The sequence below is a fragment of the Rhyacophila brunnea genome, unplaced genomic scaffold (genome assembly GCF_057557595.1).
Source record: "Rhyacophila brunnea isolate RB1 unplaced genomic scaffold, BYU_Rbru_1.0 scaffold_1, whole genome shotgun sequence".
NCBI lineage: Eukaryota > Metazoa > Arthropoda > Insecta > Trichoptera > Rhyacophilidae > Rhyacophila > Rhyacophila brunnea.
In genome coordinates, this window is record NW_028232751.1 from 65,053,796 (window position 1) to 65,192,242 (window position 138,447).

Here is a 138,447-nt window from a genome sequence, read left to right on the forward strand (position 1 = left end):
CTGACTGAGTTTAAAGAAGTTACTTTGAAATGCAAACTGCCGGTGAGAGAAGGGCACAAGGAAATTATAAAATTAAAATTGATTCTAGTATATATATAACAAAAATAATGAAACTAATCATACGGACAGCAAAAAATATGTCAAGAGTCTGTCACGCCTGTGGTAAGACGCTGCAAATTTAAAAAAATGCAAGATAATTGGCCTTAGTAGCAACCAAGTCGGACGGCCCGATGGGCCCAATAGCTGGTTGGACCGACCTGAGCATTCCTCCCGTTCGGAGCGCATTCTGACAACTGATAGATGATTTTGACGTTAGCTGGTAAATACGTAGACAAGAACAACCTCCATGTTAAGATATATTCATAGACCTATATATTATTATATTGCCGGCCGAAAAAACCCCATTAAATTATTTTTATTTATGGCTCAAATAGACTGACGATCGGTCATATAAGTGCCGAAAACCCCGTTCCTTATGTTGGCGTCCTGTGTCACAGGTTGTCACAAAGTGTAAATACAATGTCATAGCTGTCATACAATATGTATGTATAATATGTCGGAATGGCATAGATATGATCATAGACACTAAATCGCTCCTAGCATATATGTGTCCGATCGTCATATAGTTTATTTGAACCTTTACCTTTGAAAGGTTAAAATGAATAATAAGTACCTACTAATAATTTTGTTTATCGCTTGTTTTGATAATGAACGTAGTAAAATTGGGATTTTTAAAGTTTACTAGCATTGAATATCTGCTTGCTCGTTATAAATTAATGTACACACGAAACATTTATCCACGCAGGATATCTAACGATACAGTGAAGGCCATCAAAATTTATTCAAATATATAGATAATATTATAAATGTTATACTTTGTGACATTGGAGTGGTGAGAATTGTTTTTTGAGATAGCTTTACTGTTGTGAAGAGCTTCGCAAAGGATTTTTGACGACACATCTATAAAAAATACATACAGGTGCTTGTTAATTTGAAGCACGAATATGTTAGATTGGTACACATATGGAAAACAGGTAAGTATGAAGCATTAGAGCCGGATTGAGGTCCATTTACCTGGATCACCCAATGTTAAAACTCCAACTTTTTTTGAGTGCGTTTGTTTGTGCACGTTTGTGCACGATTTTTTTCGTTTATGCACCTATAATCGAAAAATTCCAATTTCAAATTGGGTGTTCCAGCTCAACGTTGGGTCATCACTCATACTGATAACTTTTGGGAAATCTTTGGAAATAAGGGATGCATCTCAAGTCATAAATTTAATTTCACACTACAAGTTCTAATATATCTTGGCCCAAAATATGTTTGTTCATCGATTCCAATTAATAATTATGAATTGGATCAATATCATCATCAGCCGGGGCCAATCCACTGCTGGAAAAAAGACTCCCCAAGCTTCTTCCAATTCTCTCGGTCCTGTGTCGTTCGCTGCCACGTATTTCCCCTGAACTTATAAAGCCGATCAATATAAAGTAGCAAAAAATAAAACATCAGGTAGATCGTATTTACTAGTGAATATGAAAAGGTATTTTACTGCTACAATTATTTAAACTTTTAATAGTATGGCGGTGGGTTGATCAATGAATTTAAAGGCAACAATCTGTCAATCGAATATAATACATAAACAGTCTTTCTAATTACGTTTTATAATAGGTACTAAGTTTATAAAAAGCATTCTCAATAATAAGAAAAACACGTCACATTTCCTTTCCGTCATCCACTTGGGCTTCTAATAAGAATAATATATGTTTTTCTCACTAAACTTAGGTCGTCGAAATCGGATCCATAAAATTAAGCGCGTATCTTTAGGACGTACGCGCCTAAATATGGTTCTGCATCGCGTTTATAGATTATTTGGATGGGCACAGCATCTTCGGTCCTTTCTGCGAGATTTTTTTACAATTAAAACTTTGCATGCAGTTATATTTGCATTATCAGATTTTTTTATGGAATATTACGTCTTTATTTATCTTGCTGTACTTTTTGACTCGCTTGTGGAATCAGCAGTGAGGTTGAGGGTTATGCGACATTCTAATTATTACAGCTTTTGTTTAGGAATCTGTATCTCAATATATTGGTAGCTAGGTATCATGTTGTATGCTAGATCGGAAACAAGTCTTACGATGTGGTTTTTCACCAGTATGTATCATTTTATGTCTTTTGAGATTACCAGTTCCCAGGAAATTCTTCAAACATCGCATTGATGTGGTTTTTCATCAGTATGTGTCATTTTATGTCTTTTGAGATTACCAATTATCAGGAAATTCTTTAAGCAGACATCGCATTGATGTGGTTTTTCACCAGTATGTGTCATTTTATGTATTTTGAGATTACTAATTAGCTGGAAATTCTTAAAACAAACATCGCATTGATGTGGTTTTTCACCAGTATGTGTCATTTTATGTATTTTGAGATCACGAATTCGCTGGAAATTCTTCAAACATACATCGCATTGATGTGGTTTTTTACCAGTATGTATCATTTTATGTATTTTGAGTTCATTATTTGTAATGAACTTTTTAAAACACACATCGCATTAATTTGGTTTTTTACCAGTATGTGTCATTTTATGTTTTTTAAGTTCATTATTTGTAATGAACTTTTTAAAACACACATCGCACTGATGTGGTTTTTCACCAGTGTGTATCATTTTATGTCTTTTTAGATTACTAATTAGCTGGAAATTCTTAAAACAAACATCGCATTGATGTGGTTTTTCACCAGTATGTGTCATTTTATGTATTTTGAGATCACGAATTCGCTGGAAATTCTTCAAACATACATCGCATTGATGTGGTTTTTTACCAGTATGTATCATTTTATGTATTTTGAGTTCATTATTTGTAATGAACTTTTTAAAACACACATCGCACTGATGTGGTTTTTCACCAGTGTGTATCATTTTATGTCTTTTTAGATTACCAGTTGCCAGGAATTTCATCAAACAAACATCGCATTGATGTGGTTTTTCACCAATATGTGTCATTTTATGTCTTTTGAGATTACCAGTTCCCAGAAAATTCTTCAAACAAACATCGCATTGATGTGGTTTTTCACCAGTATGTGTCATTTTATGTCTTTTGAGATCACGAATTCGCTGGAAATTCTTTAAACATACATCGCATTGATGTGGTTTTTTACCAGTATGTATCATTTTATGTATTTTGAGTTCATTATTTGTAATGAACTTTTTAAAACACACATCGCATTGATTTGGTTTTTTACCAGTATGTGTCATTTTATGTTTTTTAAGTTCATTATTTGTAATGAACTTTTTAAAACACACATCGCACTGATGTGGTTTTTCACCAGTGTGTATCATTTTATGTCTTTTTAGATTACCAGTTGCCAGGAATTTCATCAAACAAACATCGCATTGATGTGGTTTTTCACCAGTATGTGTCATTTTATGTATTTTGAGATTACTAATTAGCTGGAAATTCTTAAAACAAACATCGCATTGATGTGGTTTTTCACCAGTATGTGTCATTTTATGTATTTTGAGATCACGAATTCGCTGGAAATTCTTTAAACATACATCGCATTGATGTGGTTTTTTACCAGTATGTATCATTTTATGTATTTTGAGTTCATTATTTGTAATGAACTTTTTAAAACACACATCGCATTGATTTGGTTTTTTACCAGTATGTGTCATTTTATGTTTTTTAAGTTCATTATTTGTAATGAACTTTTTAAAACACACATCGCACTGATGTGGTTTTTCACCAGTGTGTATCATTTTATGTCTTTTTAGATTACCAGTTGCCAGGAATTTCATCAAACAAACATCGCATTGATGTGGTTTTTCACCAATATGTGTCATTTTATGTCTTTTGAGATTACCAGTTCCCAGAAAATTCTTCAAACAAACATCGCATTGATGTGGTTTTTCACCAGTATGTGTCATTTTATGTCTTTTGAGATTACCAATTACGAGGAAATTCTTTAAGCAGACATCGCATTGATGTGGTTTTTCACCAGTATGTGTCATTTTATGTATTTTGAGAATACTAATTAGCTGGAAATTCTTTAAACAAACATCGCATTGATGTGGTTTTTCACCAGTATGTGTCATTTTGTGATTTTTGAGAGTACTAAGTTTAATGAATTTTTCAAAACACACATCGCATTGATGTGGTTTTTCACCAGTATGTATCATTTTATGTATTTTGAGATCACTAATTCGCTGGAAATTCTTTAAACATACATCGCATTGATGTGGTTTTTCACCAGTATGTGTCATTTTATGTATTTTGAGTTCACTATTTGTAATGAACTTTTTAAAACACACATCGCACTGATGTGGTTTTTCACCAGTATGTGTCATTTTATGTATTTTGAATTCATTATTTGCAATGAACTTTTTAAAACACACATCGCACTGATGTGGTTTTTCACCAGTATGTGTCATTTTATGTATTTTGAGATAACCAATTCGCTGGAAATACTTTAAACAAACATCGCATTGATGTGGTTTTTCACCAGTATGTGTCATTTTATGTCTTTTAAGAGTACTAATGTAAATGAATTTTTCAAAACACACATCGCATTGATGTGGTTTTTCACCAATAATACGAGTTTTGTATAACTCAAGATGGTGAGATTTCGTACATAAAATATTGTGACTATTTAGATGATATAGAGATTCAAACACTCCACAACATTCATTGCAAATAAAGTTACGTAGAAAATGTGTAACCCTTTTCAACACAATTCGAACCACTTTTGGCAAGTATAATTTATAAACCTCCTTTTTGATATTTTGTTCATCTATAGTTATCTCTGAATGCTGTATCATATTTTCGATGGTATCGGTTGCTTCTGCTGTGGTGATGTTTTCGAGGTTCTTGTTAACTGCATCTTTTCTCACGGTGTTAAGTTGTTCATATGTGACACATTGATGGGATGAACCCTACAAAAAGAATAGGCTTGGTATATATTCAATTCAATATTAAAATAAATAAAATTTCATAATGTACCTTAATGTTGCATAAAAATATGTGTTGCCAGTTATTTGTTATAAATAATATATGAATTTCTTTCCTTAGATAGAACGTACGGAAGGGTTAACTGCCAAACTGATATGTGATACTATGCTCACTTTTCACAACAGATTACCAAATTGTCCAAATTAATTTGAAAATAAGTCATTTACAGCCAGCATTGCTCGAATAATTGTGGCCTAAATTGAACTGCTATGGCTACTATTGACCTATGTGTCAACGTTGACGACACCAAAGCCGTTTCATTGAATGTCTTCGAGAAAATGGTGCTGAGTAGGATATGCAGCCCTAAATTAGGCCCTTCTAAAAGATTTTATTACCAATTCGCCTATCTTGGTACCTATATAAATATATAACGTATTTTACTGCGTACAGGAAATGAGGCGTGTAGTTTCAAAAACAACTTATTCCACTACTTGACGAAAATGAGTTTTGAATGCCAAAATCTAAAGGAGAAATTATTGAACAAGTATTTTTTGTATATAACAACCTAATAGCATGCAATCTAGTAGAAAAATCAATTTCAAAATCGCTATTGGTTACAAAAGACACTTATTCCAGGAGTGTCGCAAACCATTTTCACTTATTCCAAAATTGACCAATAGGAAGACTGCATTTGCAATGGCGTCTTTCAGTTAAACAGTAATTACCATACGAAATTGCTCGCCCAATTTTAGATGAAAAAACAGTGTTACAAGCCCATTATTATAATTATTAGTTGTTTAATATCATCATGGATGTTCAAGCTTCACCTGTAATACCCGAAAATGCTAGAAAACGAATACGTCACACGGAAAAATGGAAAAGAAATATCGCCAAAATTTGACAGTAAGTTCCTTATGTTACTGTCAATGTACTCTAAATGAATAAGTGAGAGAAAACACATAATTTCCAGAAAGTGAACGAATTATTATTGAATTGTATGGAATATTTTGGGGTTTGATGAAATTTTTTTATAAAACACAGGTAGGTACAGAATAAAATTATCCACTTTGGAGAATGTTAATGCTGATTTGGACAAGTTTTCGTGTTTTTGTGGAAGTACATAGATATTATTATAATTATTTAAGTATTATTTTCAAGCGAAAAAAACTATCATTGGTACCGCGTCACTAAATAATTATTAATGCTTTCAGTTTACTAAGTTTATAGGATAAGTATTTTTTAGTCGATCTATAAGTATTTAAATTTAATTAACCACTTACACTTTGTTTTATTGTGATAATTCCTTATTCTGTAATAATTATTGGCATTTTTACTATAATGTATACCTACGCAGAACGAAGGAAGTCACAATATTTTTATTTAAAGAATCCGTTCCAGAAATAAATAATATTATCAATGGTACTAACTACTCAGACTTACGTAATGCTATTTTTAACAATGGTATGTTTGAAAATATTTCGGGTGTCTTCCACGAAATCCTATGCATCCACATTAATTGCACGTCGTGTTAATTTAGTGATATTTTAATTATTTTTCATCCGAGGGCCGTAAAACTTATTTGCAAATGAGGATAAGTAAAATTGTTTAATATATATTTAAAAATAAAATAGGTACTGATATTTTTACAAACATGGTCAGCAGAAGCTTGCGTTGGTGACAAGTGTCTTAGCATTTTTATGTTACTTCGTAATTTGAGTATCACAGGGTTAGGTTTATATGACTACTCATATATTTTTTTATATTATATTATTATCAATTATTATTTACTTACCTAATTTTCATTGTAAAATTATACTATCCTTATAATATTAGTATACGTAATAAAATGATCAGGTATTTTATTGTTTGATTACTATTTTCTAACTCACGTTTGTTGTTTTTTGTTATAATAATAAAAAAATCGGTGCGTATACTTATATACGGGCGTGCGCGTTAGAAGTTATACTTATTTGGTGTAACGAAACACAACGTGCGATTACCTAGATTCTTCGACTAGCTCTGATGTAGTGACTTAGAAACAGGTTCATAAAATAAATAAAAGTTTTTCTTTGGTTCATCGAACTATCCAAATAGTTTGTTTGTCTTATTGGTAGTAAGTCTAAATGAAACACTTCAAAAGTTTGGAGTAGTTTGTATTCTTCAATAATTATTACACATGGTACCTACACTTGATAAATTAAACCTTTATTTTAATCCCATAATTTAATTATCTTGTTAAATAAAACACTAGAGAAAACGGGCCACTTATTGGAGTGCCGCTGGTTTAAAATGATCTTGTTGCTTCATTCCGTATTTATTAATACTAGCTGAGTCAGCTGGCTCTCGCCAGTCTGTCTCGCTAGGTCTTGCAGACAGCTTTTCGTCATAGTGACTTGGTGTTGGATTTTAATATAAAAATTGTAAAGCGTGTATAGACGGCGCCATAGTTTTCCCTTCGGGATGGATTTTCATTCACGTCAGACAATTGAAAATTTAGCTGATTTGTCAGTTTTACGATCTGCATGTCGTCACTGCCAATACAAATTTGGAGTCATGTGCGTAGTCTATTCTGGAGTCTGGCCTTCTAAATATCGTCTGACACCTAGCAGAACAGCTGGCAATCGCCGATTGCTACCGATGTCATTTTAATTTTAATACAATATATGTATAGGTATGTGCATTTAAATATGATAAATAATTTTTTTTTTTTTGTGATTTTACCGAGGCTTTGACTGCGACTCGCTGTCATATCGCCTCTTCTCTTCTAGAAGGGGATCCGTCGATCAGGTCCTCACTCCTATTCTGTTAAATAACTTTACAATTTTGCCTAGCTCTTCCGTCTTACCCACCGCCAGGACACCCTTCAATTCGTCGACATTCTCATAGATATCTGCAATTCGCAGCTGTACTCTGTGAACTTCATATTTGGGGCATTGCAGTGCTATATGTACAATGTCCTCTAAAACATGACATTCATCGCAGAGCTGCGATTCGCTTCTTCCCATGAGGACATCAAATCTTTTGCCCATGGTGTGCCCTGTTCTTAGCCTCAGTATTAACTTAAGCTCATTCCTCGTCAAAGAAGACTCTACAAACCAGGGCACCTCTCGTGGTGTTGGTAGAATCGACTTACTCCATTTCCCCTTTTCTAATGATGCCCTATGGTGAAAATCTATCCACATACTATGGCACATTTTCTTTATAGCCTCATTAGTCCAGGTTTTCTGGTATCCACTGATATGGTACCCCTGAATGGCCGGCTACCTTTGCCAGCTCATCTGCCCTTTCATTTCCCTCAATGCCCATGTGCGATGGGATCCATTGAAGGCATAGATCTCCTCCTCTATTTTTCTTGGCGTCGATCTGGTCAAGGATGTGGTATGCTATGGTTTTACTGTTATGTGAGCGAGTTGCTGCGGCAAGATGTTGTAAAGCGCTTTTGGAGTCTGTTAAAATGACAGCGGATTGCGCCGAGAAATCATCGCTTAAAGTGTATTTAATTGCTTCGTTTATCGCGATGAGTTCCGCCGTCATTATTGGTATTGCTGGGTTTAGCTTCCAGCTCTTGTTTATACCTACTTCTGGTATCACAAGAGCTGCTCCTGCTCTATTCTGATCTTTGGATCCATCTGTATAAAGGTGGCTCCATCCTGCGTACCTCTCTGTCAGCATTTTTTCGACACGCTCTCTTCCTTTATCGGATACTATGCTCCGTTTTGGTTTGTCTATTCCTTTGACCTCTAGTTGGATAACAGAGCTGAGGTCGTAGGTACCAACTGGCCTCCTCAGCGAATACATACCTAGGCATTTTGTATTTAATACCTCCCAACTTTCTGTGGCTTTTAGGATTCCTACCAGTAGAGGGAGCTTTCTTTTCTCATAGTATGTATTGCTTTCAACAAGCTCGTATAGGAGTTTCACCTTTGCCAATATGGGGTTATCTATTATAGATTTCCACTTCATCCATGTCTTGGTAGCCAGTGCCCATCTCCTGACATTCAGTGGAGGTACGCTGAGTTCCGCTTGGAGCACGTGAATGGGTGTTGTCCTGATAAATCCTCCACATATTCTTAATGCTTTGGACTGGATGCGGTCTAGCCTCACCGAATTAGTTTCGGCAGCGGAGTGGTAAAACATGCTCCCGTAATCTAATCGGCTTTTAATGAGTGCCGTGTATAACCTTCTCATATGAATAGGGTGTACGCCGCCCCACCCACCTCCCGCCAGTACTTTGAGTATGTTCAGAGGTTGTGTCAGGCTATTCGCGCAATGACTAATATGATGCTTCCACGTTAGTCTATAGTCCAGGTTCATACCTAAAAATTTATAAGTGTCTACTCTTTCTATTATAGTGCCGTCGATTTTTAAGTTAAGCTGGTTTTGTCTCTTGCCTCTGGCAAAAAGAACCACCTTAGTTTTGCTGGGAGCTACTTTGAGGCCTCGCGTTTCCAATAATAATTTCATTTCGTCAAAACTCTTCTGCTTTAACCTTTGACATTCATCTACTCTTTTTCCCGAACAAAAAAGTGCGAAATCATCTGCATATTGTACAATGTTGACCCTCGTCATTAACTTTAATATGTCAGTTGTAAGAATGTTGAATAGTAATGGGGATAGGGGGTCTCCTTGCGGAAGGCCTCTTGAGCATACCGTACTCTTCTTTTCATTATTAATGCACATGGTGATTTTTCTTTCATTTAAATACTGCTTAAGATATTTAGTGATCTTCCCACCGATTCCCGATTCATTCAACACCCTTGACACTTCTTTCACATGCACATTATTATACGCATCCTGGATGTCCAGGAATGTTGTCAGGGTTACGTCGTTTTTGACCTGTGCTGCATTGATGTCTAGTACTAGGTTGCCTATGTTCTCCAGAGTCGACTTTTGCCTTCTGAATCCCGTAGTATTGTGATGAAATAGTTGTTTTTTCTCTGCAAACCATTCGATTCTTCTTGCAATCATCTGGTTGAACGTTTTGCACATGCATGATATGAGTGCAATTGGTCTGACTGACGACACTAGGGTAGGGTCTCGCCCTGGTTTTAAGATTGGGATAATCATCGTTTCCTTCCATTGCCTAGGGACTTTGCCGGTTTCCATGATTAAGTTGAATATCTCCACTAGTTTATTTTTTCCGATCTCTGGCAGCTGAGCGATCATGGAATATGAAACTTCGTCCATGCCGGGGGCAGTGTCTTTATTTTTGGTTACTGATCTTAGTTCCGCCACTGTAAGAATTTCATTCATTGTATCATTAGGATTATATGTTTCCTGTTCTGCGATTTCTTCCTTCGTTTCGTCACTTTTACTTGCTAGTTGTTGAAGGAGGAGTGACGCCATGCTTTCATCCAGTTGATTTTTGAATTTGTTTCCCGATTTGCCCTTCATCCAACTCATTTTTCTCTACATTTCTGAGTAGGAAGTCTCCGAGTTGACGGAGTCACAAAATGCTTTCCAACTTTCTCTTTTGGCTTTTAGGATTACTTTTCGAGTCGTGGCTTGCTTTTTCTTTAGTTCTAGGTAGTTTTCTGTGGAACTGATTTTTTTGAAGCGAGTATAGGCAAGCCTTCTCTCAGCGATTGCCTTTGATACTTCGGAGTTCCACCATGGTTTTGGTCTAAAGTTTGGGTGACTGCATACTTTGAGTCTCGGAATGCTTGAATTTGCCCCATTATTCAATATTGCCTCCAATTTATCATACTCTACTTGTGCATCTCTGGTAGGTTCTGAAAGTCTGTCTATGTCATTTGAGATTATTTCTCGATATTGTTCCCAGTTTGCTTTAGGGTAATTTCTTCCTGGGATGATTTCTGTTTGGCATTGATTTTCCACAAACTCGATGATAATGGGTAAGTGGTCACTGCCCATCGTATCGGAGTCTATTTTCCAATCGGTTTCCAGTACCAGCTCGTTGGAGATAAATGTTATATCCGGTGCCGCTCCTCTCTGATTTGGAGGGGCGACCCTGGTACTTTGTCCATTGTTAATCGCTACTAAGTCAGAGTCAAGGCATACGTCAGCGACATCCTCTCCTCTTGCGTCTCGAAGTATATGATCCCACATTGGGTGGTGTGCATTGAAATCCCCACCCATAATTGATCCCTCTCCCATTTGATCGAAGAGCCTGCTCCATGCGTTTTTCCGAATGGTAACATTGGGTTTACAATATATTGCTGTCACTGTTTTTAGTTTTTGTGTCCCTCTGATTTTGACTTGACATGCCTCCAGTTCAGTTGGAAGGCCTTGTAGGGTCTTTTCTTTAGACGCCAGTGTTTTATGCACCAGAATCGCTATTCCTCCGTAACCATCCCCTCTGTCTTTTCTATACATCGTGTAATCATTGAATTTCAGATAGTCTAATTCAGACCTCAGCCAAGTCTCTGAGATTAATGCTATTGAAATGTTTTGTCTTATTAAGTAGAGTTCTATATCATCCTTTTTTTGCTTCATACTTCTGGCATTCCATTGTAAAATCCTAATTTGTTTTTTACTATCCATTTTGCTCCAGAACCTCTCCTAGAATTTCCTTTAAGTGTCCTTCTTTGAATTGTTTGCATACCCAGTCCACTGCTTTAATTATTAGTTGTTTAATGATCTGCTGCCAGTCTCCCCCTTTCAGCAAGACTTTCATAATTTCTCCCATCGCGTTAACCTCTGTCTTCCCCTTTGAATTTTTCTTATTTTTTGTAGGCTTTACGCTACTACCTGTAGCTATTATTGTTGAGCCTGAAGCTTCTACCACCGCTTCTTCTTTCTTTTTGATTTCCTTAGTTTTTTGAATTGTTTCGCTTTCATCTCTTCCTACGATTTTTTTTTGTTTTAATATGTCAGCATAGCTATTATTTAACATATTTTTTTTTGCTTCCTTGAAAGGTATGTTCATTTTTTTCATTGCTTCTTTGCAATTCTTTTCCTCTTGCCACTTTGGGCATTTTTGGCTGTTTGCCGCGTGGTTACCTTTGCAATTGATGCACGTAATTTCCTCATTTTTTTCGCAGGTTTTGTGGTTTTCACCACACTTAGGGCACGTTTCTACTGTACGTCCGCAATTGTTCGCGATATGCCCATATCGCCAGCATTTGTAGCATTGCATAACCCTGAATACATACGGTTCTACAGCAAAAGAGACTCCATATATGTAAATTGTTCTCGGCAATATTTTCTCCCCAAATTTAATACTGACTGACGAGGTCTTTGTCAGCTCTCCTGTATCACCTTTTCTTGTCAACCTCTTAAGGTTGATTACTTTTGCATCACTTTTGATTTTCATTTGTAGTTCTTGGAGGTCCATATCAATATCGACTTTTCTTATTACTCCATAAGAGCAGGAGTCATTCTCTTTGGTCACAAAACCGAGATCTTTGAGTTCTCCAGCTTGTTTCACTTTATCTGCTTCTTTTTCGTCTTCTACTTGGATGTACGTCTTTAAATTTTTATTGTAAATTTTCTGTACTTTTACTCCTGCCTTATGCAGCATCTGCGCTATTTTTAACTTTAATGGAATTTTACTTCCCGTCGCTATCATGACGATGTTTTGGTTTCCCTTTGGAGTGACCCCAGAGTCTCTTCTGGGTTTTTTTCTAGAGGTCACCGTCTGCCATTCTTCTTCTTTTTTTCCAACCACTTCTTCTTCATCATCGTTTCTTTTCTTCTTCGATTTTTTGGTTTCATTCACTTCCATTGTGGTGTTTTCCATTTTATTGTTTTTGCCGTTCACGCGGTCTTGGAATTCGCGCAACAGTGTGGACAACCCCTCGCTTCACAGCGTTTGACGCACTCCCCGCACAAAGTGCACTATCCGTGCAACAATAAATATTTTTCACTTTTTCTCAAGCACTGGCACTGATTGTCAAAATCACATGGGACCACACATGTTGAGTTTATTGTCAAATTCATTTACAAACAATATTATTTTTGTTGTATCCCGTATTTATAACCGTTCGCGAGTAACCAGGCGAATAGCGACACGAATACGCAAGCGAAGTTGTACAACCTCACTCCACCGCTGTTGGCTTCCGACTGATAAATAATTATACATCTCAATCGTGATTATCATAAATAGCGATCCAATATAACGCGAATATTAATCTCTTTCGGGTCTCATTTACATAATAGAAAAAGGTTAGCAGCATAAAAAATAAATTTAAACATTATTTTGTTTCATTGTCTATAAAAAATAAATGCTCGGAGCCATAGAATAATATTTTAATAATCATATTTTGATTTAAAAATTCACCTTAAACAATATGGTTTCCCGGTGCGGGACATTCATATCGAGACAAATGTTGATAAATAATGAAGCAATACATATTATATCTGATAAAAATAGGAATTTATAAGACCTAAAGATGTGGAATCAGCTTAAAGAGGCCTTCATACAGCAGTGGATTGATACAGGTTGATGACGATAATGACGATATAAATGGGTAGGTATATAAAATCACAATTTTAAAAAATATTGCAGTTTATATGACCAAGAAGAGTAGAATTAGGTTGGGATAACCTTCATCCAGCAGTGGATTAATCTTGGTTGATGATGATAATGACGATATTGTGAATGGGTAAATATAATATCAGCAATTTTGATAAATATAGCAATTCATATGACCGACAGAAATTCAAACAACTTAGAGAGGCCTTCATCCACCGGTGGATTGATTCAGGCTCATAATGATAATGGAAATATAAATAGATATAATATATTATCACCGATTTTGATAAATACAGCAATTCAAATGACAGAAAGGAGTAGAATCAGGCTTGGGAGGCCATTATCCAGCAGTAGATGGGGTCAGGTCAATGATGATAAGGACGATAGAAATAGGTATAATATAGTAGTAGAATCAGGTTGCGGAACCCTTCATCCAGCAGTGGATTGATCCTGGTTGATGATGATGACAATATGAATATGTAGATAAATGTAATATCACCGATTTTGATAAATACAGAAATTCATATCACAGAAAGGAGTAGAATCAGGCTAAGGAGGTCTTTATTAAGCAGTGAAAGAAGCAGTGAGAGAAGCGCTTCTTCCTGAAACAAAATTAGCAATTACCCTTAGATTCCTTGCAACGGGTGAGAGTCAGGCATCTTTAGCATTTGCCTTTCGGGTGAGCCAACCCTCCATTTCAAAATTAATACTGATTGTGTGCGAGGCAATATTTGATGCGCTGAAAAATGAATATATGACCGTGCCTGACAATGAAGCTAAGTGGGTGGAAATAGCTGAAGAATATGAACGTAAGTGGAATTATCCAAATCTGTTGGGAGCCTTGGATGGTAAACATGTGGTGATTGAACCACCTCTCAAGTCTAGTTCCACATTTTATAATTACAAAAACTCATTTAGTATAGTATTAATGGCACTCGTTGACGCCAACTACCGTTTCATCTATACAGATGTTGGCACCAATGGCAGGGTTAGCGATGGTGGTGTGTAGGGGAAATGTAGTCTTAAGAAAGCTCTGGACCGTAATGAATTAAACATTCCCAGGGCACGTTCGGTTTCCAATATTGAATTGCCATATATAATAGTTGCAGATGACGCTTTTCCTCTAGCCACAAATCTCATTAAACCATACCCGAGAGCCGAATTAGTTAGGCGAAATGACAGAAGAATCTGCAACTATCGTATATCTTGTGCTAGAAACACGGTAGAAAATGCCTTTGGTATTTTGGCGAATAGGTTTTTAATTTATAGGTCACCGATGCGTGCCGATCCTGTGAGAGCTACAAAAATTGTTTATGCCACTCTAGCGTTACATAACTGGCTACGTACATTATGTTTACAGGAAGAGTTTGACAGAGTAGTAGATGGTATATCAACACCGGGTAGATGGCGTGGGGATCCAGATCCTCTAGCATCAGAACCGCTCTCCGCTCACTGGCTTGCTAGTAACCATTCATCACGAGCAGCCCGTGAAGTAAGAGACCTCACTTGCTACTATTTTAATAATCAAGGAGCTGTGGATTGGCAATACAGTTGCATTTAACAAAATCTATATACATAATCAGAATTAAAGTATCTAGCCATGGCCTCAGAGTAGGTATATTGATGACAATTAAACTTGTATTAACTGCTAGTCTGTATTCTATAAACTGGCGTACACGTCACACAGAAAGCATTGTGCCATCGCGTTCAACTGTTGCAAGTTTTCAATGGGAGGGAACGAGATGGATGCTGAAGCAGGGGGGAACCGGCACGCCAGCTTATAGAAGACAGACTCTAACTCAGTCTAACGTTTTTGCTTTCATTGAAGTATGAACAAAGTTTCTTCTTATTTTGCCATCCCCTAGCAGAGGTCGGCCACCATCAAGGCGATCTTATCTTTGTCGTCTGCTACCAGGAACCCTAATGCCCGTTACGGAAATTTTATTAAAAAAATTAACGAGAATTTCTAATTGACTTCTAATAATATTTTCATTTCGTTGTAAATATTATCAGGGCCGACAGCTTTACCATTTTTAGAATTTCGTATTGCGTTTATTATTTCTGCCCTATTTATGCATGGGGCTTGTTCACGTTCATTAAAAGTATAGCCAATAGGTCCCCCTATCATCATTAAACAGATTTTCAATATATGTCTTCCAACGAATCAGTTTCTTTTCTATATCTAATATAATACGGCCATCTCCGTCTTTCAAGATAGTTGATGAGGTTCCTCTCGTAATTCCCAATGTTTCCTTCATCTTCTTGTGCATATTAAGGCTATACCTCAGTTGAGGCATGGTCTAAAAAGATCGTGGCTAGGCGATGCGCGGGTGCAAATGACGCATGCCGACCGAAATATAATTTGTCATATAAATCCAACATGCGTCCATTAAATGTTCTGTTTATTGTTCTATTAGTAACAATAATAATATATTCATTGACATGTTTTCTTTTTAAAGTAAATGGGTAACGTTTTTAGTCATCTTTACACGATTTAAGAATTAATACCCCCGTCACTATTTCACTATATCACTCCGGATTTTATAAATCATAAAAAATATTAAAAATTTACCTATGTATTTTAGCTGTACAAATTTTTCTTTTTATGGTATTATGAATTCTCCTATATTATTGAGTTTCATTATTTTTCCATTTTCTTCTTTCGTCCATTAATTCGTCATTCATTTTTGCTTCTTAGCCGTTCTTTTCTTTCGCATTTTTCTAAATGATGTTCCTAGAATTGCCTATTTTATAAATAATAAAAAATATAAAAAATTTACTTATGTATTTTAGCTGTACGAATTTTTCTTTTTATGGTATTATGAATTCTCTTATATTGAGTTTCATTTTTATTTTTCCATTTTCTTCGTTCGTCCATTAAAGACAGAATCTCATCTGTCATCCATTTTCGCTTCTTAGGCGTTCTTCTATTTCGCATTTTTCTAAATGATCTTCCTAGCATTGCTGGATTTTATAAATAATAATAAAAAATATTTAAAATTTACCTATGTGTTTTACTATTGATTTATTCCCATGGTTTCTCGTCCATTAACAAATACCTAGCTGTTGTCTTGAGATGTGTTCAAAATATAAATTTCACCTGGGCTCCTTCGGGTTCGAACCGGTGAGGGTACAATTTATTTGTGATAGTCCCAAAGCCTGGTAGTTTTGTGATTGTTTATTTGCTATTATTAACTACACATTTTTTTAACTACCTTATTTCCAATTGTCAGTTGGTGACTTTGAACCTTTTAAACATAATATATAACGTTAGTTAATCTAAAAGCAGTGAAGTATATATAACCATAAGAACTACATCAATGGACACATACAAAAAAATTCAGAAAATACAAATTAATGACACTGTAGAAAAACCAAGCGGAATAACCCCGTTTGACGGTACTCAACTGTCACCAATTTTTCATTGAACCGTGAGTGAAAAATGTTGAAAGGTTAAGGAAAGTGGTTTTTTCTATTTTATCCATGACCACTGTCCGATTCTAAGTGACATTTTATAATCAGAGACTAGCTGGAAGTGTAATTTGAATTTTAGGGTCAGGGTAGGTATTAAAAAATAATACAAGTTATCAGGCAATTTAAAAATTTTAAATAAATAAACAAAAGATACAAATCGGTTAAAATCTCATCCTTAGAAATAACAAAATAAATTTTGTTGGTAAAAAGTTTTCATTTACATACAAATTAAAATAATAATGAAAATAAAACACACACTGATGACGTTGGTAAAATAAACCATGGTTTCACTAATGTTGCGTAGTTTATCGATTCACAGAAACAATACAGTACTCTCAATAATCCGCCACTCCAAAAACCAGACAAGTGTCCAATTAGTGAAAGCGGTGGATTATAGTACATACATACAAAATATGATAAAAATTAAAACAGGTATTACGTAAAAATAGTTTTTTTGAGAAATTTGTATGAGCAAATTAGTTTTATTTAAAATCAAAATCAACTATTCACAAAATTATACACATTTATGAACTATGTTTAATAATTGTGATGTGGTCCTAGGGCACTTTCCTCCCTGGTAGGTACATTACTTTCTTCGCGATGAATGTACGTTTTACAAAGAAGTTTTCAAAATAAACCTGTCTCATCTGCGTTGTATACTTGTACCAGTGGCGAAGGGTGGAGGTAGGCTGTTAAGATCCGCCATAAATAGTGTACATTAAACTTTTTCAGACATACATATTTGTTTTCATTGAAATAAGACTACAATTTACAGATAGTGTTGGTTAGATTTTAAAATTCAATTAAACCCTGAGAAACCAAGCCATAATAGATAATAGTCAAAAAATACATGTCTATCTATAAAATATCTAAAATTATGCAATTGGTGGTCAACGGCTGGTCGGCCCCAAGTGGACACATTGACGCCAGTAGATGTGTTCATAGCAAAAGTTGGGAAATGCCAAACTGCCAGCAAGTCCCATCTGCTGGCCTCCCCGTGGCGACCTCCGGGCAATGCAGCGTACGCTGTAGCTAACAGCAGGGGGCGAAGGGCGAGTGACCGGCGCCATAAAACTGGCCTTCTGGCTAAGGGAAGGAAATCCCCAACAGAAAAACCTGGTCGAGCCGACCTTCAGGGCCCTCGTGGCTCAGGCCTCGGGAGCGCTGGGCTAATCACCTTGCCTCCTTAAACGAAACAGATTAACAAAACACCTACACAGCAGCCTCGGACGACAACCGGCTCTGTAAAACGACGACCTTGCATGGAAATGGACAATGAAACAGGTAGAGTAATCCTCTCTAACAACTCGAGTATGCGCATTGGGACATATAATGTTCGCACCCTGCGTACCCCCGGAAAGGACCTGCACGCCACACGCATCATGCACACCTATGGTGTGGACATCCTAGGGCTGAGCGAAGTGCGCTGGAAAGGAGCCGGGAGAAAGTTGATTGAGGGTTACTCTATTGTCTACTCAGGTCAGGAGCAATACCATCGCCAGGGAGTGGCAGTGTTGATGTCAAAGAGAGCGGCCCGTTGCCTCGTGAAATGGGAACCAATCTCGGAGAGACTGATACGTGCCTCCTTCAAGACGCCTGGTAGCTCCTTGACCGTCTTTCAGTGCTACGCCCCCACTGAGGATGCCGACGCACAGACAAAGGATGCTTTTTACGATTCTCTCCACGCGGCAGTCTCCGCCATCCCCCGAAGAGACCGCGTGATTGTAATGGGGGATTATAATGCGAGAGTAGGAGCAGACCCGGTGCTTGGCCCCACGGTGATGGGACGACACGGCCTCGGTGACCCCAACGATAATGGTGAGCGGCTCGTAGAATTCGCCACTCTGAACGAGCTTGCAATCGGAGGCACTGTTTTTCCCCACAAAGACATTCACAAATATACGTGGACGTCTCCTGATGGACGCACGAGGACGCAGATTGACCACTTCTTATACAGCTTGAAGCACCGAAAGGAACTTCTCGACGTGCGTACTTACAGAGGCGCCGATATCCATAGCGATCATGAGTTACTTATTGGAAACATCCGAGTAAAACTCAGTCGCCAGGCGAGGCCTCCAAAGTGCGAACGAATTGACGTTGAGAAGCTCCGACGCCGAAGAATTCGGACCGACTTCGAAACTGCTGTACGAGATAGTGTAGATCGTATCTACGAGCGGCACAAATCTGAATCCGACCTCATTGAGGCGGACTGGAGCCTCATAAAGAGTGCGATTGTGTCGTCGGCTCGTACCGTCCTTGGTACCAGAAGGAGTGAGCAGCCAAAGTGGATGTCTGACGAAACGTGGGTTGAAATTGGTGAACGAGCCAGGCTGAAAGCCCTGAGAGACGAGGAGAGAGACCCCGACCGAACCGAGGACCGCCGGACTGACTACCAGACCCAAGACAGGGTAGTCAAACGATCCGTGCGGTTGGACAAGCGCAATTTTATGAACCGGCAAATTGAAGCGGCAGAGGAGGCAGCAAGCAGAAATGACACCAGGAAACTCTTCCGAATCACCCGTGAAGTCTGCGGCAGGCGACCACCGACTCCCGGAGCCATTCGTGGTCCCAGTGGAGCAATAGAGTCTGACGCAGAATGCGTCAAGAAGATTTGGAAGAATCATTTCTGCGGAGTGCTGAACCGCCCACCCCCCTTGGATCCCTTTGACATATCTGCGGAAGCTTTACTTTTGGACATTCCCCGAGCGACCGACATTTCCGATTGCCCGCCCACGCACACCGAGATAAAATCGGCTGTGAAAAGGCTCAAGAACGGAAAGGCACCGGGGGGAGACGGGATTCATCCTGAATTCCTCAAGTACAGCTTGAGCGCAATCCTGCACCCTATGTTTCATCTGATGACAAAGGTGTGGGAAGAAGAGCGCTGCCCAAGGGACTGGGTGAACGGTGAAATCATCACACTTCTTAAAAAAGGTGACCCTCTAAGCTGCGACAATTACCGAGGCATTACGCTACTCAGTGTTCCGGGAAAGATTTTGGCAAACATCATTTTGATGAGAATAAGGGACCCAATAATGCACGTCCTCAGGAAAAACCAAGCCGGGTTTCTACCTGGTCGAGCGTGTGCAGACCAAATCCACAACCTTCGATGTCTTCTCCAGCAGAGCCATGAGTTGAACAGTCCGATGGCCTGCTGTTTTGTGGATTATGAGAAGGCTTTCGACAGTCCGCACCGCCCCTCCCTCTGGATGATACTGGGAGCATACGGGATCCCTCCCAAGATCATTGCCATAATCAAAAGCCTGCACGAGAATAGCGAATGCTGTCTCAGAATTGGAGACACTGTCACGGAATGGTTCGGGGTCACGACCGGAGTCAGACAGGGTTGTGTCCTTGCACCGTTTCTCTTTATCATTCTCTTTGACTTCATACTACGGAAGTCAATACCACCCGACCGAGGCATACCTGTTACCCCCACGGTGAAGCTATGCGACCTGGAATACGCCGATGATGCTGTCCTATTCGACAACTCAATCGAGGGCATTCAAGAGACAATCGACAGGTTGCATAACAACTCCTCTCGCGTTGGTTTGAAAATCAACGCGAAGAAAACCAACGTCTTGTGCAATAGCACCTGTCCTGATCCAGATTTCCCTCTGATTAGCGATGGACAGAGCATCGAGAGCGTCGACAGCTTCAAGTACCTGGGGGTACACATCACGGGAGATGGCATTTTGCAGAAAGAGCTCGCTATCCGAATGGGAATGGCTGGAGCAACATTCAACTCGATGCGAAATGTCTGGGACTCACGATTGTACTCGGTCAAAACCAAATGCCGCCTATTCGACGCTTGCATTCTGACGGTGCTGCTTTACGGTAGCGAATCATGGCACCTTACGAAGGCTCAGAGCAACCGTATACTGAGCTTCGAAAACAGATGTTTGCGACGAATACTGGGTGTGCGGTGGTATGACTTTAGGAGCAACGAGGAGATAAGAGAACGTACCAAGCAGCCTCTCATCACGCTGAAAGTGAAGAGGCGACGTTGGACCTGGCTCGGCCACGTGCTGCGGATGCCAGAAGAGAACTTTAACCTGGCTTGCCTGTTCTTCAAGCCGACCGGATTCCGGCGTCCTGGAAGGCCGCTAAATACAATCTACAGAGTGTATACGGCGGAGCTACGGGATGCTGGTTTGACCTGGAACGAAGCAAGAAGACTGGCGAGCGACAGGGATTCTTGGAGGCGCCGCGTGGTGTCCATATGCTCCAGTTAAGGGGCGGATATGGGCAAAGAAGAAGAAGAAGAAGAAGAAGAAATCATACATAACTTTGAGTATTTTATAGATAGAATAATATTTTTTATTTATTCTAGTTTGGTTTACGCAGGGCTTAATGAATTAAAAAAATGAACCAACAATATGTCTAATATGTAGTTTTAATCCAACGAAAACAAATAACTATGAATGAAAAAGTGTGCACAATTTTGTCGTATCGCCCAAATTAGACCAAATCTATTATGGTTTCGTTTAGGCAGGGTTTAATTGATTTTTAAAAACTAACTAACACCATCTGTAAATTGTAGTCTCACTGTCGTATTTTATAGATAGAATAATATTTTTTATTTATTCTAGTTTGGTTTACGCAGGGCTTAATGAATTAAAAAAATGAACCAACAATATGTCTAATATGTAGTTTTAATCCAACGAAAACAAATAACTATGAATGAAAAAGTGTGCACAATTTTGTTGTATCGCCCAAATTAGACCAAATCTATTATGGTTTCGTTTAGGCAGGGTTTAATTGATTTTTAAAAACTAACTAACACCATCTGTAAATTGTAGTCTCACTGTCGTATTTTATAGATAGAATAATATTTTTTATTTATTCTAGTTTGGTTTACGCAGGGCTTAATGAATTAAAAAAATGAACCAACAATATGTCTAATATGTAGTTTTAATCCAACGAAAACAAATAACTATGAATGAAAAAGTGTGCACAATTTTGTCGTATCGCCCAAATTAGACCAAATCTATTATGGTTTCGTTTAGGCAGGGTTTAATTGATTTTTAAAAACTAACTAACACCATCTGTAAATTGTAGTCTCACTGTCGTATTTTATAGATAGAATAATATTTTTTATTTATTCTAGTTTGGTTTACGCAGGGCTTAATGAATTAAAAAAATGAACCAACAATATGTCTAATATGTAGTTTTAATCCAACGAAAACAAATAACTATGAATGAAAAAGTGTGCACAATTTTGTCGTATCGCCCAAATTAGACCAAATCTATTATGGTTTCGTTTAGGCAGGGTTTAATTGATTTTTAAAAACTAACTAACACCATCTGTAAATTGTAGTCTCACTGTCGTATTTTATAGATAGAATAATATTTTTTATTTATTCTAGTTTGGTTTACGCAGGGCTTAATGAATTAAAAAAATGAACCAACAATATGTCTAATATGTAGTTTTAATCCAACGAAAACAAATAACTATGAATGAAAAAGTGTGCACAATTTTGTCGTATCGCCCAAATTAGACCAAATCTATTATGGTTTCGTTTAGGCAGGGTTTAATTGATTTTTAAAAACTAACTAACACCATTGTAAATTGTAGTCTCACTGTCGTATTTTATAGATAGAATAATATTTTTTATTTATTCTAGTTTGGTTTACGCATGGCTTAATGAATTAAAAAAATGAACCAACAATATGTCTAATATGTAGTTTTAATCCAACGAAAACAAATAACTATGAATGAAAAAGTGTGCACAATTTTGTCGTATCGCCCAAATTAGACCAAATCTATTATGGTTTCGTTTAGGCAGGGTTTAATTGATTTTTAAAAACTAACTAACACCATTGTAAATTGTAGTCTCACTGTCGTATTTTATAGATAGAATAATATTTTTTATTTATTCTAGTTTGGTTTACGCATGGCTTAATGAATTAAAAAAATGAACCAACAATATGTCTAATATGTAGTTTTAATCCAACGAAAACAAATAACTATGAATGAAAAAGTGTGCACAATTTTGTCGTATCGCCCAAATTAGACCAAATCTATTATGGTTTCGTTTAGGCAGGGTTTAATTGATTTTTAAAAACTAACTAACACCATTGTAAATTGTAGTCTCACTGTCGTATTTTATAGATAGAATAATATTTTTTATTTATTCTAGTTTGGTTTACGCATGGCTTAATGAATTAAAAAAATGAACCAACAATATGTCTAATATGTAGTTTTAATCCAACGAAAACAAATAACTATGAATGAAAAAGTGTGCACAATTTTGTCGTATCGCCCAAATTAGACCAAATCTATTATGGTTTCGTTTAGGCAGGGTTTAATTGATTTTTAAAAACTAACTAACACCATTGTAAATTGTAGTCTCACTGTCGTATTTTATAGATAGAATAATATTTTTTATTTATTCTAGTTTGGTTTACGCATGGCTTAATGAATTAAAAAAATGAACCAACAATATGTCTAATATGTAGTTTTAATCCAACGAAAACAAATAACTATGAATGAAAAAGTGTGCACAATTTTGTCGTATCGCCCAAATTAGACCAAATCTATTATGGTTTCGTTTAGGCAGGGTTTAATTGATTTTTAAAAACTAACTAACACCATCTGTAAATTGTAGTCTCACTGTCGTATGCATGAGATTCCCAAAAACCTTATAGGCTATATACTGCACGTTTGTATGCATGAGTAAAAACGTAATTAGCTGTTAAGTGACGTCACGAATGTGACATATCATGTGTCATGGTGTGGTATTATAAAATTTCATTCCCCGATAAATAATTCAAAATTTTGAAATTGTAAATGTGTCTGAAAGTGTGCGAACGGTACCATATAAATTTGATAATTATACATGAATAATTATTATGAAATTTAAATAATTTATCAGCTATTTTATCACATGTATTTTATAATTATTCTACTGTACGAAAGGTTGTATTGCCAGTAAACTTTTCCATTTGGTGGCAACACTGAATACATTTGGTGGCAATACTGAATATTATTATGACTAACTTCACTTCAATTATTGAGATCTCAAAAGAGAATAAGAATAAATGACAGAAAATGCAAATGATTTAAGACAATAATATGTAATGATCTCTGTATAATATTATCATTTATACCAATCACCGCATGATACTATTGATGTTTCCAGTGTATTTGAGAGTTGTGCCTTGTTTATTACAGTTATCTTACAATAATTAACTAGGTAGGTAGGTGGTACCGTAATATTTTGAAGAACGCAGAATGCTTACAATTGTATATTTTAATGCCAGATACAGCAGTAGATACATATTTTTGCAGTGGTTTAGCGGAGATATTTTATCGTAATCTTACGTAAGTCCATCTTATGTCTCCATGAGAAATATTGCAAGCGAAATAGGCGAAATAAGCGAGGCATTTTATCAGTTACCTACTATCTAGATTATAGACTAGGGATCAAAATTATACGTATTTTGTAAACAGCACGACTAGGAACTGTTTTTAAAGTTCGCAAATGTTTTACAGAATCTACAAAACGAATAAGGGCCTCAACCAAATGTTTTTTGCAATGAATGCAAAATTAAAATGACATTTGAAAGTGACAGCTAGCTGAGGCAGCCATTTTTAATGGCGCGTGACGTCAGATCGCTTACGTCACAAAGAGTGTTATTAGCTATTCGATGGAAAATCGGTTAAATAGCTTATAAAGAATTTGGGAATCTCATACATACGGCCCTTAGTTCAATAAAAACAAATACATATGCCTAACATAGTTTAGTGTGCACTATTTATAGCGAATCTTAACAGCCTACCTCCACCCTTCGCCACTGACTTGTACACGCCGCACTACTGAAATTGACAATCGAATACTGGAAAATTATAGAACATGATTTTGTGCTTTCAACTAGTAAAAATAACGGCGGATTATAGTAGTTGTCGGATAATCGAGCGGGGGATTACTGAGAGTGTACTGTATTATATTCGTGTGAATATAATATGATCTAGGATACAATGGGCATACGAGTAAGCATTTATCTATTTGGTCATATTTTTATAATAGGGTAATATTTATACCTACATTGATTTCTTATACAATTTTTAAACATGCCAGAAAATTATATTTACATCAATCGTTATTATAATTACCATGTTTTATTAAATACATAAATAAATTATATTTAGATTTACTGACATTGTCCTTCACGATTAGGGTATATTAATTTATGTTGTGAACGCCTTAAATTATTTATTCAGTAATATTCACTACATCAAATCAATAAAATGTGAATAGGTACTCGAGTTATTACTTATTTGCTCTTAAGTATATATTTTCACAATGGCTTAATATTTATAATGCTAAATATTAGAATAAAAATAGAGCATTATAAATATTAGGCTATTGTGAAAATATAGATTTAGAGCAAATAAGTAATAACACTTGAGTGCAAATTTTATTTATTTGATGTAGTGATATTAGAAATTATTAATTTAAGACGTTCACAACATAAATTAATATACTGAATCGTGAAGGACAATGTCGGTCAATCTAAATGAAATTTACATATATATTCGCTGTCACTTCAAATTCAGTTTTTATTCTCCGGATTATCTATGTCGTATAAAAATAATAATTCGCTAACTGCACGGCGACACTTTTGTGCATTGAAGGGTGTCATTCTCTCAGTTAATTGTTTTGCCACCATTATGCAGAAATCTTTGTGGTCGGGATATGCTTCGATGGGGTGACACGGAACATTACAAATATCTTCTTTCACGGTTTGGAGGGTTGCCATTGCTGAGGCACACATTTCACCCACGTCGGGTGTAGAACGGATCCTTCTTCTTTTAGTTGAAGGCGGCGGCGTACTACAGACGACCTCTGTAGATGCCTCTGCAGATGCTTCTGTTGATTCCTCTGTCTGCTGTGAGGCAGTAATAGGTAGCTGTAAAAATTAATAAAACAATCGTAAGAATTTGAGTTTTCATCTCCTAGAAGTCAGTCATAGCCACTCATCACACTGAAGTGAAGATGCGATGTTGGATATGGCTCAGCCACGTGCTGCGTATGCCAAAAGAGCATTTCAACCCGGCTTGCCTATTCTTCAAGTCAACTGAATTCCGGTGTCCTGGAAGGCTGCTGAATATTATCTAGAGTGGCGCAGAGGGAAGATAGGCTGTTAACACATTTTGAGTGGGAAGGATATTTCTACCTGCCCGCCGTACCGGTGTTCGTCGGCGGGACGGGTAGAAATACCTTTTACGCCGGCTCCACTTGAAGTGCGGGAAAGGTATTTCTACCCGATTACTGCATACGAATATTTTATGTCAACGGTTTGAAAATGTTTCAAACTACACACACACCTACAAAAAAAAAAAATTTACCGTCGATTCATTTACTTACACACACACTCTTGCGCAGCCCATATGAGAGCTTGTGCGTAATCAGAAAATTTGTTTAGAGTCACTAAATCAGCGAACTATATTTCTGTAGACAATAAGAATGCTAAAACTATATGCGTCTTCTTTTTACACTTGTTTATTTTTTGATGGGTGAGCAGGAAGACAACATTTTGTGAAATATCAATGTATTCTTTAAACATGGTTTGTTCGCTGTACTGTGAATGCGATTTATATGTATATTTTTATGTGTGATAAATACATAGGCCTCCTTTTCATACTATAATATTATCCTTTGTGAGCGAGTGAAAAGACGACAATTTGTGATAGACGGAATGCATTCTTCGCACTTGTTGTAAGTGATATTGTGCGGTGCAATAACGCTGGTATGCGAGCGGAGCAATAAATTATAACATGAGTGGAAACCAATATTATTTAGATGTCTGTAATCTACTACGATCTATATTGAATTTTCAGTCTTGAAATACGGCGCTATAGAACGGGTGTGTATATTTATGAAATATATTTAAGTAATCGATATTTTATTTAATCTTTAAAAAATGGCTTCAGACAATTATGAAAGCGATGATGAAATATTTGCCGATAATTTGTCTGCCTATTCTGGTGAAGATTTGCCAGAATTACGCAGCGACAGTGATAGCGACAGCGATAGTGAAGAGTTCCCTCCCACAAGAAGGGTACCAGTGATACCGTTACAAATCAGTGATTTTGAAGACAGTGAAGTGGAGGAAGAGAAAGTCATGGAATGGTCTGAAATAGACAACCCACCGCAAATTGAACCATTTTTAGGCAACGTTGGTGTTTGCGTAGCACCAAACAATTCTGAAAATGTGATGGATATAGTTAGTTTATTTATTGGAGATGATTTACTTAGCATGATGGTAGAAGAAAGCAATCGATACCGCACACAAAATGAATCCCGAATCAAGAAAATGAAGAAATCTATCAAATGGAAGCCTGTAAATCTTGGTGAGATGAAAAAATTCCTCGGACTAATTTTGCTTATGGGACAAGTTCGAAAAGACACAAGAGATGATTATTGGTCTACTGATCCGAGTATAGAAACACCAATATATTCTAAAACAATGAGTCGTGATCATTTTAGACAAATTTGGCAATCGTGGCACTTTTCAAATAACGATATCACTATGGATTCCAGCGATCGCCTTGAAAAGATTAGGCCAATTATGATATACCTAAGTAATACCGAAGTTTTCTTCGGTTTATAAGCCTCAAAGGGAACTTTCTTTAGATGATGGTATTATACCGTGGCGGGGAAGACTTGTATTTAAAGTCTATAATGCATCTAAGATAATAAAATACGGTATCCTAGTGCGCATGGTCAGTGAAGCCACTACGGGATACATCTGTAATCTGATCATTTACAGTGGGCAAGGAAGACCACTATTAGACACCATCCAATTGCTTCTTGGTCCGTATTTAAATTTGTGGCATCATGTCTATATGGACAATTATTATAATAGTGTAAAAACCAGTGAAGCACTTTTAGAAAATAAAATTAGGACGTGTGGAACAATGCGAATAAACCGAGGCTTCCCAGAATGTTTTAAACACGTCAATCTTAGTGCAGGACAGAGTATTTTCCGTCGGCGAAAGGATGTTATAGGTTCGTTTCTTTCAACCTGAACGAAACAAATCAAATTAAACCATAGACAATATACATACATACTTGCTTTTCCCTCCACCACCTGCCACGTCTCCACACCCGTTATGCAGGCGTATACCGTGGCGTAACGAACGATAGGCGCTGTTCAAATTTGTGCCGAGAGTGTCCCAGGAGCAACTTCCCAAGACCTTGGTTGGCGTGCACTAGAGTGTGCGTGATCCCTAATTCCATATAATGTATTACGGTCAATTCTCGATGAGAAAAGACCTTCTCGCTTGCCGTATAATGCCGCAAACTTTTTAAAAGCTGAGAAATTTTCCCTCGTAGATACCAAGTCGCAATGGCTGACCGGTCCAACTGAGGGTCGGACCGACTTGAGAAGCTCTTCCCTTTCAACCGACATATAGGGACACTCCCAGAGGATGTGATCGGCATCCTGCAATTCGCCACATAAGCAAGTCGGAGATTCTATTAGGCCAAGCTGACAGAGCTTGGAGGCAAAACCACCGTGTCCGGTTTAGAACTGAGAAGTCCAATGGTCTGGAGTCAATCTGGTTATCTCCATGCGCCACTTAATATTAGGAAAGAACGAATGCGTTTGTCTGCCCTTGGAAGAAGTGGTCCATCGCCCCTGCCACACACGCATCGCCGTGTCATATGCCAGGTCGCGTACAATAACTTTTCGAGCGCACCGGCTCATGGATCCAAGACCTAAAGGCGGCGATATAAAGATACCGCCAACCTCCGCCCCCAGACCCCCAAGCAAGGCGGTCGTGGCACCACGGACCTGAATGTGCAGGTCTAACGGAAGCACTCCAGCAAGGACAGGCAACGCGTCGGTAGAAGTCGTCTTATAAGCCTTAGTGAGGGCAAGTAATGCTGAGCGTTGACCGCTGAGAAGAGTTTTCCGGATGGACAATAACTTGCATCTATGATACCACGTGCTGGCGGCATATCCAGCGATACTCATAAAGATTGCATCATAAGCTATTTTAAGAGATCTGAACTTAAGACCCTAATTACTTCCAGTAAGCCAGGAGACCCGATGGTAAGCTGCTTTGGCTTTAGCCACCGAAGTTTTGGCGTGGTGCATAAATGATAATTTGTCATCCAATAAAATGCCTAGATATGTGACCTTATCTTTGACTTTAACTAAAGTACTACCCATACGGATGGTGGGCGACCTTGAAGTAAGGTTGGCTGCTCCCTTGAGGAGGATGGATTCTGTTTTATGCGGAGCAAAAGTGAGTTTGTTAGTAAAACCCCAGGTCATAATGGTTTCCAAAGCCTCGTTAGCAGCTAGCTCAAGACCATTGCGGCTGTTCGCACTCACAAGGAGAAGCGCATCATCCGCATAGGCAATAATACTACAGTCGTTTGGAAGCGTGATCGACAGGAGGTCATCAAAAAGGATATTCCATAGAAGGGGTCCAAGAACTGATCCCTGGGGACACGCCATTGTGGATTTCCTAGATATTATTGTATTGCCAGTATCATATAATATAGATCTGTCACTGAAATAATTTTGGATTAGTGCATATATGTCTCCCGGTACACGTTTTAATCGAAGTTTACACAATATTAATGGCCAGGAAGCACTGTCGAAGGCACCCGCTATGTCTAAAAGAATGCCTAGTACGTATTTACTTGTTGCTGTTTCAGTGTAGTTGATAACTTTTCGAATCGCATCCTCAGTGGATTTACCCGGCCTGAAACCATATTGGTTCGGGGAGAGTGGTGCAGTCTCTGCGAGGTGAATCTCAAGTCGTGTGCACATAAGACGCTCCAGTACCTTGCTGAATGTAGGCAAGAGTGTCAGAGGGCGGTAGGCCTTAGGGTCAGAGGGAGGGCGGCTACCGGCTTTAGGGATTATCCTAAGTATTCCTTTTTTCCAGCAATCCGGAAAAATACCACTGGAAAAGCATTCGGAAAAAAGAGACGTTATTTCTGGCGCTGCAACAGCCCAAACATGCTTGGCCATCAAATTGTCAATACAATCATGGCCAGGTGCTTTCCCAGCAAGAAGGCTTTGAAAAATGCCACCAATTTCATGCTCGGATGGCAATGGCGAAGAGGTGACTTGGTATGGGAGCGCTGTTACAAAACGGGCTTGCTGAAGAATCGTATCATCCGTGGAAGGATCATCCTGTGGTATGAGGGCATCAAGTAATAGCGTGGCTGTTTCAAGCTGCGTAGTGGTGAATCCACGACCTAGAGGTCGCTCAATGCCACTAACGATCTTGGTTGGGCGAAGTCCAATCTTAATCGCGCAATATACATACAAATCGTATGAGTAGAAAGTTGACCGGAAATGGTTTGAGATTTGACGATTGGTTCAGTGTATCATTGAAAATCAAACCGTTCTCGGACCATCAGAAATGTTTTGACATGAAACGTCAAACCGATTCGGACGATCCATAGACTAATGGCAATCTGTCAAAGTGTTGATAAGCATTATTGGGCATTTACATATCGTGAGGTGTTCATATTAATATGTTAGACATTTACACCATAGAAGTTTACTTGAATTATGGATATTATAGATTAATAATCAATACCTATTATTCATAAGTAACCATACGCGAACAAGAAGCCGCTTTTGGTCTTAAAATCTCAAAATCCAACCATATTTTCTATGCAAAGAGTTCGATTTAATATCATTACTATAATTATTATGTCAGACCAAGAATTTATTTACATTTTATTTACATTTTGTAACGGAGATTCTAATCTACAGACTATGTTAAATCAACCTGGAATGATATTTATATTACCTACCTAACGAATTTTATCAATTTAATATGTTCGATTGTCGTCTAAGTCACAAAATCATACTGTCGACATGAACAAGTGGTAAATTATAAAAAGCTCTTATCAAAAGTAATTTTTAAAAACTTGTCATACCTATAAATCTTATAAATTAAATAAATGGCTACCTATTCACGAAGCATTCTTTATATTTTGTACATTTAAAATGAATGAATACGAATTTGTATTATTGTAGACAACGATAGGAGGTTAGAATTTCATAACAAGTTGACGTTTCAATAAATATGTTTCTGTTTTAGAGACTAATGGTACGTTTACATTTGACACTAATATCGTCATATTTATGTATGACACCATATTCACTTAAGTGTAAACAGTAAGTATATTTGTATCTGCCACTTATTTTGCGTGTGTCGACTCTCACCTACCACTTATTCAATCTACTTATATACGCAAATGTAAACACCGGGTATTCGACAAGTTCGAACTTGGAGCGATATATCACCGAAGTTGGACCACCGTCTACTTTTATGTCAAGTACCTGACACAATATTCGTAGTTTGACAGGTACCTAGTGAATTGCATATGTATATTTCTAAAACAACGGACAATCAATAATCATAGGTACACCGTGAATGTATGCCCAACGTTTACGTTAATAAATGTACTGTAGCGATCTGTCAAAAATCATAGACAATGAGAAATAAATCGGATGTGCCGTGTTCTATGGATTTTGTTCGAAAATAAAATATCGCTTGTTCTCGGCACATACGATTAATTCTGATGCACTCTGTGAAGAAAAAATGCGCTTCAAATGGTATTACCTAATTCATTTTGGCCCACACCTGCACTCGTATTAGGTACGATAATATTATATTGAATATGCAATGACGATCAAGTGCTAGATATCGCAATGTTACTGTTAATCGTTCTTCTACGCATTTCTGAATTGTGTGTCTTGTTTTTTGGCAAAAGGTCCAATCTTGCAAACTAAAGTTCACAAATTGAGTTGGATCTTCGATTTTAAACTCTGACATTAAACGGAAGGCACCTAGTTCTTCTCGTCGCTGAATCCATTCCCGCACCCATCTAGACCATTTTTTCCTCCTTTTTGTTGCCAAAAGACTTAAAATAATAACACTCGCTGCTTTCTTTTTTAACATTCCCATATTGACAACTGACATAACGTTTTTGAGAAGTATACAAAATAAGTGTCCGAATAAATTACAATATCATATGTAAACACCGCATATATTTATTCCAATGTTGCCATTGAATAAAGTGTCGAGACTTTATTTCAACGAGAAGTATACCAGAATTTTATGTCAGATCCATGCAGGTGTAAACAGTAAATGAAATTTTATGTCCGACACATAAAATAAGTATAACGGTATAAGTGTCAGATGTAAACGTACCATTATATGTTATGAATTAATTTCAAGTACTGGCAACACTAATTAGTCGTCAAAAAAGCGTTTCCGTGGACATTTACCAAACAGTCCCAAACCAAATGGTTCCATTTCGTTTGTTTGATTCAGGTTGAATGATACAGACTTATTGTTACAACTCTGGGAATCAAAGAGAGATGTTCGAATGATTTCAACAACACATCCATCTACCATTTTAGAGAGTCACAACATCGATTGGAATACGAGACTACACATTTGGAAACCGCTATGTGTTATAGAATACAATAAATATAGGAAAGGGGTTGACCGTGCGGATCAGTATCAGTACTCGATCATACGAAGAACAAAAAAATGGACAAAGAGAGTTGTCATGTATTTGTTAAATTGTGCTTTTTTTAATTCTTTTAAAGTTTATAAAGTATTAAATCCGACCAAAAGGCTAACTTACAAACAGTTTTTGCGTAGTATAAGCAAATTTTGGATAGCCGACCATATCGTTGAAACCGACGCAATTTTGGAAGAAGCGGGGCCATCTACATCACGATTACCAAGAAGAGTGGGTAAAAGTGATCATCCTGGTAGGTTATCACTCGATATGAAGAAGCATCGAGTGATAAAAATTGTTACAGATGGTAAAAAAAAATACCCACAAAGACAGTGTCGAGTGTGCTCGGTGCACAAAAAGAAAAGTTTGACTAGTTATATGTGTACATTTTGTGACGTCCCCCTACACAGGGGTGAGTGTTTTCATAAATATCATACTTTATCCAAATATTAGAATAATAATTTTTGTGCGGGAATTTATTTATATTGAATGGAATATTTTTTACGAAACCCTCCTGTAAATATGTGATTAGCACTGTGCACTTATGTTATTTAAACAATTTGTTCTAAAAAGAAGCACAGCACTGAGGAGCAATATATGGTGAGTGTGAATTCCAAATTTCATTACAAAATAATACTGATAGTTTGGAAGATAGAGCGAATTTGTAAAATTCGATTTTATTTCAATTTCCGCTGGTTTTCGCTCGCTGCGTGTACCTGTGCGTTTGTACTGAGGCCCGCGCAAAATGTGTTAAAATCCGACATAAATAGTGTATTTTTTAATTAACTATTTCTTTTATTCAAACGAATAATTCACAAGATTTAAGAATATATCATTCTGATTATTGAACATTATATTATAATTTTAGAAAAACATAACTGAGAGAGTATATCACAACCAATAGAAAAAACTTTTTTTTGTTATTCTTAAATTCTTAAATCTTGTGAATTATTCGTTTGAATAAAAGAAATAGTTAATTAAAAATTATTAGCAAGTACAAGAAGTTGCTTAAAAAATATTGGAGAAATTCCTAGACGTCGGTTAGTAATCATTTGTAATAGTAAAATAGCTACCTACTTTGATTTAATAAACAAAAATCGATTGCCGAAGTAACATGATTTCGAAGAGCGCTGAGTGGTAGGTATTTAATAGCCAATAGCTTAAATATTGTCGTCATTAGTATGTCTTCCGTAGCATAATGGTTGAATGCGACGAGTTTGGGGCGTTTACCCGTTAGAGATGCCGGGTTCGATTCCCGACCGGTTGGCTTACTTTTTTCAAAAAAAAGTTCTTTCTATTGGTTGTGATATACTCTCTCAGTTAGCGTTTTTCTAAAATTATATAATAAATAGTGTACACTGAGCTTTGTCAGTCAAACGTTTTCATTGAACCCAGACTACAATGTGTAGTCAGTGTTTATTGTTTTAAAAACTCAAAGAAACATCCAAGCCATAGTATATAATAGTTAAGAAATATTTGTTTATCTATAAAATATCTAAAATGATGACATTAAACCTTAAATAATTTTAGATAGGATATTTTTTTATATATTATGGTTTGGTCTAGATAGCACTTAATGAATTAAAAAATAACTAACCAACACCATCTATAATATTATGTATTAAAGCATATGGACGCCGTTCGTTATCCATATGCTCCAGCTAATGGGTGGAAATGGCCGAAGAAAAATAAGAAATTACTCACCTCAACAAACTCTACATCCATTTCGCTCTCGATCATCACGGGCAAATTGCATTGGCTTGCCCTAACAGCGCATGCTGATATTAAAAACTGACATTCATCCCACAAATGCCACGTAGGCGTGTATAGTTCTTCGGGGCAAGATCTGCTCCTTTGAGAGGCTTTCACCTTTCTCAGGTGTGAGGCGAAATTAGTTCTAATATTCGCCCAGCGGTGTCGAACATCCAGTACTGAAACAAAACAGTTAGGTACCTAGCGAAAATAACTTAAATTTATGCGTGTATACATATTATAAATATGTCATTAGCAACAATATGCAACACAAATGTGACAAAAGTTGACACGTGGATGTGGATTAATAGTGAGGTTAAGCTGTCAGTCAAAAGTACCTATCTACAATATTTCGTGATGTGAGAAATGATACATAATATAGATTTATATGTTTATCAATAAAAATGCACATGCCTTATACTAAAATGCTGTTACTTTACAAAATTGAAACTACCTAGTCACAAAATAATATTCTAGGACTTACTTGATTTGTTGCCAATTATATCGGCTATCTCTTCGAATATTCGGTCCTTTAAATGGTTTTTTGAATATAGCGGGTTTTTTATATTCCACACGATATCCTTGCCGTGTACTAATTCGACGAGGAGTGAGTCATCATTGGTACTCCAGATATTTTTTTGAGTTTTCGCCATCTTGACCTTGCAGTTGTTGAGTTGTTGAAATCGAGAATTAAAATGAACGACCGTTGTGTGACTCGCGAGCGGGCGAGTATTCGGCTATTTTCGTAAGCTTTCGGCAATCTTCGCTTGTTAATGAATGGATCGCACGACTGAATAATAGAAAAATTCCCACTTTCGACCGATCGCTCACGATCCTTGAAAACCATAGAGAATAGAGTTTGACAGTCGTGGCAGACGATCGGGCCAGACGCAATCTGCCAATGGAATATGGAGTTATTGCGCGTACATAAGTACACACCGATTTTTTGTTTTTATTCATGCATGCAATCTTGCAACTCGCATGCTAAGACATGTTTACACGTGCATTTTCTTGCTATGGTGCGATAAAACGTACTGTCGGCAGTAAATCCAAGCAAGTGTAAACGGGGTATAATGATATCACTAGGAATATTCACAATTTTGATTTAATCGTTTACAGTGACCATCGTCAATGTTTAAAATCATAGTCGTAACAGCTCGGTGTTAAATCATTTTACCATTCCATCTAAATAATATAAAAGACTTGTAGAATTTAATTTTAATACAATTTTAGAATAGTACTGCTGAGTTATCATACATACCTACTTATATGTAGTTAAATATTTTATAGCCAACTATGTATGTAGGTACATCAGCGTAAAATTAAGAAAAGTGCATTATACCACAAACAAAATCAGTCAGTTACCCTTAAATTGTTAATTACTTCAAGATAATAAAAAAAAGTGTAATTTAGTAATTTGTGAAACCAAATGGGCTCTATGTTACGACCGTACTCCCTGGATAAACGTCAGATTTTTATAGTCTACGCTTATAATAGCGCCTAAGCCATATAATAGCAATTTTTCCGATGATCGTCTATGCTCAAAAAGTGGCGCTTAGATGCTTTCAAGTATTGAATTTAGAAATCTGACGTTTATCCAGGGAGTACGGTCGTAACATAGAGCCCTTTCTGTTGGTTTTCTTCATTCTAATTTAGATTCGCTTTAGAAATACGACATAATATGTCATATAAATATATTATAGTATTATTATTATTCTGTTATGTTCCATATTATCATGAATAAACGAAACTAACGCAATGAGACAGCTTAACTTTTTAAAAACTAACCTCAAATGAATAGCTGACTTCGTCGATATTCTCTTGCTTGATAGAAATGCCGACATCAGGGTTATTTGAATGGTCTGTGGGTAAATCAAGCCATTGCTGCCCTTCGCCATCGGATCTTTTTACACCCGGTTCACGTTTTATAGCATCCATTTCGAAGATATAATAATTATAACGAAATACCATATGGGTAAATATAATTGTCGTTATGGACCATAGACTAATATATGTTATGGTCAAAACTGACAAAAGTATATTAGCCAGTGTTGCCATATTTTCAAAGTGGAATTATAGTACTGAGTCTCCAAAATGATAGTATTTGAGAAAAAAATATAGTACGCGTTGTCATCTTATAGGGTTTTTGTTTTTCAGAAAAAAAATAACGGAGAATTTGAAAAACTCCGAGACCGCTTTTTATTTAGGTAGGTACCTCTTCCGACCAAAAATGCTCATCGAAGAATTCAATAAATTTTATTTTAAACCAAAGACTCCAAAGACCAAAAACTCCAAATCTTCTTATACTGCGAAATTATAGTACTTTGCACCAATTTATCGAACGTAAATATCGAGATTTTAGTACTTACATTTTTTTCCGAAGTTCAAATTTATAGTATTTAGGGCGTACTATACCTGTTTTATATCGTACATAGTACGCGGACCAAAATTATAGTACAAAATACTCTAATTCTAGTACGGTTGGCAGCACTGATAATATTAGCTATGATGTTATGGACGGAACCAGCCGTGACGATAGCCTTTTTCAGACTATGCAGCGCCATCTTTAGATTAATAAAGCTTGAGCATATCTTTTTGTACATGCAATTTTGTACATTCTGTTCAGCTGTCAACATCAGATGCCAGATTGCTTGATATATTGATTCGCCCTTTCTCGTTTCAAATTGAATTATAAAAAATTCTCAAATCAAATATATTATTATGAACTATCAGTGTTAAGTATTTATAAATAAAATACATTCCTGTTATTCATCAGCTGTCAAAGTCAGACTAGTCTTCACACAAAAACCGGTGGTAATATCGATTTCCATAAAATATGTAGCATTGATCTATGCATTACATTATTGGAGAAGGTGTATTAATGAACACGACAGACGCGTCAGTATGTGCACTCTATTGAACAATGACTGGTAATGACTGATCATCCATAGAGAACAACGGGAGGGGCGGAAAGTTAGGACCAGTCGTTCTAATTGTATGGGCTTTCTACTTGAGTCGGCAATGGACCATGGCGAAACAAGCAATAAAATTTTCTTGCCTACAAACAAAATTAACTTAAAATTTTTAATAATTTTAACATACTAGGTTAGACATTTATTAATAATTATTATTGTTATACAAGGTTAGAATAATCGTTGTAATGTTCAATGTCTTTATATTGATTGATTAGTAACTAATGACAGTAAAAATACTAATAATTCGTGTCGCGTTTGTCCAGGTATGGCCGAGGTCCCATCCTCGCCAATTGATGACAATCCCACCACAGGCCCAACAGGGCATCATGTGGTGGCCCTAGGCGATAGGATCCTCAGATTTGACACAACGCAGGTACAAAAAGGCAGTTGGTCCCTCAGGCAAGCACATGTTCAATCCCTTCTGGGGGCGACTTAACTTCGCATTTTACCTCCACGAGGAAGGTTGCATTGCCGACGGCTACAAAGCTCCAGTCATCAATATTGTCGAGGTGACATTCTCGCCAATAGGCGACAATCCCACCACAGGCCTAACAGGACATCATGTGGTGGCTCCAGGTGATAGGCTCCTCATAGTTGACACACAGAACGACATTCAATCACTTCCTGACGACAGACGCAGCCGACACAGGCTAAGGAGCCCAACTGAAAGAACACCACCTATCAGGTACGTGGGAACAAGACCAGTTAGCATGGCATGGCATTCCAACATGAAGGAAATGTTTGCAATTCAATCTCGGGTACAATCAATCATAGGATCAGATCTGCTTCTGCAGACAGACAACAAAACTGTGGTGGCATACATCAACAACGAGGCCGGCACAAAATCTGTCACCTCCTAAACCTATGCCGACAGATACTAGTATTTACCAGTCGAGCTAACATCACGTTTACTGCACAATACTTCCGCAGAAATTACAACTGTGTGGCAGATCATCTCTCCCGCAGACAACTCATTCCCGAGTGGCACCTCATCAACACCGCAACCATCCCCCTGTTTCAAAGATGGGGTGTTTCCGAGGTGGATTTATTCGCAAGCGAAACAGCACATGTCGTTGCAACGTATGTGTCACGAGACGTTACAGACAGTGGTGCGCTGTTTCACGACGCCTTCAGCCGAGTATAGGACTTGCGTGGATATTCCCCCCACCAAACTTACTTTCACGAGTCCTAGCGCACCTGAACTCAGCAAAGGGGAAGTACTTACTAGTGGCACCGAGCTGGAAACAATGCTTTTGGGAAGTGGACTTACGAAAAAGGGCGACAGTACCTCCTTATACAATGCCTCACCTACATACGACACTAGTAGGTATGGAGACCAACCGTCCACCTCCAAGGACCCAGGACCTGTCCCTTTAACTATGGTAAATTTCGGGTAGGGGGAAATAACATCAAATTGAATGGTGGAAGAAAGGGCACTCCTTGCTTCCAAATGGCGGCCTTCGACTCTAACAACTTACAACCAGCTTGGATCAAATGGAAGACAATAACATGGTGTAACATGAACCTAATGGATCATAATAGCCCTCAACCAATGGAATTGGCCAGATACCTAGGCTACTTGCACAACATGGAGGGTTTGTCGTACAACACCATCCTGGTGCATAAGTCAGCCATAGCCACATTTTGCAAACCGATTATCATTGTAGATATCACCATCAACGAGGTACCTAGTACAACACAATATGTTACAAGCAATTTCGGTACACAAAACGAAACCTGTCAAACCACCGGTTTGGGATCCAGGACGAGTGGTAGATCATCTTAGGAAAACAACACCGGTGGAGTACAACCTTCTCGAAATGTCTCGTAGGACAGCTTGCATGCTTCTCGCATCGGGACGAAGGGTTCATGACCTCACACTACTCAGTAATAGTAGACAATGGATTAGTGGATAAAGGTGATCACATAATTGTATGGCCAATGTTTTGCGCAAAGACAGATACCGCCAAGCATCGTCAATCGGAATGGAAGCTAAGCGCTTCCACGTGTCAAAACATCGACCCAGTATTCTGGTTACGGAAACACGTCTGCATGTCAAACCCAAGGAGAGAGGAAGGATATTTCGGAATTATTTATATCTTCAAAAGAACCACCAAAACTAGCCACCAGGACAGTTATAGGGAATTGAATAAGGTCATTACTGTTGGAAGCAGGTGTACAAGAACCACCAGGCAGTGTCCGCTCAGTGGTGGCTTCCTTAAACAGTAAATATACCCAATAGATGACATCTTAAAGAGAGGTAACTGGCGTAGTGTCGACATTTCACGACAACTACCAGAGAACGATGGACACACCACTATCAGAAGGGGAAAAGAACCCATTAACTTCTCTATTAAACTATATACATTGAAAGTCACGATGGTCTATACCTCGTCAATGAATCATTGTCACATACAGGAATTTGGCATACCCAACACCAGGTGATAACAAACAGATATCTCAAGGACTTCAAAGTCAAATTCGAATAATGAAAGGAGTTTTACCTACCAATAAAACTCTTATTATTCATGTTGACTTTGAAGTCCAGGTAACTTCTACCTGGTTCCTTGAGCCATATCATAATGAAAACAAAGGAATGCCAAACTCCCTACATAAAAAAGGCAAGCGGGTATGACCAGTAAATAAAAAGGGGAGAATGACCAACGAAAAGAAAACGGAAAATAAATTAGTAGAATATAACCTCACGCGAAGAAGAAAGAGCAAACCCTATCTCAAGGACTTCATAGTCAACATGAATAATAAGAGTTTTATTGGTAGGTAAAACTCCTTTCATTATTCATGTTGACTTGGAAGTCCAGGTAACTTCTACCTGCTTCCTTGAGCCATATCATAATGAAGACAAAGGGGTCCCAAGCCCCCTACATAAAAAATGGACGCGCGGGTATGACCAGTAAATAAAAAGGAAGGAATGACCAACGACAAGAAAAAGGAAAATAAATTAGTAGAATATAACCTCACGCGAAGAAGAAAGAGCAAACCGTATCTCCAAGGACTTCAAAGTCAAATTCGAATAATGTATGTATATAGTTTCACTGGCAATAAATTATTTTATTTATTTAAAAAAGACACGTTGAGTACACAACAAATTATTAATTCAGTACGTTCACAACATGACATTAAGAATAAAACTTACAAGTAGATACTGATATATTTAGAGGGGTCATACGATGAAAAAAAAATTTAAGAAAAAGTTTTTATAAATACATGGGAATAAATTGATTATTATTTTTTCAAGCACACGTATGGCAACTCCGTGAAAATAAATATGTCATGTATTATGACGTTTCGTTCCACCAACTTACTTTTACTTACTTAATTTGTACAAGAAATGGAAAGATACACTATAATTAAAACGGCAAAATGTCGCTATGTCTAGATAATTTAATATGCCAAAAGATTTGCAGAACATGTCTGGTCAGATTGGATGACATGACATCCACCCTGGAGACCAAATCATTTCACAACTTGTCTTTTAAAGACATCATTATGAGCATTGCAAACGTACAGGTTAGTTATTGTGTTTTGTACGTTTAATTGACCATCTATTGAAGTTATGTACGTTGTTTTGGTACATTACATATTATATTACTTACATATTTCACCTTGTCAGACGCCGTCCTGTCAAATTCTTGGACATTTTAACATAATATTATTCTGCTTAAGGGTAAGCTCTACAGAATTGCCCTTGAGAATTGAAAATATGATTTTTTTATATGTGGTCCGGAATTGTTGGTCTACTAGCAATATACAAAGGTCGCCGACAATGCTTGTGTCAAATGTAAATGGTCTCTAAATTAAATTTAAATCATAAACACGGTCGACGTGAAGACAGAATGGGGTGACCAAAAAATAATATCTTCTAATATAGGTAGGTACGTAAATGTTACTAAATTCAATTTGTTAATCAACTGTTTGGGAGAAAGTATTGCAACCAATATGATGGTGACATTTTCAATTATGTGGTTGCCACAATATAAACTTAATAATATATTAATAACTTTTTAACCTGAAATTGTCCGAGAATTAAACATACGAAGGATGTTGAAATGCATATCTACCTACATTTTTATTTCATGTGCTATCCAAAAAACATTAATAATGAATAGTGTTTATTTGTAATGTTTAGGACCTACGTATTAAAAATAATAGGTATTGTTTAATTCTAATGCATATTTTTTAAAACGTAAAATTTAGTGTCTGCCTATTATAAAAAGAAAGTGACTTTTTATTGACTGCGCAACTTCACTTTTATACTAGTGAAACAAGTGGTAGGTAGAACCATTATTGCATGTAAAGGCAATGGGCGAAATAATTTATATCATGAGTGCCTAAAAATAATTATTAACATACAGTCACTAGATACATTATTTTTTTATTAGACCATCCGACTGGCGGGCGACGCCAGGGCTGTCGACGCAATTAATTATATTGTACTTTTTAAATTTTATTTATAATATATTTTATTCAAGTTTTGTGCATCTAATGCCGGGTCCACACTGGCAACATGTCGCGCGACAACCTCGATAAATTTTACGATAATTATCATAATGGCTTAAGAAATTTTACGATAATTATCATACTTATCGTAAAATTTAACGAGGTTGCCGGCGACATGTTGCCAATGTGGACCCTGCATAATATCCACTGTGGTTCACGTAGTGGAATGGACCTGTTGTTTCTGGGGTCAACTAATTCAAGAAGTAAACACCCATGATAGAATTTTTCTAGTTTTAGTTGCATTATATTCCAAAACTCATTTTGGATTTTATAAATGGAAATTTCTTGGTGTACATAGTAAACAAACCTACGAATAAAAAAAGACAGGAAGGAACATACTGATTCATCGCCATAAAAACTGGCAACCAAATTCGCCATTTTGGAAAGCGATGACTTTGCGAAAACAAATATCGTGTGGTCTGCACGTGTGCGGTAAACTTAAATAGGTAATTTTGTGTATTTTATGTTTGTGTATCATGCATTGTTGGCCATATTTTCCGGTCTTTCTTGATTGCCGTGACACAATATGTTCCTTCCAGTCTTTTTTATTCATAGAAAAAAACAGTATGTTGTATTAGTTATATAACGTATTATGAATCTGTAATAAAATAATACACAATTAAAATATTTTCAAATTGAAAAAAACACATTTTCATAGCTTTGAGCCGTGCTCACTCATGAATGTCGAATATTCTTCATTTAGGTAAGTATATACAAATTTTGATGTTATCTTGAAAATTAAACAGGTATCTGACCTTTTCACTATATTATACATGTACCTACATGCAAATGTATTGCTTTCAAATAATTGATATGGATTATATATCATCGTATTATTTTCTCGAAATCATAAACATACTATAATAGTATTTGAGTATCAACCTACGCTCAATTTGAATTAGGTAATAATAATACTATGACGAAATTAACATTTTAAAAATATTAATGGATATAATATTTTGACAGCCCTGTTTTCTGATCGGCGGACACGTGCAGTTGTTTATCAAATAATAATGTGTAAGACGGCCGACAATGCCAATAATATATATTTTTTTTTAAATAAAATCTCCGATGATTAGTGGTTTTTGCGAAAATATCGATTTAAATTAACGTCCTAACGACGCCGATGTCCTTTTGATACTAGATTATATTTCAATCTCCTCCTCTTGAGCCCCCTCTTAAGTTTGAGGGATACTATTCACGATGAATTCAAACGTCTTCCGGTTCGTATATTGTCGTAAGTAAGTATTTTCCTCCCCTTGTCTAAATATCTGATACAGTGCAATTTCTATATCGAGTCTTGTATGTTAGGTACTATCATTTCCCTCCATTTTCGAAAGTGAGAAACAAGCTGTCACCTTTATTTTTAGTATGGTTTTTCGCCTGGATTCGGGATGTGGAGGTGTACAAATAGCACACCGGAATTGTTTTGGAAACAGCAAGGTATATTTAAGTTAATATTATATAATAGTTACATTTTTAATAATTTATTTTACGGAGGACGAAATGTACGCGTTTGCGATTTGGCTGTTGGCAGCGTTCTGCCCGCCATTTTGTGTTTTACTTTCAACGAAAGCGTTGTCGAAAAACGGCGATGTTGCAATATTTTCAACGGTCATAATCTACGGCATTGCCGGCTTGGCTCTATTATTATTATTTATTTTCGTAATCAGCGCTTTACTATTTGTTGGATTTGATACCGACTCGGGCCTCTCCAAATACACAGAGACATCCCCAAATGGGGACCATACGGGGGTGTAACAGTACCTACCACATTTGTTTGAGGAATTAAAACCCAGCCCTCGTTTACACGTGCATGGATTTACTGCTCTCAGTATGTATTATCGTGCAAGCTTGCATGCATGAAATGAAAAAGTTCAGCGGCTCTGAATTGTCACGCAATTGATGGAACTTGCATGGCATATGCGCATACGCAGCATAAGATAGTGGCCAACCTGCCGGAAATAATACAAACTATACAGCGCAGAGCATTTTTGACGTTCACCAATTTTCACAACCTGTCAAATAGCTCCATACAATGACAAGGAGGGGGCACGATTTATAAAACATCCTTGAAAATTTCTACCGTCAGTAAAACAAATTTACGAGACAACTTATTTTACTTTATGGCTCATTTTCTGGCTACCCTTTGTCTTACATACAATTATAATTTTGTAGAAATGTTATATTATTTTATGAAACTGACCCGTACTATTGAGACTTTGAAAGAATACTTTTCTGTATTTTTGCATACAACTGTGATGCGTCAATCATATTTGAAGTCCGTAATATTTGTATAATAATTGGCCCTGTGGCAATTGCCGGCCTTCGAGTCAGTAATTAACATACTTCGGTACTACTAAAATTGAATAAGTATAGAATTTATAATGACTCTAGGTTTTACTTGGCTTGCTTCTAGAATTAATGTACGTATAAAAAAATGAGGATTTTACATATATTAAGGGCTAGAATGATTGTATTAAATTTTGTTGAAGTTGCCAAAGGGTGACTATAAATGTCCTGGCATATAAAAATATTCAATAAATCGTAATACTATTTCATGAGCCAGTCATTGAAAGTTGTGACTGACTTTTCTTAAAATATGTTAAATTACTTATTTAAGGTAATACAAATAATCCTGACATTTTATGGCCCATTAACACACACAGCGGGGCGGGGTATGTCATGACAGGCACAACTGCACTCCACTCAAAGGAAAAACAATATCTCACATTTTTCAGGCCTGTAGGTATTTAATTGTTGATTATTGGATTTTCACATAGTTTTACTAGAGAACCAATGCCAAACAATTGTGTTGACAAATTGGAAAAATAAATATTTCATATTTTTTTATAATTCTAGCTCAACACATGGTGGTAAATACCTACCTATATTACTTCAATTAATAGATTAATGACACATGGTATTTGCACAGATTTTAATTTGAAAGAATTGTATCGGAAATTTGGTAGGCACATCTATAATCGTAAACGAAATTAATGAAAATCATTTTTTTTTTTAATTTGGATATTTTTGCTCCATACATTTGTTATATTTCGTATTTTTGATTTTCGGTCCAGTGGAATTCGTATTAACGAGGTTTTACTATATATTAATTAGGTTAACTCTAAAGGCCGAGACACTGAATTGCGAATTACAATAGTAGTACCAGTTATTGATTATCTTCAAATGTAATGCGGTAACCTGTCTGCAGTAAATGAAGATTTGCGATTGAATATTTCGTTCAAATTATTTAATCTATTACATTTTTACAACAAGCACTACAATCAAAATTTACAGCTTCGTATCCCAGCCTTGGTATGGATGAGGTTATTATTCAATGGAATGCTTCTACCATGAACCGTTCAATCTCATGTTCAGATGTTTTCCAGTGGCATCATCGACGGAGACCCTCTCCGCTTCCGAGGGGAAGTGCAGCATGGCTACCACTTCACCTGCACCACCTGCAATGTGGAGCTCGACCACACTGCCAGGGAAGTCAAGAGCCGTCCAGGGTACGCTGCCAATGACATGGTAATGTCCAACCCAATACAACTCATTGTCTATGTCAAACAGTAAACGTTCAAATACGTTATGATAATGTTATGTGCTGTCACAGTATGCTGCCGCTACAGGAAAAAAGTATGTAATGTCGTTTTTCTTGGTATTTAAAATGTTCTCAGACTGGCGCAAGCAACGAATATTGTCACGTCAAATCTGCCGAAATCACCAGAACAACAATGAGGTCACCTCACTCGTACCGCGCTACGTCGACACCCGCATGTCTCAATGAACGTTTTTTATCATTTTCTACATGCCTATACATGTTGGGCTCACGTGGTTTTTTGTATTTTATATAAGAATATTGTGTATTACCTATGGTCTGCGGGTTGGGTTCTGTTCAAAATATCTATGAATACAATATTGCAAGTAATTTTAACGTACACACACTTAGAAACTGTTAAAATTAATAGAAATTGGCATGAACAATGAATAAAATTTTTAAATACTAATACATTAGAGTTGGCACTCTCCATCATTGAATGTATAGAGATAGTGATCGTTCAAAATATTTTGCGGAATGACGAAACCGTCGACTAGTACAGCATGTATCAGTATGTGACGTGTAATTGTTATTAATTAATTGAAAAGTAATTGCGGCATAAGAGTACCTAAATGCACTTAAAGATAAGATTGTCTTCTGTGTAGTTCCATATATCGTCTCTGTTCTGGCAGAACACACTAATTGGAGAATACTAGTTTCGAGTAATTTGACTTTGAAGTTTTTAAAATGTTTGAAATGGTCTATCATGTGAGTTTATTAAGTAATCGTAAAAATGATGACTTTAAAATAAAGACTGTTTATTTATTAAGAAGATTAAAGTAAAAAATAAAGAAAAATTTTCTTTTTTTATGTTTATTTTCTTATTTGTATCTAAAAAAACGAATTGGTGTTTTTTGCCAGAACACATTTTGTCTTTTTCAGCGGCACTGATTACACTAAGTGTTATTTAGTGTTTTCTGCCAGGAGAAAAATGCAGAATATTCTAAAGCCATTGTCATACTCGTATTTTTAAGGAAAAATTTTAGTACGTAAAATTATCTAGGTATTTTTAATAAAAAAATGAGATAGATACATACTGCAAGTATATTCTTATAGAGCGTAGAGATTATTGAATACGTGTATTAATTAAGGCGCTAAGTACCAAAATAATAAAAACTGACATTTTTAGAAAAATGTTCTACATACCAATGCCAATAACTTCAATTATAGTCTAAGTGCCTCAAGCAAGTCAAAATAATTAAACCTGTCGACGTTGTAAGTCCGTTGGCGTGTGTTATTTATAATGGTGTAAGTAGCACTGCAGTGGTTAACGGCATTCAATATAAAATAGCTGACGATGACGTGTTGACACTTGCGAGTTCTTAATACCTAAAATTATAGAAGCTGCCGTGATTGCTTCACACTGTAAATCTACATTTTTCAAAAGGTCTGCTTCATGAAATTTTACTGCAATGACTCGGTATTTTGTAAATACAGGCAATACTACTTTTTGGTACTTGGAGCCTTATTTAATACACGTATTCAATTATGTAGGTACATGTGTAAATAATGACAAGTAGAAGACATATTAATAAAGGGAATTTCAGAGTAACTATCATTGGTGGAAAAGTAGCATTGTTAGAGTCATCATCATCAGTCTGAATCAATACACTGCTGGATGAAGCCCTCTCCAAGCTGATTCCACTTCTCTCGGTCTTGTGCGTTGCGTTGCCACGTACTTCCGCAGTAATTAACTATTTCATCGATCAAGCGGCCTGATCATCGGTTGTCCCTTTTTCGAGCTATGTATCCAGCCCATTTCGATTTGTGGTTTTTAGAGAACGCTATTACATCGCAAACCCTTGTCTGTTTTCTTATACAATCATTCCGCTTTTTGTCATTTCGCGTTATGCCCAACATGCACTTCTCTATACCACGCTGTGCTACTATAAGTTTCTGGGTCTCTCCTTTGCCTAGGGTCCATGTTTCACACTCACTTGTGATCACGGGAAGCACACACTGGTTTAACATTTTGCGCTTAAGGCACGGGTCATTTTTGAAGACATTCAGACGGTCAAAAAAAGTTTTGCAGCCCAGCTTCACTTTGCAAACAATTTCATCGAATACACATCCACCTACAGACACCTTGTTGTCCCAAAAATTATCAATTGAGTTACTGCATATGGCTCTTGCAGACGAATCATGAAATAAATTGCATCTCTCATAATTATTATGAAAAAGTGTTTCAGCAGTGGCTTAATAGAAAATTAGCCATGTGCATGTAGTCAAGTTAGGTGGTGATTCGTGAAAGGCATGACCACTTCTATGACTGGAAACATGACCTGGTTTCCTATTTCCTCGGGTAGATATATCACAAATGAAACAACTACGTCTTTCATGTTAGAAGAGTCACGTGAGCTTTGTTAGTAGAAGCATATATTGAATTCGTAGTTAATTCGAAAACGAATTTCGGTATACAGAGGGGTGGAGCCCATACGAGTCATGATCTTCGGCCATGAGGTTCCTACCATGAAGAAGAAGAATGATGCTGACACCAAAGTAACCAATACACTGGCTGGATACAATGGCACCATGCCTATATTCTTGACAATGGCCAGCTTTAAATAATATACAAAGTCATACTGCGTCTCTCATATACATACGAAACTAAGATGCTCACACAGTGTAATTGTAGTTACAAGTTAAGTAGTGAGAAGTTGGATTCACGACTACTTCCGATGCTGCTACCGTGACTTTTCGTGTATTACTTGCTATCGTCTAAGGTAGACGAATTACAAAATAGACCGTGTATGTATATCATATTGTGCAGGTAAATCAGAGGTGCGCTCGCTGTGCCCATCGAGGATGTGAGGAGTGAGAGCCACGTCGACTCCTTGGCATGGTGCTATATCTTTTCGTGTATACTATCGTCTCAGGTAGACAAATTGTAAAACAAACTTTATATGATTCCAACGAATCCGATGTACGCGCGGGATTCTCACCAAGTACCAAGTTACGGAGGTGAGGATTGAAAGTCACGACCACTTCCCGACCTGGTACCATAACCTTTCGTGTATACTATCATCTCAAGTAAACAAATCACAGAAGAAAGTGTCTCTCTGATTATGTATACGGGTTGTTAGGTAACGCACCTGGACTACATGTAAATAATCTTGTTAATGTATTTTATACATCAGTGGCTTGTTGTCGATTTTGATTATAAAATAATAAATTAATAAATAAAAGGACTATGATGATTAAAAGCAATATTTATAATTGCTAATCAAGCTCTGTCAATCTCTCAGATCATATTGTTGTAGAATGTAGAGAATATAGACACTAAGTCGCTTGCCAGTATAAGGTGAAAAGCAAAAATGGTTATGGCAGAAAACACTAACTCAATTAGTTGTTACTTCCAGGCAACAATTCGAAATTTTTCATTTAGTGCGTTTGCACAAAACTGTTTTTAAGTAAATGTATATTTTTTAAAAATTAGTGTGTTTTTCCAGACGGTAAAGTTTGAAATAAGGAACATTTTGGTATAACTAACTCAATATGTCATTTTTTCGAATTAGTGTCTTCTGCCAGAACAGTGACGATATTTTAAATAGACTTCAACAGTCGATAACAGTTTCAAAACAGATTGCTATAATATGTATGTCTTAAATTTGTTTAGAACCAATTTGATCAATTTAGTGATACAATTTAAATATATGAAAACAGTGGCTCCATACCATTTCTACTGAGCTTTGTTGAAGGTTGCTTTTGAGGATTTATTATATGCAAGCTTTTGAAAGTAAAGATTTAAAGTTGTTAGTTTAAATTTATTCACAAAATAATTTCGGAAGATTTACTGTCGTATGCATGAGATTCCCAAAAACCTTATAGGCTATATACTGCACGTTTGTACGCATGAGTACAAAACGTAATTAGCTGTTAAGTGACGTCACGAATTTGACACTCATGGCAATCTTATAAAATTTCATTCCCCGATAAATAATTCAAAATTTTTAAATTGTAAATGTGTCTGAAAGTGTGCGAACGGTACCATATAAATTTAATAATTATAAATGAATAATTATTATGAACTTTAAATAATTTATCAGTTATTTTATCACATTCATTTTAATTATACTGTACGAAATGATGCAGTATTACGAGTAAAAATTTCCATATGGCAATACATACAGTTTTTGCCGGTGACGCTTGACGCTTCGATTCAAACTGTGCTTTTTCGCTCGCTTTCTGATTCATCTCTTAAAGTTATCTGATTTAATAATGAATGCATCAATGGCATCTCGGCAACGCGCAGTTAATTATACCGATGACGAAAGGGATTTGTTAACCAATTGCGTGTCGGCTGAAATGACAATTATAAATTCGCGAGTGACGGATGGGATTTCAAACGGACGCAAGCGAGCTGCATGGGTGCGAATTACTGCAGATTTTAACAGCCGAAGCCAAGGAACCACGGTAAGTAATTATATTATACTGGTTATATTATATACTCTAGATTGGGCTATATATTAATAGAAGGTTATGTCACGGTAAATTTATTTTGTTGTGGTTGCCAGAGTGTGATAATTGAATCTCCATGAATAACGATTGATTATAAACTGCTTTATTCATTAGATTGTCTATTTTAGAACCATATAGTAAATCAATGAACACATATTTATTCTAGCGAACTGTCACAATGCTGAAATCATGCTGGAATAGTATGAGAGCCCTCCAAAGGAAGGCTGATACGGCAGAACGAGCCAGCATGATGAGAACTGGCGGTGGTCCACCCTTGGCTTCAAGATCAGCCAACAACCCCGCTGCGTTTTCGTCAGTAGTGGATCATTTGCGAGTAGAGTGGTGTAATAACGCAGATTCTGATGGGGCGCATTTGCAAACATTAGATTCCACACCACTCACAGTCACATCACAAGTTCACACACTTCAAACAGACACACATAGACAGTCACCACTCCAAATACATTCACCGCACACAGTTAACGAGCTTCCGCATGGCTCCCAAATGGAAAGTTTACAACCACTTCACACCTCTGACACATCTCAACCGGCATCTCCGCACGCATATTCCTCACAACGTCAATCATCAATTTACAATTCCATACAGCACTCATTGACAGAACGCCATTCACCATCAATTATTAACATGCAAACACCTCCGACTGCTGCTCCATTGGCATCAACATCTGCTCGTCGATTGTATCCTCGACTGCGAGCGCAGCGGGGAAGTACTCAAATTCGGCAGTCAGTTATTCGTACCCAGGAAAGGCGGGCAGGCCATGATTTGATGGTATGATCTATGTATATATTTACTTTAGTTTATAAACAGTTTTCATTGAGCAATAAAATAATTAATGTAAATGAGTACATAATGGTTGGCAGTAGAATGCACAAAATGTAATCAGAAATATGTCATTGTTTCAGGATAACATTTCGACCCTAACAGAGCAATTCGTCCGGGAACAAAACTCACGAGCTCTGCAGTATTTAGACGAACAGAACGCCTTAGTGGTAATGAATCTTAATTAAAATTTCAATCCATATTAATTTATAAGCTTACTCAATCCTTCCAAACTTGCTTTAAACATAACTTCAGGCATATTGTCTTCAAAAATGTCTTGTCTCCTTTTATTTTTAAATCGTTAGCATTGAAAAATGAAATATAGAACCAAGTACGTAGCATAGTAATTATATTTTAAAAGTAATTATTGCACAAGCCGTCACATATTAATTATTAATAAATATATTATAAAAAAGTTTTCTGCTTTAAAAGCGGCGCACGGGATGCCTCTCTTTGAATAAAAGACATTATGAGGGTACGTTATGTATGAATTGTTCACAAATAATGACATAATATTATTTCATATCAGAGGGACTTCTTGAACGTGCAGCATGAACAGATGCTGCACCTTACGAACGAGAACCATGAACGGACGGTGCGGCATGCGAATGAGGACCGCGAGCGGAAGCTGCGGCAAGAGGACGAGGACCGCGTGCGGAAGCTGCAGCGTGAGGACGAGGACCGCGAACGGAAGCTGCGGCGTGAGGAAGAGGAGCATGCGCAACGGGTAATGAAATTTTATTCAAATTTTAATCCATATTAAAATTAACATGGAGATTGCATAGTGTATAATGCCGTGTACAAACTATTCATTACGGTTAGTTAATTATAATGATTAACCGATAACCTATGCTTTTGTTCATTTCCGTTTGACACAATGAGTGCATACTTTCTACGCCTAGTGTTTATCAGATTCGATACACTAGGATAGGACTTTATCTGGAATACAAACGCTGTCAGCTAATCAAAGAGATACGTGGAATGTTTTATTAAGCCGGTCACGTGAGGTCGGTGTCATGCTTTAGGCCGTCCCTAATTAAGTAATACCACTGGTTTCATTATTATTTTGTACTTTTACAAAGAATTCAAAACATACCTAGATCCAACAACTATGGGCCATCCTTCGCTTATAAATAATACGAATATTACATTATTTCAGATGCAGATTGGCGATGCAGACCTGCGGGGTCAGTAAGCAGAGCTCCATGCAATAAATGCAAGGTGACGACTGCACTGCCGATTTATAAATTGCATAACTGTGATGTACAGCTTTAATTTTAATTCTAAGTATTACGGTTATTTCTATGTTAAGGAATTTCATTATTTGTATGAATGCTCTTTTTATTGTTGTTTAGTATTATAAATTAAATAATCACTTTCTGCTTCGTACCTATATGAGCTTCCACAGACTCGTTCTCAGCAATTTGTCCAACAACCCATTAGCCCATACTCTTGATGAAACACACAATAAAGAAACATGTAATTCTTTCCAGGCGCTCTACCGGAACTACCTCCACGGCTTCTGCAGAGACAGGCATGTAATTCTTTCCAGACGCTGCACCGGAACTACCTCCACAGCTTCTGCAGACAGGCGCTCCACCGAGGACACCAATGCCATGATATCGATTTTTATTTCTTCTTAATTGAAATATTGTTTGTGAAATTGTAAATTAAATACGAAGGTATGCTAATTCAAAAAACTTGTTAAATTTCAATAGTCGTTAAGATATGAAACCTCATAACTTCAAATTTTACGATATTGGTTTTTTTTTAACTTATTATATAGCCAATTTGATGAGGTGTCGAACTCATATGTGGTATTTATTTGTAGTTATGTACTGAGATATTGACAAACTCATATATCAAAATTCTATTTTTATATAAGTTATAATACTCATATCTCAAACAATCTTACTTAATTTAAGTTTTTAATTTTATTTTCATTTGAATTATTATTTTATTGTTTCATTATTTTTTCCATCTCCTTTTTAAAGATTATTAAATAAATCAAATGTGCAAAATGTGTTTTGGGACCATGGGACAATAAAATTATTATTTAGCAATTATAACACAATGTTTCATTTTTTATATTATATATTTATATAAAAAAAACTAAAAGACAAATTTTATACACCGCTGTAAATATTCAATTACAAGCAGAATTTTATAAAAAACATATTTGGTGCTAAGAAATATTTCCATTGGCATAAAACGTTTAAAAGATACACAATAATTGGCGGTAAGAAGTATTCATTTAGATTGGCATACGTTAATGATAAACACAATATAGTTGACGGTAAATATTCAATTACAAGCACAATTTTATAAAAAACATGTTTGGTGGTAAGAAATATGTACATTGGCATAAAACGTTTAAAAGATACACAATTAGCGGTAAGAAGTATTCATTTACATTGGCATACGTTAATGAAAAACACAATACAGTTGACAGTAAATATTCAATTACAACAAGAACAGTTTTAAATACACAAATACTTAAACTAAAACTTATCTAAAATGGCGAGCGATTAATGCTCTACGAGCAGCAATTCCCTCTGGCAATTCCCTTCCTCCATGCGGTAAGCTGGGCTCCTCGGGCACAATATCTTGATCTGTTAAAAATTCCGGATCTATATTGTGCAGAATGGCACAAGCAATTATTATGTTGATTGTAGTTGACTTTTTCGTAGTGATGCCCCTGGACAAACACGCAAACCGTATCTTCCAAACACCGAAGAGCCGTTCAACAGAATTTCTGGTTGTAATCTGTGCTCTGTTGTACCTTCTTTCTGGACGCGAAACAGGGTTTGCCAGCGGAGTGAACAAATATGGTAAGCATGGGTAACCTGCGTCGCCAAGAAGGGCACCGGATAAAAACCCTTCTTCAAACCGTTGCTTCACCCTACTATTGCCAAATATGTAGCTGTCGTGGTAGCTGCCTGGCCAGCGAACAACTATGTCAAAAATCTCTAGCCTAGGACCGCCGACAATCTAAAAAAAACATGGTCAGTTTAATAATTTTGATCGGGTAATCGAGACAGTATGCTTTGAATAGCCGCTCACATATTGCATTTTAAAATCATTATTTGAAATTAATTTTGTATTAAGGTCTCGTTTGTCACATTACTGTCCAACAAGATCTTGGCTACGTGCTAAATAACAAGCTCCTCCTACGTTAAGCCTCAATTACATTGAGTTTCTTTACTAGCTGTTTATTGGCGAATTTACAATCTGCCTGTAAAGTCGCCCAGTGTAATCATCGAACAAGCAGGTTGTAAACACTCTACCGAGAAAAGTTGGAAGCCGATCAACTTTACATGCTGCACGCCGGCGTGTGGGCTACTGCGTCTGCGCAGTAGCAACCTCCCGGTAAAAACACGAACTACGTTCTGTCAAAATAGTCACTGGCTCGTGGCTTCTCAGCGAATGGAAAGTTTTGTGTGTAATCATCAAATCGCAGTAGCTGATTCGCTCGCTTTTAAATTCGCCAATAAACAGCTCGTAAAGAAGCTCAATGTAATTGAGGCTTTAAGCCGCACCAGCGACTTCCGGTTATTGCCTAGATCTTCTTGTCGGACAGTACCTACGTAATTTTTAAACGATATACCACATTGCAATACAGTATCACGTCTGGGGTATTCTGTGGTTAGTTTGAATTGAGTAGATATCATTTTTATAGTATTTAGTAAATAGTAAGACTACCTGAACGTTGAGGGAGAAAAATCTTTTCCGGTTCCGAAACACTTCTCCGGTTGCACCGCCAGGGTTCTTAATTTTAATGTGCGTGCAATCAATGCAGCCCACAACTCCAGGAAAATTCCCCATCGACTGGAATCTCTGGCAATTTTCAGCAGATACATCAAATTTAATAAATTTCTTGTACTGCTGAGCCAGAGATGCCGACACTCGCTGTATTGTCCTGGAAATTGTGGACTGGTGAACCCTCCCGATGTCCCCGTATACAGACTGAAAAGAAGATTTTTATTTTGAATTAGTGATGATGGTAGATAAAAACACATCGTTTACTGAAAACGTAGGTAGGTACCAAAATTGAAAGCGTCAATACATGTGTTTTTATCAAAAACAAAAGATCTAATAATTACTGATCCCCGTATCCGGAAATTTGTACGTATGCAGTTCACCGCAGGACACTTATTCGTGCACCGCAATACATGAAACATGAGTTCGTGTAACATTTAATCAAACCGTGGAGTATATTACGTATGCTACAACATGTGGAGATGTGTTTACTAGGTTAGGTTAGGGTTAATCTAATTGGAACAGTACTATTTGCAAACTATCGCCGCACTTGTCAGATACGTACAAATGTATTCCATGGTGAAATGTTTAAGGAAGAACTGCATACGTACAACTTACATGTAACCAATGAGCCCAATCAACCTTTTACATAAAATCGTATTATATCATTTTAACTCTATTACATGTTTGTGATACTTCCCTCAAACTTAACTCTTTCATAAATAAATAATATAGCTAGGTACCAAGGTATGTCATATTATTCCCCAATGTGGCTTACCTGAATGCTTCCAGTGGCGTAATATCTCAAGGTGAGAAGAAGTTGAACCTCTGGCGCAATGGGTAAGCCCGTTAGTGTGACTTTTTGCAAGTCATTTTTCACCATCGGGAATATCGCGTTTCTCACGACGTCCTTTGTGAAACGGAACTTTTGCCTAAATTCGATTGCCCCGTATCTGGAGTACGGGTCCTCCATGTCCCGTATGTATCTTTTTGGCAGTCGCGATCGTCTATTTCTTTCCTCTACTAAATCTACAAAATTAACGAGACTCCGAACACTTGCAGCAACAAATGTCTGCTGCATAGCTGTTAACATGCGTGCTTGCCGAATGGAATCCATTATTAAAGTGACAGATGAAGCAGTCGTTGGCAGCCATTTTGAATCTCGCGTGACGTCAGAGTGCTTACGTCACAAAGAGTGTTATTAGCTATTCGATGGAAAATCGGTTAAATAGCTTATAAAGAATTTGGCAATCTCATACATACGGCCCTTAATGTTTTAATAAAAACACTGAAGAAATTATATTTATTTTTGCACTGATACAATTTATAGTGTAAAGCAGTGCTCCGCAAGCTTTTCTCACCCACGGCACACTAAAGGTCTTCCCAGAATTCCGCGGCACACCACATGTAAAACAATTTATACCCCAAAACATGGACCCAGCCCAGAATCTTCGGCACCCCCCCTACCTATCGCTAAGGTTAAACACATACAGTGTGATACTTTAAAATAACGTTTTTCAAATGGTGTTCGAGGTAAAATTAATCGTATCGATTCTATGTTTAGCGATTTTTTGTATTCATCAATACATCTGCTTGAATTATGGTTAGTTGTCGGGTTAACAATGATCATTTGTCGAGTATTGACAAAATAATAATAAATTGTATCCCAAAATCGTATGTGTTAAAATATAAATGCCAGTGAAGGAAATCAGCGCCGCAGGTGACTTTTTTTATATTAGAGTAAATTTGTAATTTGTGTTTATCTCAATTATCTGCTTAACCTGCCACCCCGCCCCCCTGAGTTTGGGCGCCCAGGCTATAGCCCTCCACCTTGTGAGGGACATGCACCAAAATTATGTTACATACTTATTTGATAAATAATTTAAAAAAATATATACCTACATAACACACGACGAAGAACCAAATGTACATATTCCCATATATTGTATTATCAATAAAATAACTAATTAATATGATACCTGAGCTTGTTTCAATGAACGTAAAAGTTTTTAGCCTTAGTTCAGTAGCCTTGTCAGAAATACGAGGATATGCTTTATTAACCAAAATCCAGAAAATAGCATAAGCGCTTCTATAAAATTTCGGCGTTGTACAATATACAAAATTATTTGTATTTTTTTTTTTTTGAACCAATGCTTGGCAGCACACTTAGCATCGTCTTGCGGCACACCGGTTGCAGAGCACTGGTGTAAAGGAATAAAAAAGAGCATTTGGAATAGGTCTATTCACGACAGTATGACTAGTGAGCGAAATAAATTGGTAAGCTGTCACTGATAAGTGGGTTTTGCTGTTTACTACTTTATCGACAAGTCATGCATCTATTGTTTCTTTGGTGTTAGTATATTATTGTACTCTTTGCTTCTTGTGTGTTTTATCAGATGTCGGCATTGCTGCAAACGGCCAATAATTATAATGATATATTTTTTTCCCGATCAGAATGAGCTGTACTGCCTCCGCTGCCATGATAAGATGAGCATTCCCATTTGTGGAGCTTGCAAGAGACCCATCGAGGAGAGAGTGGTCGCCGCTCTCGGAAAGCATTGGCATGTTGAGGTGTGACTCTTACAACTTTGCATTTATTTTCTTGTTTTATCTCGCATGCTTACTTATAGTCTGTCATAACAATAGACAACTTTTTTAGACCAATATATAATAATTATACCATGAACATAAATCAGGCAGCACTGAATACGTGTATATGTCAGTGGCATTCATGATTTTAGATATTTCATCTATTATGGTTTGGTTAGGCAGTGCTTAATTGAATTTTATAAACTATCCAACACCATCTGCAATTTGTATACTTAGTTCAATGAAAACAAAGAAGTACGACTGACAAAGTTTAGTGTACACTATATTTGTCAGAACTCCACTGTCTACCTCCACTCTTCACCACTGTACACGTAAATAGAAACGAAAATGGCGGTCTGCTGTTGATGTCTTGCTATGATTACCTATCTGTGTACATACTGTTATTTGTGATTCTATGCGGTGGTCAGGCAAAATCTCTGCTGATAAGCAGATGTAGGCAGTTTTGAGTTAAATACGTCTATGGATTCAGAAAAATACTCTTTAAATGAACCGAGGTCTCCAAATGGGACAAAATACTGTACATTAACAATCAGAAAGTAAACCTGCCATAATCTGATTTTTTAAGTTTGCTACAATAAAATCTGTCCTTCATAATGACTTGCAGATTGTAATTATTAGCCAAGGTAATGTTACCATTTGTATAGGTTTATTTTCGAATCTGAAGATTTTATCCACATAAAAGGGAGTTTTACTTGAACATCTTCGGTTTGATCTGATTGCAGCACTTTGTTTGCGCCAAGTGCGAGAAGCCCATCCATGACCATTGCCACTATGACAAGAAATGTTTGGCGTACTGCGAGACGCATGACCACATGCTCTTCGGAAACCTCTGCTTCGTCTGCAACCAACTTATCGTCAGTGATGGTAAGAAGTGCATTTTTAGATATTCTTAATTAAGGTGATTCAATTCAAATGCTCACGATTCTTTATTTCTTCTTTTGACCATATCAGCTCCTTAATTAGAGCATATGGATATCACACTGCGCCTTCAAGAATCCATATCGCCCACCAGCGTTCTTGCATCTTCCCAGGTGATGCCAGTATCCCTTAGCTCATTTACCCTCTGTATAGCGGCCTTTCAGGACACCAGAATCCGGTTGGCTTGAGGGACAAGCAGGCTAGGCTGAAATTCTCTCGAAACATCTATAGCAGGGATGGCCAGTGCGTCGATTGCGAAGTTATTTTTGGTCGATCGCGGACATAATAATATATTATTTAACTATTTCTTGTTCAAACCTGTCAAAACTACTCGACGTTCCAGCTCTTAAAATTCGCTGGTTCGTATCTCTTCTCTTACATATCATTATCAAGAAATACAGTCATGCGAAGAACACAAGTAATGAGCTTTAACTTGGAAGAAATTCTACAGGAAAACATTAATAAAATAAATGTAAATTCCTATCATTGCAATTTGTCGAATCAGTAGATTTCACGGATATTGCAGAACAAGGTACCTATGTATTTTAATTCGATTGGTTTTTAAAGACATGTCTCCTTCAGAAGAATTATTAACAGTTTTACCAATGATGGAACGATCCAAAAGAGAAGATATATTTATAAACTAGTATCGGTAACGACTGATGGAGCTCCTGCAATGGTTGGGAATCATGTTGGGTTTATTACTTTATGTAAAAATTAGGAAACAATACCCACTTGTATCAGCTATCATTGCATCGTACACCAGCAGGCATGGCTCCCGCAAGGGGAGTCTGGCAGGGCTCTAGAGCCCTGAGGAGGGCCCTGCGTAGCGGGTCGACCATTTAAGTGAGAAAAACACAAACCACAAATTTGCTCGAATAGTAAAAAAAGTCGCCTGCAGCGCTGTTTTCCTCGACGGATATTTACATTTTAAAATACATGGCTGTGTGATGCAATTTGATGTGGTATGATTATTGATGTAATTATTTTATATTACGTCGTTATTTTTTATATGTATACAATATCTGTTTTCAAAATACATATTTGAATTATAAAAAAATGGGTTTTTTTTGTTCTCGCATGTTATAATTACAAGCGATATCAGTCGATCGCCATAAATAATTTTATCAACTAGTCGATCCTAGAATATAAAAGTGTGCCCACCCCTGATCTATAGCATGTAGCCGAACCAGGTCTTACGTCACTTCTTCATTCTCAGTGTGATGAAAGGCTGCGTGATCTACACACTAGTGTGCTAAATTTGAGATAAATGGGACAATAACAAGGCATTATTGGAAAACACCTCCCCTATACCTATTAGAAAAAATCATTGAAAAAATATAACACCGGACGGGAATCGAACCTGCATCCATCAGATTTGTGCCAATGCGCCTTACCATTGAGCCACCTGTGTCCTACCTAATTACAACAAAATCGGCAAATATTCAAACATCTGATTTACTTAACAAATTGCATTAATTTTGGTTATCGGCTTTTGTGGTTTGAATCAAGGTACCAATAATCGGTACTTACTTTGATTCATAACCGACGTCAGATTCCGTCCGTACGCCCTAGTACTATACATATTATAACGGAAACAAAAGACACAATTGACCTAATCTCTCTGAACAAATCACTATCACAATCGGTCAGAGTCCTTGTGACTCATTTCCCATACCTACATACAATCTATAATATTATATTGTACATATATCACTAATATGAGTTTTTAAGGTTTTTCTGGTTCTCAGATCAGTTTGATTAATTTGATATAGATATCTTGTAAAATTAATAATGGTAATAAACACTTATTATAAGTCAGATATTTTCAATAAAAAAACATTTAAATAAATGTTTTTAATTTTTATAAAATGCGCTTAAATTTATAGAAGGAAAATGGTTGTTTGAACATCAGTTCACAAAGCTTTGAGAAATGTCATCGCCCATCATTATCAGTCAAAAAAATGTTGCCATTATCATAACAGTTAACTGTGACGTAATTTTTCAAAGATTTAAGTATTACATAAATCAATTAATTTAACAAAAATTCAGCATTACATAATTATTTATTCTATGGGAGAAGAGTATCTATGTCTATAGATGAGTTCCTTTTAACTAAATTTGACAATTCAACTGGATAAGAGGAAAAAACTGAAGTGATGGGAAGTAAATTATTTTCTGCCTGTACGCTACTAGTTTTGGGTTTAGTCATATTTCGGTACATAACTGTGCAGTGGTGTTAAGATTTTTTACGTTTATTAATTTTGAAACGCATTTATCAAACCATTAGTATAATTTATTACGAGATAATTTTTGTAAAATATTCACGATAAAAAATTATATTGATAATCTCTGTGATCCCAAATTTGACAAGAATTAGGCATTTTATTATTAACAGCAAAAACACCGATACGCTAAATCCAACTTGATGTGTAATGAAAAAGTGAAACAGTTGCCAGGCTCGAACTACTGATCTTTTGATCTACAGTCTAATGCACTCTCCCAATGAGGCTCATATTTATGAAAATGTCTCATGTTACTTGCAATACTGTAATCAATTCACTGATAGTTATCTACATATTTAGAGCTTGTGCCCACTACGATGGCTAGCCGCTGCAATAGATGTTTTTTAACGAATATTAATCCTCCCTGACCATAACATACCTCACCTTATTAGTTCCACAGCTTTAACCTGTTTCATTTCTCTTCATACCCAGATGATATACACACCACGAGGACTCCGTGTGATTATATCCATCCACTAGCAGTTGCGACGTGTTGCGGTAGCTGGCTGTTATAGTGAGTGCGAGCTCTTCTTCTTATGCTTACGAATCAAAAAGAAAAAGGGTGTATCGGTTGACCTGAGCTGTAGTGGTTGGACTATGTGGAAATAGATACAGCATCCTTGAGGCTCAGGTAGTGGACGAACCTTGCGTTCAGAGAGGGGAGAGGAAAAGGTAACGGGAAGCAGCCAAGATCCTAAATTTATTCTTTATTCAAGAATGATTTAATTAGAACTACAGTTTTGGATTGGGTGAGGATAAAAAAAATGCGTAAGTATAATTATATTGAAAAGGTATATTTTGTGCCAATTACGTACGGCAATGAGGTGAAAGATATAAATGTAAAATCAAAATTCTTTTAAGTTTAGCATAAGACATGTAATGTTCTGCAGTATTTATCCAAGAAGTCTTTGAGAAAAATATGAAATTATCATGTTGTTACAGTTAGGCATTTGAATTGGAGAAAAAAATTATCTGTTTCTTAATTTAGTATGGATTTAGATTCGAGTAACTAAGTTCAATTAATGGCACTAATTTATTGTTATAGGAAGACAATACAATTTCAATAATAAAAAGACCTCTTAGAAAAACAAATGCTGAAATGTTGCCATACTTTCCATGAGATATACCTACTTATAAATTAGTAATAATGTATTGCAAAAATCAGAGTGCTTCACTCAGCAGAGAAATAAAGCTTATATGCGTTTACAACAAAACCGATATGAACGTATTAATTATAAATGAAAAAGACAAGCTTTAAAAAAGTATGTTTCAACTGGAAATGAGTTATAATTATGTTTCGTTTTTTTTTTTGTGAAAGTTCTAGTTTTCAATTGAAAGTAATTAATAACATATATCAGAATCAGTGAAATATATTTGCGTCGTTTGCTGAGATGTCTCTTATTTTAATGCTTAAATTAAAATTAATTTACATCAGCATAACTCTAGCCTCACTATAGCCGGAAGAGCTCGCTGGCCCACCATTGTCTACATAAAATTATGAAAAATATTTACAGAAAAAAAACAATTAAATTGACAAAGTTTCAAATAAAGTTGAAACTTTCGTATAGACATTTTTATTAACATTTATTATCTATTTACTAGATGTTTTCAATATTACAATTGAAAAATAATATTGGCTTTATCTTAAGCCAAACAAACAATATTAATTACTTGCTTCCTAAATAAGTACCTCGGTACCTTATAGATGGAAACATTCAATGTTCATTTTCATTATCTTTTCCAAATACAGACAAAGGGGGTTACAGATTGTCGCCTAAAATTCTCTCAGTTTGATCCTCGCAATTTGTACAACAGTATTTTTTTAAATTTTGAAACCTGTCAGGATGAATCAATTAAACAGTGCTCTATTCTTTACATTAAAAAAAATTGTGGCATAATCAGTGGGTAGGTACTTTACAATATAATTTCACTAATTACAACAAAACATGGTTTTATTTATGTTCTTGATACTGTTAATTATTACTTTTGTGATGGCGAAAGACTGAATAATTATAAGTAGGTATATTATAGAGAGCATTTTCGACAAAATCCAAAAAATTTATTGGAAAAGTTACATAAGATATAAGTTAAAAATAAACTATAAGTTAATATAAAGAAGTGCTAATAATATTAGTGGAAGCTACAAGCTATCTCAAAAACAATAAACAAATGAAAGCAGCCCCCTCAACAGGTCCGTAAGGGCTGTCCTCTAATTAGATCGAAAATTAAGGATTTCAGATACAATACAAGCCATTCGATATTCAACAATCCACCTTCCTACACCAGTACATTGTATTAATTGAATTTTGAAATGTTACAATGTTACTTACAAGACTCTGGCTGTTAGTTATACTATATTAAATTTACAATTTTATTAATATTTTATAAACTATAGAAAAATCATTGGTGCCATAAAAAAATAGACATTGTCAAACTTTATAATTGCGAAAATAATTACTAATCTATATAATAATATGTCGTAAACAAAATTAAACTATACAACTAAACAAAATAAATGCAGCATTGTTACAGTGAAACAAGTAGTGAATTCAAAGTTTTAGATCTTTAAATTTCTATGTATGAGGGGAATGTTTGATATCTTTTTTAATCGTATGATTTCTTAAAAAAAGTATTTTAAAATATTGTATGCATTAATAAAATAAAATATATCATTTTAAAATACTTTTTTCAGAAATTATACCTATAAATTAATAAATAAGACATTTTTATTAAATTGCCAACATTTTTTGCATGCATAATACTAAAACTAAAACTACATTATTTATTATTGTTTTTGTTTTACAAAATAAGTACTGACACGACCCCGGTCGTCGGCCCTATGCTGGGGACCTCTATATTGCATTTTGGCGGACTAATCACATACCCAGAAGGTTTCCTGGGTAAAAATATGACATTGCTGTATTTGATGATAAGACGCCTCAATGAATTTTAGTTATGTCTAATGAGATGAGAAGTTTAAGCATCATAACGTCAATGAAAGAGACTCAGCGGACTGCAAATATTAATAAAAAAATTCTAAAAATACACATGTCGCTACTGTTACATTAAATCTCAAGATTATTTCTCAGTTACATATAGGTCAAATTATCTCAGTACATTTTAGATTATGTATGATAAATGTGGTAGTTAAATAATACTCTCCAAATGACCAATTACTAGTAGAATAAGATAGTAGGTATAAAGTAAATCACCTTTTCCACAATGTTACAGTCTTTTACGAGGTATTCCTACGCTGTATGGTAAAACAAATTGGTTTTTTACAAAAAATCTTTATTGAAAGTAATATTTAGGAATACAATTGACTGTGAAAACTAAATTAAAACACCGTCATCATTTTCATCTGCGACTATCTGGCTACAACTTTTTAAGGCTTGAAAAAAATTGTGATGTTTCTCAGGAAGAGCCCTACTTTTACATAAGGAGAGAAGGTCCTTCACTTTATTACCTGGAATTGACACGCAGATTCTTCTTCTGAGTATGATGTTTCGTAGGTACTTAATCATACAAGGTTCTTCCTTATTAACCTGGATTGCTTTTACCTGCTGCCATTTACATTTGTCTTAAGTCATTTAAAGCTTTTTATTATTTTATTTAACTTATCGATATCGTTCCTTTCAAGAGCTATCTTTTTCTGAGCAAGTTGGACATTTTTCTTACATGTGTTTGGTACTCTTCCTTCCTTTTTAATTTATCATCATCAATACTGTTCTTTTCATATGTTACACAGAATGAACAAAGATCCTTTTTCGGTTTGAAGAATGAAATATTTAATTTCGTATTAAATATACGACTGTAAATCGGTTGATTAACACTGCTGGCCGCCGTTCAAACATTTTTCTTTATATAAATTATTATACATCAAAGTGATATTTAATAGTCCATGTATTCCCGTGCGGTTCTTGCATGGCAATAGTGAGACTCAATTCTTTAAAAACTTCTTATATGGTCTTCAACATCATTATTGAGATTGTTGCTTGTCTTTTTGTAGCTCGGAGCAGTACCTCTTATATCAGTTTTGAGAAAACCATCTTTTACCTTCTTTAGTGCAGTATGTACTAATAGTGTTACTGCTGATATCTAAATTGGCCAAGAAAAACTGTTTGCAAACTCGAATATTTTTACAACAAACATGGAAGAAATATATGTGATTAGCCTTCCTTCTTGATGTACCTTCATTTTTCTGTTCTAGATGTTATTGGTTGCATGCATCTTAAAATAAATTCTTTTTGTCTGGTTTTATCTGCCAATAAATAAATAATGTCTTAAAATTTAATATAGTATAATATTATCAACCATGTTTTAATTTTTAATTAAATTATTTGTTGAATAAAAAAATCGAAAACTATTTATTTTTGCTTTGTTACGTTGTGCTCTGTTCTTTTTGTGTTCATTCACTCACTAATGTGCTGTGTTCGAACATTTTTCAGTTACTAAATCATTTAGTGGTAACTAAATCACTCGCCACTTGACTAAACTACTCAACTAATCTGCACCGGCCTTTAGTGTTTGATATAACAAATCAGTGTTTTTGTCATCTATTGCAGTGATCCAATACAGACACCTTTTTAAATAGTGAACAATGTACTTAAATACAAAAATGAAAAGAAAAAAAATAAATGAACAAGTTTTCATTTTTAAATTAATTTGTTTTTCATGCGACGAATGTGCTTGTTATTAGCACAATCAATTGTAATAGTAGTCAATCAAAATCCATCATCGTTCATTGACAAATGGATTCTATCATGGGCCTCACATCCTGAAGCGGGCCCCCGGACCAGGATCTTTCAACCACATATTTAAAATATTGAATATCCCTGCAGCACTATTAATAAAATAATGTGAAAAGTGCATTAGCAAACTAACCAAAAACGAACTCAGTTAATATATTTTTGTTTGCTTCATTATAACTGGCGCAGAAATCGTTTAAAAGTGAAAACATGGCGAACTTATTTTTTTGTAATTTTAATTTCCAAAGCTCCAACTTTTAATGAATGCCTTCACTTTTGTCTTTTTAAATCAGTGAATGCATTAGTGGTCCTTGAATTGATTTATTCACTCAGTTTTTTTTTTTAAATTTCAACCAAATAGACAAGTTTAACTACAAAATTATCGTTCCTAAACAAATTTGCTTCAAATATTGAGATTATGATTTGACCCTTTTATTTCATTTTTTCACGAGATAGCCAGCGCGCTTCACAATAATATAGAAGTGAGGTATTATAAAATTAGTCTCCATATTTTCAGACAGGTTTGCAAACAACCTTTTATAGGACTGTTTTTTTGTGTAGTTTATAACTAGCGGCTGTTTTATAAACTATGCATTTGCAAACTGCAAACTTGTGGCTACATTAATTGTGTTAAACTTTTCGTGCCTCCCAGTTTGGAAATCGCTGATCAAAGGTGTTTAACAATAATACCATATGTTTTTATTGACACTTATTATAAACCGTAGCATTTCTCATTGGGATTTTAAAAACATAGCAATGAAAAGGTTCTGACTCCTGTACATCCTGACCCTCCTTCACATTATATGTACAAGTACGGCAAAAAATCGAACAGTAAAATTCCGAATCGGCAACAAGTTCACGCTATTTTCTCACTATACGGTTTAACCACGGTTTTTAACCATGGTCACAAGCTCGGTTTGTGGTGTTGTTTAGTTATTATGAATCGACTGATATGAAAGCGTGCATTAGGTCACGTACATCACTGAGTCAGCGGTGACCGTACAGCCGCAGTGCTTACAGTGGCAATGGACGGCGACGTTTCGGTTTTTAAGCGTCGCCGTGTAATGTGAAAAGGGTCATTTTCTTCTTCATGCCACTAAAAGAATGTCGCCACACACTTTTTCTCTGTACGGTCAAAACCGTATAATGTAAAAGAAGCATTACGGTGGTGAAATATTACATCAGATTTATCTTATAATCAATTGTTAACACATCAAAAATAAAACAAGAATTAATATGTCAAACAGCTTTTAATTTATTTTTATTAGACAAACAAAATTATAGCAAGAGATATTTTCGACACTTCCAATGAATCATTATTTAATAAAACTAAACTATATTTATACAAGACAGATAATTGTATTCTTTATAGAACATGTACAATTATTTGGAAAATCTCACAACACTCTGGTTGTGTATTATTAGTTTATTAGTAGTACTAGTAGTTTAATAGTATATTAAAAGTTTCAGCATGATTAATGTAATGAATACACCGATACTTTAAAATGGTAAAGCACAGAGCCTTAACGATGACTGTAGAATGAAGATGCTCCATTTTCAGTCGGTCCCTCAAGGGTTCCGTCGCCGACCCCTCCCTCAACCTGCAGCGGTGCTACAAAAGCAATATACGCACGCGCTGCAGGTCTCACATAGTGGGAGTCACGTGACGTGGCAACGGACGGAGGTAAGTGCACTTGCCGTATGCTCAAACACTCGGGCGTGACAGGGTGAAGTAATAGTATTCAATTTTATTGCGAGATATTCCAAATTATCAATTGAGATGCCGAGTTGTCATAATATACTCGTAATTAATGAACTAGTTTGGGGCAGTTTTCATTGTTTGAAACAGGATTCGAATACATATATTGACACCCGCTACATATAAGGTTGGAACTGAAAATTGATTCAGTAATTTTCAGTAATACGATTTCGATAAATTTTAATGACACCATAATGTAAATTTAAATGCTGGAATCATATTTTTTTATTTAAGCCTATAAAATATTGATTGATTTTTTTTGTGATATAACTGTTTTATTATCTTTTAAAATTATTTAATAAAAGGCAACTAAGTCAAAATAGCCAAAAACGCAGTTCCGACCTTTTACATAGGAGGTGTCAGTCGATAACACTAATTGTTTTGTATCACGGTGTATAAAATGTTATTATTGTCATAGCAACAGCCATATATAATTCGACTCTTAGAATACGGCCTGAGTGGACAGCGTTCAGCAGGGGCGCGAGCAACTCAAATGTATAACCAAAAAAAGACATTGTCCAAGAACATTTTCACACACGGTTATACGTTTGTGTTGCGCACAGCGCTCACGCCTAGCCGAACGCTGTCCACTCAGTCCGTACACTTACACTTTTAAACAATATTTTTTCATGGAATAGTAAATAATGAAATATTTGGCATCCTAATAAAATTGCTATAAAGATACATATTGTGATAATTTAAAAAATGCAGTACATATCGATGTTTCAGTTCCATAGTACGATAAATCAAAAATTTCGTTATGTTAACCATTATATTCGTATATCGCTTCTCTTCAGTTCCAGAGAATTACAACTTTTTGTCACCTTTCTACAACTCAGTTTAGATGAGTCAAAACTACTAATTCCTAGTTGTAGCACCATGGAATCATTATATACATTAATTTTAGAAGGTAAGTATTTTCTCGCTTCATTGCAATAACAGCGGCGGCGATGGGCGGAGTTAGGCTAAGAAGATCTGACAAAAATAATGCACACTAAATTTTGCCAGTCATTGTTTTCGTCGACCCAATAACTTTCAGATGTTAGTTAATTTTTAAAATTGAATTGAAACCTGTTTAACCAAACCATACTAGATAAATGATACTTCACTTTTAAGTTGTTAAATATAACACCATAAAATGAAATTATATAATACATATTATTTATTTTAACAATGTGTTTTCAACAATTTAAACATTATAAAATAGAAACAGCAACAAACCAGGCTTATGTTGAATTAAAAAAACAATTATAAAATCTTGAGACTGTTTCATTCAGTGTTGACTAGGGGTTGATGAACAGATTTATTTAATTGTAACACTCTTTATAATATGAGGCACCTAGTTTCAAAAGCCCCAAAAACGGTTTTTGAAAATTTTTCAGTTATATATGTATTTAGATGGATATTTTTGTTAACTATATGATGGCCAAAGATTGAGCTTGAAAAAACGCCAAAAACCATCAATACGTATGATCAAAAATTAGGGTACATTTCAAAACCCGCCAAAATGGTTGGGTGTGCTTTTCAAATACCCCTAAAATGGAAAGCCAAATATTCTTTAGAATGTAACGAATTACAAAAGTTCACAAATTTAATAGAAATGATTTTATCTCCTTTTTCTCAAAACTACCTAGAACCGTTTTTCTCATTTTTCTCAGAACTACCTTAAGGGGGGACATGCTCGCCGTAGGTCAAAATTGAGTTTTTATTGTATTTTCAAACCATGATCCTGGACACTCCTTAAACGTTGTAGATAATCTATTTATATAATTTTGAAGCCTTATTATCCTTTATATTTATTTTAAACATTTGATGACTGCATAAAATATTTTTGTTACATAAAATAGTATTCTTTCAAACCTCTCGCTCTAATGTTTTAGAATATAGTCATATTTCGGTACATGAATGTGCAGTGGTGTTAAGATTTTTTACATTTATTAATTTTTAATCACATTTATGAAACCATTAGTATAATTTATGACGAGATAATTTTAGAAAAATATTTACGATAAAAAATTATATTGATAATCTCTGTGATCCCAAATTTGATAAGAATTAGCCATTTTATTATTCAAAAAATCAGCAAGATTAACACATTTGAAGATGATTCTAAAGATACTTATTATAAGCTATGTTTTTGACCATTCAAGTGTGATAAACATCTTATGAATAATGATTGCTTTATAATAATTATTGACCTAAGAATAAGGCAGTGTTTTTTTGAAATACGCCATTTCTTTTGTCATTCCCCAGCGGTTAAGCTACAACATACAGCCGTAGCCATAAATTGACAATCTATAATTAAATTAGGGAGTAAAATTATGTTAACGTGCGTGTTTCCCTCATTACATATAAGTAAAATTCATTGAGGCGTCTTATCATCTAACACAGCAATGTCATATTTTTATCATGGAAACAGAAATGATAAGAAGTGCGTCACCTTTTGTTGAAGCCCGAAATACAAAAAGTTCATGGCCGCACTGAGCTTGAAACAAACAAAAGTGTTTATACGAAAGGATCGATAGGCCGTGCTTTCGCAGTCGCTGTGCGTACTGTACATCGTGATCAAACCAGCTTTTGCCCTTTTGCTCGACGCGAGATTTCCGGCCTCGCTGAGCTGGTCCTACGACACCTGCGTTATTCTTAGACAGATGTACCGCCCCAGTCAAACTTCCCGCCTGGCAGTGTCCTCAGAACGGATCACGCGGCGTCGTAGAAGCGCACGCGGGACGCCGAGCGCGTGACTCGGTTCACCGCACCATACAAGTTTGGCGCGAAAAACCCATGACGCGCGGCAATGGGACTGTTGTCATACAATATACAACTTACAGACACTTCCTCACAACTATGGAAGATGTGCAAGTAGATTTACTTGTAATGGATGAGATAAACTAAAGGAGTAACTCGGAAGTGCTAGCGGTAGAGTCAATAGCTCAACTGTTGAAGATACCCAGAATCGCAATCACAGCCACAATATATCCATCTACATACTAGGTATGCGGACTCTTGATAACAGAGGTAAGAGACAAATCTATACTAGACTGTTAACTGCCAGAAATGGGAGATTCTGTTATTAACAAGATCCCGAAAGGGAAAGAGGGCATAGCCTGGAATAGGATAGGACAGAACTAGATAAAGGATGTAAGGTCATGATATTCTACCCAACGACTGAAGCGTGTAATGTAGCCTCGAAAGACTTGCAAGATCAGGAAGCCCATGACCCGCCAACAGCAATTAAAGAAGTCCTAAAACTAAATAATCCGAAGGAACTTCGCCTTATTCTGGGGGGAAAATACGTTTATCATATAATTACATATGCAACGTTGGAAGAGCATATAGGGATCTGTCATAAATTTAAACAACCTGCCACTTTCGCATTCTGTACAAGGTCTACAAAAATACCTGATGACGATAGAAGATTTCAACTCAACCGGACCAAGAGTTATTGAACTAATAAGGCAAAACTAATGTGTCTGCCTGCCATCGACCAACTCATCCAGCGGATCCAAAGATCGTATCGGAACGACAAGGAATGAGCTCATTACTTCGGGCAAAAAGTAATATTGTCATTTGATACTCATCATTCACTCAGAAGGAATTATAAATAACATGTCAACTAAAAATATAAAGTGGACAATTTGCAGAAAACAATTTGACGGAAAATGGGATCACACAAGCATCCATGCCGATACTGTAATGATGTTACCAAAATTGACACGACTCCAATGGGTGGAGGTGTGACAAGCAAGTATGAAAGCATATGTGGTATGCATACTATTACATTCGTTTCTGAATAAACTTTATATTTAGATTTTTCAGAATAAAAACAAACTTGTTCCACTTCAAACGAATCCAAACATGGCCGAAAGTACGGGACGCGTCCCGGTCGGTGGTGGGTTTGTTTTGGGCACTCACAGAACATGTCTTGAAACACGGACCAAAGAGTCTAGCATGCGCGCGAGTCGAGCAGAGCGGCTGCCAAAGCCAGAAACGCTGCAATATCGACGGAGATGCTAGCGAACGACAGGTTGTCGTATCTGTCGCCCGCTGCAAGACAACTGATCGCCCTGAACACGAGGCGACCGAGACCAAAAGCGCCAAACGCGCGGCTGCTTCGGCAGCAGCCAAAGCCAAGTCCTCTGTCAAATATCACTTTGAAAACGAGGAAGCAAAGGAAAAGAGAAAGGAACAGCATGAGTTTCTGAAAAACGAGGCCAAAGCAGCCAAGAGAACTGCTAACAACCAGAAAACAACAACTGAATACGGCGAAGGGGACACATCCGCTCCGGGGCCCTACCAAGCCGCTGACGCCGGACCAACCCCCAATAATAAGAAAAAAAACAAGACAAGGTCGAAAACCAAGGACTTCTCGCGGAATGACTCCGCTGACCCTAACAACCAGCCTACAAATAACAAGGACAACGAGAACGAGGCACCCAGGCAAGGCTGGGGCAAACCCAAGACCCAAGCCTTCACGGGTGCGCCGGCGGGTTCACCGACGGGCCCCCGGAGTGCGTGCACTTCTCCCGCAGTATAACACTGGGACCTAGAGGGGTGGAGTCGACGGCCGCCGCACGCGACGGTAGAGAAAGAGGTTAATAAGGTTATGGACATGATAAAGACAGACAACCGAATGTCTAACACCATCAAAGAGCTGGAAAAGGTAACCGAGGAGGCCTGGGCGCTGGCTATCCAGTTTAAGGCAAGCAAGACTGTCCTTGAGGACCGCGCCTCCTTCCAGAGCAATATCGCAGCTGCGGTCGGGCAACCACAAAAGAGGACACGGGCAACAACCACTCTTGGAGTGATGTCACCCGAAGAAGACCCAGAAGCTGCACCAAGCAGGCCCCTGAAGACTTCCCGACAGTCCCACCGACGGCGGCGGCCAGACCGGGTGTCTTTTTCTTCCTGACAGGGGAGACCAAGAAGTCCGAAGACACGAGGACCGTGAAAATCGTGCCCAAGAACCTCAACGTCCAAATAACCGGCCTCAGGATGGGGCGGGACGGCAGGGTCATTATGCACCCCAAAACTGACGCCGAGGCCAAGCGTCTCATGACAGCCCCTGGCATCAAGGAGGCCGGCCTACGGGCTGAAGTCGCTGGAAAAAGGCTTCCGCAAATCATAATTTTCAACGTCCCGGTTTCTACCAACGAGGAAACGCTTAAGGAAGCCATTAAGTCGAACGCTCGGGACCACACGGGGCTCTCCGAAGAAGACTACCGTCAGGTCAAGATGAGCCATAGAGCCGGACCCAGAGTCGGCAAGTGCCAAATGGTGCTGTCCGTGCCGGCCAGGGTTAGGGAGCCGCTCGTCACTGACGGTCGCCTATATATGGGCTGGGGGTCTTTCCCGGTTAAAGATTTCTGTGGCGTCGTCAAGTGCACGAGGTGCCATTTGTATGGCCACTTAAAAATATAACTTTGAACTTTGCAAAATTTGCTGCAAATTTCGCCGCTGGACAATGTACTTCGGTGTATGACACAAGCGTCCACCAACCACACAAGAGGTAATAGAGTTAACCAAAAGCGCCTACGTCATGACGGTAGCCGGCCGCGACGGTCTCTCTCCCCAGAGTCGGGTTGCTTGAGAGTGCAGCCTTAAGCGGGTGGTAGTCTCCATCTAAGGCTAAATAGTACCACGAGACCGATAGCGAACAAATACCGTGAGGAAAAGTTGAAAAGAACTTTGAAGAGAGAGTTCAAGAGTACGTAAAACCATTCAGGGGTAAACCTGTGGAACTCAAACGAGCGAACGGGGAGATTCATCGCTCTTCCACCGGGGTCCGCATCTCGCCGCTCACCCTCCGACAGCACGCCTTCGCAGGTGCGCCGGCGGGGAGGCGCGGGTTCGCCGACGGGCCCCCAGAGTGCGTGCACTTCTCCCTCAGTATAACACCACGACCTCGACGAGGGGCGGAGCCGCGGCGTCAACGGCCGCCGCACGCGACGGTAGAGAACGAGGTTAATAAGGTAAATAAGGTTATGGACATGATAAAGACAGACAACCAAATGTCCAACACCATCATCGGGGCTATCAACAAAGAGCTGGAAAAGATAACCGAAGAGGCCTGGGCGCTGGCCATCCAGCTCGAGGCAAGCAAGGTTGTCCTTGAGGACTGCGTCTTCTTCCACAGTACGATCGCAGCTGCGGTCGGGCAACCACGAGAGGACACGGGCAACAACCACTCTTACATACTCTTACTCACACATACATGAGGTTGACTAGGAGAAGATTCCTATAATATTATGCGACGCAGGATTTGAATACCATGATTTGGATAGCCAACAGCAAATTCCACAGGAAAAACAAATAGGTAAGTCACCAACTATTTGTGATTGTGAATAGACTAGGTTAGATAATGACCCGTAGAATTATAATACATTGAAATTATTTCACTATTGTAAAATTGAATTATACTGAGTATATGCAAACTCAATTAATTAATTAACTCTCTTTGTGAGTTAAATTTACTTAAATCAATAAAATTGTATATGGATATTATTTATTTAAAAATAATTAGTGACATTAAAAGTGCAAACCATGCGCTACATATTATTATGATAAGACATACACAGACATTGTCTTGCATTGCGGGCTGAAATGATTTGTTAGTTATAGTTATATAAGTAGTTAGTATATTATGACGTAATTTTAAATGGTTGATTTTAATTCTTTACAGAAATTACACAAGACGTTGCATTGGACAATAATATAATCATAGAATACAGAGAAGAAAGCGACATGGACGAAGATCAAATAAAGCTGGCAGATGAGATTGTAAATATTTTAGCCGATGAAGGTTTTTTACTGTCTCCACCATGATTTTGCCTGTTTCATCATCCACAGGAGTTGAAAATAATTGTCCTAATCCTATGGCTAAGGAACTGCAAGAAGTTGCACTCCAGGATCTATCTGCACGACAAACCTGTTGGAAGACATGTAATCCTGCAGGATGGAAGCGAAAAAAAAAGAGATTTTATTTTAAGAAATGTGGAGTCCAGCAATCTAAAATACCGTAAACAGAACACTGTAACAGGTAAACAACGTAAAGATGCATAAGCATGTTACTTATATAAGACCGGCCAAATTAGGCTGAGTTTGCCAAAACTTTTTTATAAAGACGATATACAGTTATAAAAAATGCTTTTTATAGGGATGGATGTGAGGACGCAAAAACCCATCAAATAAAACTAAACAGGAGGACATTAACTTTGTAAAGGGTCATATTGAAAGATACCCGAAAATGTAAAGCCACTATACCAGAGCATCTTCGACGAGGGAATATATGGATAGTGGTCTGTCCATTTCCAAAATGTACGATCAGTACATAGTGTACTGCGAACAGTCCCGGTGAGTTCAATAACTTATAGGCGAACTTTTAGCCTTAATTACAATTTAAATTTTATTAAACCAAAAAACGATCAGTGCGTCAAAATTGCATTCAGTACTCTCAAGCCTCTAGTGAGGAAAAAATCATATCGGAATCAGAGTATAGAATGCACATTGAATGGAAAATGGCAGCTGAATTATCAAAGTCATCGGACAAAAATCTTTCAATCAACAACGTAAAATACATTACAATAACTTTTGACCTGCAGAAAGTCCTACAAATACCACCATCCAGAGCTACACTGGCATATTATATGCGGAAGCTTAATATGTTCAATTTAACCGTATATGAAGGTGCTCCTCCAAATAGAGGATTTTGCTATGCATGGAGTGAAGTAGACGGAAAGAGGGGAGCTTGTGAAATCGGATCATGTTTGGCCATCTATATAAGAAATGAAGTGCCACTAACAGCAACTAACTTGGTGCTGTATTCCGATACATGTGGAGGCCAAAATCGCAATGTTCATATAGCAGCTCTCCTGAAACACCTACTGCATAAATTTTTAGAGAGTGGGCATTCGTACGTGGAAGTCGATAGCATGCATAGTGCTATCGAGTATAAGAAAAAATTTATGGACGTGTTCAGTGTGCATGATTGGCTGAACATTTTCAAAATGAGCCGTGTGGCACGGAAGTTTAAGAATGTAATGAAAATCCGTATCATGTGAAACAATTGACATTCAACGACATGCTCGACTTGAAGACATTAGCGAAAAAAATTATCAAAAATAAAAATGATGACGAAGACAAAGATAAAGTCCACTGGCTCAAAGTGAAATGTTTTAAATATGAAAAAAATTCGCCAGGAACAATCTTTTACCGCTACGATTATTCAAGTGAATACAAAAAAATTGATATATTTGGTAATCGTAGAGGTCGAAGAAGTGTTCTACCACTAGAAGACATACCAAACGCTTACGCTTCTCAGTTACACATTTCCAATGAGAAAAAAAAAGATTTATTGACAACGTGTAGCAAAAACATTATTCCTCCAGAGCTTTCATTCCGCCAGTTGGATCATCATGTGGCACTCGCAAGGTATGTTCTTTGCTAATGAAAACACCCTGAAAAAGCATGAAGAGTGAAGGCCGTTGAAGTGTGATGTGTGTCCTGGTACAGCAATGCTGGTACAGTACTGGCAATGAAAGTACCTAAATATATAATATACCTTTACAATAATTATTGAAGGATACGTTTTTTTAATATACTTATTATTTGAAACTAGCTGAGCCAGCTGGCTCTCGCCAGTCTGTCTCGCTAGGTCTTGCAGACAGCTTTTCGTCATGATGACATGGTGTTGGATTTTAATATAATTGTTAAGTATGTATAGACGGCGCCATAGTTTTCCCTTATAGTTTTACGTCAGACATTTTAACATTTCGCTGATTTGTTAGTTTTGCGATTTGCATGTCGTCACTGCCAATACAAATTTAGAGTCATATGCGTAGTCTATTCTGGAGTCAGGCCTTCACAATATTACCTGACACCACTTCAGGCTGCTAGGCCTAGCAGAACAGCTGGCAATCAACGATTGCTACCATTGACATTTTAATTTTAATACATTATATGTGTAGGTATGTGCATTTAAATATGATAAATAATTATACATCTCATTCATTCGAATATACAGCAATATTATGTGATTATCATTAAAAGCGATCAGATATATACCAATATTAATCTCTTTCGGGTCCCATTTACATAATAGAAAAAGATTAGTAGCATTAAAAACAAATTTAAACATTGTTTTGTTTCATTGTCTATAAAAAATAAATGCTTGCAGCCATAGAATAATATTTTAAAATCAAATTTTGAATTCAAAATTAACCTTAACCAATATAGTTTCCCTGTGCGGGACATTTATATCGAGACAAATGTTGATAAATAAGAAAGCAATACATATTATATCTGAGAGGAATAGACCAATTTTGATAATAATAGGAATTTATAAAACCTAAAAATGTGGAATCAGCTTAAAGAGGCCTTCATCCAGCAGTGGATTGATGACGATAATGACGATATAAATAGGTTGGTATATAAAATCACAAATTTAAAAAAAATAAAGCAGTTTATATGACTAAGAAGAGTAGAATTAGGTTGGCATAACCTTCATCCAGCAGTGGATTGATCATGGTTGATGATGATAATGACGATATTATGAATGGGTAAATATAGTATCAGCAATTTTGATAAATATAGCAATTCATATGATCGACAGAAATACAAACAACTTAGAAAGGCCTTCATCCACCAGTGGATTGATTCAGGCTCATGATGGTAATGGCAATATAAATAGATATAATATCACCAATTTTGATAAATACAGCAATTCGAATGATATAAAGGAGTAGAATCAGGCATGGGAGGCCTTTATCCAGCAGTGGATTAGTTCAGGTCGATGATGATAAGGACGATAGAAATAGGTATAATATCACAAATTCGGTAAACCTATATAGTAGTAGAGTCAGATTGCGGAACCCTTCATCCAGCAGTGGATTGATCGTGGTTGATGATGATGACGATATGAGTATGTAGATAAATAGAACATCACCGATTTTGATAAATACAGCAATTCATATGACGTAGTCGTAGAATCACGCTACGGAACCCTTCATCCAGCAGTGGATTGATGATGATGATGAAATTCAAGACTATCAAGAATACAATCAACGTAGAGAGGCCGTCATCCAGCAGTGGATTTATTAAGGCTCGTGATAAAAATGGCTTAAAAATATAGATAGTATAATATCACTGATTTCCATGTGTAAGTAAGGAGTAGAATAAAGCTGAGGAGGCCTTCATCCAGCAGTGGATAGGTCCAGATTGATGATGATAAGGATGGTAAAAATAGGTTGATATTATACAATATCACACATTTTGTTAATTATAACAATTCGTATTAATTTATTTCATTGTTTGCAATGGCAACTTAATATGACTATATCTATGGAAATTAGTAGCCTAGGTAATTATTCAATAAAAAAATAGTAAGTAAACAGCCACAAAGAAGTATTTAAAAAAAATCAAATGTGTTATTAATTAATAGAAAACTCATCTTACAATAAAAATGTCTTGATTGAAATTGATTATTTAACATGCTAATAGAAATGTCACATTTTTTCGATTAATTCTGCAAATTCTAAATTTGAATTCTGACACGTCAAATGAACTTGTTTTGCGAAAGAAAACAAATGAAAATCTAAGTCTATTAGTTTGACAGATAAAAAGCAGTGACATGGTTTTAGATTATATTTTCATAGTAATTAGTGAGGAAAGATGTATTTATTTCTTGTAGCACGCCAATGTGCTACTTACAGATTTGAATAGTTTGGTGGAATATTAATTCTGATTTGTGAAATATCGATTATATAAAAAGTATTAAGTGACAATATAATCAATTTGCCGTAGATGGCTAGCAAGATGCGAAAATGTATGGTGACGGATGTAAAACGCGATTTAAAAACGATATTATCTGTAATTGTGTCGAGTTATATCAAATTTGTGCCCGATTCAAATGGAAGTAGATTCGGGACTCTAAAAATTTTAGTGAATTCCTTTAATAATCAACAAAACGGTGTTTAAATAAAAAAGTTGACGTATTTTCCAAAATCTCTTAGGATAATAATATATTATATAGGAGATTATAAAAAATGAAATATAATATCTATAATAGTTTTGGTAGCGAGTATCAATTGACATTCTGGATTATTTCCTCGGCGAAATATCCTGTTAAATATTATTATTTACTATCAATTTATGGTTTAATTGAAGTGACTAAGATTCATAATGTTATCTAATATTTGCTTCGTAGATTTCTGAATTCATTTTATGACAGCTGTCTTGCATGTTATTGGGGACACTGTTCATATTTCAAAAAAAGAACTACTATAATATGTTCAATCAAAAATCTGTTTTTTTTTCTTGTTATAAATGTTATAAAGACAACCGTCAAAACGGAAAATTCAAAAAAAGACAGTGTGACGCGCACTTGCCTATCGAAATTCTTGCGTGTGATAATCTTGGCCGTATATGCAGCGTTGACGCACTTGCCATCTGACAGAACACAAAAAAATTCATGCTGGGGTACAACGAAACTCGCGATTTGACGAAGTGTTGCAATCTTAAATTTAATCCCCTGAACATTTTAACAAGACTGATATCCCTCTTTCTTCCCTGTACCCTTCACTAACAATTTTATTATTCCAGACAACCATTGCCTAGCATCAACGGATTGCAAATTGACAAGTTTGCCTATCAGCAAGTGCCAGATGAAGGCTATGAATTAAAAAAAAACGACAAGACCAAAGTTTTTGCTTTTTTAGCATTCGACCTGCAGCACTGTTTTCCAATGCCTTCTCTTAACTCAAATATAGTGTAATATAAAAGGCAATTGTACACATATAATTTGACTGTAAGAAATTGCACATCGAACCGAACCTCATGTTATATGTGGCACGAGGGAATAGCTGCAAGGGAGCCAACGAAATAGCGTCTTGTGTGATAAATCATCTGAATACCTACCTTAACCCTAACTGTTGAAAGTGTTATTGCATTCCCTGATTCTTGTCCGGGACAAAATAAAAATAACACAATAACTGCAGGTCTATCTTACTTAGTAAGTACATCACCAACTATCCAGGTCATAGATCATAAATATTTTCTCCCAGGCCATTCACGTATTGAGAAAGCCAAGAAAACTTCCAACATAGAAATTAATATTCCCCATGATTGGTATCAGTTTGTTAGAACAGTAAGGGGCGAGAAATCTTTTTGAATTTGTTTGTTGAATTACAAAAACAATTTTAAAATCTTGTTTCATTCAGTGTTGACCAGGGGTTGACAAAGCGTTTGATAAACAGATTTATTTAATTGTAACAGTCTTTATATATTGAATATACATCAATTTTGAAAACACGTCAGAGTATATGCACAGTGAATATAGTTTTGAAGTTATGTTGGTGTTTTCACACTGAGTTTTAGTAGATGGGGAAAATGGTTTTACGTGCCGAGTGGAAATGGTTTTTTGACTGTTTGAAACTTGTACGGTCCAATAACCTCATATAATAAAAATGATTAATAGTTGAAAAAACTTGTTGACAAATATTACTCAAGAAAGCAAAACAACATTCATGACATGAAGTTTACTTCTATTTTTGCAGTGACAGTAGATTTTGAGCATCAGCTTGTTGTCAGGGAAATAGATCCATAACGAGGTCTCGGAGGATTTTAACCAGATAATGTTTATTTACGTATACCGTGATTTGACATTCGATAAATCCTTTATGGGCTTAACTGTTTTTCATCCATTCAAAAACTCCCATTTTGTAAAATGCAGGAACGAGCAATATTTATAAGATTTTTTTAAAAAAATAATAGAGAGCACTTATATAATGTTTATTATAATAGGAAATATTGTGCACAAAAATGTAAACATATTTAATAACCACTAATTAATACCTTCACAAGGATTAGAAATTATAGCTTAATAGATTCTAGCACCTAGTTGCTTGGACTATTTCAACTCTTAATTTTAATGGTGTTTTCTTTTGTTTACCAGGAGTGCTTTGCCTCATGCCCGTTATCGTCTTCGTCTTCAGTAGTTATACCACGTGGGACGTGCAAGGTGTGTTCGATGTACTTCGCCAATTCCAACGCCCTGAGGCTGCACGAACAGCAACATTCTGAATAAAGGCCTTTTGAATGCAAAATTTGTACAAGCAAATTCAAAAAGAACTCGCATCTACTAAAGCATAAACACATCCACTCAATTCAGAGACACGGTTGCCCTAAATGTGTAAAGATTTTAGCACCGGGAAAGGTATGAAAAGACACAGCATAGTTTGAGTTGTGACCAATGCGAATCTAAATTTTTAAACTCCGAACAGCTGAAAAAGCACGTCCTGATTCACAATGACGGGTACTGCATTCTGCTGTGACTTGTGAGAGATGTCTTGGAAGATTCCGGCGGCCAACTAATAATAAGTAACTAACTTAAATTTAAATTTCATCAAGTACCCTCAGTTGATAGTATTAATAATGATATGACAATTATTATACACTACACTAATGTATTCATTGGTTTTAAATAAATTGCTGAATTTTCATGGAGTGACGTACTTTTTTTTCCCAAAAATATAGCTGCTACAGGCTACGTCAAAAAATAATTGCAGAAAATAAAATTTGAAACGAAGCATATTATTGGAATATAACTTTCTATAAATTATAGTGTAGCCTAAACTGTCAACAGTGACCGCACACTGACGTGCTCTACCAACTTAATCCCTTCAAATGACCCACAGGCTACGTCAAAAAATAATTGCAGAAAATAAATAATTTTATAATCGTTTATAGTGACCAACCTTTAATCTTAAATGTGTATGTAGTTATAAAGTATAAAACTTAATTGTGTTCCTTTGTATTGTAAATTTGTGATTGTGTCTGTAAACTTTAATTAACGTGAACAATAACCAATAAAACTCTTTGAGACATTTTGCAAAAAATCGTAATATTTCAATACTAATATGCATCCAATATGATCAACTATTCTTAACATAGACTATTGTATGACAACATCTTTTTGGCTACGTGTTAATACTGTGAACTAACATGCCCCGCCCATTTTTACCCGGAATCCCATTATAAACTAAGAAGCTCCTCCCATTTAGTAGACAGCAGCGCCTAGACGCTTAGCCAAGAAGATGTTGTCGTACAATACCAATAGACATAAATAAATATATTTATTGAGAAGCCACTGCACAAACGACCCGATTCATACCGAAAAAATACGAAGCTGATGGGCTGGGGTGTTGAACAGAAATCAATGCGCAACAAGCAATGCGAAATTCATTACAAAATGGCGGCCATTTTCAAACTGATTTATGGGCCGACGACGCATGCCCTGTGTTCAATTCGTGACACGTACGGAAAAGTCGCACTTGCGGACTGACACCCGTCGCGAGCAGTCGCCTGACTAAGCGTTCCGATACCTGTCCAGATCTAATTCCATCTGCCGAATTATCTGCTACCGATACTCCGCTGAACACCGATACCTGATTCCAGAGATATAAGCAATAATCAAAATTCTAACAGATTACCAAATTGCTTTCAACACTGCAAGTACCAAAGAAGACCAAACTACCTGGAAACACCATGGAGCAGATACAATCCGAATTAACCAGACTCGGAAACTCCAGATCGACCAGGCTCCCGAGACTTCCTGACGCTACACATCCTACTGCTGACGGCCTATCAGGACGAAGCCATAACATCACTCTACGTCAAACCACCCACCCGCACACACACCAGGAGCAACACAACAAAGAACACGCCGCGAAAGTACTACATACACATGGACCAATCAGAGCCAGAAATCCACCCACCGATCACCAACAATCACGACGCCAGTCAAGGAAGCAGACCCTCCCTCATCCACATGGAATGAAGACAATCGCCTAAATATAGTCATAAGAGGCTTCCCGATAGGCATCAACACTGAAGACATCGCAGACGACCTAACGCACAAAGGCTTCCCGATCATCAGCGTCCGGAGGATCACCCCGGGCAGGAGTGAACATCCAATGCCTCTTGTCTTGGTCAAACTCCTGGACAACGACAGAGGGAAGCAAATCTTCAACCTGAAACAAGCACTTTACCACAGAATACAGATCGAGCTACTAAGACGATACATCAGCGTAGGTCATCAACAATGCGTTAGATATTCCACCCGCCAAGATCAAGTCGAGCAACACACCCACTACAACAGACCACGACACCAGCATCACCAACACCAGAACAAATACAAGTCGGAGGAAATTCTACAATTTCTCAACGGATTACTCGATCAAAACAGTCGGATGCAACAACCGGATCTACAGACAGAAAACGAAACGCGAACCGACGAATTACCCCCTGAGAACACCACGCACCGCCTGTACAACACAGCACAAGACGATGGGAAGACACAGGATGATGAGCATAGCACTGCCGACGCCGCAGTCCCACTCACACCGACCGGATCACCTACTACACCAACTACAACCACAACACCGATCAGAACACCCAAAGCCAAAGAGTCCCTGGAAGTAGACGACACTGACACCTCGACAACCGACCCCGAAGAGATCCCAGAAAACGAAATGGAGAATACCGAAATTGAGACAAGCACCGAAGAAGAGCGCAAAGAGACAAGCATCGAGCGACAGATTGAAGAATTTCACCAAGACATGACGGAAAACAAGGACAAGATCAAGTGATGCTACCGTAACACCGATTGATCTCCACACTTATTGTAGTCGGTCAGCGGCTACCCTTATTCCAAAAATAAGGGGAAAAATAAGGCCTAGATCGATTATTTTTAGTGATTTATGACGGTCATACACCAAAGTATATAAGTAAGTATTTCCAACACTCGACAGTCAATCATAAATATATTTTTAGCAAATGTCTTAAAATCAATAAACTTGTGACTCATGCTTTTGTACGTAGGCGATAAGGAAATATTTGAACATCGTGATTTCGTCGACCCTATAACACGCGCTCACACCGACAAGGCAAAACAAAATGGAGAATACCGAAATTGAGACAAGCACCGAAGAAGAGCGCAAAGAGACAAGCATCGAGCGACAGATTCAAGAATTTCACCAAGACATGACGGAACACAAGGACAAGATCAAGTGATGCTACCGTAACACCGATTGATCTCCACACTTATTGTAGTCGGTCAGCGGCTACCCTTATTCCAAAAATAAGGGGAAAAATAAGGCCTAGATCGATTATTTTTAGTGATTTATGACGGTCATACACCAAAGTATATAAGTAAGTATTTCCAACACTCGACAGTCAATCATAAATATATTTTTAGCAAATGTCCTAAAATCAATAAACTTGTGACTCATGCTTTTGTATGTAGGCGATAAGGAAATATTTGACCATCCTGATTTCGTCGACCCTATAACACGAGCTCACACCCACAAGGCGGAGCGAATGCGGGGATCAGTGAAATGGGGTAATAAAAAGAATATTGCTGCAGTCTTACGAATATATGTGGAGGACGAGATTGGACGGTTGCGACCCATTTATAGTGATTCTAGAGGACATTGTTCATTTTTTGGAATTCCATAAATGAAGAATTGTAGAGAGAGAACAGGGTGAAGGAGGTCGGCGGACTGACGATTTCTGTATGACATGAATATGTAATTCCTATTATTGCAAGGAATAATCCAGGACTCGAGCAGGAAGCATTCCGCTTCCTCGTGCTAAAGCGGCAGCTGGCCGCCATCCTTCGGTCCGGAGCAAGGTCGGAAGATCTGCCGAGAGCTTCTACAGCCTCATGAAATCGTTTGATGCCCAGTTTAAAAAACTGAGGGAAGACGTTAGAAATCTAAATGTAGATCATGAAGAGAAAAAATGGAATAACAAACTCTAAGAGATCTAGAAAAGGACAGTAATCCCTTCTGGGGAAATCCTCCCACAGAGGAAAAACTTGAGATATCTGCGGATAGCCTCCAAAATCAATTTACCCCCAACGAGTTAGATTACACAAATAAATCACTCAGACGACACATAAATAGCCAGCACTATTTATAGTCCATGACAAGCCATCACCTCCGATAATCCCAGCCTCAACTCGAGACGTTGTATACTTAATCGAGCGCCTGCCAACGAATTATAGGCATTTACCAAAAAAGGCATACTAGCTTTGACAGATTATTTATAGTAGATTTGATTAGTATAGTGATCCGTATAAAGTATCGCCGCGTATGTGCGGCGACACCATTTTATTCGAATTTTTCTATGCCAAGTTTATAATTTCGATGTTAATTATACATAGACATACACAAATACATTCATTATCAATTTTTAAATGTTATTATAAAATAAATATTCGTTTCTAGTGAGAAAAAAATACGTAAATAAACACAAATATTACGAACAAAATCTATTTCCGTAAAATTCCTACATCCCCTTTTATGCTCTTATGAAAAACATTTTAAATTCGACCATCAGAAACAGATGTTCTGTCGAAGATTCCAGGCTAAAATTGGAAACGGCTGTGTTCAAAATTTTAGAAGTCGTTTAGGAGTCGGATTGCATGCATTGAAATTGGATCGCGATAATAATAATTATCCAATATTATTTATTTTGTGATTTTGTCATTTTATATCTATTTTTTACTATTTTTATTACACAATACATTATACATTATAGCGGTGTTTCCCGACCAGTGTCGCGAGAGCAAATTATAGTAAAAGCAAATATATAAAAATATATTTTTATAAAACTATATTACTACTTGATTTATAGTATATTACTACAGGCGGACCTCGACTTTCGAACGTTTGACTTTCGCACAATTCGCTATTTCGCACATTAAAAAAAAATTGTTTTATAAAACGTTGCGCTGTGGGGTAAAGATGCCCCCTCCCGCTCGCTCACAAGCAAGTGCATTTCTTGCATCACTTGCATCCTGCTCACACCCGTCACTTTGCTTGTGAGCTAGCTATGATAGGTATAGTGAGTGAGAAACGGAAAAACTGCAGTGTTAATATGAATAAAAAAAATCAAGGACTCATAAACTTCACACGATCGAGACAACGATGGTAATTATTACGACGTTCTGATCGTTTGCATCAATCGGACGTTCGTATGATACAAACAGGTCTACGATATGTTGTAAAAATTGTGGAAATATATCTTTAAAGATTGTTTCCAAAAGACACATTCCAAAAATCTTTGTCATCATGGATCGATGACCAACATCAAAAAGATGTCCCTCTGAGTATTTCAATTATTCAAATGAAGGCTATTAGTTTGCACAAAAATTGGAAGGCTAGATTAAAAGAAGATTCTAAGACGATTTTCAAGCAAGTAACGGTTGGTTTATATTAAATTCACTGGAGAATCGGCTGATGCGGATAAAGATGCTGCAGAAGAATTTATTTCCTCATTATCCAAAATTATGGAAGATGGAGAATATTCCTCTAGCCAAATATTTAATGTAGATGAGACAGGTTTATTTTGGAAAAAATGCCTAGTCGTACATTCTTATCCAAGGAAGAATCAGTTGCCCCCGGGCATAAACCGTCTGAAAACCGATTGACATTGCTTCTTATTGGAAACTTAGCTGGTGATTTAAAATTGATGCCAATGTTAATTTATCAACCAGAAAATCCCAGAGCATTGAAAGGGAAAGAAAGAATTGCTTCCAGTCATTTGGTAATTAAATAAAAAAGCCTGGGTAACTGCGTTAATATTTAAAGATTGGTTTACTTTAAATTTCGTGAAAGCAGTTAAGCAATATTGTAAAGTTAATAATTTACCATTTAAAATATTTTATTTAAAATAAGAAAAAGAAGAGTGGCCAACAGTTGACTCTTGATAACTTTTGAAGGGAAACACCCGCAAACCCCACTTAAACATGTCTCTTAAACGCCTCTTAAACATCTTATATACTTGATAAATAAATATATAAAAATGCACACAATTTAAATTTTTTTTTACTTCCCTCTACTTTCGAACATTTAACATTCGCACACACTTTCAGGAATCAAGTATGTGCGAAAGTCGAGGTCCTCCTGTACTTGATACTATGTGATTTACAATGTGTGTGACAAATAAAAACTAATACCAGTCAACGTTTGTTTAAATTATTTCGACCTGTTCACCCATACTCATACATAGACATTTTAATGTATTCAAATTAAAAAAGGACAATCACTATCATCTATAACACTACAATATTCAAATAAAAATTTCAAACAAATAAACAGAAATCAACCACTTTCTTGGGGTGATATTATGGACTATAGCAAACCAGCGGTTCCCATTATTATTATACTGTTCTTATTTTGATTGGATAGTAATATAATGAAATAAATTTAGCGGATCTCAACATGTTATAACAATAAATCTTTTTCTCAGTTTATCTCACAATTTTTTTTATAGATTGTTATTTTGCCCTGCTAAGTATATTATCCAATCAAAATAAGAACAGTATAATAATATCTAATCATTTGAAAAAAATGAAATTTCTTATAAGTACAAAAAAAATGAGAACCGCTGGTTTGCTATAGTCTACAATATAATCGAAATAATAAATTATAGTAGAATAACGATCGCTGGAACAAAATTTATGAGGTGAATTTAGAAAAAAATATATTTTTATAAAATCTTGAGAACCACTGAATTTATTTTACAATATTTTACTGTCCAACCAAAATAAGAATAGTATTATAATAAGGCATGCATTTTTGAAGCAAGTATTAATAGACAATTTTGAAAAGTTTTTAAATAACAACTGTCAGAATTTTAAATGAATGGTAAGTATTTATTTCAAAGTATCGGTATAAGCCCGCCAGTTTTAATGTTGAATGTAAAATAATGGTACAGCAAGAAATAATATTCAAAAATTAGTAGTAAAAATAAATAATCATTATTTAAATGACTGGGCCAATAGATAAAATCAATATCCATTATTATTTTGATAGTATGAAAAGTAAAAAACATTCAATGGGGCGCACGGCATTTTAGGGTTACCATTATCGCATATAAAGTATATTAGTCTATGCATTCATGAATATCGGTAAGAACAAACTATTTATGATTATATTATTATTAAAAGAAGATCAAATAAGAAGTCGCAGATGTGCAGAAAAAAGAGCTAGATGGACATTTCACAGAGTAAATGCGAATAACCTCAAAGATTAAATTAATAATTGATCAAAAATATAGGTTCTCTAGGTAGGTACTACAAATATTACAGAAATCATTTTTTTAACTAAGTACATTTTTATTACCTATTATTGTCTAATTTTATAAAAAAAATGAATCTCAGTTTGGGTACAACAATAATTAATAGTAATAGTATGATATTAAATTTGTCTCAATTAAAATTGTATGCTAAATTAATTAGTTAGGGTTCGTGGATTTTTTATATTTTACATGTTTTTTACTAATCACTACAAAAAAGGTTTTTTTCAACGTCTTTTAAAATTACTAATTTAACTAAGTATCTTAATTATTTATATAATATGTATATTATTATTTTTACTATTAGTGTAAATGCCGAATCAGATAATAATTTAATATTGTTAATTTATTACAGTATGTAATGTAAACAAGACCGTGAAACGTATTGCCATTGGCGAGCCAAAAGTCCGAGGACAATTAATAAGTCGTCCGATTTGTCTATGCTCTGATACTGATCAACGAACGAATAAAAAAATCGAGCTGTCAAAAGTTGCGATTATCGGAATGTTTTCCGATAATCCTAAAATGTTGTGTTATTTATATGTAGACTTGCATAAAATAATATAACAGTAAAAACAACACAAATTTTATGTTTTCTTTTATGAATTTCATAAACGTTTTTAGTAATAGGTTGTACGTAATTGAAGGAAAAGATTTTTATGTTATCGTTTGACTGGGTGTGTATTCTAGATTATCATTTTCAATCATTCACATTGATCGACATCGGTCGTTTTTAGTAATAGGTTGTATGTAATTGATATATCATTGAAGGAAACGTCTTATTCTGTCATATGTTTGTTACCATTGATTATTATTGTGAATTTTTGAACACAAGAAATACATTTATTGTAAACAACTGAAGTCTGTCTTATTATTTAATTCTGATACTGAAAATAATATGTAATAAGCACTATACAAGTCTGAAGTATGTCTTGTTATTATTGAAAAGTTGAAAATGTATATAATAGACACTACAATTTATTTAACTCGGCAATGAAGTAGAGATTAAGGGTTTGAATCTCATAAGGTAAGGTTACATATATCTTTGAAGTGCGCTTAGATCAAGAGTGTATGCCTAACAGCTACCTACAACTGATGGTTCGGAAGGTGCAGTTAAGTTAAGCTACAGCTGATAGTTAAAATGAAATAGTATCTTAAAGGCACTAGAAGCTTGCTCAGGAGACTCGCATTGCATCATTGAGCCATTTTATAGATACACAAATGCTGCTACACTAAATGGGCGTAAGGGATGAAATAATAGAGAAATACCATTCTAATAGTATAATCTGTTCTGGAGAGCCAGATAGAAAGAACAATACTATCCTACTAAATATAACATAATAAGGAAGCTACTAAATAAGTTATTTCTGTAAAAGAAAAAATATTGACAAATTGATATTTATACTTACCATTAATTATTTAAATAATTCCCGGAAATTGTTTAAATAATTCCCTATCATAATTTAAATACTTCCATTGTTATATTATAATACTTACCAATAATCATTTTTTACTTGCTATTCATATTAAATAGTTCCCACCTTTTTAATAAAATACTTGCTCGATTTTTTATTAAAATACTTGCTGATAATGGATATATATACTTACCCAATAATTTGAAGCCATATAATAATAATTATAAAAAATTGAATTTACGGAATCAAGATAATTATAATAGGTGTAATAATAATCATTCGAAGAAATTCTGAGGTAAAATTATTTAGAAAAAAACTTTTTATGAAATGTTGAGAACTACTGAATTTATTTGACTATAATTCACTATCCAAGTAAGTAGTATTATAGTTTTATAAAAATATATATTTTATAAAATGTTGAGAACAACTGACCTTGCTTTTACTATACTGTGCTGTCGCTCTACACTGGTTGGGAAGCACTACTATAATGTATTGTGTAATAGTAGGTACATAATAAAAAAATATTCTAAATTAACTCACTCCCACGATGTGTATGCTAGATAATTAACTCACTAATCAAAGGGTTAACGCCCGCTTAGAACTCCAATATTTTCCAGATGACTGGAAACTAATGACATCACACCCGCCCCGATCACTGGCTATTAGCCTGCTCCCTATGATGAGCCAAATCTTAGAGAGAATCATAAACTCCAGACTTCAAATCACCATTTATGAGAAAAACCTTGTACCATACGAGCAGGTCACGCTACTAATTACCGACTGCTACGTGCAACAGAATACATAACAGACGGTTTCAACCACCACAGGCACACGGTTGGCTTGTTCTTAGATATCGACCAAGTTTGGAATACAAATGTCTTTTTTATACCTCAAATTATCAAAAGAATCAATTTGTTTCTTATTTTACATTATCACACAATTAGGGGAGTTCAATCCGAGCCCGCCGTCCAGGATTGAAAAAATTACAAATAATTTAGATGAATGGAATATTACTTATACGCCAGTTGGTTATCAAATAGCCTTCTCTCCTCTTGGACCTCTCATCTCAGCATTTTCAGCCCGTGCAACCAGCTAAAACGTCCTAGTGAGTAATTAGATAATAAATGTAAAGGAATCCATCTCCCCACAACCAGAAACCGCTTCACGCCCATGTACATAGTATATCCACATGCCTACCAGTAAGTAGTAAAGGGTGCCTGCTGAAGGAAGGTAGGTAATTATATTTACGGAATTTCAATTTTGTTTCCTCAGTGTTTTACAGAACGCGCTAAAGCATATATTTTATATAAGCTTGTACTACAAAATCAACGGTCTTTGTCCAGACTCACATGTGTAAAATAACAGCCATTACTGCCCTTCCAAGGAAGAAGGCAGTAACATACACACTATGGTGATACTTTTTATTAGTAGGATGGAAGACCCGTTTCGAATTCTGAATGGAGACAAAACCAGTTTCTGTTTATGACCAAAGACAGGCAAGGTGATTGCCTCGAAAGGTACAAAAACATTCATCAGGTCCAATCCGGAAACGAAAAAGAAACTATAACAGTTCTTAAAGTGTTTTCCGCCGATGGTTGTATTTTCGTATTTGAGGCCACCTAAAGATATTGTTAACAGCATGCCGACAGATTGGTTTATGGGTTAGACGGAGTCTAAATGGATGAAAAGAGAGACATTTTTTGAATATGTGGCCAACGGTGTGGATATATGGCTTGATGGAAATAAGATTAAAAGACCAGTTATTCTTTTTGTCGACGGTCACAAATCCTATTTAACATTAGAATTGAGCAAATTTTGCAGCGAGCGACAAATAATTCTATATGCACTACCTCCAAACACGATGCACATGATGCATCCGGTAGTGTCAGCGTGTTCAAACCACTTAAAGACATTTCGAGCAACCTCAATATGGACGAAACCATCAAAAATGTATTCAGAAAATGTGGTCTATATCCGTTTGGGTGTAGATTACACGAAATTTACCATAGTCACTGTGACACTGCGTTGAATCAGTCAATCAATTATAGTGAAAACATTGAACACCCATGCTGTCAAATCTATCGATCAGTTATCATTCGGTCGATTCGCACGAGCGGGCCCACGCCCATCTTATATACCTACCCTGCTACATACATACTAAATTTGTCAACACAAATCGAAAATTTGTGAAGGACACAGTTAAATGCATTTGACATAATAACGATCAGGTCGGCGTCCACAGTGAAGGGTAGAAATCCAAGATAGCCGATTTCATTATTACAATGGATAAGATTGAGGTGAATTGAAATCGTTACGCGGATCATTCTCAAACGCTTTAGACGTTGCGCTCAGACAAAGCTCGGTGTCGGTCGGTCCGTTCACCGTGCACGCCAAACCTTGGAATATTTAAACACAAACTTTGCGATGATCAATAAGACATCAGCTCTCGACTCCTGTTGTCTCCTCTTCTCCGACGATGCGGTGCACGATGAATATCCGGCGCCGTCATACTCCCGAGGCATTCTGAAAGCGGACACGCAAAATATGAGATTAAACAATAGTAAATTTACAATTCCACTCGTACGGTAGACTGAATTACAGTAAAACCTCGGTATTTCGAACGCCGTTAAATCGAAATTCGCTCTAAAATGAATATTTTCCCGATTTTTACCCCCCAAAATTGTTTAATCATACAAAAAGTTCGTTACAAATCGAAATATTCGTTATTTCGTAATTTGAAATGAATTTTGGTCCGCACAAGCAATTATTATTCGTATAAATTAAAGTTTATTTTTGTTTACTTAAAATATTTTGAAATTCATACATATTTCCGCCAGCTGTGGGCGAATCGGCGATTAATTATTATTATTATACATCTACCGTTATAGCGATGACGCATCGGTGCGCGAGTAACAGGCACACACAGCTGAGCATCAGCCGAGTTCGTTTCATTCGTTATCAACTCACGGCCGCGCACCGCGTTCAGTACATAATATTATCATACAAAATTATCGATACAATAGAAAACAAATAAACGAGTGTATTCGTAATACTAAAGTCTCGTTGTTTTAATATGTGGCTGCAGACATTTTTTTATATTGTATACCTGTGTTTAGTGTTTCGGACTGGCGTTTTTCTCCTATTTTACTTATTTACGACATTTATTTATCGATAATGTTTCGGACTGGCGTTTTGTGACTGTGTTTTTCACGTATTTTGTTTATTTTCGACATTAATTTAGAGTTATTAACTCAAGACAGACTTTATTATTTTATATTAGTAACAATCGCTGATGTAGTTAAAAAAACATATAAGGCTATTACGATCGCCGAATAAATGAATTTGATTTGTGATGTCGACAATAAAGTTGACAGCAAAGGAAAGCTGGCAATTAAATACGGCATCTGAACTCATCGTTGTCCACCATCTTGAAAAATCGAGAAAAGGTAGAAATGGCATTTCATCAATTCAAGATGAATGGTGATAATTTTCGATTGCGACACGCGAGTCACGAAAAATTAGAGTCAAAGCTATTTGAATATTTTTCAAATATACGGTCGGCTAATATTCCGATATCGGGCCCGTCATTAGTTGAAAAGGCAAAATCGTTAGTCAAAATAAATCCTTTGTTATAAATTATACAAGCAAAAGTGTCTATACTGTGGATGGTGAGTTTTACTGATTTAGTCATTTGAAAACTTCTAATACTTGTCTGAAATATGCAAAAGTAACCAAACAGGAATAGTTTACTTTAGCTTGTTATAATAAGATCGCGTTGGTCTAAATTAAATCAAACAAACCTAACCAAAGAGAAAACACTTTTGAAACAGTAACCTTTGACTTGCAGAGTGTTTTACAGATTCCAAGTAGCGATGTCTCATCTCTATATTACAGCAGAGAACTCTGTTGCTACAATTTAACAAATTATGAAGGAGCTCCGCCTAATAGTGCTTTCTGTTATATTTGGCATGAGGTAAATGGCAAGCGTGGTAGCATAGAGATTGGTACATGTTTGTATAGTTATTAAACTAACTTAAGCGTCATTTTTAGTGACACGTGTGGTGACCAGAATCGCAATCAAAATATTTTGGCCCTTTTGATGGTGTAGAGCTCAGACAATATTGAAGTATCGGAGCAAAAGTTTTTAGAATCCGGACATTTAATGATGGAATGTGACGGTATCCACAGTGCCATTGCGAAGCAGAAGAGATTCATGAGCGTGTATACGATGCATGACTGGATAAAAAAATTTCAGCTGCACAATCTAATCGCAAAAAGACAACTGCGACACCGTATACCTCAACAGAACTACTTATTTTAGTAATTTATGCATATTTTTTCCGATATTCAAAATTATAGTATTTTGGGCGTACTATACGTGTTTTATATTGTACATAGTACGCTGACCAAAATTATAGTACAAATACTATAATTATAGTACGGTTGGCAATACTGAAATATGGACCTTACAGCTTTAGCAGAGAAGATTTCATACTGTCTATAAGCATATGATATTAGAACAGCATACCATTATAATACAATTGAAAAAATGTAATAGTTTAAGGGGAATTCGATAGCTTATACCTGTGGCGAAGGGTGGAGGTAGCCTGTTAAAATCCACCATAAACTTTGGCAGACATACGTATTTGTTTTCATTGATCAAATTAAAACAAATTAAAACAACGAATTGCAGATGGTGTTGATTAGTTTTTAAAATTGAATTAAACCTTGCGAAACCAAACTATAATAGATAATAGTCAAAAAATCTTCGCCTATATATAAAATATCTAATATTGTGCAATAGCATCATATATAACATTGGATATTTTATAGATAGCATATTATTTATCTATCATAGTTTGGTCGAGACAGGGCTGAATAAAATAAAATAAACCAACAATATGTGAAATATGTATACTTAATCCGACGAAAACAAATAAGTATCAACGAAAAAGTGAACACAATTATGTCGTATCGCCCCAAATATACCAAATCTATTATGGTTTGGTTTGGGTAGGGTTTAATTGATTTCTAAAAATTGTAAATTATAGTCTTAATTCATAAAAACAAATACGGATGAGTCGTATGACTGACAAAGTTTAATGTGCACTTTTGTATGGCGAATCTTAACAGCACCCTTCGCTACTGGCTTTACCGATATAAGTATTTTGGTCGGCAATCGTCAAATTAAGCCTGCGACAAGACGATAGAATATCATTAAATTATTATAATGTTATTAACTGGTATTTTACCTGATGTACTGGTTTGTGATCGGAATACGAAGAGCCAGGTTGAGGATCTTTACCACATAATGTATCCATTGTGTCTTCAACACACTCACGCTTCACGTCAGCTGGTTGAAGGTCAGTCTCATGCTTAATAGGCGTGAGGCTGGGTGCGGGGTCCTGAAAGAAACATCTCAATAGTATGCAATCACAAAATGTAACAAGCAAAAGTGATAAAATAATAATTACCCCATGATTATCATGAGCAGGAAACTTGAAAGGCGCCTTAAAGCTTCTGATTCAATGTAGAAATTAACAACATAATAATTATGTCAGGGCATTTATTTTTATTATTTTAGTCCAATATACGTTGTCACTATTGGCAGGAAGTCACACACCGAGTGTTTATTTCAGGAATTCAGGGAAAAAAATTTCGTGTCCAAACCGGAGCTGAAATAACCACCTGGGCTGCGACTAATGGTGGAGTATAGTGGTTGTCATCAATGGTGAATTGGTGAATGTGGACAATTTTCCTGGCACAATACACATGCATACAGAAACCACGTAACCAATAGGTAGGATGGCAGACATGACATGGTTATTAATTTAAGAAAACAAAACATTGTGGACATAACAAATCAAAATTCAGGGCGTTTAAATATTTACTTTTATACTGAAGAGTATAAATAAGTTATTAGTTATTGTCGTTTATAATCGACTGTCACATTGACAAACGTCCTAGTGTATTACGATATTATTATACACATAAGAAGTTTACTTACTTTGATCGTCACTTCAAATTATTAATAACACATAACCACTAAATCACATGAACTCCAAGGTCTCCAAGATACGTTAAAATAATCTGAAAGAAATCTGAAACTAAGAATACTCAGACAAGTGAACACGACGGACGCGTCAGTTTGAGCTCTCTATAGCAATGACAGGCAATGACAGGTCATCCATAGAGAACGGGAGGGCGGAAAGGTAGGACCAGTGGTGAAATGTATCGGCTTCCTTCTTCAGTGGACAATGGTTTGGCTTGTCACATGATGAATCCTAGAAGCGTAGAACGTAGAGTTGTAGAAGTTATACCTATAAGCGAGTGAAAAGATAACGAATAGTCCAAAATTATAAGTAGGTACCAAGGTGTTTTGCTTTAGATTTCTGCTTGAATGACTTTTTGACATTAAATTTAATTGGGGTTCTTTACCTAAAAAAAGTGATACCTACTAAAACTAACCTCAAAACTGCAATTTGCGTCATTGGAATGTTCGTGCTTGATATAAGTAAATTTGTCATTGTTTGTTGAAGTCGTCGATGGCATATCAAGCCACACCAGATTCGGGATTCCGCCTGTGTTGGATTCGCCTTCGCTAGGGTCGTTTTTTGTGTCCGTTGTACGATTTGTTGAACCATCGACCCAAATGAGATCCGGCATTTTTCTTTCCATACTACATATTATTTTCTGTTCATGTGGTTCGCGTTTTATTTCCATTTCACGTTTGCACCCTATGAACACTCTATTTACGGTGAAATTGACGCGATTGCGTTTAGAGATGACAGCATAGACTAATATACTTTGATGACAGTATCTGCTTCAGTATTGCCAACATCATGTTACCGAATTGCCACTGTTTGGCGGAATTTTTACACATTTTTAAATTATTGGTTAAAATTTTCCAGCTATGGGTAGACGCAGAATAAAATGTGAATAAATTATGCACAAACATAAAATACTGTATTGTAGCGCTACAACTGTCCGCAGCAAAATTAAATTTAAAGAATGGTTAGAAAAAATATTGCACTCGGACTATGCTCTCCCAAGTCTCGGGGCACTTAGTACCTCGGGGCCCCATGCGGCCGCTTAGTCCGCTTACCGCTAGACACACCCCTGTACCTACATATATATTGTCATATTAGAAAAATATAATATTTATGTTTCTTCTAAGCAGCTGTTATTCACACAAATTGGATAAAATAACAATTTTTATAATAATATGTAGCTTATGGCACGATGCTCAATCGAAATGTTACTGTATGCAATGTTTATCAAATAAAATCGTTGGTTATCATCATTAGTTTTTCTATCTACGCAACTCTGATTTTTCTTATAAGACAACACTGAATGCAAAGTTGCCGGTTGTCGCGTTGGCACAAAAGTTTTTCACACATAATTATGAATTGGTCTTTAAAGTTTTAGACGTAATGGATGTTAGACGCGAGATAGATGAATACAATTCGGATACGGAATTACAGACCTTCTGTGATGTACCAATTGTGAATTCAAACAGTCTGTTGCGGCACACTTCTGTAAAACAAGAAAATACAGACGATTCCGTTTGCGGGTTTGAGGTTAGTTTCATTAGATAAGTACACTGTTGGTGTTTTGTAATGCATAATTTATTCATGTAACACAATGACACCAAGCCATTAAAAGAAATCAATTTGTGAGTTGCATTTAAGACAGAGACCTTCGACTTGCATATATATTACACGTCATACTAGAACAAGTGAAACACTAAAACGCAACACAATCTAATAATTCCGCGCTGACCTTTGTATCAACACGATATGTTTTGAATTATATATAGCGTTATAGTGCCTGTACACGTGTATGGGTTTACTTGCACGAATAGTGTGTATTTTAAGCCATCGCGATAATAGCTTCAGTGCTTACACGTAAAAGTGCTGTGCAGCCGCAGATATCGCTCATTTCAATTGTCGCGTGAAAATTAAGAAGCTTCTTAACTTTTTTGAACCATGTATACAAACTTTCAACTTGTACGATAATATGTGTTATTTTTTAGTTATGACCGCGATAATACATATTATCAGCAGTAAATCCATGCACGTCTAAACGGGGTATTAACCGCGAATCAAATTTAGATGCATGTCGCTTACTGTCACGCTGTCGCGGCTACAAATTTAGTTTTTGGTTTTTCATTTTGCAGAATATTTTGAACGGTCACCATCTCTGTCAATTCACATTATTATAGGTATAGTTTTCAAAACTATTTAAAGAACGTTAGTTATGTATTTAATATAAATAAAATGCATATTATGATACAAAAGTAACTATTAAAAATAGTATATTCTTTAACACATGTTTAAGTTTATATCATATTTTTACACACCCAGGAGGATAAGCCAGTAAACATTAATTTCGTGTTCCCAGTTCATGCCTCACATACTTATATGTTTTATATTATTTTGTTTTTTTGTTCAGTGCACGACTAACATCGCTAACATAAAGGTCGAAACTATTTGTCAGACGGATAACTCTACTGGAGATTTCAACGAAGATGAAATCCGTCCATTGAGATATGATGAACGTGTAGCTGGGCCTAATTATTCTCAATGTGGACCAGTAAATCAGGTATCACTGATATTTGTTGAATCTTTAACGTTGCATTGTGTTTATTAAATCATTTGCCACTTTTCTTTGTAGGTTTTTGACAAACCTTATAAGACCGAGTTGGTATTAATTTACGTACTCCCACGTCGGTACTCCATCTGTAATTCTGTCGCACAGAATACATTAATGATTTGAATTCAGATTCCAAAGTCATACCGGTCAAAAGATCATCACACTTTTTACAGGCGCCAGCAAATTGAGTAGAATTCTACAAAAGGCACATGCGCATCTATTCTATACACAAGACTGCTTTCGGCCGCTACGGCAACTATCTAAGGTAGGTTTGTATCGATGTATTATCACTTACCGTAACAATTAAAATAAGTTAGCCATATAAACAGTTAAAACTGTCTGTCTCACTCTAATATTTACCACAGCCAAAAGAAGTGATGTTAAAACATATCACTTATTGTCACAATTACGACTACTTTATTGTAATTGTTACAACAAGTGCCAATACTTCGATACAAATCTACCCTAGATAGCTGCCGTAGCGGCCGAAAGCAGCCTTGTGTATAGAATAGATGCGATGGTTTTTTTAATATTTTCAATTACATTTTAATATAGTAATATGGTAATAATGGCGTTGGTTATATAAATAATGAATAATAATATGTTTAATTAATCACTAACCTAATATTACTCGCTTCTAATGTTTCGACTTCTAATCGATTCAAATTCAATCCCACAAGACCTATCAGATGTTGGTTAGAGATTCCATTTTATTTAACACCAATAATATTGAACATATATAATTTTGAAAACACTTCTGAGAAAATAATATAACCAATAGAAAAAATCTTTTTTGAAAAAATTCGACACCCGGCAGGGATCGAACCTGCATGCACATAGTCAACAATGCTATAGGTACCATACTTAATTGCAACGCATTTTAACTAAAGGCTCTTAGTAATCTCTGAAGCGCTTTCCAAATCGAGTTACAATTGGCGATCGGTTTTTGTATTTTAAATCATAGTAGGTATTAATTACTTTAATTACTAACTTACGTTAAATTCTTACATACGAATGTTACATTTTTAACCTACTGTTATTCGCTAAAGGGTGGTTCTGTGAAGATTCATTCCTCTTTATCATAATCTTAAATAACTATTAAACTCATATTTGGAGTATATTATATACTGTAATTATATATGTACGAGTATCTATATATATTGACAATTTCTGAACCTAATAAGATTAGATTAGAGGTTTGTTTTTATGAGAAATGGATGAAAGCCACTTGCTCAAACTAATATGTTCATACTCTGACGCATACACAAACTAAAAAAAAAACAATATGTGTAGTTGCCAGATCCAGGATTCAAACCTTGGATCCTTGGCGTTATAGGCCGACGCCTTAACCGCACGTACATTGTGAGCGTAATTATATACATATAAGAAAAATCTGTAGGAATTAGATTCACAGCTACGACTGAAGACATTGCGACACTCGCAACAAATATAGTTTTGACAATAAGGTTCTATCAACAGTAAAGTTATGGGTGGTAAAGTGTTCTTCGTAAATTATTGCTACAAGATACTTCTACCTAGTTTTGGCAGATAAGAAATTATGACTATACATTTGAAACGGTGGAATACCACATTGCCTAATATCCAACATTACTACACAATATTTTATTTTTGATTAACTTTTTTTTTATTCAACGAATAATTCACAAGATTTAAGAATGTAATGGTACGTTTACATCTGACACTTATACCGTTATACTTATTTTATGTGTCTGACATAAAATTTCACTTACTGTTTACACCTGCATGGATCTGACATAAAATTCTGGTATACTTCTCGTTGAAATAAAGTCTCGACACTTTATTCAATGGCAACATTGGAATAAATATATGCGGTGTTTACATACGATATTGTAATTTATTCGGACACTTATTTTGTATACTTCTCAAAAACGTTATGTCAGTTGTCAATATGGGAATGTTAAAAAAGAAAGCAGCGAGTGTTATTATTTTAAGTCTTTTGGCAACAAAAAGGAAGAAAAAATGGTCTAGATGGGTGCGGGAATGGAATCAGCGACGAGTAGAACTAGGTGCCTTCCGTTTAATGTCAGAGTTTAAATCGAAGATCTAACTCAATTTGTGAACTTTAAAGATTGGACCTTTTGCCAAAAAATAAGACACACAATTTAGAAATGCCGTAAGTGTAGAAGAACGATTAACAGTAACATTGCGATATCTAGCACTTGATCGTCATTGCATATTCAATATAATATTATCGTACCTGATACGAGTGCAGGTGTGGGCCAAAATGAATTAGGTAATACCATTTGAAGCGCATTTTTTCTTCACAGAGTGCATCAGAATTAATCGTATGTGCCGAAAACAAGCGATATTTTATTTTCGAACAAAATCCATAGAACACGGCACATCCGATTTATTTCTCACTGTCTATGATTTTTGACAGATCGCTACAGTACATTTATTAACGTAAACGTTGGGCATACATTCATGGTGTATCTATGATAATTGATTATCCGTTGTTTTAGAAATATACCTATGTAATTCACTAGGTACCTGTCAAACTACGAATAATGTGTCAGGTATTTGATATAAAAGTTGACGGTGGTCCAACTTCGGTGATATATCGCGGCAAGTTCGGAATTGTCGAATACGCGATGTTTACTTTAGCGTATATAAGTAGATTGAATAAGTGACAGGTGAGTGTCGACACACGCAAAATAAGTGGCTGGTACAAATATAATTACTGTTTACACTTGGTGAATATGGTGTCATACATAAATATGACAATATAAGTGTCAGATGTAAACGTACCATAGCATTCTATTTATTGAACATACATAATTTTGAAAACATTTCTGAGAAAATATATTATAACCAATAAAAAAACTTATTTTGAAATTTTTTTGTGAATCATTCGTTGAATAAAAAAAATAGTTTAATAAAAATTATGTATGTTCAATATTTTATTTATTTTTTTAATCGAAATCAAAACCTCTGATATTTTTGTAGATTTCTACCCAACGATGTTTCACAGAACGACACAATAACTATGAGAGTACACTGGCTATCATCAATGAGGACACATTTAACAAAGGGGGTATTCCCCTAAAACACGCATCATCTGCATCGAAAGAAATCCAAGATGCGATGGTAGAGCATTCAGATATTACTATAGATGAACAAAATATCAAACAAGAATTGCAGAAAATATATTTTCCGAAGGAGGTACGTATTAAATTAAAAATAGTAATACATTTTCAAGAATACATTTTATTAGAAGTAATACATTTTATTTGCAGTGTTTGTTACGCAGTAATTGAATACTCAAAGACACTAAGAACCCATAATATTTCATGCACGATGTCTAGAAAAGATGAAAATCAGAACATGACTCATATTGTTGTCTATTGTTTCATCATATCTAGTTTTTTAAAAACGCATAAAACATCGTGTCCTGGTAAAAAGCCATTTACATGCGATTTTTGCTCATTCAGATGCTCGCTAAGAAAATAGATTATCTATATATATAAAATGAATATTTGTTTGTTTGTCCGGTATGCGCTCCTACACCATTCATCCGATTGCGATGAAACTTTGGTGAACTATTGTGTGCACACCCGCGGAGGTTTTTGAAGTAAAAAAACCATCTTATTCTTCTTCTTCATTCTTTCTTCGTTTATTCATATGGTTCCTATACCATTCATCTGATTGCGATGCAACTTTGATGAGTTGTTGTGTGCATACCCGTGGAGGTTTCTGAATTTAAAAAACTATCTTCCTTTTCTTCATACTATCTTCTTTTATTCGTACGGTTCCTATACCATTTATACGATTGCGATGAAACATTGGGGAGTTGTTGTATGCACGCCTGCGAAGGTTCCATCATCATCATTCATCCAAAAACCATCTTCTTCATTTTATCTTTTTTTATTCGTATGGTTCTTATACCATTTATCCGATTGCGATGAAACTTTCGTCAGTTGTTGTGCGTACACCCGCGATGGTTTCTGAATTAGTACAACCATATTTTTTCTTCTTCATTATATTTTTTTTTATTCGTATGGCTCCTATACTATTCACCCGATTGCAATGAAACTTTCGTCAGTTGTTGTGCGCACACCCGCGAAGATTTCTGAAATAGTACAATCATCTTCTATTCTATCTTCTTCTATTGCGTTCCTATACCAAATTTGGAAAATCCATTCTCACATGGACAGCTGTATGTGTCTGCTCACGCGTTGAAAAACCTTCTGATTTATGCGTATACGCACCAATCAGACAAACAAAAAATATTGTGTATCCAAAAGCACTTCAATAAACAGAATTAAAACACTTTATTTCTTTGATTGGCGTTGCAACGCATGCCAGGTACTCGCTAGTAACCAATAAAAATAATCTTTTTTGATTTTTTTGTGAATTATTCGTTGAATAAAAAAATAGTTAATGAAAAATTATTAGCAATCCAAGTATATTAAGTGATCCGTGACGTTGGTGAGTAAAAATAGTAATACTTACTTTAATTTCAAATGCAAAAGCCGATCGACAATAGTAACTCAATTTGGAAAGCGCTTTAGAGGGTATTATGTGCCATAATTTAAAATTTGTCGCAATTAAGTATGGCGCCTATAGAATAATGCTATAAATTCATGGGCGCGAAACATGATAGATGCGGATTCGATTCCTGCTGGGTGTCTTACTTTTTTCAAAATAGATTTTTTCTATTGGCTTTAATATATTTTCTTAAAAATGTTTTCAACATTATGTATGAGGTCCATTTACCTGGATCACCCAATGTTAAAACTCCAAATTTTTTTGGGTGCGTTTGTTTGTGCATCGTTAGTGCACGTTTGTGCACGATTTTTTTTCGTTTGTGCACATATAATAACAGAAAAATTCCAATTTCAAATTGGGTGTTCCAGCTAAACGTTTGGTCTCTAATGACTTGATACTTGAACCAATAAATTAGCTTTAAATTTTTTTTGTTAAATGCATCTGATTAGGTATATTTATGTTATGTTTGAACACGATTTTTTGAATTTTTATCTCTTATGTTAAACTAGTAATTTGATTTTGAGCGGACGCCAAGTTTTAAAACCAAACATTTTTTTCCACATTTTTTAATTATAAACCTTTGAGTAATTTAATTACATGATTTTTCATGAAGTTTTTATTGTTTTTTCATTTAAATTACGCGAAAAATTCGCATTTTTCCATTTTCACTTAGTAACCCGTCAAAATGTCCCGAACAAAAACAACCGCATCCGTTTGGAACATCCAGTCAAAATAGTCTCAGCAAAATAGCCAAAACGGTGTAAGGCTCACTAAATATGTCGGCTTATACTAGACTACCTCCAAATTGACAATTTGATTACACAAAAGTGTCGAAATTACAAAATCATTCAACTTTATTAACATTTATCTATTTATTTATGATTTTGAATGGATCAATGTCAGTTCCATAAGGAAAAATGCAGTAAATTATATAATTATACTTACCTACTGTTTTTTAAAATGATCTGTAATAAAAATAAATACCGTTAAGTTATTAGAATACAATTAGGGATGCATACTTTTGAAAAATGCAATATGTTTTTATGCAACGATATTTTCTTCAAAAGATAATATTGGAATGACATTTATGTTTTTTTTTATATAAAGGGGTTAACTTGCAGGCACTTAACTCTTCCTAATAATATTTGCATCTTCTTCTTTCTCTGTTTCTCCAGGTGGTGCAACGTATGCTTGTAATTCTGGTAGGTGTTATGTTAGGAGAGAAGTGTTAGTCACTTCATATTATGCTATTCAGAATCGATATCAAATAAAGTTTTGTAGGTTCTTTAAAAAATTATTGCCTCTGACGGCTTCGACATTTGTTTCACGCAATGGTTTTCTTTTGAATGTGTGTGTTTACTAGTTCTTAAACAACGTACCTACTTACATATCTGTTTACATTTATATTTAAACTCATCACGAGTATGAGTTTTTAAATGACATATTTGTTTAGGTACTACTTTCAAAATAAAATTCATCACACGCAAATGGTTTTTCTCCTGTTTCGTTTTATGAGCGTTAAGATAATTTTGTGCCGAGCCTCCGTATAAGTAGTCAATTTATTTAAAAGTTTATTCACCATTTTGTATCTTTACATATGTTTGAAGATTACTCCGTCGCGAGCATCCAAATGAACATACATTGCATTTATAAAATTTTCACGAGTATGTTCTATATAATATGTACATATTAATTTCATGTCTTCTTAGACAACAGAGTCGTACGCATTTATATGAATATACATCGAATTTTAAAGGTTTGTCACCAGAATTTGTCATTTGTTAGTTTTTAAGATGACTAAGTTGCGAGCATCTATATGAACATACATTGCATTTATAAGGTTTTTCACCATCCACCAAAAATGGCCGCGCGGCTTAAGCGTTGGCATATTGCGTCAAGAGTCCCTAGTTCCAATCCTCGGTCCGGCAAGTACGCATATTATTCGCGAAAATCTATATGAACATACATTGCATTTGTTAGATTTTTCATCGGAATGTGTCATTTTGTGTCTTTTAAAACTTTAATTTGCGAGCATCTATGTGAACATAAATCGCATTCGTTAGTGTGTTCAGAATTGTCATTCCACATGTTTTAAGACTACTAGGTTTTTTAAATGACATATTTGATTACATTTCAAAGTCATCACTCATTACACGCAACTGGTTTTTCTCCTGAACGTGTAAGTTTATGAGTTCTTAAACAACGTATTCGATACGATGCTGCCATAAGTTGGTAAGTTGATAGTTTAGGTATTTTGAGTTTACCACGGATAAGATGTCTATACTTATATACGTTTGCCATATAAAAATATCAAGTTCATCCGATTTTTAAAACATAGTTTCTTTAGCAGCTATTCATTATGTTAAAAATACGTGACTCTTGATCGTTAAATTTACCAACATCAGAAGACTGTAAAGATGTTTACAGTTTTAATTTAGATAAGAATCTAACTAATGAAACGCAGTGGTAAAATCTTTGTAATACTATAACCTAACAGTTTTATTATTTTTCAATAGTTAAGCTAAAATAATATAGAACTTCCGAAATAAGTTTGTAAATATTATGGTAAAATGGCATAGACATTACATTATTTTCAACAAAAGGTATATGGAAGAATTATCAGAAACATATTCAAATAACATGAACTTATTCAATGAAAGAACTTATGAACTTATACATTCAGGAAAAAACCATTTGCGTGTGATGAATGTGATTTCCAATATAATCAAATATGTAATTTAAAAATACCCAGTAAAGTTAAAACATATGGAATAGCAATACTGATAAAACCTTATAAATGCGATGAAAGTTCATATAGATGCTCGCAAATTAGTTGTCTTCGATTCCCTTCTTGGTTGTATACTCATGGCTGAGGATCTTGACCACTGTTAAATTTTGTTATCCTTTGAGCGACTAAGACTTTCAAGCCTTCGCGATCTTCAGTTTCTCGCAGAGCAGAATGAATGGTGCCATCATTACTCGTAAAAAACATGAAATAACACATTGTGACGAAGAACCTAAATGTGATCAGTGTACATATAGATGCTCGTAGTTTAAAAATACATAAGATGACAAAAAAAGTGTTCAAAAACCTTATAAATGCAAGATATGGTTATAAGGATGCTCGCAACCAAGAAACCTTAAAATTTATAAAATAAAACATATCGGGGCACACCCTCATAAATGATCCCATATGGGATTTGGGATTATAAGATCTTATAAGTAATGGACATGTTCGAAAACAATATGTGTCATAATATGTAGGTATTTAAAGACTACCACGTCGCGAGAATCTATATGAAAATACATTGAATTTAAAAAAAAATTTAATCAGAATGTGTAATTGTATGACTTTTACAACATTCATTCGCGAGCATCTATATAAACACAAATCGCATTTATGAGGGTGTGCCCCGTTATGTTTTATTTTATAGATTTAAGGTTTCTAGGTTGCGAGCATCTTTATGAACATATATTTAATTTATAAGGTTTTTGAACACATTTTTTTTTGTCATCTAATTTATTTTTAAACTAGCGAGCATCTATATGTCCACTGATCACATTTAGGTTCTTCGTCACAATGTGTTATATCACGTTTTTTACGAGCATTGCTGGCATCATTCATTCCGCTCTGCGAGAAGCGGAAGGTCGAGACGGCTTAAAAGTCTTGGTCGCTCAAAGGATGACAAAATTTAAAAGTGGTCAAGATCCTCAGCCATGAGTATACAACCAAGAAGAGAGGGAAAAACAACTAATTTGCGAGCATCTATATGCACATTCATCGCATTTATAAAGTTTTTCATTAGAATATGGCTTTTGTTTGTCTTCTAAAATATTAATTCGCGAGCATCTATATGTCCACAAATCGCATTAATGAGGGTGTCCCCCGTTATGTTTCATTTTATAGATTTTAATGTTTCTAGGTTGCGAGCATCTTTATAAACAATAATTGCATTTATAAGGTTTTTCAACACTATTTATTATCACTTTTGTCTTTTTAAATTACTATGTTGCGAGCAGCTATATGTGCACTGATTAAATTTAGGTTCTTCGAAAGAATTTGTCAAATCATGTCTTTCACGATTACTGCGGCCACCATTTATTCTGCTTTGCGAGAAACTGAAGATCGAGAAGGCTTGAAAGTCTTAGTCGCTCAAAGGATAACAAAATTTAACAGTGGTCGAGATCCTCAGCCATTAGTATACAACCAAGGAGAGAGGAGAAGACAACTAATTTGCGAGCATCTATATGAACTATCATCGCATTTATAAGGTTTTTATCAGTATTGCCATTTCATATGTTTTAAGCTCACTAGGTATTTTTAAATTACATATTTGATTATATTAGAAATCACATTCATCACACGCAAATGGTTTTTCTCCTGAATGTGTAAGTTCATAAGTTCTTTCATTGAATAAGTTCATGTTATTTGAATATGTTTCTGATAATTCTTCCATATACCTTCTGTTGAAAATCATGTAATTTCTATGCCATTTTACCATAATATTTACAAACTTATTTCGGAAGTCCTATAATATTTTAGCTCAACTATTGAAAAATAATAAAAATGTTAGTTAGTTATCTTCATTAGTTAGATTCTTATCTAAATTAAAACTGTTATCATCTTTACAGTCTTCTGGATATAAATGTAAATTGAACGATCAAGAGTTACGTATTTTTAACATAATGAATAGCTGCTAAAGACACTATGTTTTAAAAATCGGATGAACTTGATATTTTTATATAGCAAACGTATATAAGTATAGACATCTTATCCGTGGTAAACTCAAAATACCTAAACTATCAACTTACCAAGTTTTGGCAGCATCGTATCGAATACGTTGTTTAAGAACTCATAAACTTACACATTCAGGAGAAAAACCAGTTGCGTGTAATGAGTGATGACTTTGAAATGTAATCAAATATGTCATTTAAAAAACCTAGTAGTCTTAAAACATGTGGAATGACAATACTGGCGAACACACTAACGAATGCGATTTATGTTCATATAGATGCTCGCAAATTAAAGTTTTAAAAGACACAAAATGACACATTCCGATGAAAAATCTAATAAATGCAATGTATGTTCATATAGATTTTCGCGAATAATATGCGTACTTGCCGGACCGAGGATTGGAACTAGGGACCCTTGACGCAATATACCAACGCTTAAGCCGCGCGGCCATTTTTGGTGGTTGGTGAAAAACCTTATAAATGCAATGTATGTTTATATAGATGCTCGCAACTAAGTCATCTTAAAAACTAACAAATGACAAATTCTGGTGAAAAACCTTTAAAATTCGATGTATATTCATATAAATGCGTACGACTTTGTTGTCTTAAAAGACATGAAATGAATATGTACATATTATATAGAACAAACTCGTGAAAAATCTTATAAATGCAATGTATGTTCATTTGGATGCTCGCGACGCAGTAATCTTCAAACATATTTAAAGATAAAAAATGGTGAATAACTTTTTAAATAAATTGACTACTTATACGGAGGCTCGGCACAAAATTATCTTAACGCTCATAAAACGAAACAGGAGTAAAACCATTTGCGTGTGATGAATTTTATCTTGAAAGTAGTACCTAAACAAATATGTCATTTAAAAACTCATAATCGTGATGAGTTTAAATATAAATGTAAACAGACATGTAAGTAGGTACGTTGTTTAAGAACTAATAAACACACACATTCAAAAGAAAACCATTTGCGTGAAACAATTGTCGAAGCCGTCAGAGGCAATAACTTTTTAAAGAACCTACAAAACTTTATTTGATATCGATTCTGAATAGCATAATATGAAGTGACTAACACTTCTCTCCTAACATAACACCTACCAGAACTACACGCATACGTTGCACCACCTGGAGAAACAGAGAAAAAGAAGATGCAAATATTATTAGGAAGAGTTAAGAGCCTGCAAGTTAAGCCCTTTATATAAAAAAAATATAAATGTCATTCCAATATTATCTTTTGAAGAAAATATCGTTGCATAAAAACATACCTATTGCATTTTTCAAAAGTATGCATACCTAATTGTATTCTAATAACTTAACGGTATTTTTTTTTATTACAGATAATTTTAAAAAACAGTAGGTAAGTATAATTATATAATTTACTGCATTTTTTCTTATGAAACTGACATTGATCCATTCAAAATCATAAATAAATAGATTAATGTTGAGAAAGTTGAATGATTTTGTAATTTTGACATTTTTGTGTAATCAAATTGTCAATTTTGAGGTAGTCTATTATAAACCGACATATTTAGTGAGCCTTACACCGTTTTGGCTATTTTGAGGAGACTCTTTTGACTGGATGTTCCAAACGGATGCGGTCGTTTTTGTTCAGCACATTTTGACGGGGTACTTAGTGAAAATGGAAAAATGCGAATTTTTCGCGTAATTTAAATGGAAAGACAATAAAAATTTCATAAAAAATCATGTTATTAAATTACTCAAAGGTGTGCATTTAAAAAATGTGGAGAAAAAATGTTTGGTTTTAAAACTTGACGGCCGCTCAAAATCTAATTACTAGCTTAATATAAGAGATAAAAATTTTAAAAATCCTGCTAAAAGTTTACATAAATTAATTTAATCGGATGCCCTAAACAAAAAAAATTTAAGGCAAATTTAATGGTTCAAGTATCAAGTCACTAAATTTTAAAAAATAATATCTCACGATATAATCGATAAAACAAAAAAAGCACGTGCACAAACGTAAGCCAATAATAGAAAAATTGATGACTTAATAAAAAGTTAAAAAACTTTGTTGGGTGGTTCTACTTAACGTTAATTAAATATTTCATATAGAATAACTCGCGCACTATATGAGAAAAAAAATAAAAAAGTATCAAGAATTGCGCACTAGCTATGCAACAAGAGATTTAACTACAAAATATTTTTTTAAACCCACCCAGTCAGGTTTTGCATACAAACTTTAAAATTAAATAGCGCGCTGAATATAGGTGAAAAAGCAAAACAAAATCGTGCACTAACGTTCACTACCAACGCACAAGTGTTTACAATTTATATTTAAGGAAAAACACATGTTTAGTGACACAAGTATCCAGCATTTAGCTGGGTCACCCAAATTGAAATGCGAATAACCCCCTTAATGTGCGTGCACAAACGAAAAAAACGCGTGCACAAACGTGCACTAACGATGCACAAACGAATGCACTCGAAAAAAGTTGAAATTTCAACATTGGGTGACCCAACGTTTAGCTGGAACACCCAATTTGAAATATAAATTTTTCGGTTATTATAGGTGCACAAACGAAAAAAAATCGTGCACAAACGTGCACTAATGATGCACAAACAAATGCACGCAAAAAAAGTTGGAGTTTTAACATTGGGTGTTCCAGGTAAATGGACCTTTATGTATGTTCAATATTTTATTTATTTTTGATCGAATACAAAACCTCTGATATTTTTGTAGATTCCTACCCAACAATGTTTCACAGAACGATACAATAGCTATGAGACTACACTGGCTATCATCAATGAGGACACATTTAACAAAGGGGGTATTCCCCTAAACCACGCATCATCTGCATCGAAAGAAATCCAAGATACGATGGTAGAGCATTCAGATATTACTATAGATGAACAAAATATCAAACAAGAATTGCAGAAAATATATTTTCCGAAGGAGCTACGTATTAAGTTAAAAAAAGTAAGACATTTTCCACGTAATTTTATTTGCAGTGTTTGTTACGCAGTATTTGAATGCTCAATGACACTAAGAGGTCATAATATTTCATGCACGATGTCTAGAAAAGATGAAAATCAGAACATGGCTCATAATATTGTTCAAAAAAAGCCTAAAACATCACATCCTGGTAAAAAGCCATTTAAATGCGACTATTGCTCATTCAGATGCTCGATACGTGGTAATCTCAAGAAACATGAAAGGATTCATGCTGCTGAAAAACAGTATCAATGCAATGTTTGCTCATATAAAACCTCACGCATCGATCATATTAAAACCCATATGCAGACACATACTGGTGAAAAACCATATCAATGCGATGTTTGTTCTACTAAATTTTCACGGAAAGATAATCTCAAAGTGCATATGAAATCACATAGTGATAAAATACGTAGTGGTGGAAGATCATCAAATGATAAAAAACCATTTAAATGCGATGTGTGCTCATTTAAGTGTTCGTTGTTTAAAAATCTCAAAGAGCATAAAATTATACATAGTGGTGAAAAACCGTTTAAATGCGACGTTTGCTCATACATATGTGCGCGGCTCAATAATCTCAAATCGCATAAGACGATACATACAGGTGAAAAACCATATAAATGCGATGTTTGTCAATACAGATGCTCGCGTGTCGATCATCTAAAATCGCATAAAAAGAGACTGCATACTGGCGAAAAATCCTAGAAATAAAATATGTATTCTCAGTTGCCTCAAAAAACATTCAATTACACTTAATAAAAATTATATCAATGCGATGTATGTCTATTGAGATTATTTTTGCATCTCAGAAATGTCACGTGGCATAAAAATAAGTCATACTAAACTAGCAAGCAGCCATGTAAATGTGTTCCTTTTATAAACTAATGCGATTCGCAAAACAAAATGGCGTAATGAGTGAGTTTGATTTTGTTTTGAAAAAATACATGTCTTTTTGGCAGAAATCGAACCTTTACTTACGGTTTCAGAGTTAAAAGCTCTTCTATCATCGCCACCGGCGGGTATGCTAATAACTCGTACTACTTAACAAAAATTATATAAGTAAATGTAATAATTTCTCGTGTCAATGATGATTAACAAGTAAATTTAAAAATACAAATAAGTAGTCAAGTATAAATACCGTCTGCACGTTAGTCGGACATATCCACGGATATTTGCTTCATTTATATACCCAATTTCTAATAAAAATCTATCAAAAAATGACACATCCAAACTGTCATACTTGTAAATTCGAAACAAACCTACTTATTTTTTCTTCGAAAACCCGTTGGCAATGTATGTACCTATAAAAAGGTGCACAATCCAGTTGGCTAAGAAATAAGATTCGATCGCTTGTTTCGTCTCATAACCAATAAACTATATGTTAAAAAAATACCGTAGTTCGCGAACTAGGTAGGTAACCAGTTCGCGAGACTCGTTTTCATGAAACTACATATGAGCTATACTAAGCTATGGCAGTGCGTCTTCCCACCCTCGTTTTCTCCTTAACTGCCCTCGCAGATCTATTTCGCGGTGAACTACAAATGTAGTTCGCCTGGCAGCGTGTCCTCCCACCTCGTTTCTTCCTATACTGGGCGCGCAGATCTAGTTTGTGAACTAGAAATGCAGTTTGCCTGGCAGCGCGTCCTCTCGCCCTCTTTTTTTTCATATACTGCGCGCACAAATCAAGTTCGCGAACTAGACGAACTGCATAATCGCCATATTATGACACGGGGCCGGTTCTTTCGCTGGCTATAGATTCGTTTAAAAAGATTCGTACGTTCGCGAACGACGCATATCTAGTATACAACATAATACCTAGCTGCTAATTTATTTAGATGAAGATTGCTAAACAAAAATTACTAGGACACGTGCTGCAAAAATAAGAATGTCGTACGACACACGAAATGAAAACCGAATAACAAAATAAATATTTTTGGTCATTCAAACATCATACTGATACCACTTAAAGTATCACGTCCCAAAAAAGTGTCTCTTCTCGAGCATAATCCTCAATTTGACTGATGATTCCACAAGCGAGTCAGAAAGTACTTCAAGAAAAATGATGACGTAATATGTACGATAAGTTAAAAATAACTGTATAGGTACGTTGTCGGTATGTACTCGTCCGGAATATACTGTTCGGTATTTTGGCCATTGATAATAATTATACTTGCAGCGCCAGCACTTCTCTTAAATTAATATACATACTGTTACACCCCATCATTGACATTCCTCCCCTAGTATTAAATAATTATTAAATAAAAGTAAACTGAACTGTAACCCTGATCTCTTGAAACGGTTTAATAAAACATCTAATCAAATTCCTTGCTCAGCTGTTCAAATAACTTATTTCTAGGTATGAAATCCTTCGTCCGGGATGTGAAAGTAACATGCTGGACGAAGATGAAAAGTAAATACCTAAATGTAACGATAAACTATGAAAGATGATGTATGAAATCAATAGTTTAAGAATATAATAAATTTCTTTGCAATATATAAAATATGTACTAGAGTATGAAATAAAATGTTTATGTGTAAGTTTTAATAAAGAAATTGTTTATAAATATGTATGTGATGAATGGATCGTGCAAAGCAATTGAGATGGGAGCCAAAAGGGAATTATAATTAAGAATGTGCTGTAATTAATAAATATGTAATGTAACATGTATAGCATGATTACCAAAGAAAGTTATAGTATTAAATAGTAGCTTCATTCTTACAAACTGTGAATTTATGATATTTTAGAAAGAACCGCGTATTAAATAATTCAAATCTAATCGCTCAGTGCAAATGCACAAACGACAAAGACTGTGTTTGCATTGGTGCGCGCTGAGCATACGTACCAGTGTTGCCAACCGTACTCTAATTATAGTACAATACTATAATTTTGAAACGCAAAAAATGTAAAATACTATAATTTTATGCAAATATCACAAAAATACTATAATTTTAAAGGATTCGAGACGAAAGATGTTCCGGTACTATAGTTTTTTTTTCTGAAGTACTATAATTTTTACCCTTTTGTGCTATAATCAACATAGAAAAAGATGGCAACACTGACACGTACATGAAAAATGAAACGGGAAACATAATTATGCTGTAGGCTGAAAAATTCCCATTCATTTTAGGTCCATTTACCTGGAACACCCAGTGTTAAAAACTCCAAGTTTTTTTGCGTGCATTTGTTTGTGCATCGTTAGTGCACGTTTGTGCACGATTTTTTTTCGTTTGTGCACCTATAGTAACTGAAAAATTCCAATTTCAAATTGGGTGTTCCAGCTAAACGTTGGGTCACCCAATATTGAAATTTCAACTTTTTTTGAGTGCATTCGTTGGAGTTTTAACATTGAGTGATCCAGGTAAATGGACCTATTCATTTTTGAACAAATCAACGGCCGTGCGATTTTATAATTTATAAATTGCTGTAACTTCGTTAATACTTAACTTTTTGCGTGGCTTTCTTCCGTGATCATGCTACGAATAATTTTACCTAGCCATTAAGATGTAAATAATAAATTCAAACTATATAATAGTTTTGCCGCGTTTTACCTAATTCAAAACTCGTCGCGCGCCGGCGATGAGAACTCCCTTTTGATTTGTCAATTCAAAAGAACGCCGGATTAAATTAGACCAATCACGTCAGGTTTTTGTAAGTCGACTTTAATGTATCAGATAAAAAACGAAGAAACGGAAGAGAACCCTGTGAAATTCAGTCTGCGTCCTACTCCAAACTTGAACAGTGCCAACTCCACGTTGCTCCCACGTGTGTAAATATAATATAAAAGTAACTTCAATATCGAAACATCGTAACCGACATATAAATAATTAGCGGTGCTAAATTCTATTCAAAATTTTGCCCTTAGAATTTTCTGACACGTTTCGGGTGAAAAATAAATTTTAATGCCAAAAATTATTACAGAATAAGGAATTATCACAATAAAACAAAGTGTAAGTGGTTAATTAAATTTAAATACTTATAGATCGACTAAAAAATACTTATCCTATATACTTAGTAAACTGAAAGCATTAATAATTATTTAGTGACGCAGTACCAATGATAATTTTATTCGCTTGAAAATAATACTTAAATAATTATAATAATATCTATGTACTTCCACAAAAACATGAAAACTTGTCCAAATCAGCATAAACATTCTCCAAAGTGGATAATTTTATTCTGTACCTACCTGTGTTTTATAAAAAATTGGTACTGTTCGGTTAAAGCGGATACAGCGGAAAACGCATTTTGAAAAAAGCCGATAAACTGGATTATTTGTTAGGTTAACCCAACCAAACCTAACCTTACCTAACTAAACCTAACCTAACCCGAACTAACAAATAATCCAGTTTATCGGCTATTTTCAATATGCGTTTTCCGCTGTATCCGCTTTAACCGAACAGTACCAAAAAATTTCATCAAACCCCAAAATATTCCATACAATTCAACAATAATTCGTTCACTTTCTGTAAATTATGTGTTTTCTCTCACTTATTCATTTAGAGTACATTGACAGTAACATAAGGAACTTACTGTCAAATTTTGGCGATATTTCTTATCCATTTTTCCTTGTGACGTATTCGTTTTCTTGAATTTTCGGGTATTGCAGGTGAAAATTGAACATCCATGATGATATTAAACAACTAATAATTATAATAATAGGCTTGTAACACTGTTTTTTCATCTAAAATTGGGCTAGCAATTTCGTATGGTGATTACTGTTTAACTGAAAGACGCCATTGCAAATGCAGTCTTCCTATTGGTCAACTTTGTTTGTTACACCGTGAGTATGACAGTGAGCATTACACCGTTTTGGCTATTTTGTATAGACTCTTTTGACTGGATGTTCCAAACGGATGCGGTCGTTTTTGTTCGGGATATTTTCACGGGGTACTTAGTGAAAATGGAAAAATGCGAATTTTTCGCGTAATTTAAATGAAATAACAATAAAAACTTTATGAAAAATCATGTTATTAAATTACTCAAAGGTGTGTAATTAAAAAATGTGGGAAAAAATGTTTGGTTTTAAAAGTTGACGGCCGCTCAAAATCAAATTACTAGCTTAATATAAGAGATAAAAATTTAAAAAATCGTGTTCAAAGTTAACATAAATATACCTAATCAGATGCATTTAACAAAAAAATTTTAAGGCTAATTTATTGGTTCAAGTATCAAGTCACTAGAGACCAAACGTTTAGCTGGAACACCCAATTTGAAATTGGAATTTTTCTGTTATTATATGTGCACAAACGAAAAAAAATCGTGCACAAACGTGCACTAACAATGCACAAACAAATGCACCAAAAAAAGTTGGAGTTTTAACATTGGGTGATCCAGGTAAATGGACCTCCTTTCAAAGGTAAAGTGCTCGTCCGTGGTGGTTTGGCGGGCGCGGGGCGGGCAACTCAAACGTATGAACACGTCTCGACGTGTCCGTAGACAATGCGCGGGGACGGGTGTTCGCGCGTGTTGTTTTGGCGCGTCTAGCTCGACGCAGGCAAGATCGTACATGCGACGGGCTCTTCCCATACTGCGCGCATAGAGGTGTCCGCACTGAATGGACGGGCGCCGACACGGTAAACGAGCGAGTAGCGGGTGTCTCAAACCATCATGAGCTTACCGCGCGCGTCTGGTGTATTTGTGGTATTATTTTCACAAAGCATAGATAGTACGAAGTGATGTAAAGTAGGTACCTATGCGTTTTATAACGTTGCACTTTTTACTACACTGATACGCCTCTTTTCCTTATTACGTCGCATAAAATTATATCAAATGATATTCACTTGTATTAATATAATATGTAGTTCTAATTAAATATATATTATGTAAAAATAATATCTTTAAATTTCAATGATTCTTAACGCACATACTATGATATTGTATACTTATCTTACTTATATTTATAAAGGTAGGTACATAAAAACTGTTTTTTTTTTGTCTATAATTATTCAATATTCTTTCTCATTTATCGCTTTATCTAATTTCTCTGTATTTAAATTATAATATGATTAACTGTAACTATTATAATTTATTTGGAAACTTTGCTTGTTCAATATCTTTTTCTAGTCTATTTTATACATATTTTTAGTCTATGTAACAGTTTGTTTTCCTTAATAAAAAAATATAAACAAATAAAAATAAAATATATTAAGTAGGTACATCATTTCCATCCTAGAGCCGGGGTGCAAAGTTATGAAGCGTACATTCTACACCTACATTCACACCATATGAACCGAAAAGTCTTTTTTAAACTTTAACTTACATATTATCCAATATATAATCAAATTATAAAATCGACCAAGGGTACTTGATGGAATTTGAATTTAAATTCATAAATATAAATTTACCAAATAAACAGGAATTAACTGTATCAGATGACAGTGTGTATTCACCATTGGTGGTGTTTGAAGATGCCAAAAGGCGATAGTCGGATCGCAAAAAAATGACTCAAAAAGAATAGAAAAAAACTTAGATCAATTAGAATATACTTAATCAAATATTTTCTCATGTTACTCTTTTTCGAAAAACTTGTCTGGTTGTTCCCGCAGTTTCTTGTATAAGTTATAAAATTCTTCTGTTAAATTAGTGCTTTCCATATTGATTTCATTGGCCCCATATTTTGCTGCAAAGTTTTGCCATTTCAAATAGGAGTTTTCCAGTAAAAACTTTTCTGTGTTTATGGTTTCCTATCCCTGATTTGACGCTGAACACGACTGGACGCGCGCGGGCTACTACGGACACTCTACCCGTGCCCGTCCCCGCGCCTATTCCGCGTCGAAGACGCCCCATGACTACGGCCAAGCGCAAAGGTTCAAATAAACTATATGACGATCGGGCACATATAATATGCTAGGAGCGATTTAGTGTCTATGATCATATCTATGCCATTCCGACATATTATACATACATATTGTATGACAGCTATGTCATTGTATTTACACTTTGTGACAACCTGTGACACAGGACGCCAACATAAGGAACGGGGTTTTCGGCACTTATATGACCGATCGTCAGTCTATTTGAGCCATAAATAAAAATAATTTAATGGTGTTTTTTCGGCCGGCAATATAATAATATATAGGTCTATGAATATATCTTAGCATGGAGGTTGTTCTTGTCTACGTATTTACCATCTAACGTCAAAATCATCTATCAGTTGTCAGAATGCGCACCGAACGGGAGGAGATGCTCAGGTCGGTCCAACCAGCTATTGGGCCCATCGGGCCGTCCGACTTGGTTGCTACTAAGGCCAATTATCTTGCATTTTTTTTAAATTTGCAGCGTCTTACCACAGGCGTGACAGACTCTTGACATATGTTTTGCTGTCTGTATGATTAGTTTCATTATTTTTGTTATATATACACTAGAATCAATTTTATTTTTATAATTTCCTTGTGCCCTCCTCTCACCGGCAGTTTGCATTTCAAAGTAACTTCTTTAAGCTCAGTCAGAGCTCACTTTGATCGTAGCGACCTTAGTCCTGGGTATCTTCTTCCATGGCATTCCCGCCCTAAAACTGAACTAGATGCTTCACATCGCCAATGTAGGGCCACGTGATACGCTCGATTAAGACCGAGTGTAATGCGTGGCTGGTTTTGGTTTGAAGGGATTAACTGCAATGTCAGTGTTGTCAACGCCAAAAATAATAAAAATATTTAAATTTTGTTTTGTAATTAATTACTTAATTATTGGAACTGGATATCCTATTTAATACAAATTTATTTATTAATTCCACATCTCTGTTGAAGCAACTAAAGTGGATAATTGCTCTCCCTAGAATTTTCCCAGCACTTAGGGACATAGGTAACTGGATGATACTAATGTCACGATTACGTCATTATCCTATGTCGATAACCACCAGGACCTGTGCCACGTGAGCTCCACGAAGATAACTAGGTAGGACACCGTCTGAACTGAATCTTACGATATGATGATAACACCGACATAAGACTTTATGTAGCTCTGCATTCAGCTGATGAAATTAACAATACTCACCATAACATACCTAACTACTTATGTTATTTGAAAACACCTCGGAGACATTGGCGCTTGAAAAAATATGACGCCAGACAGGACTAGAATCTGTATACACTGGATTCCGACTGATGTGCTTTACCAATTTAGTCACCTATCTCATTACGGCGTAATTAAGTATCCAAATTCATCTGAAGCATTGTACAAGATTCAATAATATTGGTCATTGGCCTTCGCAGCTTGGCCGGAATTATACAGCTTCACGTCCTGTCCGGTGCCATATTAATCGAACTGGTGTGTTACGAAGGTGTTTTGAAATTATATATTTTCACCAGTCACCAAAAATGGCCGCGTGGCTTAAGCGTTGACCTATTGCGTCGTAGGTCCCAGGTTCGAATCCTGGGTCTGGCAAGTACGCATATTATTGTTTTTCAAATTATATATGAGTCAGAGTATGGACCTAATAAGTTGAGCAAGTGGCTGACATCCATTTCTCGTATAAACTAAATCTTTTAAAAAAAACCTCCACTCTGTGGGGGCCCATATCGACTGCTCCAATAAGTCAAAATTTGGCATTTTGCAGAATTAATTTCACTTTTGAAAAAATATTCTTATTCTCCTGTGCGGAAATTTCATTTTTTTTTTATTGATTCCAGCATACTTTTTAATGGTTAAATTTCTTAATGTAAGTACTGTTTTGTTTCCATCGACATTCTTTCGGGGTACACTGTGACTTACTGCCATTTTCCTCGGAAATAGTAAAGTAACTTCCTTATTCCCTGATAATTTTTAAATAAATGTTAACAACTAATTAGAAAAAAAAATATGTATTTAAGAAAATATCAATAAATTGACACAATCATCATCGTAAATTACTTGTTTTTTTTTTAATATTATCTGTGCCGCACATATCTTCTGGTAGGATTAAAATAATAATTCGAGACGTTCGTCTAAATTAAATCCTAACATACTTATTCCCAAAATCAAGAAAATAATAAATTACACAAATTTGGATAACTGAAAAATAATTACATCACTCCAGACACGCTGCTACTTGAGCTAGCCGAGGAAGGCAGAGCATATTGACCGAGGTGACGTCGATAACCGGTCGCCGTGTTAACTGTAGGTGTAAATAATTCCTTATTGTCTTCACGATTCCCTCATAATGTGTATTAGGTTTTAAATAAAATTATACATTTGTGATCATTTTGTTTTCGTTTCTTCAAAAGTTTCCCACTAATACCCTTGTGGGTGATTATAAATACTACAAATAAATCTGTGCATATCTCCAATTACCTCCTAGCAGGCTGTACGTCACATTGTGTTTGGTATAGTTCCACCAGTATACATTGTTCGCTGAGTGAGGGCGCCACATCCTTACATTAATAATTTGATATACCTAATATATTACCATGTAGTGCAGAATGATATTATCATTCAGCACTTGCTTTACTGTGATGAGCTTAGTTCTAAATTCTAACACGGGACGATTTGTGATGGTATATCTATGGAATGTAAATAAAATGAAAAAACTCCATTATGTACAATCATAATATTCTAATACAGGTATTATGGTTTTATATTAGTTTTTCTTTCCCATACAAATGAAATATTCTTAACTGACTACCATACATATAACACTGGATTACTTGTAATTTCCATTTCATTTCCATCCATTTCAACAGCATTATTTCTGTTTAGCCAACACCTCAATCACTTCTCATTAAAGTCTGGAACTGTTTGTAAAAGTTTTTTCTCGGTGCTTAACACAGATAGACAGTTAAGTCTGTCTATTTAGTAAGTCTATTTCTTAAAGACGATTTAATTCTTTTAAGGGTTGAAAAACACTTTCACGTTCCACAGATGACATCGGATCATCCTTTTTTTACTGACTCTTTCTTCGAAGGAATTCTTATTATTTTTGATAAAGTCTACGTTTACAGACATCATTTTAAAACACATACACTTCACTGATATGTGGGTTATTATGAACCTTTTATTCAAAATTTATTTTTATAAACAAAATTATCGAAATAACGTGACAAAACACCTAAAAAATCCGACTAGATCGCAACAACAGAATCCATATTGAATTGTATTGTAAGTAAATAATATTTCAAGAAATTTAAAAAAAAAAGGTTAACTATCGATTGTTTTGAATAGGTAAGTACGAATTTTTCGACTCTAATTCGACAAAACGTCAGCTTTTTCTCACTCCCTTCGGCTACAAAAAATACCAAAAAGGTGAATTTTATTTTATGAAATATTTATTATAATAATTGAGGCGTAGAGTTACAAAGCCAGCTCTGGACGATTTTTAAACAAAAATAGTTTTTAATGTACGCAGGAGCTCTTTCGTAAGATCTATCGTCTGTTCTAGACGAGAGTTTTAAATTCCTGTTTCTTCAAAAAATCAAAATAGATATCGAAGTAACTGACTAAACCTAAAAGTAAATTCGAAAATATATTACATAATTAAAATAAATACGGAACGCTACTGAACTATCATCTCCTGTCGACAATGTACCACTGCGCATCAAACACCGCTCTTTCTGACAAAGACCGTTCTTGGGATAATTAAAATGCATTTATTTGAATAAATACGGCTTATACATTGGATTTGACATTTTATTATACTTTTCCGTGTATAACGGAAGAAATATAACAACTAAAATTACACTTAAATCATCATAATATCCCCAAAACAGTTTTTCGTGATTTACTCAAAACTCAAAAAAGTCTCTAGAGCGGATTCTGTAACTCTACGTTACAATTATGAACAAAGTTTGTTTTTATGTAACTATGTGGAAAAATACATTTTGATATGACCCATTCGGGACAAAAATGCATTTTGATGAAAGCACTTTAAAGAAAAAGTATATTATAATTATCATTTAGCTTTATTATGGTAAAAAATAAAAACAGATTAGTGAACTAACATAAATAATACGAAATCTGATATTACAATAAATAAACAGTAAGCAACTGAATTTGATGAAGTCTAAGTTCTTCATCTAAACAGATATATTGATTTTCCTCTTCATTATTTTAAATGCAGCTGTTATTTTGATGAGTATTGAGGGATGGCAGATTAAAATTTCAAATCATTTATATAAAAACAAAATTTCTAGGTATATCTATTTAAAATAATTGACTTATTATGTTTCACCAGTTTATATCATTTTATGTTTTATCTGGACTTCGAGCTAATGTATTAGCAAACATCGCAGTAAAATGACTTTTCACCAGTATGTGTCATTTTATGCATATTTAGATTAATTTGCAGAATTTTTTTAAAACAAACATCGCATTGATGTGGGTTTCTACCTTAATACGTCTTGTATGATCTAATATGCTAAGACTTCTTACATGAAATTTAGTGATTATTTAGATGATATTTGGATTCAAACACTCCACAACAATCAAAGCAAATAAAGTTACGAGGAAAATATGTAACTCTTCTCAACGTAATTCGAACCTCCTTTCGCAAACATAATTTTTGATGTTCTTGTTTGGTGTTCTGTTCTTCGATAGTTATTTTCGAATGCTGCATCATCATTTTTTTGTTTTTATTGATTGCATGTGCTATTTTGTTGTTACTCGGGTCATTATCAACCGTATCTTTTTTACTCTTACATACTGCAAAACATGTCTGGGTAGAAATCTGCAAAAAGAATAGGTATGTTAAAATATTCAAGGCAATACTATTACAAATCAATAAAATATACGTATGTTCCAGTGTTCCCTAATATAGAACTGATACTATGTCGTTTGTAAAGTGTTTTTTTCTGTTAAAACGATACGTTACACTGCGCACACTCGTTGACATTTATGATCAAAATCTTTTTCTTTATATTTTAAATATGGTGAAAATTACAAATTATTAATATAAGACGTTTACAACATGACATTTAGAAGAAAATGAATATTAATAAAAGAGTATTACATATATAATAAAAAAAGAAAAATTATGACCATTGAAACAGTAGAATAAGTAAACATTAAAAAAATTAAGTAACAAGGAAGACACCGAATGAGCTAAGCAGACCCTATTTTAAGAATTTATAAAACAATGCCCACTTATACACATCCTGACGCAGGTGAAATATGTCAATATCTGAAGTGATTTGGTTCTACAAACTTATTGCCCTCCCAATTGGCATTACCAATAGCAAGGTTAGTTTTGCACCTTGGGAGAAGAACTTGCCCTCGATTCCTAAGATACTTATCAGAGACACACAAACCAATACCACCAAGAAGTGCAGAGTTTTCATTTACGCCGCTAGTAGCTAAAATATGTAGCTAAATAAAGTTCCTTTCTAAACTTTAAGTTACAGTATGTGAGCATACCTAATGATTAGTATACTGCCCCCATAAGCAAAAACACAGCTAATGGGAAAAAGTCAATTTTGAGAAAAGAGCGGTTATCATGTTTTTCATTGCTGCTTCATTAAAAGTTAATCAATTTTAATAAATGTTTCGGTTTATAATAGATTATTTAAAAATTGATATTTTGATAACATAATATTGATTATAAAACTTCACTACTGTCTTTTTATTTATGGTTTTGAATGATATAATGTCAGTTTCATAAGGAAAAAAACAGTAAATATGTTTTTTTGCTTATAATTTAAATTGTAATGAATATTTTTGAAAAATGATATACTTATTTTTTAATGTAATGGTATTTTATTTATTAAATAATATTGGAATGACAATACTTGTCCTTCACGTAGGGTCTACACCAGTGGTTTTTTGGTATTTGTAAAATTGGTTGAATACACATGACTTGTCTTAAATTTCTTTCCTCCCTCAAAAATGATCCATAATGTGTTTTTCTCATGAGATCATATGTGGAATAGTCCTTTTCTGAGAATAAAGTCAATTTAAAGAGTTGGCAACAATCACTGCTGACCTGTTAATTAATATTTAATTACCACATTTAAATATCATGTTAATTATATCTAATGGCCAGTTGCAGTGTCAGCACTAAATGAGTTAATATTGTCCTACTACTGTATACTGTGAAAGATTATTCAGTGTAATGCACTTCATAAAAAACGAATATCGAAGCCAGTTGACAGATGTAAACTTGGAAGCAGCCATTCGGCTCGCATTGGAAAAAAGGAATATAAGGAATAAGACCAGATAGTTAGAAATGTGTTTTATGATGGATTATGATTAAAAAACAAATTTAGTGCTAACAACGGGACTGGCGCGTTTTCAGTAGTTGGCCATTAGATATAATTAACATGATATTTAAATGTAATAATTAAAAAATAATTACCTAGTCATTAACATTTTACTTGCCATTATAATTTCATTGGATTTCGCAGCATTTTGATCAAGTAAATCCAATTGCATACTCTCCAAAACAAGGTTGAGAATCTTTTTTTCACGATTCTTAGTCCAATTTCGAACTTAATCACCTTTGAATCTTAAAATATCGTTAAAAATGTAAGGTGATATGAAATAAGTGAATGATTAATTTGAGGTTATCTCACTATTACCAGTTACATGCGGTATTACGTTTGTGTAAAAATTCTAGAATAATAAACAAAAAAACAGTAAGCCAGCGTTTTTAAGCAAAAAAACACAGCAAATCGATAGATGTGCTGTGTTTTTGCTTATGAATCATTGTTTACTGTTTTGTTGCTTCGAAAAGCCTAACATTTTTGCAAAAGTAACAAACACATTATGATGATTTGTATATTAAAATAAATGATTTTCTGTTTATTTTGTTATGTCATTATGTTCATAATTTTATCTAGTATATCACCTCATACTTACTTTAATTTTTCATTTTTTCCCATTAGCTGTGTTTTTGCTTATGGGGGCAGTATACCTAGCCCTGCAAATTTTCATGAAAAGAACCGCGCTTGAAAAACGCTAATAAATTATTCAAATTTACTCAGAAAAGCTGTTGTCGATTTACGCAACTTATAACTGCATTTTATCGCAAAATTGCGAAAAGCGATTTGACCAAGGCCTGAACAAAAACGATGCATGAGTGCGAGTGAGAAAGTATTCGGCACCCTTATAATCTCTGCGACACGCGCTAGAGTAAGATAAAAGGTCTACCTATTTTTTAGTTAGTTTCTGCGATAATCTGCGAGTTCATGTTGCTAAATTTGCTATTTTTTGTGTTAAACATAAAGTCAGTGGTAAATATGTTTAGTTAATGAAATAGGAAAGGTGGTTCTGCGTGTTGTATTAAAATATGGTAGCCGTACTGATAAGCAAGAAGATGGTATTACGTTTCATAGGTAAGTTGATACATGTTCGTGAGAATTTATTTGTATATTATTATTTATTTTAATATTTTGACCGCTTAAAAATACTATATAACGTAAAAAAATAGAAAATTATATTTTAATTCTGAGCGTCTAGTGCGAGCACTTTGGGCGAGCACTAGCGAAATGGTCTATGGTCTCGAACATTTGTAGGCGAATGCGTTCGCTCGCCCACAAACCAAACGCACGGCACGTAGCTTCATTTAGCAATGCAACGGATGGCGTGTAGATGTATCTATAGTCTATGGATTCGACTCATTTTTGCTTAACGGGTTTGTTAATAAAGAAGATTGCCCACACGGAAAAAAGACCAATCCAGAAGACTCCCTAGAATTCATTACATCCACAAAATGCATCGTTTGGTGCGGTTTACACGCTGGTGGCATCGTCGCACATTTATTCAAAAAATGGGGCCGAAGCTCACGTTAAAGTGAATGCATATCCCTGTCGAACCATGATCAACAATTTATTTTAAATATGGAACCATTCAGAAAACGGTGATTTCAACAGGATGTACTATCCAGTGACCGCAACCATCGCTTATTTAAATCAAGATTTGGCGATAAATTGATTTTGAGAAATGGACTTTTTATTTGGCATACAAGGTTGTGCGATTTGACATCTCTGGATTATTTCCTGTGAGGTTTCGTGAAGTCACTGGTATATGCTGATAAACCAGCAACATTTATTGTATTGGAAGCAAACATTTTCCGTGATAAACAGCCAGCAGTGCTCGAATAAAAGTAGTCAAAATTGGGAGCCTAAAATTTGCTTCATTGAGAATAGCTGTGATGGCCACATGCCCGAAATCATTTACAAATGTTAATGCCATGAAGGTATCGATATTTTGAAAAAAAAATATTTAAATTTAACTTTTACAATTATGTAAAGTTCCATTGGACTTAAAAAAAAAACATTTGTAATTAAACATACCTGGTTTGATGGCGTGTATTTTAGATTAGAGCAGCCAGGTTGAGTTAATTCAGCATTATCTTGGTAGATTGCATTCTCAACAAATTCTCCCTCATCATTATTCTCATACTTAATATTCATCAGACCGTTTTCACGCTTCTGAAAATAACATTATACATAATAAGTAACAGTATCATCATTAAGATAAGCCAGAAAGGGTCTCCCAGAGCTCTTTCTTCAATCAGCAATGTATGACTTAATTTTGCAGGTGAAAGTATAATCACCGAACGACATTCCAATATCATGGGACATCCGACAAAATAGTGCACACTCTTTCTGTCATACTAATTTGTCTTCGTTGAATTAAGAATATATCACAGATGGCTGGGTAAGTTTTTCAAAATGAATTAAGCCTTGCCTGTACCAAACCGTAATTAATAAAAAATATTAATAAAAATATAAATACAACTTGTTCATAAGAGAAAATACCCGCTCTACCGGTGCTTTTCTATCGATTTTTTTTATTTTTCGCGCCATGTTTTGAAATTTTTACCGTGGGTTGCTCTCTTTCTGAAAACGGGACATTTTGGCGTCCCAAAGCTGTGTTTGTGGACAACGGAATAGGCTACCTACCTAAAAACGGGACGGTCTCGTTCACAAGGGGACGTATGGTCACTTTATGAATACCCAGTGATTAATCTTAAAGAATTCTTATTAAACCATGATCTCCTTATTAAGCTTGTCTACGATTATTATAGGTATACGAACGCGACCTAATAATAAAGCGCATTATTAATTAATTATTAATGGTTGTGTGTTTATGAACAAATTTTCCTGTTAATATTACCTAGGATTAAGGGGGGACATTCTCGTCGAAGGTCAAAATTGAGTTTTTATTGTATTTTCAAACCATGATCCTGGACACTCCTTAAACGTTGTAGATAATCTATTTATATAATTGTGAAGCCTTATTATCCTTTATGAGATTTTAAACATTTGCTTAAATAATAAAGTATTTTTGTTACATAAAATAGTATTCTTTTAAACCTCTCGCTCTAATGTTTTAGAATATAGTCATATTTCAGTACATAACTGTGCAGTGGTGTTAAGATTTTTTACATTTATTAATTTTTAAACGCATTTATAAAACCATTAGTATAATTTATTACGAGATAATTTTTGTAAAATATTCACGATAAAAAATTATATTGATAATCTCTGTGATCCCAAATTTGACAAGAATTAGGCATTTTATTATTCAAAAAATCGGCAAGATTAACACATTTGAAGATGATTCTAAAGATACTTATTATAAGCTATGTCTTAGACCATTCAAGTCTGATAAACATCTTCTGAATAATGATTGCTTTATAATAATTATTGACCTAAGAATAAGGTAGTGTTTTTTTGAAATACGCCATTTCTTTTGGCATTCCCCAGTGGTTAAGCTACAACATACGGCCGTAGCCATAAATTGACAAACTATAATTAAAGTAGGGAGTAAAATTATGTTAACGCGCGTGTTTGAACATTTACCTAACCGATTTTTTTTATTTTTTTTTAAACGGTACATGTTCAAACACGCGCGTCAATATCATTTTACTCCCTACTTCAATTATAGTTTGTCAATTTATGGCTACGGCCGTATGTTGTAGCTTAACTACTGGGGAATGACAAAAGAAATGGCGTATTTCAAAAAAACACTACCTTATTCTTAGGTCAATAATTATTATAAAGCAATCATTATTCATAAGATGTTTATCACACTTGAATGGTCAAAAACATAGCTTATAATAAGTATCTTTAGAATCATCTTAAAATGTGTTAATCTTGCCGATTTTTTGAATAATAAAATGCCTAATTCTTGTCAAATGTGGGATCACAGAGATTATCAATATAATTTTTTATCGTGAATATTTTACAAAAAATATCTCGTAATAAATTATACTAATGGTTTTATAAATGCGTTTAAAAAGTAATACATGTAAAAAATCTTAACACCACTGCACAGTTATGTACCGAAATATGACTATATTCTAAAACATTAGAGCGAGCGGTTTAAAAGAATACTATTTTATGTAACAAAAATACTTTATGCAGTCATCAAATGTTTAAAATAACTATAAAGGATAATAAGGCTTCAAAATTATATAAATAGATTATCTACAACGTTTAAGGAGTGTCCAGGATCATGGTTTGAAAATACGATAAAAACTCAATTTTGACCTACGACGAGCACGTGGGCCGTTAAGAGTAGTAATATTGTCGCTATAATTTATATTTTTGGGTTATACCTTCTTCATGATATCGTGCCATATTGTTAATATTCCGTTTTTCTTTTTTCGCATTATTTGAATATCCCGCTTTGGTCTGCGAACCACTGTCATCTATCGGAAACCTCCCCGATGCTTCACTATCGCGTCCACCCGAGACGCATTTCTGTATATTATCGGGAATAAGATCGATTAATTATTCATTTTTAGATTTCTTTTCTGTTTATGTTTATTTCTCCATGCGATCCCTATAATTTAGTTGTAATAAATACGATAACTAATGTTGTATAGCCCTGGGAGGGACTGCGTCTCTTCTACCGCCCGCACTGTGATAAGTTAATTGCTTAGATTATTGATAAGCTCTCCTGTATACGATAGCGTTTAAATATAGAAATATACTGGTCTCAGCTTGGCCCAGGTTGGTTTAGTAACCAATACAACCCTACACACCCTTTAGACGGCTTTCCGATCCTCGGTTTTCATTAATATAAATCCATTCGTAGATACTACTGCCATCTGTTGCTTACTTGGGCAACATAGCGCTTTCCTATGCCAAAAAGTTATCACAGAATACCAGAAAGCTTCACTTTCTCTGGTAAAGGATATACTCGAGGGTTGGCAAGTAGTCAAGACTCCAAAGGTCCAACCAGTGGTTGTCATACTGGTCATCTTTGGCCCCGTAGCCCCTAGCAGAGCTCTGTATAACCCGTGTCGATAGAATTAAATTATGTTATCAATTTTGTTAGACTAAGAGTTAGAAAATATATATTCAACATGCCTATGCCCTAATATAACTAACTTGTATTAATTTAATTTATATTATACCTTTTTTACTAATTAATTTTATACCTAATTTTTACCCTGTATTTCCGTCACCTTATTGTATAATAAACGCCCATCGCGGCAAGCAAACCGAGCGTTTGACCCTTCTACTCAATTTTCGCCCAGTACGTGAGGCCAACAAAGTCAATACGACTTCAGAAACCACGACCCTGAAAGACACGCTAATCGTGTATGAAAACAAGGCGACAGAAATACCTGAGGGCAAGAGAACCTCAGTGACGCCCACGTAATAACCCTTTTACCCAGTTATAATTACAGATCCACAAGCAGAGATGACCAAGGACACAGAAACGACCAGAGGGTCACCCCCAAACGGCAGCTCAATGTTGCGTTTGCGATGTTTGAGCATTTTTATAGTATTTTATTATTATCGTACATAGTACACAGACGAAAATTATAATTATATGACGGTTGGCAGCACTGGTATGGGACCAAATTTATAGTACGCACAAAACGAAAGTCGTAACTCGCAAAGATTGTCGCCAATAAAATCTCTATTCACCACTTAATAAAAATAAAAGATACCTACAGACAGCGTTTGAAAAATCAGTCATTTGTCTTTGATTAAAAAAAATACCTAGTCCATGTTTATATATTATTTTTACAATACTTATTGATTTCGTAAAAGTTCAAGGAAAAACCATCGTATTTACCAGGGTTGGCGAATCTTTTCACGTACGCGTGCCAAAATTTCCCAAATATTTTTTACGGCTGTCGGAGGTACCGAGCAGTCTTTTGTGGAGGAAAAAATAGTGTTTCAAAATTCTATTAAAAATTATGATGTTGTAGAAATCACTAACAGGACATAGCACACATATAGATTTTTTTTTATTACGTCATAGATTTCGGTCCACCAATTTTACCAGAATTGCTACTACAAGATGCACCAAGCTTTTGTTTCTTATTTGGAATAGTCATTTTTTGAGTAGAAATGAATTGTTGACAAAAGCAGCTTTTCTCTGCGATTAAAATAAGTAATTAAAATATTAATTTATCATAGTTCTGTACCTAAAATATTCAGATATAATAGTAAATAGTAGGTAGATATGTACCTTTATAAAACTGTGAACAAACGCATAAGCAATCAAAAAGAAATAATCAATTTGACGAAAGTCTTATTCTTATTATTTATTTATTTAATGATATATCTTTATAAATTCTTATATACCCAGATATATTACTTAAATGGTATTTTGTATGTCTTCAAAAATACATTCTATCCATATTCTGTTATATTCTATTTTATTGATATGTGGCTATTAAAACGACAATTTCTACAGTATACAATATAATATCTTTATTTGACAGATCTAAAATATCGTGTCGCTTTGTGAATTTCATCGCTTAAGAAACAACACCGCGGACGTCAATTAATTAAAATTTTCAGGGGAAACAAAAAACGTCTCAAAAAATTGAAAATTGATACCTTTTAACTTATTTTTTTTGTGAAAAAAAAAATGTTTTTTTTAACTAAACACAAAAAAAATAAATTAAAAGGTATCAATTTTCAATTTTTTGAGACGTTTTTTGTTTCCCCTTAAAATTTTAATTAATTGACTTCCACGGTGTTGTTTCTTAAGCGACGATTTGCTCCTTTTTAATGTGACGAGTTGTCAAAATTAAGTTCACTTATATTTTTAAAATGTGATAAGTACCTACTTACGTCACTTTTGCTTTGTATTATTTAGTTGATGTGAAAACTATGTACCTATAACAATTATGACTTACACGATGTGCGAATTCCCACCCTGATAAAACAATATCGTCCTACAAGAGAATACTGGCAATCATGGCTCCCACATCCTGAACCGGGCCCCCAGGCTAGGATCTTTGGCGGGCCTCCCTACCTATCGTTAAGGATAAAAGCAGTGAGACGCTCCACAGTAGCTTATGTTCACTGTAAAATTAATGTGTATATTTTTAGTGTTTTTTTTTTAATATTTTAATACATCCATTTGAAATATGGAATAGTCGAGTATACATAAATAAAAATTGTATCGTACAAACACATAATTTTAAATAATAACAGGATCGAAGGAAAATAGTACCGGTAGGCGACTTTTTTTACTATTAGAGAGGATTTGTGATGTGTATTTATATGAATTTATCTGGCCCTTCCTGAGTCCGGGCCCCCAGGCTAGAGCCTTGTCGCCCCCCCTTTGTGGGGCCATGCTGGCAATTGTTGTTAACCTTGAAGAATAGTCGTGCTTACTTTTAGAAATTGATTGTGCATTAAATTTGTTAACAAAATTATGGATACCCTCGCCTAAACAAATTAGAAATCTACTTACCTCTTTTAAGGGGACACTTTTGCTGTCGACATCGATATTTTCCTGTTTGACTGACACGTCAAATCGACCTTTGATCTTGAAGTGATTTGGGTCAATCCATTGGTATGCACCGTCGCTGATTACTTCCGCTGTTTCGTCAGATATTTCATCGATTGTTTCAGTTTTCACTTCCATTGTATACGGCATTTGATATCAAAATCCGTCAATAGATTCACGACCACGTGTGCGCTGGGTTGTAGGTTAATTAAGAATGTCATAGACTAAAATGACTACTACCAATCTACCATAGACATCATTACAGTGTTGCCACCTTTTTGTCTTCGAATTATTAAAGCACGCGGTCCAAGAAATTATAATACCTACCTAGTTCGCGGTATTTTGGAGGTCCATTTACCTGGATCACCCAATGTTAAAACTCCAACTTTTTTGTGTGCATTTGTTTGTGCATCGTTAGTTCACGTTTGTGCATGATTTTTTTTCGTTTGTGCACCATAATAACCAAAAAATTCCAATTTCAAATTGGGTGTTCCAGCTAAACGTTGGGTCACCCAATGTTGAAATTTCAACTTTTTTTGAGTGCATTCGTTTGTGCATGCGTTTTTTCGTTTATGCACGCATATTAAGGGGGTTATTCGCATTTCAATTTGGGTGACCCAGCTGAATGCTGGATGTTTGTGTCACTAAACTTGGATTTTCTTCAAAATTTAAATTGTAAAAACTAGTGCGTTGGTAGTGAACGTTAGTGCACGATTCTTTTTTGTCTTTTCACCTGTATTCAGCGCGCTATTTAATTTTTAAGTTTGTATGCAAAACCTGACTGCGTGGGTTTAAAAATATTTTTTTTTATTAAAATCTCTTGTTGCATAGCTGGTGCGCATTTCTGCTTACTTTTTTATTTTTTTCTCATATCGAGCGTGAGTTATTCAATATGAATTATTTGATGAACGTTAAGTAGAACCACCCAACAATTTTTTTTAATTTTTTATTAGGTCACCAATTCTTCTATTATTAGGTTACGTTTGTGCATGTGCTTTTTTTGTTTTCGAGAATATATCGTGAGAGATATTAGTTCTTTAATTCAGTGACTTGAAACTTGAACAATTAAATTTGCTTTAATTTTTTTATGTTAAGTGCATACGATTAGGTATATTTATTTAAATTTTTAACACGATTTTTCAAATTTTTATCTTTTATATTAAGCTAGAAAATTAATTTTGAGTGGCCGTCAAGTTTTAACACCAAACATTTTTTCCGACATTTTTTAAATGCACACCTTTGAGTAATTTAATTATATGATTTTTCATATATTTTTTATTGTTTTTTCATGTAAATTACGCAAAAAATTCGCATTTTTCCATTTTCACTAAGTACCCCGAACAAAAACAACCGCATCCGCGTGGATGGTCTGGTCAAAAGAGTTTCGCATAACAGCCAATACGGCCCCTATCTACCTGTTTTCCATTTATACTAATCCATGATAATCAACATCTTTGTGCTTCAATTTGAAAAGCACCTGTAGGTATATATTTTTATTGGTGCGTCGTCAAAATATACTTTGCAAAGCCATTCGCAACAGTCAAAGCTGTCACCTTTTACTACTCACCACTCCAATGTCACAATATAATAATATTATACCATTTATTGTTAATTTTATCTTACAAATTATTGACGGCATTCACTGTATCCTTAGACCTCGTGCGTTCATAAATGTTTCGTAATGCATTAATTTATGACGAGCAAGCCTTATATCCAACGCTAGTTACTTTAAAAATCCCAATTTTAAGTACGTTTAATAATAAGACAACCAATAAACAAAATTATAAGTAGTTATTATCCTTATCGTCTCGAATGACAGCGTATGAATCATGTATAAATAATAATTATTTTATAATTATAATAATAAATAGTATTTTGTCATATTTTGTCTATGAATATAGGTATATTAAGTTTGTTGTCGTTGCCTATCATACGTCATAATCATCTGTCACATGCGGTGCGCCTTTCATTTTCATGTTTAGGGTACTGGAAATACTATTTAATACAAATTTATCCGTTTATTTACCACATCCCTGCTTAAGCAATTATAGTGGATAATTATTGTTCTCCCTAGAATTTTCCCAGCACCTAGTAACTACATTGAAGTATTCTATGGTAACAATGTCACGATAACGTCGATATTTTTTTCATTTCTTAATACCTATCATTTTCACACCCAGTGCCGTGGTCAATATTGATGGATGAGCCATAATGCACCAGCACCTATGTCACATACGCTCCACGAAAATAACTAGGATGCCATCGGAACTGAGAGAATCATACTCTGTTTAACACTGTCATGAGAGTTGTAGCTCTATAGCACACCGGTCCGCCGCTAGACGTTGGTAGGTGTGTCGCAGTGCATTGCTTGCAAAAAAAAACAAATAATTTTGTATATTATACGATAATTACTTAATAACCAAATTTGCGTACATATATAATTATATGTACGTGTAATATATTTTAGCACCTGCATGAACTTAATAAAACAATGCAGTCAGAATGAAAATAATATATTGACGTGCTCTGATAAACTAGAAGGAGTTAAGACAAGGATCTCTACAAATGTATCAAAGGACCTACCAGACCACCATTAAAAACAAGCAATTAATTTTGGATCCATCTCAAAAACAATTAACTTTGCTGCAAAAGAAATTTCATCATTACATTCATACAATCAATCCGACTGGATTCGAAACCCTTTCGCAACCGATGCCGAAAATTCTATAGAAGCGCTTTCTCTATAAATTTGAGAGGAATTAGTTGAATTGAGAAACGATGGGACATAATCTAAGGATGGGACTCTAAAAACTGAGACTAGACTGAACTAGACTCTACTGTACTTACCTTTTTCAAGTTTCAAGGTGACAATTTATATTACTGCGTTAAACATGACTGACAGCTAAGCTTAATTTTTGGGATTGCCTTCTTGCTGTGCTCGGTCGATAAACTTGGATTACAGGAATTAAATTAAAGCTGACAGTAATGTATGTGCTCTAATAACTTCCAGGTAGACCTCAGTCTCTTCAACTGTTTAGGCATTTACGTTTTAATTTATCAACTTGAACGTGTCTGCCTTTACTGCCTTACCTGTTGGTATTGCATTTTAGCAAATAACAATATTTAATCAATATATATTATTTAAAGTGTGTTTTAGGTGCACGGATGGTAGTACCTAATATATAATAAAATATCTTGAAAAATTATAATAGATTTCCTGAAAAGTAAACACAAAACCTAGAAATAAAAATAGTAAGATGAAAAAAAAGTGGTTTAAAATACTTAAAGATTAACAAAAAGACGAGGAAACAGTAAAAACACTATTGAAACACAATTGAAATTAATAATAAAATACAAAGCAATGTAGGTACGATTAATTCCCACCCAAAGATTAATCATTGTTCTAATGTTTTTGAAAAACTTGTGTTAAAATGATACAGTATACAATATAATAGTCTCAATAGAGAACTACATGATATGGTACTATAATAAAAGCGCCGTAATTTTGGATTTAAATATGATAAAACAAAATTACTTAGGTCGCTTGTAATAAGTTATTTGGTTATTAACTCAAACGGATAGAATTATTTGGTTGACCACAACTGTATTTTTAAGAAACCTATCAATATATATGTATTTAATTAGAAAGTCAATTTATAATAATATTACCGTTGATTAAATATAATTTATTATTTTTATAATCAAATAAATTCCATCTACAAATCACTAGCCGGTGCAAAAATATTTGAAATTGAATGGTCGGTAGGTTCAGTTTCGCAGCTGTCAGTTTCGTTTTCAATATAGTGCACTATTGAATGAGGTTGATATTCAATCTGAATATCAACCTCATTCGACAGTGTACTATCCGTTACGCACGGTGATGGTAAGGATGAAGAGGAATACATTCCTGCTCGTATCATTTCCTCTTCCTCTTCAGTTACCTCTAACATCGCCAGCGTTATTTTTCTTTTCATCTTTTTTCTTAAATATTCAGATTTCGTCGTTCTAATTTGTGATGCAGTAAAATGCCGAAAATGTTATTGTCATCATCATCCTGAGAGAGTATGTGTGTGGATTTTTGCATTAATAAGGCATCACGATCGTCCAGTGTCCTCTTTCCTGGTTTTTTGTTGGCCTTTCTTGTATTATCCGCCCTTTCATATTCTGGTTTCGTAACTGAGGACGATCCTTCAGCTTGTTCTCCAGTTGTTATGTATAATGTATCGTTTAATTCGTTTCTATTTGTGGAAGCATCGTCCTAAAAATAGAAATTATAATAAATAGGTTGTAGCAGTAATTGAACCGTTACAAATAATTATTTTGATGTTTTTGTAGGCACCATCAACACCAGAAGCATGTAAGGCTGTCAGCAAAAATTTTCAATTAAAATGGAACTTTCCCCATTGCTTGGGTGCTATTGACAGCAAACATGTTGTTATTCAAGCCCTCAAGAAAAGTGGAAGTGATTATTTCAATTATAAAGGACAGCATAGTGTTGTTTTAATGGCGATTGTTGATGTACACTATAAATTTATCATAGCTTCCGTTGGTGGAAATGGCAGAATTTCTGATGGTGGAGTTTTTTGAGCTAGTCGAATTTCAAGTTACATTCAAGAGCAAGCAAACAGTTTACAACAAACACCTCTTGTTGGTAGAAATATTAAAGTTCCTTATGTCTTTGTCGCTGATGATGCGTTTCCTCTTCAACCACATATAATGAAACCATAATATGCACATAAATGTCAAGGTTCAATGAGAATTTTCAACTACAGGCTTTCTAGAGAAAGAAATGTTGTCGAAAATGCTTTTGGTGTAGGTCTTAGACTATAGATACATCTAGACACCACCCGTTGCATTGCTAAATGAAGCCGCGTGGCTTGCGTTTGGTTTGTGAGCGAGCAAACGCATTCGTCTACAAATGTTCGAGACCATAGACCATTTTGCTAGTGCTCGCCCAAAGTGCTCGCACTAGACGAATTAAAATATAATTTTTAATTTTTTTACGTTATATAGTATTTTTAAGCGGTCAAAATGCAACCATTAGATAAAGATATCCATAATTTAAGTTATTTTAAAGAAACACTAGGTCACTGATATTAAAATATATAATAAAATACAAATAAATTATCACGAACATGTATCAACTTACTTATGAAACGTAATACCATCTTCTTGCTTATCAGTACGGCTACCACATTTTAAGACAACACACAGAACCATATTTTCTACTTAATTAACCAAAAATATTTACCACAAGTTATCGACGCTATGTGAAGCGTTTCGCCCCGATTTGATGGCGATATCTTACTCTAGCGCGTGTCGCAGAGATTGTAAGGGTGCCGAATACTTTCTCACTCGCACTCATGCATCGTTTGTGTTCAGGCCTTGGTGTAGGTACTTTTTCGTGAAAAACTAGCTCAACGTCAGTTAGGTTAATTACGTTCGAAAATATTTTTAAGATTGAATTTAGGCTTGGAATGATCTAAGCTGATAATTTTTTTTATATTGATAATTCAGATAAGCCTGTTCTGACTCCAAATAGAGAATCAAAAAATGGAATTTTTCAGTCAAATAAAAAAAAAATCACAAATAATCAGTTAGGCTAGTTCTGCAATAAGGGGACGAAATATCTATAGTTGTGTATGATTATTGCATAAATTAAAATTTAAAAAAAATATTTTTAGATATTTTATAGATAGACAAGTATTGTTTTACTATTATTTATTATGGCTTGGTTTCGCAGGGTTTAATTAAATTTTAAAAATTAACCTACACTATCTCTAAATTAGTATAGTCTTATTTCAATGAAAACAAATACGTATGACTGGCAATGTTTAATATGCACTATTTATGGCGGATCTTAAGAGCCTACCTCCACCCTTTGCCACTGCTGCTTAGTTTCTTAACCGTTGACGTCACCAGGTTCTAGTATTGGTCGCCATAATGACGTTGGATGCCACAATGACGTTTCCAGATTGGCGGCTTAGCTCGCTTATGGAAGCCAGAAGTATGTAAGTAGGTGGAGCGTAGTAGTACCGCCACTAATAGTTCTGAATGAAAACTCCAATTTGTATTTTCTAACTTTATTAGCTTCGTCAAAAGTTCACATAATATGTTCACAATTTTATTACCATAATTTATTATATTATTATAGTTATATAAACTTAGGGAAACTATAAATGGTTTTTCCGCTAAACGTCACATAATATAACGTATTGTTAGTATAGCCAATAATAACTACATCCAGTTTAATAAAAGTTTATTTTATAGGACCATGAGGTCATATAAAATAGCTTGAAAGGGATATAAAATCTATCTGTGTTTCATGCTTTATGAAAAGTTAAAGAATCGCGTAGTATTACCATATGGAGCAATTTTCTTTGCACGATTTCCCAATGAACATTGGCGTACTGGGGTTTTTTTCTTATAGGTCCCAATACATAGACTAACAAATTCTTTAACAACTAATTTCCGTACGGGTGAAATTTTAGAAGCGGACAGGTGTGGACTAAACGCAAGCTGATTATAGCTTTAAAATGGCGTACAATGGTAACAATAATTCGGCTTACGGGAAGTAGGAAAATTTATGAGTTTAATATCCCGATACCATCCCTTTGCAGGCCTCTAGCTGTCACAACTTCCCCTACCCTGAATTATGAAAATGGTCCAATCAAATTTAACCACGTTTTTGAGGAAGAAATTATAAACTAATTTTTACTATCTGACGAAGCTATCTAACGTACGGCTTTCCAATCCGAGATTTAGTTAAATGGTTTAAGTCAGGGATTGGCAGTTTGTCAAGTGAGAAGAGCCAAATTTTCAAGGAGAGCCATATATATTGATACCAGATGAAGGTCTCCCACAGGAGACCACCTCAAAGGGCGGACCGAACCATCAACTTTTGCAAAACACCATAGCCTACGTCCAGTCTTCACAGCTCTCGCACCCCTCAGGAAGCGGAACCTACCTCCACTGAAATTTTTGAATTTCAAATTCGTCCGCGCTCCCGCCAAAAAACAGAGACGCGGTCTGTCTAAAACGGCCGCTAAAGACAGCGCCACCGTTAGAGGGAGAGCCAGACAGATCAACAAAGAAGTCCGTCTATCGCAGCCCGACGACGAACAGCACCTGCGCCCGCCGGCAAATTCTTCTGGCCTCTGACGTCCTACATTGAAGTTAAAGTCCCTCCACCAAACCCGCCCCGTACCACCCTTGGTCTTAATCGAGAGTATCACGGGACCCATCAATTGGTGGTGTAAAGCATCTAAGAATTGGCCTGGGAGTGTCCTGGGAGAAGATGCCCAAGACTTAGATTGCTACGCTCAAAGGAAGCTCTGACTGAGTTTACTGAGTTTACTCTAAAGCAAAGTGCCAGGGAGAGAAAAAGCACATGGAAATTACTAAAAAGAAAATGAACCTACTTGTTTTTTAAATTAAAGAACGAAGCTAATCATACAGGCAGCAAAATTTATGTGAAGAGATCTTCACGCCCGTAGTAAGACGCCGCAAATTTTTTGAAAGCAAGATAATTGGCCTTAGTAGCAACCAGGTCGGATGGGCCGATGGGTCCAACAGCTGGTTGGACCGACCTGAGCATTTCCTCCCGTTCGGAGCACATACTCAGACACTCCCATAAGATGTGGTTGGCATCTTGTATTTCCCCTCCGCATGGACATGTCGGACGGCTTGCAAGTCCAAGCTCGAAGAGCTTGCCAGCGAATCCACCATGACCAGTCACAAATTGACTGGTGTAATGGTCTGGAGTCAGATATTTGGTTATCTCCATTCACCACTGTATGTCTGGAAAAAACGTATATGTGTGCCGGCCCTTGGTCGATTCGTCCCACTTTCGCTGCCAGGTCTTAATGGCCGCATTGAGCGACATGAGTCTAATTCTGCGCCTCAATAATGCTACTCCTTCGCCAGCTAGCCGAGGGGGGGGGACGAGGTGAAAATCACCAACGTCGGCCTCCTCGCCCCTGAGGAGCAATATTGAAGCGCCGCTGACCTGAATATGCAGGTCAACAATGTTGTCACTGTGCAACACTGTTACCACAGCACAACACCGCGACCGCCATTTTTTGACTATTCGCGCATCACCCTCGAGCCAGCGGCGTACCTACGATCCAGCCAAGCCGTACACCTACTGCTGTGGCCATCAACATCATTGACTTCCGTTCTTGACATATCATTAATTGCTTGACTTACAACATATCTTCTGTGAATAATAAACCAGGATCAACAGCATACACCGTTCTTTTCTGTCTCCCACACCCGTCTTTCGCCATGACATTATCACGGTCTGCCATCTTCGTTTAAGCGCGAAGTAGGCCGGTGATAATATGTAATATACATACTTATATATAATTTAAATTATTGTTTAGAATAAAAAACCCTGTGACGATAAAATGCTCTAGTCTTTACATTGTTTTACAAGTTTACAGTACACGAAATGGAACATTTTACAAGCCGGAGCGCTCGTTAATTTGCAGAAACTATTAACAATATAGTTAGGTAGGTACATAATATTCAATTATTTGTGTAAAGAGAATTATTATTTCCGGACTCTAAATTAAATTAAATATATAGATAGGTACGTCTTTCTACCGATAACATAAACAATATTTAACTTATAATTCATATTAAAATACCTTAATTAACAGTCACCTGTAACGCCCGTCTACATCCCTCGCTTTAATATTTATCAAATCCATTATATTACGTTACAATAATTTTAACCCTGTTTATTACTAATCTATACCTGCTAAACATTTTTAC

At 35.4% G+C, this 138,447-nt stretch overlaps 7 protein-coding genes across 10 annotated transcripts; 3 read left to right on the forward strand and 4 right to left on the reverse strand.

The window, feature by feature from the left end:
• Nucleotides 1–1,556: 1,556 nt before the first annotated feature.
• Nucleotides 1,557–36,129, reverse strand: LOC147080120 (uncharacterized). The gene is made up of 2 exons (XM_085948172.1): nucleotides 35,922–36,129; nucleotides 1,557–4,933 (listed from the first exon to the last, which is right to left on the reverse strand). The coding sequence occupies exons 1-2, from the start codon at nucleotides 36,102–36,104 to the stop codon at nucleotides 2,555–2,557; spliced, it is 2,562 nt and encodes an 853-aa protein (XP_085804298.1). The 5' UTR covers nucleotides 36,105–36,129; the 3' UTR covers nucleotides 1,557–2,554.
• On the reverse strand, nucleotides 25,420–34,879 carry LOC147080121 (uncharacterized). The gene is made up of 3 exons (XM_085952428.1): nucleotides 34,618–34,879; nucleotides 34,086–34,312; nucleotides 25,420–25,776 (listed from the first exon to the last, which is right to left on the reverse strand). Exons 1-3 carry the CDS (start codon nucleotides 34,784–34,786, stop codon nucleotides 25,420–25,422), a joined length of 753 nt encoding a protein of 250 aa, XP_085808554.1. The 5' UTR covers nucleotides 34,787–34,879.
• Nucleotides 36,130–40,367: 4,238 nt separating the features above from the next.
• Nucleotides 40,368–80,494, forward strand: LOC147080122 (LIM and senescent cell antigen-like-containing domain protein 2). Of its 4 annotated transcripts, none has more exons than XR_015070814.1 (6): nucleotides 40,368–40,636; nucleotides 45,019–45,160; nucleotides 56,743–56,859; nucleotides 57,621–57,762; nucleotides 60,534–60,869; nucleotides 79,558–80,494. XR_015070814.1 is itself a non-coding variant. In XM_085948318.1 (6 exons), coding segments are annotated over exons 2-6 (345 nt in total). In that variant the 5' UTR covers nucleotides 40,368–40,636; nucleotides 45,019–45,157; the 3' UTR covers nucleotides 79,559–80,494. The 4 variants fall into 4 exon arrangements, 3 of the variants coding, with proteins under 3 accessions (XP_085804444.1, XP_085804425.1, XP_085804433.1); XM_085948318.1 differs by having other exon boundaries at nucleotides 60,534–60,615; XM_085948299.1 differs by lacking the exon at nucleotides 60,534–60,869 and having other exon boundaries at nucleotides 79,558–80,107.
• On the forward strand, nucleotides 49,305–52,596 carry LOC147080123 (uncharacterized). Its single transcript, XM_085948201.1, has 6 exons — nucleotides 49,305–49,643; nucleotides 49,855–50,478; nucleotides 50,613–50,699; nucleotides 51,059–51,256; nucleotides 51,689–51,750; nucleotides 52,023–52,596. The coding sequence occupies exons 1-5, from the start codon at nucleotides 49,449–49,451 to the stop codon at nucleotides 51,722–51,724; spliced, it is 1,140 nt and encodes a 379-aa protein (XP_085804327.1). The 5' UTR covers nucleotides 49,305–49,448; the 3' UTR covers nucleotides 51,725–51,750; nucleotides 52,023–52,596.
• Nucleotides 80,495–89,864: 9,370 nt separating the features above from the next.
• LOC147080124 (uncharacterized) lies at nucleotides 89,865–94,995 on the reverse strand. Its single transcript, XM_085948331.1, has 3 exons — nucleotides 94,631–94,995; nucleotides 93,415–93,567; nucleotides 89,865–90,685 (listed from the first exon to the last, which is right to left on the reverse strand). The coding sequence occupies exons 1-3, from the start codon at nucleotides 94,883–94,885 to the stop codon at nucleotides 90,668–90,670; spliced, it is 426 nt and encodes a 141-aa protein (XP_085804457.1). The 5' UTR covers nucleotides 94,886–94,995; the 3' UTR covers nucleotides 89,865–90,667.
• Nucleotides 94,996–95,510: 515 nt separating this feature from the next.
• LOC147080125 (uncharacterized) lies at nucleotides 95,511–112,576 on the forward strand. Its single transcript, XM_085948182.1, has 4 exons — nucleotides 95,511–95,742; nucleotides 96,617–96,766; nucleotides 99,806–100,021; nucleotides 108,798–112,576. The coding sequence occupies exons 1-4, from the start codon at nucleotides 95,596–95,598 to the stop codon at nucleotides 109,752–109,754; spliced, it is 1,470 nt and encodes a 489-aa protein (XP_085804308.1). The 5' UTR covers nucleotides 95,511–95,595; the 3' UTR covers nucleotides 109,755–112,576.
• Nucleotides 112,577–119,904: 7,328 nt separating this feature from the next.
• On the reverse strand, nucleotides 119,905–132,030 carry LOC147080126 (uncharacterized). Its single transcript, XM_085960327.1, has 4 exons — nucleotides 131,696–132,030; nucleotides 129,634–129,861; nucleotides 124,248–124,385; nucleotides 119,905–120,685 (listed from the first exon to the last, which is right to left on the reverse strand). The coding sequence occupies exons 2-4, from the start codon at nucleotides 129,817–129,819 to the stop codon at nucleotides 120,398–120,400; spliced, it is 612 nt and encodes a 203-aa protein (XP_085816453.1). The 5' UTR covers nucleotides 129,820–129,861; nucleotides 131,696–132,030; the 3' UTR covers nucleotides 119,905–120,397.
• Nucleotides 132,031–138,447: the final 6,417 nt, after the last annotated feature.

Coding starts and splice junctions, on each gene's coding strand:
- LOC147080121 (XM_085952428.1), bottom strand. CDS start 34,786: ATGGCGAAAACTCAAAAAAATATCTGGAGTACCAATGATGACTCACTC. Junction 34,313..34,617: donor TATAATTGGCAACAAATCAA/GTAAGTCCTAGA, acceptor GTTTTGTTTCAG/TACTGGATGTTCGACACCGC. Junction 25,777..34,085: donor TGGATGTAGAGTTTGTTGAG/GTGAGTAATTTC, acceptor TAATTTTTACAG/CTACCTATTACTGCCTCACA.
- LOC147080120 (XM_085948172.1), bottom strand. CDS start 36,104: ATGGTATTTCGTTATAATTATTATATCTTCGAAATGGATGCTATAAAA. Junction 4,934..35,921: donor AAGTCAGCTATTCATTTGAG/GTTAGTTTTTAA, acceptor TTCTTTTTGTAG/GGTTCATCCCATCAATGTGT.
- LOC147080122 (XM_085948299.1), top strand. Junction 56,860..57,620: donor GAAAGCATTGGCATGTTGAG/GTGTGACTCTTA, acceptor ATCTGATTGCAG/CACTTTGTTTGCGCCAAGTG. Junction 57,763..79,557: donor CCAACTTATCGTCAGTGATG/GTAAGAAGTGCA, acceptor TTTGTTTACCAG/GAGTGCTTTGCCTCATGCCC.
- LOC147080123 (XM_085948201.1), top strand. CDS start 49,449: ATGAATGCATCAATGGCATCTCGGCAACGCGCAGTTAATTATACCGAT. Junction 49,644..49,854: donor GCCGAAGCCAAGGAACCACG/GTAAGTAATTAT, acceptor TATTTATTCTAG/CGAACTGTCACAATGCTGAA. Junction 50,479..50,612: donor GGGCAGGCCATGATTTGATG/GTATGATCTATG, acceptor TCATTGTTTCAG/GATAACATTTCGACCCTAAC.
- LOC147080124 (XM_085948331.1), bottom strand. CDS start 94,885: ATGGAAATAAAACGCGAACCACATGAACAGAAAATAATATGTAGTATG. Junction 93,568..94,630: donor ACGCAAATTGCAGTTTTGAG/GTTAGTTTTAGT, acceptor TGTTTCTTTCAG/GACCCCGCACCCAGCCTCAC.
- LOC147080125 (XM_085948182.1), top strand. CDS start 95,596: ATGGATGTTAGACGCGAGATAGATGAATACAATTCGGATACGGAATTA. Junction 95,743..96,616: donor ATTCCGTTTGCGGGTTTGAG/GTTAGTTTCATT, acceptor TTTTTTGTTCAG/TGCACGACTAACATCGCTAA. Junction 96,767..99,805: donor AATGTGGACCAGTAAATCAG/GTATCACTGATA, acceptor ATATTTTTGTAG/ATTTCTACCCAACGATGTTT.
- LOC147080126 (XM_085960327.1), bottom strand. CDS start 129,819: ATGCCGTATACAATGGAAGTGAAAACTGAAACAATCGATGAAATATCT. Junction 124,386..129,633: donor AAAGTGTCCCCTTAAAAGAG/GTAAGTAGATTT, acceptor TGTTATTTTCAG/AAGCGTGAAAACGGTCTGAT. Junction 120,686..124,247: donor AATACACGCCATCAAACCAG/GTATGTTTAATT, acceptor TTCTTTTTGCAG/ATTTCTACCCAGACATGTTT.